Below are 140,801 nucleotides of genomic sequence, written 5' to 3'. Positions count from 1 at the left end.
CTATCTGGAGTGGAGGGCTGAGGGCCTTTGAAGGGGAAGAGGCAAAGGTATCAGAGAGACCGAGACTGCAGAGCAAAACTGCCCAAGCCTGCCATAAACTGCTCTGCCTCAGGCTTTCCAGGTACCTCTGACCTAGACTTCCAGACTCAGGAAGTGTTGGGAAGGTAACTGCAGGTACATGATTTTTGAGTTTCACACTAATTATTTATGCTCCCCTTACTTCCAGAAAAGATTTTAAAACAACAAGAGACATAGAAACAAGTAAATATTTAAAGAATGATTAAAGAGCCACATAATGAAATCAAATTGGAGAAGAAAGAAATAATTGTCCTCAAAATGCTGGGCTAGGGATAATCAGTGAAACTGAGTACCAAAACTTAACTGTGAGCTTCCTGGTAGGGGATGCAAAAAGGGAACATACAAATTCCACACCTCTCATTATCTGATAAAAGGAATACCTATACCGGATAGTCATGAGCCAAATTTCCTAACCCTGAACCACAAGAGGAATTTATTACACCTTATTCAGGCACTGGCCAGGGACCTTATCTGTAATAGTATCTAGAAGAGCACTTTTACAAAGGATAAAGAAAGGCTTTTCATGTGAATATCTCTTGCATTAGTGGTTCTCAACCCTTTCAGAATCCATATTTCCTTTTTATAACAAATATGTTGTTAACACCCTTTTACTATACTGAAATGAAGTTCACAGATAATATCCTATCTGTACATTTACTCTGTAAAGAAAGTCAATACCTTGATTAATATGAAAGAGAAAGTGATTAAAAATAAAATATTATTTGAATATGCAAATGCTTGGTCACAACTACTCTAGAAATCTCAATGAAGTAGCCCATGGCTTGCACCTACACAGATTTACCTTGAATGTGACAGCTACAAATACTGACTGATACAGGTGTGTTGTTTGGCAACTCAGATACCACCAAAATGAACAATTCACACTAATGTCATTCCTGGAAAAGTCAGTGCAAAAACTCTTTTTACATTTTTGTGTAAATTAGAGATGATTCTAGGCTCGTGTAATTCTAATCAAGTTTTTTACCCATACAAATGTCTAGCAGGACACTCAAAAGCAGTGTGGAATGTGGGGTAACTCTTAATTGTGTGGGCCTCACAGCTTTTTCCCCAAATGCCTGAGGACTCCCTAGTCAGTGACAACCAAAAACTCCCCCATAGATTCCTAGAGAGTCCCGTAGGGGGCAGTATCTCTTCCTTTGTGAACCACTGTCTTAGATCAACCCTCAGTTATAAAAGAGTAAATGGATAACCTTAAATTGTTAAATTCCAGCTCTGTGACGGGACTTATACATTCCTGGTACAGGATGTGATGTGACCTCATTCCAAGGTCGAGTCCTGGAGAAGTTAATAGTACTGACTTATTTATATAGAGCTTTCCATTTTGCCAGACACTTTCAGAAATGCTATCTCCTTTAACTGTCACAAGAACCCCCTAAGTGGATTGTTATTCTCCCCATTTATAGAGGAAGAAGCTGAGGCACAGAGATAAAGGTTGTCATGCACTATAGATCAGGCACTGCTGATTGTCATAGAATTGTCTCAGTCAGCCTTTTGACAGCAGCATGACTGCAGACAACACAGGATGGATGTCACTGGTCAGTGCCTGAATACAGAACAATTGTTTCAACCCCTCATTTTACACATGAGGAGCCTGAGGCTGGAAGAGGGAGGGGGGTTGTGTGACGGATGAGTGAGGAATCACTTGCCCCCTTCTGCTGACAGACAGCCATCTGTGCTGGGGGATGGCTGAAGTGGCAAAGTCTTGGGATTGGAGATGTTAATCTCTCAAAGTCACAGAAATGAGCCCACAAATGGAGGAGGATGGCTTGTAATCCAGGCCTGAGCCAAGCACATTATAAATATCCCTTCCTCAACATCTGGGGATGACAGGGATTCAGGACCCCCCTAAGTCTCCTCCCCACCTCATCCATTCCTATTCTTCATCCTATTCAAATGGATCCTGAGCCCAGGCAATCAGACATGGGAGCCTGTCCTTCCCTGGGTGTGCGTGAGGCGTTTTCTGGCACTACCTCCAGTCAGCGTAGGAGGTGCAAGGGGACTCCAAAGGGCAGGCCTGAGTTCAAATCCAGCAGCATCCCCCAAATGGCCTGATTAGCTGGCTCAGATGGGGATAAACAGCAGGGTTGAGAAAACCAGCCTGGGGCAAGGAGCAATGACCCTTTACCTTGAACTTCAGAGTTTGTGTAACTCTCGGCTCATGGCCACCTGGTGATAGATGTACCCTCCATGGAGGATCCCCTCCTTTATCCCTCTCCCCAGACAGCAGAGCTCTGGGTCTGCTTAGGACTCACTTCTCCTGGTCAGAGTGGAAGGAGAAGGCAGCTGAATCCCCTCCCCCAGGGAGCACATGCTTCTCTCTGAGCTCTGAGCCGGGTTTGTTTTCTTGGATGGAAGTTTCCAAAACTCCAAATGGCCTTGCAGATCCACTATCTAATCGGTAAGCATGGCCATCTCCTGGGAGAAACGGCCCACTTCAACTCTGAAGATGGCTGGGCCAGGATAAAGCAGCACCTTATTTAAGTTCCCACTTGAAGGAAGAAAGAGAGGGAGGAAGGGAGGGAGGAAGAAAGGAAGAAAGGAAGGAAGCAAGCAAGCATATGTTCTTGTTTGTGTGTGTGTGTGAGGAAGATCAGCCCTGAGCTAACATCCATGCCAATCCTCCTCTTTTTGCTGAGGAAGACTGGCCCTGGGCTAACATCTGTGCCTATCTTCCTCCACTTTATATGGGACGCCACCACAGCATGGCTTGAGAAGTGGTGCCTCGGTGCGCACTCAGGATCTGAATCTGGGCTACCAGTAGCCGAGCGCGCGCGCACTTAACCGCTACGCCACAGGGCCGGCCCCCAAGCACATGTTCTTAATAGCAGCTGTCACCGAGTAAGCATCTACTATGGGCCAGGCATCATATTCTGCTTTATACACATGATCTGATTTAATCATCACAAGAGTCCTATAGTAATAGCTATTATTATTATCCCCATGTTGCAGATAAGCAAACTGTAGGGCAGAGAAACTGACTAACGATGTCCAAAGTTAGAAAGCTAAAAAAATAGCAGAAGCAAAATTTGAACCCATGGCTGTCTGGCTCTCGATAGTGTACCCATTTCACTAGCTGCCCTGCTGCCCTTACAGAATCCTCCTTCCAGCCTGTGAGGCAGAGATTCTGATCATCACCCCCCAGGACAGATGGAGTGCTGAGCCTCGGTGAAGCTGATGATGTTACTGTCTATAGAAGCAGAGAGAGGGCAGCCGTCATTTTATCCATTTGTTCAAGGTGGTGTTGAGCTTAAGAGCACAGGCCAGGGAAAAAGAGAGGAATTCAAATTGAGGCTGAGAGTCTCACTAGCTGGGTGACCTCGGGCTGTTTCTCACCTCTTTTAGCTTCAACCCTTTAAAATGGAGAGGAGCGGCTAGTCCTAGGGCTGTTGTGAGGATCACACAAGATAATGCCTGTGGATTGTTAGGCGCCTGGGAAGTGTCATTACTTAAAGCTACTCTGCCTCTGCCTCAGAGGTTCAGATTTTGGTCAGGTGCTTGACACGTTATCCTGGTTAATTATGTAGACCAGTGCTTCTGAACCTGGCTGATGTCAGAACTACCTGTCAAAAGTATAAATGCTTGGGCCCCACCCCAGGAGGTTTTGAATTAGGACCACTGGGGTGGGGCTCAAACCTTTTTATCTTTTTTTTTGTGTGTGTGAGGAAGATCAGCCCTGAGCTAACATCCATGCTAATCCTCCTCTTTTTGCTGAGGAAGACCGGCTCTGAGCTAACATCTATTGCCAATCCTCCTCCTTTTTTTTTTGCCCCCAAAGCCCCAGTAGATAGTTGTATGTCATAGTTGCACATCCTTCTAGTTGCTGTATGTGGGACGCGGCCTCAGCATGGCCAGAGAAGCAGTGCGTCGGTGTGCGCCCGGGATCCGAACCCGGACTGCCAGTAGCGGAGTGTGCGCACTTAACCGCTAAGCCGCCAGGCCGGCCCGAAACCTTTTTATCTTTAATAAATTCCCAGATAATTCTGATACACAGCCAGTTTTGGGGGAACCAATCGGCTTGTGTAGACATCTCAGCCACAGTGGGAAAGGGACTCAGGTTGGTCCCCTCTCCATGTCCCCTTTCTCCCAGCTCCTCCCTGCTGGCTTGTGAGTGCTCTCCCCAGTCAAGGTCTGTATGGCCCAGCAGTGAGTCAGTGGCACTCAGTGTCCCATGGAGCCTGGAACACACAAAGGGCTGGAAAGCACTATGCCAGGGCTTCTGCTCTGGACTTGCCCCCTTGTGACTCACTGGTGGCCCAGGGCCAGTAAGTCTCCAAGCCTCACTTTGCTCATGGTCAATAGAAAGTCAGGCAAAGCGGAGTGGCCTGTTTGGACTCTGCTTTCTTAGGAGTGTGTCCCTGGCACTTGACAGCCAGAGAGCAGGTGGGGGAGGCCTAGGTAGGAGGAGGGGAAGACGTGAAAGAACCCTGCCCAGCTGTGCTTTCCCATCAACATCTTATTTGATGCTCACCAGTGATAAGGAATAAAATCCAGCGCCTACCTAGACCTGTCCTCTGTTATCTATCCCTAGCCTTTGCTTCAATGTTATCTCATATCCCTCCTTCCTTTCTGGCTTTCTTGCTGTTCCCTGAATGCTCCAAGCTTGTTCCCACCTCAAAGTTTTTGCATGGCTTGGAATGCTTTTGCAATGGATGATCACAAGCCTGGTTCCTTATTATTCAGGCCTCAGTTTACACGTCACCTGCTCAGAGAGGCCTTTGCTAATCATTCACCAAATCTAGAGTGTCATCCCAAGCACTAGGACACATCACCCTATAGTATATCATTGTATTTTAACTTTCATCTTTGTACTTGTCATCATAGAATCTATTTTTCCTTCTTTATTGACTTAATGTGTTGCCCTTCTCCCCTACTGTGGAATGTAAGCTCCGTGAAAGCACGTCCTTGGCTGTCTTGCTTATTGCTGTGTCTCTAGTGCCTGAAAAGCGTTCAGTGAATGTTTGTGGAATAAATGAGTTAATGAGGTTGCCCCAACGTGAATTGTGATTCCTTTTTTGGGTCAGAGGACATACACTCAAGGTTCTGAGAGGGGAAGTGACTGTCCCAAAACCATTCCAGGCCTTTTGTCTTCTTTTTCCAGGCCCTTCCCGTAAAACCTGGCTGACACACAAACCTAGCTGGGGTGAGGCTCCTAGGTGTGATGAAAGCTTGGAGTTGCCCCATGAATGGGGCTAAAGCTGATGTGGGGGTGAGAAGGCGGAAGGACAGAGCACGCGAAGGGAGAGGCAGGCTGGGACAGGAGAGCAGGGTGTGAACTTGGCCGCGGGTGGGGGGAAGGGGGTGACTTGGCTGTGTGTCAGGAAGTGTCTCCCTCCACCCTCCCCAGGGGAGAGCCATGACCCCAAGGTGGCTTTGTTTTGGGGAAGCAGGTGGTCAGGCAGCTGCTGAGGGAGAACAAAGGCGTGGCCTGGGTGGTGACCATCCTCTGAGGTCTTAGACCCGATACTGATCACCCAAAGGAATAATCCCACAGTGGCGCTTGGCCAAATAGGTGACAGGTGAGCTTCCGCCTGAAACCAGCCCAGCCACAACATGGAGCCTCAGACCTGTGGGGAAGGGAGAGAAAAGAGGCCTCTAAGGGAATGGAATAGTCAAGGGAGAATGCTTAGTGATAATAATAACAACAGGTCACATTCAGTGAGAGCGTATAATATGCCTGACACTGTACTAACTGCTTTGTGTGTGTTCCTTCGTTCAGTTATCAAAAAGCTCTCTACAAAGTAGGCATTATTATTATTGTCATTCCCATTTGAGAGATGCGGAAACTGAGGCTCAGTGAGATTAAATGTCTTGTCCAAGGCCACACAGTAAGTAGCAAAGCCAGGATTCTAACTTAGGCGTGTAGTGATTCCCTGGAAGCTTAGGCCTGGGGAGAGCTGCTGGGGGCAAGTTAAGAGGGCACAGCCCGACTGACCCCTGCAAAAGTGGGGATGGGGAGAGACAGTGGGATAGACTGTGTATAAATAGCAGGCCTGTTTTTATCCCTACACATGGGCTGAATCAGGCAAGAGGCTCTATCTGGCACAATTTGAGGGCTCTGAATGCCAACCCAGCCCTGTGTCGTACAATTCCCTCCCCAGCACGTCCCTGGGAGCTGAAATACCTACTGAGAGAGTCATTTCTTGGGTGAGGACATTGACTCCAGAAGACCCCTGTAAAAATACGTAGGTTGGAAGAGAAACGCATCAATCTCCTGGCATCTGTTAAACATAGCAACCTAGGCTAGCCAGCTGGGTCCTGTGGCAGAGGGGCTCAGCTTTTATGCTGGAGAAGAAGGTAGTGTTCAAAGGCAAGGAAAAGTGTGAGGCTTGTTTCACAACCTGTGTCTCTCCAATCCCAGAAGCCTGGGAATTATAATTCGTAGTTCAGAAATCCTAATGGAGATTATCTCCGCTGGGGGAAAGATGAATGGCAGCCATAGCAGCTGGAAGAATACTAACTTCCTTTGCTTTTGCTGGATTGATACCAAATACCCGCAACTGCGACTCTGCTTACTTCGGGCTCATGAGACCTACCGGCATTCATGTGTCTAATTTTTAAATGATAAATGAATTAATTATTATTTACTACTTGCTGCGTTGGTAAGCAAAGAAGTAGGCCTCTGCTTAGAAGGTGACATGGATGGAGATCCCTGGTTTGGAGCAGGGATGGCCAGAGGAACCAGGCCTAGAAGAGGGGAGGCGACGAGGGGGGGCAAGGGCAGAGCTCAGCTCAGCAGTCACAAGGCTGCAGCACGACAAGCGTTTGGGGAAAGGTAGGAACTGGTCCCCGCCACCTGCCGCTCAGCAGCTCTACCCACAGTCAGCCCAGTGCTGCGCTGGCCTGGTCCCAAAATATGTGAGCGCCACCCCCTCCTCCCGCCCCCTTCCCCTCGCCGCGCCCGCGGGGTTGGGGGCTGCGCGGCCGGCGCCGGGAGCCGGGCGAGCTTCCCAGCGCGGGAGGGGGGGGGCGCGGCGCGGGACGGGGCGGAGCTTGGGCGCCTCCGGGAGCCTTATTCCCGGCCGCGCGCGGGGGAGCGCTCAGTCGACTGAGGGAGCTGCGCGCGGCACGCGGCTGGTCTGCCTGACACAGGCGCCGGGGCTCAGGCGGGCGGACAGACGGACGGACGGAGTGAACAGACAGACGCCCAGCGGCCGAGAGCTCGGCACAGGTCCCAGCCAGGCTTGCACCCAGAGGCCGGCATCAGATCGTGCACAGCGGAATCTCCTGCGCTCCGCCCGCCCCAGCTCCCGTGCCAGCGCCCAGTGGCCGCCGCCTCCAAAGTGATTGCTGCCTTGCCGCCTACGCCGGGTCCGGGACCATGACGCTGCTGCCGTCGGTGGTACTGAAGCTCCTTCTGGCTGCAGGTAAGAGAGCTGCAGACGCCCCCGGAGGTCGGGGGGTTGGGGACGCTCTGCTGGGGGCACGGGGGAAGGTCGCTGCAGCGCCCCTGGCGCGGGCCACTTGGTGGGGCCCGTGCTCTCTGGCAGGCGGGCTCCGGCTTCGGTGCGTGGCGACGGGAGGTCTAGGAGGGGGGTCTGATGCAGCCTCGCCCCTCACCCACAGCGCTCTCAGCGTTGGTGACCGGAGAGAGCCTGGAGCGGCTTCGGAGAGGGCTGGCGGCTGGAACCAGCAACCTGGACTCTCCCACTGAATCTACGGACCAGCTGCTGCCCCCGGGAGGCGGCCGGGGCGGGGAAGTCCTGGACTTGGAAGGAGCAGACCTGGACCTTTTCAGAGGTGGGTGTGGGGGCTGTCCATCCTCGGACCCTGGTGGGCAGTTGCAGAATAAGCGGATCCCGGATTGATGCCGTTTGGGCACACCTGTGGGTTGGGGGTATTCGTGAAGGATTTCAACAAAAGCTCCTCTGCCTGACAAGCGTTCTGGGGGATCCTGGAATACGGGTCCTGTTGTCTTTCTTGTCCTTGGGTCTCATGCTGAGTTGCTGCCGTTCTGGGTACTTTGGGGCACACTGAGACAGGCAAGGTGTCTGGAGTCGGTGCATTCCTCTGAGGTAAGCTGGGTGATAGGAACAAGCTTCCTCAGAGTTCTACGTAAAATGTAAGGATGGAGCAAGTCCTAATTTTCACATCAGATGACTGTTATGTCTAAAATAAGGTAACAGATGTGGAGATGCTAGGCATATGGTAGGTGTGCAGTGTTAGTCTCCTCTGTCCACCTGACTCCAGGTTGGGGAAACAGAGGGAAATGAGGAATTCTTGGTCTTCCCAGGTGAGCCCAGCATGAATGGTGAGCACTGGGTCCCTAGGGAGCGGTATCAAAATGCTGGGTGTCTACCAATCCTACCCAAAGCCTGGAGACTTCCTGACCACCTTGAGTCCCCGAGAGACTCCAAGGGGGGAAGGGCCTGGTGGGATCGTCCAGCCAGCAGATGTGGCTGTGGCTGAGTACAGGCACAGGGCAGAGTCCAGAGCCTCCAGCATTGCCTGCTTCCCTGCCCCCAGCCACCTGCAGCAATTCTTGAGGGTGGAGCAGCGACTGATCCCTGGAGCCCCGGAATGACTATATTTGGTTGGAAAGATACCCACCTGTTCTAGCCCCGCCTGCTCCTCAGCCACCATTCTCCCTCCTTACCCAGAGTTACCCTTAGGTGCTCTCTGCTTTGTGTAAATCACAGGTCTGCTCCCAAGCAAAGCCTGGGCTCCCATCCTTCATCCTTTCACAGGGGCCCTTTGGGGTCGCCCCTGGCCTGAACAACCTGGATTCTCCTGGACCTCTCCTCCTAGGCTGGTCAGAGCTGGGCTGTGACTCACCCTCCACCCACACGGCTGCTCCTCATACCTCTGCAGACCTGACTCACTGCTCCCTCTCCCTGGCAGGAGCCTGACTGTCACCCTTTCACTCTCTCCCTCCCTTTTCTGATTGGCTTGGCCCTCCTGTCTCAATTTCACCACGGCTCTGGTCACTGGGTTCCCCTGAACATCTGCCTCACCTTCTGAGCTCTGAAGGGGCCTGAGTCTGCACCAGAGGAAACAAGGGACTGTGGGACGACTGGCATCTGCCTCTCTTCCCTTCTCTTGGCTTTTCTGGGCGAAGACTGTTTTTCAGGCCTGGGGATCCTATCACCTAAAATAAATGTTACCATTTATTAAGTGCCTACTCTGTTCTAGGCCATCAACATGTTATTGTGGGTTAATTAATACTTGTAGCAACCCTCTGAGATAGGAAGTCCTGCTATCCACTTTTTACTGAGAACCCCAAGGTTCAGAGACATTAAGCGACTTGCCCAGGATCACATGGCTGAAATCAGAGCCCGTTCATTGTGTCATTCCTGGCTCAACATCCCAGGTGCTCTAGACTTGTCTGGGGGAGAGGACGGGGGTGTGAGACAGCTTGACGTATTGGGAAAGAGCACTGCATGTGGAGTTCAGAGACCACATTTCTGATCCCAGCCTTGCATGACCTTGGGGAAGTTTTTCGTCTGAAAATGGAAAGCCATGATATTCTTTGAAGTCACTTCCAGCTGGATGATCCTAGGTCTCCAGTCTAATGTATGATGCTCACCCTCCTACCAGACATGTGGCTACAACCGTGGGCAGCAGGCACCTTTTTTTCTGCTGGGGGCAGGGGAGAGGGGGACAGGCATCAGACCCCTGGGCTAATAGGCGTAGCCTTACGCTCAGTCCCAGCTGGATGTCTGTGTGAGGTTGTTTTTCCCCTTTTGAAGTGTGGAAAGAATAGGGGGAGTCATTGTTCCGGTTCCTTCGGGATAGTTCCTTATTTTCCATCTTTCTACCCCTTGTATACACTGTATTCCCCATCCTAGAGGGCTATAAACAGGACTTTTGGGGATAAATGTAAATGGACCTTTGAGAGAAGTGGTGAGCTGCAAAAGGCACTGAGCAGGGTAAATATTTTGCTTAACGTCGAAAAAGCAAGGCCATGAACAGGGCTGGCCTGCTTGCTGTCCCCAGGCCTGGCTCTCCCCTGGGGTCACAGTACCCTGGTGCTAATGGGTACCCCGGAGGGGGCCACCTGGACATGGGCACTGTTCCTATTTAGGATCCTCCTCCCCCCAAAAAACCCTCCAAGAACCTTCTCCAGAAGCAATTTTTATCTCTGACACTGTCTTCCTGCAAGTGGGTCACTGAGTGCAGCATCAGGAAATGAGGCTGATTTAAGGCCAAAATAGAACCAAGTGGGCGTGGAGGAGTAGGAGATGGTGATGGACAGTGGGATGGGGGTGAAGCTGGTAGAATTGCCCAATCAGCTGCAGTTACTCAACAGAACCTAGCATTCTTGGAATGAGGTTCTTAAACTGAGTTTATGAAATGCCTTCTTTGGGACCCCCCCTCGCCTCTGCTTCCTCTACCGCTTTCTGGCAGTTCTGTCCAGTCTTCCTTCAGCCCTTGGGAGGCACTGATCCAAGGGGCCTTCCCAAGGTCTCTGACTTTAGGTGAGATCAAAGAGTACATACTCCTTCCAGACACTGTTCTGATTCTTTCCCCCTGGGAGAGTCAAAGACTTAACAGAATGCTTCTCTCCTGCAGCTGCTTTCCCCTCCAAGCCACAAGCTCTGGTCACACCAAGCAAGGAGGAACGTGGGAAAAGAAAGAAGAAAGGCAAGGGGTTAGGGAAGAAGAGAGACCCATGTCTTCGGAAATACAAAGACTTCTGCATCCACGGAGACTGCAAATATGTGAAGGAACTCCGGGCTCCGTCCTGCATGTAAGTGTCCCTGCCCCAGGACTGACTCTCATCAGCACACTCTTTGTCAGCCACGTGGCTGTTCCTCGTTGTCATTGTTCCTTGAATTCATAATTCCACCAAGTTTCTTCTCAACCTCTGGGCGGAAGTTGGGAGGAGGGAAAATATTTTTAGTCAGCGGAAGGGCCTCCCCCTGCATGGGATGCAATTTCCTGTGGCGTGGGTTTGTGACGTTCTTTCATCCTTGGGGACATTTCCTGCTTGCTCAGAAATGAGCGTGTGGCTAGGAAAATTGACACCTGAATGCAGAGCCTTCATTCCTACCTCACGCCCTACTCCACATAGGAGAAGGCAGTAGGAAACATGGCAGAGTGGGCTTCCTGGGCAGAGTGGAGCTACTGTGGCCTCCTTTCCCAAGCCCCACAGGCAGGTATGAGGTGCATTTGGACACATGCTGTGCAGGTGTGTGTGTACTCAGACATATGTGCACATGAGTGAGCAAATGTGGGTTGATTCTAAGGCATGGCAGGACTGTACACAAAGTGATCATCATAGGAGCAGGGAGAAGCCTCTCCTTCCTTCTTCCTCACCCCAGCAAAAGCCAGGAGGTGGAGGACATGGTGGGCATTGGCCTTTGGCTGTAGGGGTGGCAGAACACTTCCTTTGTTCAAGATTAATGAGAAATGGAACCAGACCCAGCAGCATCAGCCTCCAGTCAGGCAGTACCACCCCTTCCCTGGGCAGGGGTAGGGGTGGAGAGACTGTGGGTTCCCCCAACCACTCTGTTAGGCCAAGCCCAGCAAACGGCTGCCTTGGCAACCCCTCAGGGATGACGGCACTGCCATGCTCTCTGGAAGACATAATGTCGCCACTGTGCCTGAGGCCAACACCCACATCAGGCCGCAAACATCCACTGTCTTCCGCTGGGCACAAGGTCCCTATTGGGGAGGCAGGCTTTGTGACCTAGGAGACTCTGGACAGGGCCAGGAGACTGTTGGGTGCACACAGTCTCCCAACTTGTCAAGAAGGCTGGCTGCCTGGCATCTCTTCTACTGTGATTGGAACAGATCCCTTGGCTTTTTAAAGCTTCCTTGTCCCATCTGATCTCACATGGCAGAGCTGTCCTGTATTTGGCAATTAGCAGACAGACCCATCACTTCCCACCATGTCCACAGTCACTTGTGTGCCCTCTCCCCATATTATCCTTCCCAGGGTCTTGAGACAAGGCAGGAAATGTTTGTCTTAAATTTGTAAAATGGCATCATTAGCACAGGGTGGAGGCAGTGACTCTGAGGGTAGTCAAGATGGCTTGAGGCCAGGAATCTATCTGGGCCAAACTGGTCCAGGGCGTTGGTGGATAGACTTCCCTGCTGAGATCCCTTGTAAGGCTCTACCCACCTAAGCCCAGAGAACCTAGATAAGGGTGCCCAGGGCCAAAGTGGCCCTAGGGATGGTGATGATAACTATGATGATGCTTTCTCTCCTTTGCCCTGGAGCTTCACAGTTTACATTTAATATAAATTGGGCCCAACAGGTATGTGTTGAGCACCTACTTGGTGCTAGCTCTTCTAGTGGATGGGGAGATATAGTCCTGCCCTGGGATTCTCAAAAGCCTTCTGCTGGATAGGCAGGGCTTGCTATCTCTGCTTGAAAGATGAGGAAACTGGAGCCAGGAAGTAGGAAGTGATTTGCCTGAGATCAACAGCTAAATAAGTGGATGGAAACAGGACAGGGACTCAAGTGCCTGACTTCCAGTCCAACATGCTTTTCATGCCCCCAGGCTGCACTGGGTGTTGGCTTGCGTCCTTCTTCCCTGTCTGTCCTTACCGAGTTTGAGCAGGATTTTATAGAGGGCAGCTGTTATCCTAGAGGTCTCTTAAGGCTTTTACTAGCCTAAGAGCATGGCAATCTGATTTGAAGACTTTGTGTCTTCTTCCTAGATGGATTTTCAAGGGGCTGGATTCTGTGTCTAATTTGGCTGCCTCCTGCCTCCAGCCCTTTGTACTCAGAGCAGAAGGCAGCAAGAAGACACAGAGCTCCTGGTGTGGGGGAATGTGACATCTGGGCACCAACATCCAGAGCCCTTTGTGGCTCCTCCTTGCCTCCAGACCCAGAAACCGCCAGCCAGGGTGTGTCCAGGCTGCCATGGTGAGCTTGAGGCCAGCTGGCTTCCTAAGCCAGCCCTCTGCAGCCACTATCCACAGGAAAACCCTTTTGTGTCACCAGCCAAAAGTTGCCCTCAAAGAGCAGCTTCCTGGGGCTCCTGACTGGCTGCTGACCCAGAAATTGGCTGCAAAGTTTCCTGTGGCTGGAGGAAACCTGGGGCAGTTGGGCCGAGGAGGACTCAGAGCTAGAAGAGAGACAGGCCTGGGGGCTCCACTTGGCCTCCCTACCCAGAGGATGAGAAGGAGTAGCGAGCCCCCTTCTCTTCGGCTCCATCTGACTTTGGTGCCCCATTCATTCCTCAGGATATGGGCAGTACCCTCTGGAGTCTGATTATATAATAACTCACACATATGTGAAACTCGGCCTTTTATTAAGTGCTTTCATCTATATTATCTCATTTCACAATACTCTAGTGAGGTAGGCATTTATCATTCCTGTATTTTACATGAGAAAACCAGAGCCTGGAAGGTAAAATAACTTGCTCAAGATCACCTGGCTAGAAATAGCAGCAGAACCAGTCTGGAACTCATGTCGTCTGAGTCCCCTCCACCGGATGGTTCCCCCTCCACCTCCTGGGGTAGGGGAAGAGAAACTCAGTTTGGAAGATGTCTCTGGACCCTAGAGGGTTCTTGCTTCTGTTGTAATACAAGTTCTGAAATGATTCACAGACATGTCCCATTTTGATGGGTCGCTGGCTCTGGGCAAGACACACGATCTTGCCCCCACCCAGAGATGCTTGGAATGTACTTGTTCCCCCTCTTTCCCTGGGGAAGCCAGGAGTCGTCTGCAAAGGGAGGGGGAAGTGGGTAATATTAGGATGTTTACATTATTACCCTTTTGACTCAGGGTGGGGGTGGAGGGATTATGTAACTGAATTGCAGGACTCTGAGGCCAAGCTTTATTTCTATCATCTGAGTAACTACCTGTGGGGTTTGAATGATGGGCTGGAAGTGAAAAACAGACTGAGCTTCAGCGTCCCTCCCCCCAAGAAAGCATAGTCTCTGAAGTCATTTTAAGATTAAATGAAATGATCCTTGTAAAGCAGTTAGCACAGAGTGCTTGGCTCATAGTAAGCTTTTAATGTTTGCTATTTATTATTATTTATTATTCACAATAAATAAATAATAATAATAATAATATAGTCAGAGAGCAGGTCGGACAGCCCCAGGAACCCATCAACCCATCAGATATGTGTTTCCTTCAGGTAACCTGCACTGTTCAGAGTGGAAAGAATCATGAACTTGGAATCTGCCAAGACTGGTTTTTAGTCTTGGCCCTGATGCATCCTAGTTGTGAAACTTTGGGCAAATCACTTAATGTCTCTGACCCTTCATCTTAGTCTTTCAGTCTGTAAAGTGGGGCTCTACCTATCTATCAGGGTGTTATGAGGCTCAGTTAAGCTAGTAGATAAGGAGTGTCTTGTAAACTGTAAACTGCTGTGCACAAGTGATTTTCCAGGGGTGCTCCTGAGAGCTTCCTCCACATCCTGGCAGGGTGGGGGTCAGTGTTTTGCCCACCTGGGCTAATGGGACAGGTGTGTGGAGAGGCTGGGCAAGGAACTGTGTGCTCTGCCGTGTGTGTAGTGGGCCGGCCTGACCTACATTTATCCTGCAGTGAGGTGGTTCCCCCAGGCACCCAGGAGGAGCTGGGGCAGGGAGAGGTGCTGGGCAGGAAGGCAGGGGCAGGGATCCAGCACCTCCAGCCTGGCCCATCAGCTGCTGGGTCTAAACAGGTTCATTTCCCTGATGCCACTCGGCAGGAAGAAGGGATTCCTTGCTCTGAGGCACCAGGTGTACAACCTCCTTCCCAGAGGAGGCACAGGTCGAAATAGAGGGCCACCAGGTTCTAAATGTTTCCTTCAGCAGCTAGTGGCCTCAAGTCCCCAGGCAGGCAGTGCCGCTGAACCCCTAGCTGGGGTATGGGTGTTCTTGGGTGTGAGCCAGTAGCACACTGAGCTCAGAGTCGGATAATCCACGTCCACATCTCTGCCCTGCTATGTGACTGTGGGGAAAGCAGCTCTGCCTTTCTGTAACGTGGGGCTCCTATCTACATCAAAAGATCTCTGGGGTGCTCAGATAAAGGAAGGGATGTGAATGTACTTGTTTCAACTGCAGGCGTTTCCGAGTCTTCCTAAGAGCTTCCAGGAAATGCTTTGTGTTAGAAGAGGCAGTTGCCATCTGATTTGTTTCTTGAGTGAGAAGAGCCAAAGGGTTGCTTCTGACATTCTTCTGTGCTCTGGCAGGACGGCTGGGCAAGATGTTATCTTGGTTGGTTTGTTTTGTGCTGTGATGAAGGAGGCCTGATAGCCCAGCATTCAGAGGCCAAACGCTGAAGTTAAGATCTCAAGTTGGGTCCTGCATCCAGAGGGAGCTGGGAGTTAAATGAAGGGAACTTGAGAAAAATGACTCCTGGCAAAGGCACAGGACCTATTAATAGGCTGGGCAGTGTCAGAGAGGGACTGGATGCTGGAAGCATTGGTGGAGAAGGCTGGGTTTATTTCTGGGTCCGAGTGTTGAGGGGCCTCACTGAAGGGAGTGATACTGAATCCCCTCAGCTCAACCCACCAGCTCTTGTGCCTAAGTCCTCTTGACTGGCTTAAACAGAACGTCCTAACACACATGTAATACATCATCCACACGTGGAACATATCTAGCCAAGACCTTAAAGTCCTCCTTGGCTTTTTCCCTGCCTGGAGCAGGAATCACAGGCCATAGGACCAGAGGGAGTCGGGAAGGTGGGGCGTGGAGTGAGGGAGGAAGGCCACAGAGCCCTCAGAGGGGCTTTTAAAAGTCTCCTACTAGAGAAGGATAGAGGAAGGCAAGGATCACTTTCAGGACTGATAGGTGGAGGGCGTGAGGAGTGGGGTTTGGCTTACGTAGGTATTGCCCGGAGAGAGAGGCCAAACCACCAACCTGATTTCTGCTTTGTTCTGTCTTGGACCAGCTGCCACCAAGGTTACCATGGAGAGAGGTGCCATGGGCTGACCCTGCCAGTGGAAAATCGCTTGTATACTTATGACCACACAACCATCCTGGCTGTGGTGGCCGTGGTGCTGTCATCTGTTTGTCTGCTCGTCATCGTGGGGCTTCTCATGTTTAGGTGAGTGTTGGGGGTCCCTACAGGCTATCTCTGCAAATCACTTTCATTCCTCCTCCTGGGTCTTCTGCTTGGTGATCACATGAGTCCTCCGACGCACACGAATCCTGGGCTAGGAGTCTGACCGACGTTCCTGAGTACAGGTTCTCCAAGAAACTGGCTTCTCTGGTGTGACACGAGTCCACTGTTTAGAGCCCCGGGCAAAATTTGCCAGGCCATAGCAGGTCTTGCTTCTCACAGCAGGCCCAGTAACCCACCCTTGGAGCCACCTCTTTACACAGTTCTGTCTCTTGGTTCCATTCTTTGATGGCATTAATGTGTGGTTTGGTAGTCAAGGCATGGGTGGTGCTATTGGTATATCCTTCCAATTCTGAGGCATCTGGACCTCAGGCCATGCTTCCAATCCAGGTTATGTTCTAGACTGGGAGTCACTCTATGCCCATTTTCAACTCATCTGTTGTGAGGCCTGGACCAAGTTACCTGTCTTTCTGAGAGTTATATTCTTTTAGTGATTGTAATCTCTGTTCACCTACCTCATAAAGATGTTGTGAGGGTTATATAAACGAGGTGAAAGTTCTTAGCAAATGGTAGCCTGCTGTTACACACAGGCATCCCTCAGGGAAGTTGGGCCTTTGACCCAGAGGTCTGTTGGGCCACCATGCTCTCTATGCTTTTCCAAGTAGTGGAAGGAATCAGCATGGCAGAGTCCTTTGGAAGGACTTGCTCTGGGACCTGCACCCTGTCATAGCAGGCAGAGCTTGCTCACAAAACTTATCTTCCTTAGGTACCATAGGAGAGGAGGTTATGATGTGGAAAATGAAGAGAAAGTGAAGTTGGGCATGACTACTTCCCACTGAGAGAGACTTGTGCTAAAGGTAATGGTCCATCCTTTGCCCCAAGGCACCATCACCACCTTTCCTGGATCTGTTTCAAGACATGCTAAATCCTTCTCTTAACCTAGGGATTGGGGGGTAGGCTACTGTAGAGTCAGGGCCCCATGGCAGAATTGTTTTCAAAAAGGCTGTCGGTGCTTCATTTCCACTTAGGGTGAAAGTTGTTAGAGGGATACCCAAGAGAGATGTCTGAGAGGACAGCTTCTCTCGTTTTCATTCCCTCTCCTTCCACCCCTTCCCAGATAATCTTTCCACTTCTTAAGACTGTATTCAGCTTAAATGCCCTCTTATTGTGCTTTAGGAATCAGCTGGGGACTGCTACCTCTGAGAAGACACAAGCTGACTGCAGACTTTGCAGAGGGGAAGGACTTCACAACTAGCCACAAAGACTCCTTCATCCCCAGTTGCCGTCTAGATCGGGCATCCTATAATTGCTTTGCCAAAATACCAGAGCCTTCAAGTGCCAAACAGAATATGTTCAATGGGATCTGGGTCAGAAGAAAGCAAAAGTGAGGGACATTCATGCCCTTCTGATTCTCTTCCACCAAACCCCACTAACCCCTGTAAGTTTGTTTAAACATGTATCTTCTGGATTAAGATGCCAGTTAAATTCCATATGCTCCAGGATCTTTGACAGAAAAAAAAAAAAGAAGGAGAGGAAGAAGGAAAGATTTGTGGACTGGAAGAATGTAACAAAGATTGAGAAGCCATGTACTCAAGTAGCCACCAAGGGATCTGCCATTTGGACCCTCCAGCGCTGGATTTGATGAGCTAACTGTGAAATACCACAAGCCTGAGAACTCTGAATTTTGGGACTTCTACCCAGATGGAAGAATAACAACTATTTTTTTTTGTTGTTTGTTTGTAAAATGCCTCTTAAATTATATATTTATTTTATTCTATGTATGTTAATTTATTTAGTTTTTAACAATCTAACAATAATATTTCAAGTGCCTAGACTGTTACTTTGGCAATTTCCTGGCCCTCCACCCCACATCCCCCACCATCTGGCTCAGCATCACGCTCCTCTGCCGCAAATCTGAGATGGCTCTGTGACCCATCTGTAGTAATCTATTGTCTGTCCACATTTCCAAAGATCTTCCATGATCAGAGCGCCACAGGGGGAGGTCTTTGCGGTCAGGATGTAGGAGTTAACTTTGTCAGATCCACTCTATGAGTTGGACTGTGGTCTTGCCTAGGCGATTTTGTCTACTGTTTGTGTTTTGAAAGCCCAAGGTGCTGATATCCAAGTGTAAGAGATATTAGTGTTTCCCAGTGTCCTCTCCCTGCCAAATCTCAGAAGAGGTTGGGCTTCCATGCCTGCAGCTGTCCTGGCTCCTCACCCTCCATGGCCCCAGGCCCACAGAGTGGGAACTCACTCTCCCTTATGTCAAGACATTTCTCTTACTCCTGCCATCCTTCTGGTGCTACTCCATGCAGGGGTCAGTGCAGCAGAAGATAATCTAGAAAAGGTGTTAGCAAAGAAAAAGGCTGTGGAGGAACAGGAAACATTGGAGCTGACTGTTCTTGGTAATTGATAACTTACCAATTGCTACAGGGAATGTTGGAGGTGAGGAGGGCTTTTGTGTAAACCCACCTACCTCACCAAAACTACAAAGGTATGCTGTCATGGTCCCTTCTGGAAGTTTCTGGTGCCATTTCTGAACTGTTACAACCTGTTTTTCTGAACCTGGTTCATATTTATACTTTGCAATTCAAATAAAGATAACCCTTACTCCATAACCTTCTCTCTGCTTGTTTTAACTGGGAACTGGTTTAACATCAGTATTTTTTAAGCCCTGACTCGGTATTAGGCTCTATGCCAGGCCTATTTATGTACACTATCTCAGTATCCCCAACAACCCTGTGATGAAAGTACTATTGTTGTCCCATTTTTCCAAAAGAGGAAACTGAGGCTCGGAGAGATTGTGTAACTTGCCTGAGGACACACAGTTGGTAAGTGACAGAGCTGGGGCTTGTAGTCTGACTCCAATTATTTGTCTTAATACTTATACTACCTCTGGGACAAGAGAATAGATCTTTCACATAGAAGTTTGGCTGGCTGCAACCAGGAAAGACATTCACCCATTCACTCAACAGACCCTGGACTCAGGCCCTGATCCTGTGCTGTATTTGCAACAGGCATTGCTCCTGGTGGAAACAAGGTACCTTTGACTCCCCTCTTGTGCTCCACAGCCAGTGCACCAGCAAATCTTGACAGCCCTACCTTTAGAATATGTGCTGAATACAGCCGCTTCTCATCACTGCCACTACCATCACCCCAGTCCAATTCACAATCATTTCTTGCCCAGACTCTTGTGATCTCCTTTCTTCCACTTGCTCCCATGTAACCCATTTCCAACATAATAGCCCGAGTTTGAAACCATTTGAAAAATAATCCAGATCTTGTCTGCTTTGTGAGGCTTCCCTGACCACCCTGTTATGCAATAGCATATTCATCCCCCACCCCACTCTTCTTATTCTTCTTACTTATTCTTCTTATTTTTCTCTGTAGCCCTTATCACCATTAACATATTCTTACTTGTTTATTTTCTGTCTCTTCCTACTAGAATGCTAACTCCAGGAGAGTAGGGATGTATACATTGCTCCAATTCCAGATTCTAAAACAATGCAATTGAATTGTAGGCACTCAATATTTGTTACATGGATGGATGAATGTAAGAAATTACTAAAGTCCAGTCTAAGGCCAGCAAATGGACAGACATGTGATCCAGTGCTGCCCTGGAAGTGTGGTTGGCTTTAAAGAAGGGCCTCTGTTGGGGAGGGTGAATGGGGATGACAGGATGAAAGTGGAATTTGGGGATGGTCATGTGCCCAGGGTGTCCTGGGTGGATTGGAAGCAGAGAGATCCATTGTGAGGGCCGTTAGACAAGTGCTACTGGACTGCCCCCTCCTCATCCTCCTCTCTTAGAGAGCTGTGACACCCTGAAGTTTCTCTGAGAGCCCACACAGAGATCTTGTATATACTTTGAATATCCTTTTAATACTTTGGGCAGCAGTAACTACCAAACCTAAACATATGTGCACCCTATAAGCCAGCAATTCCACTCGTAGGGATAAACACAAGAGAAATGAGTAGGTATGTTCACCAAAAGATATGTGCAAGAGTGATCTTAGCATTATTTCCAATAACTAAAACCTGGGAGCTACCCAAATACTCCTCAGTATTTGATGAAGAAATGAATAAATTGTGGTTTATCTATAAAATTAAATAATAACAATATGAATGAATCTCACAACATAATACTGAGTGGAAGGAGCCAGACACAAAAGGGCACATTATGTGTGATTCCATTTACTTAAAATTTTAAAACATACCAAATTAATCTATGGGGAAAGAAATCAGGAAAGGGATTCCTATTGGGATTGGGGACAGATAGGGGGACTTCTGGTATTCTGATAATATTATGTTCCACCATCCGGGTGCTGGCTACCCAGCTGTATTCACTTTGAGAAAATTCATTGAGTATGACTTGTGCATTTTTCTATATGTATTAAACCTCAGTAAGAAGATTTTTAAAGACTTGGATAGGAGTCTCTTGTGCTATTTGCACTATATAAAGCTCTGTAAAGTACCACTGTATTACTTTGGTAATCGGAAATCAAAAATAGCACAGATGTCAGAAATAACTGTGGAGCAGTGAGTTACTTTGAATTCTTCATGGGGCTCCCTTTCCTGCTTCCAAGCTTCAAGTCTCCAGTCTCATTCGGGGTTGGGCTCTTCCCAGCACACTTTGTTTCTCCAGCTAATGTTTCCTGCCTGCTCTGGGCTTCCTGCCTTTCAGCTACTCTCTCCTCCTGCCCCTGCTGCTTATGGGAGTTCTCCACGTCCCTGAGCTCCCCTGGACTTCTCCTGGGCTGATACAGTGGTCCTGGGAGTCTCTGAACCTACAGCCACTTCTCAAGACTGGCCAGCAAAAGAAATCTGTCCCTCCTGAGCACTGAGAAGCATTTGCCTCTTGTCTGTGGGCTTCCTTTTCAATTGCCTCTGAGATATTTTCTTTTATAATGTTCGTAATAACCATGACTAGGTTAATAAATATTTAATATTCACGGAGTGCTCACTGAACACAACCCACTGGGCCACACACTTTACAGGTATCATCTCAGTTACGTCTCCCCGCAGTCTAGGAGGTAGACGCTCTTATCAGACCAGGGTTGTAGACGTCTAAGGTAAGCGGTAAATGCGGGGTGTGAACTCAGGAAGCCTAACACTTAAGCCTTCACCTGAACCATTAAGCTGCATTCCCAAATGAGTTCTCAGTGCCAGACTTGTTTTCTCCTCTTCCCATATCCAGAAATAATACAGTGAAGAAATCATATGAAAGGGATTTTAGAGAGCAACTCCTTAGAGCCCAAGAGTTTCTTCTCCTGCCCCTAGTTTACAGATTCACTGAAGGAGGCCCGCGGTGCTTTATCAGGGGGCAGGAGAGGGAAGAGGAGCTCAGGTTGACATAAACTTGGGTCTGAGCCCAGGCTCCGCTGTTTGTTAGAAAGTGCACTCAAGCATGATACCTTAACTCTCTGAACATGTCTCCCTATCTATAAAATAGAGATACTGAAAACATCCACTTGGAAGAGTTACAAAAATGACGTGTGAGTAAAGTGCCTAGCTCTGGGCCAGGCACATGCTAGATGCTCCGTAAATGTTAATTATCTTTAGCAGTCTGTCCAAGGACCCAATTAGTGGCACATCCAGGATTGAAATCTAGGTCTCTGATTCTCAGTCCACAATTTTTTGCTTAGAAACAAACAACTTTTTTCAATCACTGTTTTTCATTTTAATGTCAATTTTGGTTTCAAAGGAGCCCTAAAGGGTCTGAATAAATATCTGTGGATTTAAGAAGCCATGGAACAGCAACTCTGTCCAAATATATCATTTCAACTTGGCTGGCCTGAAATTCTTCCCTCTGTCAACAATGCCTGAAATTCAAGCTTCCTGTTTGAGAATGCTAATACTCCTGGGAATAGCTATGCGTTAAGAGACTGGCATTCTTTGTTGGTGTAATTCATTTTAGCTTCATTCATTTAGCAAATATTTGTGGAGCCCTCCCTATCACCTTCCAAATGAGATCCATGGCTGAAGGAGAGGGCATTTTGATGGACTGAGGGTGGAGGAAAGAAAAAAGGAAAAGTAATTTTGGAGCAAGGGCATTCATTTATTCATTCAAAAAAATTGACTGGGCACTTATAATGTGCCAAGTACTATTCTTGTCGCTGGAGAACAGTGGACAAGACTGACATGGACCAACAATACATGTGTAAATAAAGAAATAGGATAATTTCAGAAATAAGTAACACACACACAAAAGAGTGATGTGCTAAAGAGTCAGTGGGGACAGAATTAATTTATATAGGCAGCTCGAAGAAGGTTGCTCTTAGGAGGTAACATCCGAACTGGGACAAGACGGAATCAGACAAAAATAAGCTTAGTATGTATAAAGGACAGAAAGGGACCCCTGAGCCACAGCATAGTCATTGGAGATTGAAGAGGGAGGCAAGCACCAGATCCCATGGGACCTTGTAGGCCATGGTGAACAATTTGGAAGCCAATGGCGTGTTTTGAGCAGGGGAGGGATATGGTTTGATTTATGTTTTAAAAATATGACACTGCTATGCAGAGAAGGGATTCTAGGGGGCAAAAGTGGAAGAAGCAAGACCAACTAGGAGACCTTTGCAGTCATCTACACAAGATATAATGGTGGCCAGGATTATGGTAGCAGAGGAGGTGGTGAGAAATGGTCAGATTCAGAATATGTTTTGGAGGCATTACCTGTAAGATATGCTGATGGTTTAAATGTGGGTGTTATAGGAAAGAGAGGAATCAAGGATGACTTCTTGGATTTTAGCCTGTGAAACTGGAAAAACGATAGTTCTGTTCATCAAGATGGGAAGGAATTAGAGAAGGAGTTCACAGGGGCCATGGAAGTCACAAATTCTTTTGTGGACATATTAAGTCCATATGGGGTGAAGGAGGGCACTACAGAGAGGGTGATGAGAGAAAGAGGGACATAAGGAGGAGGAAAAAAGAGGCAAGAAAGTAAATAAGAAGGACTTGAAGACAGAATAAAATGACACCTGATATTTACGTGGTGTTTTACAGCTCTAAAGTGTACTTCTGTTATCGAATATTATTTAATCCTCACAGTATCACAGGGAGGTGGGTAGCATTATTATTCCTAGTTTAATGGGCAAGGGCCCTGAGTTCAGAGGAGTGAAGTACCTTGCACAAGGCTACTATGCTTGATTCTGCCCTTGCCCAAGAGCGCCTAGGCTCCTCACTGACGGTGAGCTCCTGTCTTGGCCACCATTCTCCAAAGAGAGAGGAGAAGAGAAGGCTCTGTGTTTTCCTCCTTGTTGTGGTGAGGTGCCCAGGCCAGGCCAGGCCTCCAGGAAACAGGGCACTAGGCAGTGTCGCCCCATGGAGACCAGCCCTGGAAAAAGAAAAAAAGGCTAATCTCATGCAAGAGCAGAAGGAGGAAGTTAGAATTGCTGCTTCCATGATTGGTTTCCGGAGTGTCAGGCCACCACCAAATTAACATAATTTGGAGGTTGCTGTGGTTTGGATTTTCTTTTTGAACTTTTTAAAATTGCACATTTTTTCTCGATTGCCCCCTTGATTGATGGAGAAGAGAACAGGGACCTCTTAGCTCACTGCCACCCACACAACTGTGGAGGAAGCCAGCTGCCCTCTTGCTCTTCAGAGAACATCCCTCCCTCCTTTCTTCCCTCTCAGCATCTTGGGCATTACTAACAAACAGGGCATCTAAGGAAAAGGGCTCCTTTCAGGGCTGGAGTGCTGTAGTTAGTGGATCATAGCCTGTGTGGGAGGCTTCCCCAAAGACATAGGATGTGGGTGTAGGAACCAGACAGACGGGAGGAATTAAGTCACCCTTTCCCCAACCCTTATTTCCTTGCCTAACCTAGAAGTCACTGGGTTTGTGACTTAATGAGGGACTAGATTTATTTCTGGTGTCCTCCAGATTTTGACAGCAGGCAGGCTTCAATGGGAGTGTAAAAGAAGAAAGAAGCTACCAGCTCGTTCTTCCTTCATGCCATTAGTGCCTGGGTTAAGGCTGGCTATGTAAACCATGCCCTCACCCAAGGCTCTCTAGGAAGGCTTGATTTTCTATTTCTTTGGTGGTTCTGAGTGGGTTGGGTGGCCCTGGGAAGCCCTGTACTTGATAGGGAGGGCCTGATCAGGTCCATTTGGGGGTAAGTGTTCTGTCCTGCTCGGTGGATGTAACTCCAGACCCTGATACTCCAGGCCTAAGAAGTCTGACCCAAGTTCAACTCTCCAGGTACAAACATCCTTTTCCATGTGTGTGTTTAGACACTTTCTAGAGAAAGTCTGCCACCTACCTCCAGTCCCAGTTGTGTTAGTCACTACTCCTCTGTGCTTCCATAGCACTGGGCCTTGGACAATGCAAGGGAAATTGGTCCTCTTCCCATAGCAACTTTGGTGTTTCTCTCCCACGGCTTTCATCACACTGTGTATTGTCATTGTTTGCTCATGTGTTTCTCCCACTGTGAACTCTTGGTGGTCATGGAGCGTGTCCTTTTGCAGCTCTGTATGTCTGCACCCAATACAGTCCCTAGAACATCGGTGGCTCTCACTAAATTTTTGATATATGAATGAATGAATGGACAATTGAATAAATGAATGAATGCATGAATAAACGAATGAGTGAAAATAGAGTAGAGGTTGAGTTCAGGCTCTGGATCAGACAAACCTGGGTTCAAATCCTGACCATGCTATTTTCTAGTTGTATAATAATCTTGAACAAGTTATTAACCTCTCAAAGCCTCAGTTTTCTTATTAGGGTTTTTGTGAGGATTATAGTGCATGTAAAACATTTATCACAGTGCTTGGCGTGGAGTACTCAATACGCGATAGCTATTAACAAGCTCTGACTGCTGGCACTCTGTTAGTTTTTGCCTTCGTGGGTCTTGTTGGCACCTCCTTTTCCAGATTCCTGGCACAGCCAAGTCCTTGCCAGACTCATGGCTTGGCCTGCAGGGCTGTCCCAGTGGGTGCAAGTTGGAGTCAGGCTGTGTAAGTAGGTACAGCACCAGGATTTACCAAGAAGGGAAAACTGTGACAGGGGCCTGCCTAAGGCCAGGCAAACAGGTCAGCTGCCACCCCCATTGTCTCAGGCCTTCTCTGCTGGCCAGTGTCCTCAGGAAAACAGGAACAGTGCTGCATTTAAGGTGCCCGAATGACAGCCACATCAAATATGTGACCTTTTCCTAGGAAGCCTGGTTTCCATGGTGAGCGGGGCCTCATGCTCTTTCTCAAGCCACGCTCTGTGGCTCTTGGCCTGCTCTGGAATGTGATGGCAGTGGCCACAGCAGCTGGGTGGGGATATCTCTCTAGGGGCTGTGCCTCTAATATCTCCAGGGTGAGTGAGGGGCTGAGATAGGCCCCCGGGCTATCTGATGTCCACACTGGCTCTCCAACCTGGAGGGATTTGCACTGAGGCCCTGACACTATTCCCCAACCCCCATCCCATACAAACACACTTAATGGCTCATGGCCAACTGGCTTCCAAGCTGGGCAGAAAGAAGGGGACTCTTTCTGTGATCTCCCATCTTATGCAGAGGCCCTGACCTCCTCCACCTCATCTTGGCAGCCTAGGCCGGGAGAAAGAGCCTGCCTCCCTGGCCTTGGCAGAGAGTGTGTTTGGGCCCAGCCTCTGCAGCTGCCAGAACAGGAGCTGAATGCCCAGTGCGTCTGCCAAAGCTTGCTAACTTCTTTCTTCTTTCTCAGAGCTATGCAAACGGAGGCCGCTGAGGAATGCGGCAGCTAACCTCCCCACCGCTGGCCTCCCTCCTCCCGTGGCCTGTGCTCCCCCAACCTCAGGCTGGAGTCATATCAGAAAAATGCAGTGGAAGAAAGAAATCCCCCAATGTGTCATGACATTACATTTCCGCTTGGTGCTCAGAAACAAGAAAAGTAGGAGGAGGAGGTAGTGCGGTCATAGCTGGAGCCCTGTGACTGCCTCACCTCTCTGCCTCCCTGAGGCAGATCACCTGCTCACTTTATTTCCTCATTAATAAGTGGGGGCAAATCACCCTGAGTCAGACTGCAGAGAACTCTGAGAATTAACTGTTTGCTATCATAAAAAAGCACTGATAGGGCCAGCCCCATGGCTTAGCGGTTGAGTGCGTGCGCTCCGCTGCTGGTGGCCTGGGTTTGGATCCCGGGTGTGCACCGACGCACCGCTTCTCCGGCCATGCTGAGGCCGCGTCCCACATACAGCAACTAGAAGGATGTGCAGCTATGACATACAACTATCTACTGGGGCTTTGGGGGAAAAAAATAAATAAATAAAATTATTAAAAAAAAAAAAAGCACTGATATACCTAAGAGGCTGCTGAGAGATGCCATATTGCAACTTTAAGTTGGCAATTACTGAACTATTTCACTGCTCACATGTATTCATTTAACAGACATACAGTGATTTGTACTTTGTTCTGGAAGCTAAGAACATAAGGGTGAACTGGACCCAGGTCCTGCCCTCTAGAAGCTTGCACTCTAACAGGAAAGATACACAATTAAACAAGTCACAACAATAAGTGTCAAGAGAGTTGTGCTGGGCAGTAGGAGATGCCAGGTGACTGAGCCTGCTCCAGGTGACAGGGAGGCCACTTGAGGAAGCAAAATTAAAGCTAAGGCCTAAAGAATGAGCAGCTGAGGTCCAAGAGAAAAGGGGAGTTAAGAGTATTCCAGGCAGAGGGAACAGTCAGAGTAGAGAGGGAGGATGATGTGCATGAGGACCTGAAATGAGTTTGGTGTGACAAGAGTGTAGACATCTGGGTTGGGATCAACAGAAGAGGCTGCAGAGGGAGGCCAGGCCAGATCATGCAGGGCCTTCAAGACTGTGCAGAGGAGTTTGGCCTGGATCCTCAGGGTGATGGGGAGCCAGCCTAGGGTTTTAAAGTGAGTAGGGGGTGGCATGATGACTCAGGCTGCAACATGGGGAATGGACTAGAAGGGTAGCTACAGCAGAGTAGGGAGACGGGTTAGTTGGTGCTGTTACAGTATCCAGGTAGTAGTATCTTAAGGTTGCAGAAGTGGAGAAGAAAAGTATGTGAATTCAAGACATATGTGGAGGATGAGAGAAAGGAAAAAGGAGTCAAGGACAACTCTGAGTTTTAGGTTTGTGTGCCTGGGTGGAAAGTGATGCCATCCACTGAGATGGGTCACACTGGAGAAGGAGAAGCTGGTTGGGGGTGAAGATAGCAAGCCCAGTTTTGGTCACATTAAACCTGAACTGGTGACCACCATGTCAGTCAAGATGCCCAGTGCACAGTTATAGAGCCGAGTCTGGAACCCAGGGGAGGGCTCTGGGCTGGAGAGGTGTCATTGGCCCAGAGAGAGTAAGGAATTGTATAGTTAAGATAATGCTAGCTGCTCTAACAGGTGAACTCCCAGCCTCAATGGCCTATCACAGTAGTGTATTTCTCACTCAGGTTAAATCTAAAATGGGTGCTCCTAGTAAATAAGAGGCTCTTTTCTAAGTAGTAATTCAGGAACCCAGGTCCTTCCATCTTGTCTGCCATCTTTAATACTTCCAAGATCACTGTGATGGGGAAAGAGCATGAAGGATCACGCTTGGGAGATTCTATCACTTCCATCCACATTCCACTGGCAAAAGCTCATCACGAGGTTACACCTAACCACAAGAGAGATGGGAAAATGTAGTCTAGGTGGGTGTCCATGAGAAAAAGGAAAGGAGTTTGGCAACCAGGTAGCCAGTCTCTGGCACAGGAGTGGCTAAGATCACTTGGCAAGTCTGGGGCTTGCACCCATTCATCTATCTCCATTTCTACATGCCTACACAGGTGCAGGGCAGACAGAAGTGAAGACAAGACACTTTTTCCCCTCTCCAGACTCATGTTCTTGGAGACCAACAGGAGACGGTAGGGTCCAACCCATTTTGGTCCCTCCTATAAGTTGGGCAGATCTTTAGGGTGAAATGATCCAGCAGTAGTTAGTCATGTTGGCTCTGACACTGGCCAGCCCTGCCTCTTCTCTGAGGCTGGCTGCCATTCACCCTCATTTCACTTTCCTTCACCTCAACAAGTATTTATTGAGTATCTGCTACGTGTTGGGTACAAAGTCCAGTGCAGTAATGGGCAGCGATGAATTAGACAGAGGTCCCTATATTAATTTATTTGTTTATTGTCTGTCTCTCTCACTAAAATGTAAGCGTCATGAGTAGGGTGTGTGGCTTATCTTGCCTACCACCGTATCCCCAGCCTCCAGAATAACACCTAGCACATAGTAGAAACTCTGGAAAGAATTGTTGAATAAACAGACGGTTGAATGAAGGCCCTTTGGGAATTCATATCTGTAATGAGTGCTATGAAAGGGGAAGAACAGGGTTCTCTAGGGTGGCCTGCAGCACAGTGATCTACTCTGGTTCAGGAAATCAAGAGAAGTCTTCTTGGCGAAGAGATTTTTAAGCTTAGGATAAGTTATAGGATAAGTGAGTGACAGGCAGATGGAAGACCATATGCAAAGGGGTGGCACCAAAAGGGTGCATGGAGGAACAAAGGAAGTTCAGTGTGGCTGGAGCCTAGAGGGGAGGGAGGGAGTGCTGCAAGATGAGGCAGAAGGGGTAGGCAGGGACCAGATTGCATATGGCCTTGAGGGGCCTCCTAAATCTCTGTATTCTGCCCTGAGGATGCATCACTCAGCAGCTTCTTTGACATGCAATCACTATATTTCAAATCATTGTTCAAGAGGACAATTTTTTACTTTATTAGTGATTCTCATCTCATTGTCTCAATAATGTTTGAACTGAGGTTGGAATTAAAGTTCCTGTCTGCCTAACCGTACTCCCCATGCAGAGACCTCTCCTCCTTTTTAGCAAAACAGACACGTAGACTTTTCTTGTTGAAAGGGGCTGGGGAAATGAACAACTGCCTGGATGTGCTTAGTGCTTTTACATCCACCTCGTTTAATTATCTCAACAACTCTGGCAGGTTGGCATGATTATCCCTATTTTACAGATGAGGAAACTGAGTCCTAAAAGAAATGAGAATCTGCAGGAAGGCTGAAGTGAAGTGCATTTCTCTAAACTAGAGATCTTGAAGAAAAAGCTAGTCTTTTTTTTTTTGTGAGGAAGATCAGCCCTGAGCTAACATCCATGCTAATTCTCCTCTTTTATGCTGAGGAAGACCGGCTCTGAGCTAACATCTATTGCCAATCCTCTTCCTTTTTTTTTCCCCAAAGCCCCAGTAGATAGTTGTATCTAGTCATAGTTGCACGTCCTTCTGTTGCTGTATGTGGGACGCGGCCTCAGCATGGCCGGAGAATCGGTGCGTGGGTGCGCGCCCGGGGTTCCGAACCCAGGCCGCCAGTAGCGGAACACACGCACTTAACTGCTAAGCCACGGGGCGGCCCCAGAAAAAGCTAGTCTTTGTCGGAAAAATAACAACTCTGAACTGCTCTGACTGACAGGCCGCAAACTGACAGAGTTTGAGAACGGAATTACAAAGGAGCCAACAGTCTGATGAGTCAGATTAGACAAGCAGCCAGTCAGAAAGTGTTCATTGACTTCTGCGATGCTTACCACAGAAGAGTAAACCACAGTCCCTGCCCTCAAGGAGCTCACAGTATAATGAGAGAGACAGACAGACCAGAGAACTAAAATTTCAGCACCATGTGAGAAGTTGCTCTCATAGAGGTATAAACTGCGAGTTAGGGGAGCACAGGAGCAACAATAAAGTTTACTGTGTGCTCAGTGCTGAATGGGGGCATGGAGATGTACAAGAGCTGGCAGTCTGTGTCACTCATACATATCCCTAGCACACCAACATGTATTCCTAACAGAAAAACAGTTTTGGCCCACACCTAACATCTTCCTTTGAGATGTTTTTCAGCTGAGCTGGGCTTCCACCTCAGAGAAATCGCAACTGCAAACCTCTCTAAACCAGCTCTAACCCGACCACAGGAGCAGCGCCTGTGCAGAGGGCCTTGGAGGTGACCTGAGTTGCCTCTGTTTCAATACCGTACAAAAATCTCCCCCACTGCCAGGCACATGTGCCATGGGCAAAGGAGTTAGTAGGACTGTGCATGCACCCACTGTTTCTGGAAATCTCTACCCCTTTCCCGGAACGCTGATGACGCTATGACCCTTTGCTTCTAAAACAGAAGATATGTTCGAGCAGGAGCTCTCACTTCTCCATTCCTTGACCAATTGATAGTTTCTGCTCTGCTATTCCAAACCCGGCCTCGAGGTTCTATTGGCGGGAGTGACGCCAGGCAACAGGACCCAAGTCACTGATCCCTTAGGTCTTGGTAATATTTAGATATTGACCCAATCTCTCTGTTGTTTTAACATCCTTTCATTCACCCCACCAATGCCTATAAAGTGCTGATTATGTGCCAAGTACCAGGGATAAGGCAAGAAACAAATAGACACAGTACCCACCCTCAGTGTAGTAGAGGAGATAGCCGCTTAATAAATAATTACATGGACCCACAAAACTACATAGACTATCTATAGAATATAAGTGATAATAGTATTTGCCTGTGGGAAGAAGAACTGAGAACCAGCGGGTCAGGAGCGGGAAGCTAATTTTCTTTTCCTGGCATATGATTTATACTGTTTTCATTTAATATGTGGTTATTATATGAATTACTTTTTTAAAGTGAAGTTTAAAAATAGTCACACACATAAACATGCTATTAAAAACTGTGATATGGCTGGCCCCGTGGCTTAGTGGTTCGGTATGCATGCTCCGCTGCTGGCGGCCCAGGTTCAGCTCCCGGCGCACACCGACACACCGCTTCTCCGGCCATGCTGAGGCCGCGTCCCACATACAGCAACTGGAGGGATGTGCAACTGTGGCGTACAACTATCTACTGGGGCTTCGGAGAAAAGGGGAAAAAAAAGGAGGATTGGCACAGGGCCAGTCTTCCTCAGCAAGAAGAGGAGGATTGCCATGAATGTTAGCTCAGCACTGATCTTCCTCACACACACACACACAAAAACTGTAATAAATGCTGTGAAGAAAAAGTGTAAGGCGCTCTGAGAGAGGATAACAGGGGGAACTATTTTCTTTTCCTTTTTTCTTTTCTTTTTGTTTTGTGAGGAAGATCAGCCCTGAGCTAACATCCAATGCCAATCCTCTTTTTGCGGAGGAAGATCCGCCCCGGGCTAACACCTATGCCCATCTTCCTCTACTTTATATGGGACGCCGCCACAGCACGGCTTGTCTAGCGGTGCCTGGGTGCGCGCCTGGGATCCCAACCTGCGAACCCCAGGCCACCGAAGCGGAGTGTGCCAACTTAACCGCTGCACCACCAGGCTGGCTCCATGGCGGGGTGGGGGTGAGGGCGGGGGACTACTTTAAATTGAGGAGTCAGATAAGGCCTCTTCATGAAAAGGCCATTGAAACTGACACCCATAGGCTTAATTGTAGGTGGCTGGGCAGAGTACAGGTAAAAGTGTTCTAGAGGAAAACCAGCACATATAAAGCCTGGAGGAAAGAAAATGCTTGGTGTACTCTAGGAAGGAAGGGAAGAGAAACTAGTGTGATGGAGCCACTAAAATAAAGGGAAAGATCTCTTTATAACCCCAATTCTCAGTCAGTCTATGAAATGACTCCAGCACCTACACTCGACTGGAAGGATTGTGAGCACTGGGAGGGTGTCTATTTTGTTCACTGCCAGAGCAGTACCTAGCAGCCTAGACACTTAAATATTTGTTTCATGCATAAATGAACAAAGTCAGTCTATGAGTAGTTTTTTGTTTATAAACTATAAAAATGCCAAGAAGTGGTGGATTTGCACTAATGCTCTACTCCCCTGAGGATCGAGGATTCACCCACTCGGTCAGTCACTGGAGGGTAGGCTCAGGGAAATAAAGTATGGGCTAAAAGCTGATTTGCCCAGGTGTAAGCTGTAGTCACAATGCAATATAACAGAACCTTGGCTTTCTTCTGAATTCCACTGTTTTCCCTCTGGCTTCTTGGGTTTCAGCTCCCTTTCCTTTCCAGGAATTCTAATTTTCTCTTTGTCATAAACACCTGAACTATTTACATCATAATGGCTTTAAAGTTTCAAGTCCTGAGGTATCTTTTCCTTCTCTCTTTAAGGAAAGCATTTCTGTTAATATTTTCTTCTACAGCTGCAGTTTCTAAGCCTGGTAAAGTTCTAGAAGATGCAGATTCTTTGGGCCCAGCACATGTCCACTGAATTCACCTCTCCAGGAGGAGGGACCCAGGTATCGATGTTTTTAAAGCTTCCCTGTTAATTCTGATGACAAGCCACATTTGGAAGATCAGTTTAGAGTGGTGGTTCTTAACACTTTGAGGGTTATCAGCCCCTTTGAGTTGCTGAGGAGATTATGTTCATTCTAATCTAGAAAAAACGCCTTGCAGGCATAGCACTTAGCATACACTGCTAAGGATATCCTAGACATCCTGGTGTACTTATGGAATACCCAGAATTCCCAATGCATAGTCCAAGTCTGAAAGAACACCAGGTTCGTTCTAGGGAGCAGAGCCCTGGAGCTTTTTCTATTTCATCTTCTCTTTGTGCTCTGGGATTGAGGCCCTTGTCAAGATCTGTATGTTGAAGTGCAGTCAAGGGTAAGTGGCTACAAAAAGGAGTCCCATTTTCCCAAGACAAATGGAGACTTCTGACTCCAAATTCTTCTGTTTGAGACTCAGTAGCCTTGCTGGAATCTGCCCAAAAGAGGCCTCAGGGTGGAAAGGAAGGAACACTGGAAGGGAATCCAAGACTCCTGGACTCTAGTCTTAGCTTGGACACCAATTTGCTATGTCCTTGGCAATTCTCCTTTGTGAGCCTCATTTTCCTCAACTATAAAGTGAGGGGATAGACTAGAAGAGCTCAAAGATCCCTTCCAGCTCTTTGAGTTTAGGATTCTTTTCTGGAAATTTTATATGGGACCCTATACGTCAGATGGTAGAACACAATGGAGATATGTGACAAATGGATGGACTAATAGGGTTCCTTGGAGAGTTTGTCTCCTGATTCTACATGGCCTTCTACTCTCAGATTCTGATGTTCTAGGGTAAGTATTCTTGCTAGTGACCTCTTATGTATTCTACTGATCACTGTGGTTAGAAAGACAAAAAGACCTATGAGGTCATTGAGGCTACTTACCCACAGCCAGCCACACTATGCTATCTTCCCAAACCCAGGCTGAGGCATTTGACCTTAGCAGAGGGGACAAAAGGAAGTGGCAACTTCCACATCCCTCTCAACAGTGGCTGCTGTAATTTGCCTTTAGTGAAACAGAGGGATAGTATTTAGTGTCTCTAAGCTAGAAAAGCCAAACAACATTAAGACTTAGATTCAGTCTCCTTAGATGGATTCTCTACGTCCAAAGATCCAAGAACTCCATTAAAAAGCAAGGCTGTTTCCTTGAGGTCCCTGACCACCACTATCTGGGGAAGAATAGGAGTTCACCATCATGAAGTTCATGTACCCACTGACATGGAATTGACCTATTCTTTAGGAGAGAGGATTGAAAAAGATGAAATTTTGGCAGCTAAGGTATAGTGGACATCTATTTCTTATTCTCTTTATGACATCCATTACCTCTTCCTTTGACAGTCATAATTTACTCTTTTGTAAAGAAGACAGTTTTCCCTCACCCTCAGTCCACATGCTTTGTGGGACTGATACCCCTAAACTTCCAGGAACGGATATATGACCTGTACTTGGCCAATCAGAGCACTCCATGCCTCTGGCTATTGTGATTGTTTCAAAGATGGGCACACGACCCAAGCTAGACTAGGGAAATGGGATCCTGGGACTCTTTCTGGAACCATAAAGGAAAGAGACATTGTCTCTTTCCACTGTGGTGGCTAAACTGGTCAAACATAAGCCTGGAGTTGCTTGTGGCTACATATGAGAGTTAGTAACAAGGTGGATGATGTGGGGCTTCCTATTTTAACTGTTTCCTGCTTACTAGGTGCTACACTCACTCATGTTCTTCTAATTTATAAAAGGAAAAATATTAAAATTTATAGCTTCTCACAATTTAAAAAATCTTTAAAAACTTTGGAGCTACTAAATGTGGGTGCTCTGGGGAAAAGTTTCAGTCACCTTGGCCTAGGTACAGCTCTGAGGGTGGAAAAACATTAGTCTGTGCTAGTACTTTTTGGTGCCTATTTACAAAACGCATGTGGAGTTTTGTCCAGATTTTAACCCAAACCCATTGTATTCCTCTTCCTGTTCTAAAGGAACTTTTCCACTCGGAGTGAGCTGGGGTGATAGAGACATGGATTCTCCACTAGGCTTTGATCTCCCTGATTTTATTCCTTTCCTAGTCTTTGGCAGAGTCTCCTGTTCTTGGCTCTGACCTCTGGCAGGCCCCACACTCTCACTTTCTCTGGGGAGCAATGGGATAAATAACCCAGTCTTTGTTATGCTCTATTACCCAGCTTCATCTCTTACTCAGGTTTAAATCATCAGATTGATTGAAAATATTCACTTTCTTTGTACTTTTCATAAACAGATTGAATCAGATGTGGCAAGGTGCCTGGGAAAAGCCACCACCAGTTCCTGCTTACGACAACTCACTTCCTCTCCTTACAGAGTTTCCAATGAGTATTTCATTTGGTAGGCACAGCTAAGGCCCCTCTTTCCCTCCTAGGAAGGTCCCAGCCCCAAACCTTACGTTGTCAGCTAGAAGAGCTACCTCAGAGTTTCTTGGCAAATGTGTCACTTGGGAAGAATCAGTCTCCCTCCTTGTCCCTGAGGCCCTCACAGAACTACCATATAAGACTTACAAATGCCCCACCCTATCCCATTCTACTCCTAGGCAGACCATTGTGAAGAATTTATTTTCAAGGGAAATAGGTGCAGACTTCCCCATTCTTGAGGATGTCAGGACGTAGCCCTCTTGGGAGAAAGTCTTAAAAAAGCCTTTAATTCTGTTTAATTTAACACTCTCAGAAGCTATGCAGCAGCCAGAGTCTCCAGTGTCGCGGAGCTACTTTTTCTCACCATCCTTGGGTGGGGTGACTGAGAGCTTGAAGTGAAGGGTCCGGAGATGTCCAAGAAAGGATGACATTGGGGGCTGGCCGGGTGGCGTAGAGGGCAAGTTTGCACGCTACACTTCAGCGGCCGGGGGTTCGCAGGTTCAGATCCTGGCGCGAACCTAGGCACTGCTTGTCAAGCCATGCTGTGGCGGTGTCCAACATCAAGTAGAGGAAGATGGGCCCGGATGTTAGCCCAGGGCCAGTCTTCCTCAGCAAAAAGAGGAGGATTGGCAACGGATGTTAGCTCAGGGGTAATCTTCCTCACAAAAAAAAAAAAAAAAAAAAAAAAGGATGACAGAGTAAGGGGATGTGTGGGACAGAAGTGAAATAAACCAGAAGGCAGTAGGTTTATAACTGCTATAATTTCAAAATGCTCGTAGGAAATACAATGTTCCAGGCATAATATATACTAAATACTCAGTATATATTAATTCATTTAGTATTCGCAATGACCCTGTGAGGTAGTTACTACACTGCATCAACCCCATTTTTCATATGGGGTAACTGAGCTACAGAGAGGTAAAGTAACTTGCTCAAGGTCCTATACCTGATACATGATGGGGATAGGATTTGAATTCAGGCAATCTGGTTCCAGAATTTGCTTTTAACCATTACACCACACTGCCTCTATATAAAGCTCTAAAGGTTAGGTGACCAACTATCCTTGCCTGCCCAGGACTGAGGGGTTTCCCAGAACACAAGACTTTCAGTGCAAAAACTGGTACAGTCTTGGGCAAACCATGATGGTTGGTCACCCTTATATAGAAATGTTATCGGGGCTGGCCCTCTGGTGTAGCGGTTAAGTGTGCACACTCCGCTGCTGGCGGCCCGGGTTCGGATCCCAGGTGCACACCGACGCACTGCTTGTTGGGCCGTGCTGTGGCAGCGTCCCATATAAAGTGGAGGAAGATAGGCACAGATGTTAGCCCAGGGCCAGTCTTCCCCAGCAAAAAAAAAGAGGAAGATTGGCATGGATATTAGCTCAAGGCTGATCTTCCTCACCAAAAAAGAAATGTTATCAAAGAAGATGTTTCTCTGGTAATTTAGGTGATGCCAAAGCAGCTTAGATAAGCCAGAGTTAAGAGAGAACTTGATCAAGAAAGAACAGGAAAAGCAGAGGAACTCTGGGGCTCCCCTCTTCTTTCACTACCTTAGTTCTGGCTGCTTGGTGTCTGGATGGCTGCTCCAGTTCTGATCTGGTTTCTCATCTTCTGCCTTCTGGGAATCACTTCACATGAAGCAGCTATGGTAATCCTCTGGAGTGTAATGTGACCAGTCTCTCTCCTGCTCACAACACTCCCCTGCACTCAATGACCACAAGAGAGAACACAATCTCTTGAGCTTGACTTGGAAGGCCCTCCATCATTGGCCCTCATCTATCTCTCTTTCCCTTTCTCTTAGTGGTTAACATGCTTCTATGCTTCAGGCATAACAAACAATTTGTATTTCCCTAAAGACACCAGGCTGCTTCCAGGAATATCCTTTCTCCTTTATTTGCCATGAATTCCCTACAAGACTCCTGGGTTAGGAGCCCCTCCTCTGTGTTTTTCACCTCCTGGGATCACTTCCTCTACAGCAGAATTCTGTAACTCTCTGTTTATCTGTGATCCCCATTTTACTGTGAGCTGCTCCTTTATTTATCTATAGGTTCGTAATACTCAACAAAATAATAGCTTATGTTGATTAGGTGCAACCAGGAACATTGCATGCATTATCTCATTTAATCCTCATAATAACCTATGAAATGGGTACTATTATTATCTCTATTTTATAGTTGAAGAGGTGGAAGCTCTGAGAGGTCAAGTAATTTTCCTTGGATCTCACGGCTAGTAAATATTAGAGACAGGATTTGAAACTAGGCAGTCAGACTCCAAAGCCTACACTCTTAACCACTCTGCTAAACTTCCTCTCAAACTGAATAAACCCTGGAGGGTCTACCTATCTTACATTTGTGAAGATCAAGTGACTTGATGAATAGGAAATGGCTTTGTAAATTGAAAAGCTGTGATGTCAGAAATGGCTAATTTTCCCCCAATATCTGTCTTCTATTTCCCTGTCATAATAATAGAATTCCTGGTGTTTAACTAGACACATAGACGCCCATAATAATAACTACATTTCCCAGCTTCTCTTGCAGCCAGGAATGGCCATGTGATTCTGTTTGGGCCAATATGATATGAGTAGAACCACACCTACAACTTCTAGGACATGCCTTTATTTTTTTATTTTATTTTATTTTTTATAATTTTATTTATTTCTTTTTTTTCCCCCCAAAGCCCCAGTAGATAGCTGTACATCATAGCTGCACATCCTTCTAGTCGCTGTATGTGGGATGCGGCCTCAGCATGGCCAGAGAAGTGGTGCGTCAGTGCGCGCCCGGGATCCGAACCCAGGCCGCCAGCAGGGGAGTGCGTGCACTTAACCGCTAAGCCACAGGGCCGGCCCTAGGACATGCCTTTAAAGGAAAGGAGTGAGCCTCCCCCTTCCTTTTCCCCTTTCTTCTATCTAGGCTATGGATATGGTGGTGATGAGTCATCGTGGATCATATGGATAAGACAGAGGGAGCCTGGGAACTCTGGCATCGTGGAACTCACATACTTACCCTACACTGCTTATGCCTGGATAATTGTGATGGAGAGAAATAAGCTTCTATCTTGTTTCAGCCGTTGCTATTTTGGACCTCTGTTACAGCAGCTGAACCTATGCTCTAATTAATATAGTCTATTCACAGGGGGAAGGATTATACTTATTATTCCTATAGAGTGGATTTGAGACTGCATACAGCATATATCATAAGAATCAATTTTCTCTTCCCAGTAAAAGACATTACCATTCAACTAGTTTGCTCAGGTCAAAAACCTAGGAGTCTTTATTTTCCTTTTAAAAAAGCTTTATTTGGGCCGGCCCGATGGTGTAGCGGTTAAGTGCGCACGCTCTGCTGGGGCCGCCTGGGATCAGATCCCAGGCGCGCACCGACACGCTGCTTGTCAGGCCATGCTGTGGTGGCGTCCCACATAAAGTGGAGGAAGATGGGCATGGATGTTAGTCCAGGGCCAGTCTTCCTCAGCAAAAAGAGGAGGATTGGCATGGATGTTAGCTCAGGGCTGATCTTCCTCACACACACACAAAAAAGATTTATTGAGGTATAATTGACATAAAATAAACTGAATGTATTAAGATGTACAATTTGGTAAGTTTCCACCCAGGAAACCATCTCCACAATCAGGGTAATAAACATACCCATCACCACAAAAGTTATATAATGCTCCTTTGTAATCCCTTTCTTCTGCCTCCTCCCCAGTCCCCCCATCCCCAAGCCTATCCGGTAACCACTGACCTTCTTTCTGTCACTTTAGATTTTTTTTGCATTTTCTAGAATTTTATATACATGGGATCATATAGTATGTTACTCTTTTTTACCTGCCTTCTTTCACTCAGCATACTTATTTGGAGATTAGAAATCATCTTTGATTCCTCTCTTTCTTTCATTGCCTCCCCTTTGCCCCTAATCCATTCCTTCCTCAAGTTCAGTAACCTTTACCTGAATCCGTCTACTTCTCTCTATCTCCATTGCTGTCACCCTTGCCCAGACCACCACCATCTCTCTTGTACTACTGCAATACTCTCCTAACTGGTCTCTTTGCTTCCACTCTTGCTCCCTTCAATCCACTCTCCACCTAGAACCCATATGATCCCTTTAAAATAGTTTCATATAGGGTCCGGCCTGGTTGCGTAGCCCAGGGTTCACAGGTTCTTGCAGGTTCTTGCAGGTTTGGATCTCAGGGCGGACCCATGCACCGCTTGTCAAACCATGCTGTGGCAGCGTCCCATATAAAGTAGAGGAAGATGTGCGTGGATGTTAGCCCAGGGCCAATCTTCCTCCGCAAAAAGAGGAGGGTTGGCATTGGATGTTAGCTCAGGGCTAATCTTCCTCACACACACACAAAAATAATAAAAAATAATAATAATAAAATGGTTTCGGGGGGAGGGAGGAGGGTGAAAGGGATAATTCGGTACATATGTGTGGTGATGGGTTGTAATCAGTATTTTGGTGGTGAACATGATGTAATCTATGCAGAAATAGAAGTACAATGATGTACACCTGAAATTTTTACAATGTCATAAACCAATGTTACTGCAATAAACAAAAAATTAAAAAAAAATAATAAAATGGTTTCATATGAATCTCTTTAGATCATATTAATCTCCTGCTTGATCATGAGATTGGCAATCATTCAATGGCTTTTGATCACACTCAGAATAGCATTCGAACTCCTGACCATAGCTTAAAGGCCTTTCATGGTCTGGCCCCCTGTCCAACTCTCTGATGTCACCTCCTACCATTCTCTCCATCCAGCCACACTGGCTTCTTCCTTTTGTTTTTCAAACATGCCAAGCCTGTTCCCATCCTAAACCCTTTGCTCTTGCTATTCCTTCTATCTGGAATGCTCTGTTGCCAGCTCTTTGCATAGCTGGCTCATTCTCATTTCTCAGGTCTCATCCCAAATATTGTACCCTTCTGGAGAGCTTCTCATACCTAAGAGGCCTCCACCCAGTCAATCTAACTGCATTGCTGTTTTTTTCCTTAATAACACTTATTAATATCTAAAATTATTTGTTTGTATATTTATTGTTTGTCTTTCCCACTGGAAGGTGTATTCCATGAGGTCAGGGAGTCTGTGTCTTATTGCTATATCCCAAGAGCCTAGATAAGTGCCTAACAGATTTTCAATAAATATTTGTTGAATGAATAAATAAGCATATTGAGCATGAGTAAGCAGAGCTGAGGGATAATAGGCAATCACCTTTTTAAGTTCCACAACTGTGGACTTATTGAATTCAGAAGGAATACATCCCTGTACTAGTAAGCCTTCAGTGTTGTCTGTTTTGTCTATGAAAATAATAAAAGCGAGCACATCATGGTTATTCTCTAGGCAAGTGTCTAAGGACTGCAAACTCTTCAGGCTTTCATAGCCTCTTCTTGCCATTGTAGAGGCTCCAGAGAAAGGAAATAACTTGTTTATTTTGAAGACCCAAATGAAAGGGAGATATAGAAATATATTACAGTGGCTTCCAGTCACACAGACAAATGTATATCACATTCTGTCAACTTTATGCCTAAGGCAAGTTTTATTTTTCCCCAGATTTGCTTCACTCATGTGGTGCCGAGAATTAACATAAAAACTTGTCTGGAATCCATGAATCTCATAGGCCTTTGGTAGGAGTGAATGTGAAGCCATCCTTAAGGGTGTTTCCATAGCCCAGACATGCTAGACACTGAAGATAGGTTCTTAGTCAAAAACTTACGAGTCACATGAGAAAATCAACTGTCATAAGAAAGACCAGCAGATGCCCCCAATGGAGGAATTCACACCCAAAAAACTTCAGGTGATAAGACACTGTGAAGAAATTTTAAAATAATTATGTTTGTTATGTTCTAATTATGTTCACTATTAGGCAAGAATATGTCATTACATGTCATTTTGAAAAAGAAATGAGCAGGTTGATTTGAAAAAGGAACAAATAAAATTTTTTTCCATTTTTTTTTATGTGGTACAATACACATAACATAAAATTTACCATCTTAACCATTTTTTTTTTTTGCTAGAGATTTGCCCTGAGCTAATATCTGTTGCCAATCTTACTCTTTTTTTTTTTTTTTTTTTACGTGAGCCACGGTGCAGCATGGCCAGTGACAGGTGAGTGGTGTGGTTCTGCGCCTGGGAACTGAACCTGGGCCGCCAAAGTGGAACATGCTGAATCTTAAATACTAGGCCATCGGGGCTGGCCCATCTTAAACATTTTTATGTGTACAGTTCAGTAGTATTAAATATATTCATGATGTTGTGCTACCATCACCACTATTGATCTCCAGAAGTCTCTTCGTTTTGTAAAACTGAAACCCTTTATCTATTAAACAATAACTCTCCATTCCTCCCATTTGCCCTAGGTCCTGACAACCGCCATTCAACTTTCTGTCTTTATGATTTTGACTACTGCTTTTGATTATGATCATGTAAGTGGAATCAAATAGTTTATGTCTATTTGTGACTGGCTTATTTCACTTAGCATAATGTCCTCAAGGTTCATCCATGTTGTAGCATGTGTTAGAATTTCATTCCTTTTAAAGGCAGAATACTATTCCATTGTATGTATATACCACATTTTGCTTACCCACTCACCCATTGATGGATACTTGGATTGCTTCCACATTTTGGCTGTTGTGAATATGATGCTATGAAAGTGGGTGTACCAATATCTGTTCAAGTGCCTGCTTTCAATTCTTTTGGGTATACACCCAGAAGTGAGATTGCTGAATCATATGGTAATTCCATTTTTAATTTTTGAGGAACCAACATACTATTTTCCACAGCAGCTGCACCATTTTACATTCGTACCAGCATGAACAGGGTTCCAATTTCTTCATATCTAGCCAATACTTATTTTCTGTTTTGTTTTTGGTTTTTGATAACAGCCGTCCTAATGGGCGTGAAGAGGTATCTAATTGTTTTGATTTGCATTTCTCTAGTGATTAGTGATGTTGAGGATCTTTTCATGTGCTTATTGGCCATTTATATATCTTCCTTGGAGAACCCTCTATTCACAGCCTTTGCCCATTTTAGTTGAGTTGTTTGTTTCTTCATTGTTTAATTGTAGGAGTTCTTTATATATTATGGATACTAATCCCTTATGATATATATAATTTGCATATATTTTCTCCTATTCCATGAGTTGTCTTTTCACTCTGTTGATAGAGTCTTTTTATGTTTAAAAGTTTTAATTTTGATGAAGTCCAATTTATCTATTTTTTCTTTTATTTTTTTATTTTTTGTGAGGAAGATCAGCCCTGAGCTAACATCCATGCCAATCCTCCTCTTTTTGCTGAGGAAGACTGGCTCTGAGCTAACATCCATTGCCAATCCTCCTCCTTTTTTTCCCCCAAAGCCCCAGCAGATAGTTGTATGTCATAGTTGCACATCCTTCTAGTTGCTGTATGTGGGACGCCGCCTCAGCATGGCAGGAGAAGCGGTGCGTCGGTACGTGCCTGGCATCCGAACCTGGGCCACCAGTAGCGGAGCGCGCGCACTTAACCGCTAAGCCACGGGGATGGCCCCCTATTTTTTCTTTTGTTGTCTATGCTTTCGGTGTCATATGCATGAAGTCATTACCAAATCCAATGTCATTAAGATTTTCTCTAATGTTTTCTTCTAAGAATTGTATAGTTTATTTCTTACATTTAGGTCTTTGATCCATTTTGAGTTCATTTTTGTGTATAGCGTTAGGTAAGGGTTCAACTTCATTCTTTTGCATGTAGATATCCAGTTTTTCTAGTACCATTTGTTGAAAAGACTCTTGTTTCCCCCACTGAATGGTCTTGGCACACTTGTCAAAAAAAATCATCTGACCATATACTGAGGGTTTATTTCTGGGCTCTGTATTCTATTTCATTGGTCTATGTGTCTGTCTTTATGCCAGTAAAGTTTTTTTTAAATTGAAGTATTATTGACATACAACATTATGTTAGTTTCAGGTGTACAACATAGTGATTCAATATTTATAAACATTACAAAATGATCATCATTATAAGTCTAGTTACCATCTGTTCCCCTATAAAGTTGTTACAATACCATTGACTATATTCTTTATGCTGTATATTACATCCCCATGGCTTATTTATTTTATAACTGGAAGTTTGTACCTCTTAATCTTCTTCACCTATTTCATCCAACCCCCACGCCCCACCCCTATGACAACCACCAGTTTGTTCTCTGTATCTGTGAGTCTGTTTCTGTTTTTTTGTTTGTTTGTTTTGTATTTTAGATTCCACATGTAAGTGAAATCATACAGTATTTGTCTTTCTCTGTCTGATTTATTTCACTTAGCATTCTATCTTTTGGTCCATCCATGTTGCCACAAATGGCAACATTTCATTCTAGTATCACACTATTTTGATTACTGTAGCTTTGTAATAAGTTTTGAAATCAGGAAGTTTTATTCCTCCAACTTTGCTCTTCTTTTTCAAGACTGTTTTGGCTATTCAGGGTCCCTTGAGACTCCATATGAATTTTAGGATGGGTTTTTCTATTTTTGCAAAAAAAAAAGTCATTGGGATTTTGATCGGGATTACATTGAATCTGTAGATCACTTTGGGTAATATTGCCATCTTAACAATATTAAGTCTTCCTATCTATGAACACAGGATATCTTTTCATTTATTTGTGTCTTCTTTAATTCTCTTCTGCAACATTTTATATTTTTTATTCTACAAGTCTTTTACCTCCTTGGTTATGTTATTCCTAAGTATTTTATTCTTTTGACGCTATTGTAAATGGAATTGTTTTCTTAATTTCCTTTTCGAATTGTTCATTGTTAGTATACAGAAATGCAACTGATTTTTGTATGTTGACTTTGTATCCTGATACTTTACTGAATACATTTATTAGTTCTAAAATTTTTTTTGTGAAATCTTTAAGGTTTTCTACATATATGATCATATCATCTGCGGGGCCAGCCTGGCGGTGCAGTGGTTAAGTTTGTGCATTTTGCTTCGGTGGCCTGGGGTTCATCAGTTCAGATCCTGGGTGCAGACCTACTCACCGCTCATCAAGCCGTGTTGAGGCGGTGTCCCACATAGACGACCTAGAAGGACCTACAACTAGGATATACAACTGGGGGCTTTGGGGAGAAAAAAGAAAAGAAAATCATATCATCTGCAAACAGAAATAATTTTACTTCTTCTTTTCCAATTTGGATGCCTTTTATTTCTTTTCTAGCCCAATTGTTCTGGCTAGAACTTCTAGTACTATATGGAGTAGAAGTGAGAAAAGTGGGCATCTTTGCCTTTTTCCTGATCTTAGTGAAAAACTTTCAGTCTTTCACCATTGAGTATAATGTTCACTATGGGTTTTTCATATATGGCTTTTATTATGTTAAAGTAGTTTCTTTCTATTCCTAGTTTGTTGAGTGTTTTTATCATGAAAGGGTCAAATAGAATTTCAGGAATTAAAGACAATAATTATTGAAATAAAAACCCAAGGTGTGGTTTAAACAGGAAATTAGACATAGTTGAAGAAAGAATTAGTAAATTGGTGGAAAGAATTGAATAAATTACACAAGATTCAGGAAATAGATAGTAAGTGTAAAATAGAGGCTAAGAAATATGGATGCTTCACATTTCTAATGGGAGTTCTAGTAGGAGTCATGAGAGAAAATGGCAGAGAGTCAACATTCTGTGAGATACTGGTTGAATATTTTTCAGAATTAACATGAATTCTCAGATTAAAGAAGCATATTATGTCTCAAGCAGGAAAAATAAAGAAAACACACACACACACACACACACACACACACACACACCAAAGTGGAAAGGTAGAACGCAAAACACAGTGAATGTCTTAAAACACACCGGAGAAAAGACAGATGATTTCTAACAAAATCACGAAAAGCAGCCTGACAGGACTTTTTATCAGTATATAAAAGCCAGAAGACTATGGAAAAATGTCTTTAATAATTGTCAGTCTATAATTCTATGCACAGCTAATCTGTCATTTAAAATTAAGAGTGAAATTAAGACAATTTTATGTATACAAAGTGTATTAGTTTCATAGGGCTGCCATAACAGAGTACCACAAACTGGGTGGCTTAGAACAACAGAAATTTATTTCTCACAGTTTTGGAAGCTAGAAGACCAAAATAAAGGTGTTGACAGTGCTATCTCTGAAACCTATAGGGGAAGGATCCTTTTCTTGCCTCTTCCAGCTTCTGATAGCCTGAAGCATAACTACAATCTTCACATGGCATTCTCCTATGTCTCTTCAAATAGTCCTTCTTCTGTGCATATCTATGTCTGTGTCTAAATTTCCCCTTTTTATAAGGACACAAGTCATATTGTGCTATGGTCTGAATGTGTTGAAATCCTTACCCACAAAGATGATGGCATTAGGAGGTAGGGCCTTTGGGAGATGCTTAAGTCATGAGAACAAAGCCCTCACAACTGGGATTAGTGTTCTTATAAAAGAGACCCCACAGAGATCCCTTGCCCTTTCCACCAAGGGAGGACACAGTGAGAGGTCAGCAGTCTGCAACCGAGAATATGGCCCTCACCCAAGCATGCTGGCACCCTGATCCTAGACTCCAGTCTTCAGAACTGTGAGAAATAAATGTTTGTTGTTTATAAACCACCCAGTCTGTGGTACAGATCTTCCTCGATTTATGATGGGGTTACGTCCTGATAAACCCATCAAAAATTAAAAATATTGTAAGTTGAAAATGCGTTGGGGCTGGCCCGGTGGCTTAGTGGTTAAGTGCGCGCGCTCTGCTACTGGCGGCCCGGGGTTCAGATCCCGGGCGCACACCGACACACCGCTTCTCTGGCCATGCTGAGGCCGCGTCCCACATACAGCAACTAGAAGGATGGGCAACTATGACATACAACTATCTACTGGGGCTTTGGGGAAAAAAAAAAGGAGGAGGGTTGGCAATAGATGTTAGCTCAGAGCCGGTCTTCCTCAGCAAAAAGAGGAGGATTAACATGGATGTTAGCTCAGGGCTGATCTTCCTCACACACACATACACACACACAAAAGAAAATCATTGAACACACTTTATCTATCAAGCATCATAGCTTACCCTAGCCTACCTTTATTATTATTACTTTTTTGATGAGGAAGATCAGCTCTGCGCTAACATCCATGCCAATCCTCCTCTTTTTGCTGAGGAAGACTGGCCCTGGGCTAACATCTGTGCCCATCTTCCTCCACTTTATATGGGACACCACCACAGCATGGCCTGACAAGCGGTGCATTGGTGCATGCCCGGATCTGAACCCGGGCCGCCAGCAGCAGAGTGCATGCACTTAACTGCTATGCCACAGGGCTGGCCCCTATCCTAGCCTACATTAAACATGTTCAGAACACTTACATTAACTTACACTTGGACAAAATCATGTAACACAAGGCATTGAATATCTCATGTATTTTACTGACTACTGTACAGAAAGTGAAAAACAGAATGGTTATAAGTGTATCAGTGGTTTACCTTCATGATCGCGTGGCTGACTGGGAGCTGCGGCTCACTGCCACTGCCCAGGATCATCAGAGAGTATTGTACTGCATATCGCTAACCCAGAAAAGATCAAAATTCAAAATTCGAAGTATAAGTTGTCAGAAGTTGAGGACCGTCTGTATTTTGTTATAGCAGTCTGAAGAACTAAGACATGTTGGATTAGGGCCCACCCTAATGACTTCATTTTAACTTGATTACCTCTTGTAACGACTCGATTTCCAGATACATGACATTTAGAGGTACCCGGGTAGGATATACATCTTTTTTTGTGGGGACACAACTCAACTGACAACACGAAGACTAAGAGAGTTTACTTCTCAAAGACTCTTTCTGAAAGAATCTACTGAAGGATTTACTTCATCAAGAAGGAAATTAAACTCAGGAGGAAGGAGTGGTATGCAAAAAGGAACAATGATCAAAAAAACTGAGAGAAGATTCTTGCCTAAGGTCACATTGCTCTTAAATAGTGCGGTCAGTACTTGAACCCAAGTTGTCTGACACCTTAGCCCAGGCTCTTAACTTTTACATTGCACATATCTCTATGAGGAATGTTTCAAAATCTCATAAGGTAATGTATAGGAAAGTATCTGAGACCTGCTTTGAATTTTAATATTCAGTCATTATTTATTGATCATCTCTAATGAAGTTCTAAGACAATCCCAGAGTAGAATTAGGCCCTTTTTTTATTTCCCAAATTAGAGAGTGATGACAAATTTTCTTCTGAAGAAGAATTCATTCTCAACAAGTGTTTATTTTGTATCCCTTCCCTGTGATGCACTGTGATAAGTGTTCTGGGTATAAGTGGTGGGGGAACCACTATCCCACAGATCTTGATTTTAAGGAGCTTACAGTCTAATAAAATTTTTTTTTAAAGGTAGAAAGTGTCATGTGCTTTGAGAGAGGAACAGATGTAGTCTTGAGGAGAGTTCAGAGGAGGGATTATTTTTGGTCTCCTCCATTGGGCTGCACCTTGAAAGACAAACATGACAATGCTAACTACGTCAGCTTAACTACAACTATTTATTGAGTACCTACTGTGTGCATGGTGCTATGCTTGGAGCTTTTCATCTTGATCTTATTTAATCCTCACAATAACTTTGTTAGGTCAGTATTGTTACTCTCAAATTAAATAAGGAGATATACTGTATTGCCACACAATTAGCCAATGGAACCAGACAGACCTAGGCTCAAGGTAGACCAAATCTTAAATTCAGATCTTGCTGGTTCCAAATTCCCTGCCCTTTCTCTTTCCTCACAAGTTTTTAGAGTAGGTAAAACATCCATTTCTTTCATTTCCAAAGTCCAATACTATCCATCCTTCTGGTTCAAATGCCGGGTCTTTTACAGAAGATTCTCAAAATGGGGTCTGCAGACAACTTGCATCAGGTCATAAAGGGAGTTTGCAAAACTACAAAATTTCCAGGCCCCAATCTGAAAGATTCTAAATTAAGTTTGGGATAAAGACCAGAGAATCTGTATTTTTTTCCACAAACTTATTTGGCCTCTTTTCAGAACCACGTGTCTAGAAAGTCTTCCAGGAGCGTTCAGTACAAATAAGTTCTTTGGAAGAACACTTCAGGGGCCCGCCTGGTGGTATAGTGGTTAAGTTCATGCACTTTGCTTCAGTGGTACAGGGTTCGCAGGTTCGGAACCCAGGTGCGGACCTATGCACTGCTCATCAAGCCACGCTATGGCGGCATCCCATATACAACATAGAGGAAGATGGGCAACAGATGTTAGCTCAGGGCCAATCTCCCTCACCAAAAAAAAAAAAAAAAAAAACACACGCACAAAAAACACTTCAACGAAGCCTTCTGGTCTTCATATTGGCATGCTTGAGGCTCAGGCTGATTCTTCCTCTTCCTGACAACACAGGAACTAGCTTGAAGGACCGAATGACTGAAGAGGTTTTGGCCGGATCCACATACATCCCAATTTAGCAGCACAAACTAAGCTATTTGTCAAAATGCTTAAAACCATACGCGAAATCTGCGCATTGTGCTCTGTCTGGAAGGATGTGGCGAAGCAAGCCAGGTCTGATCGCTCACGTGGGGAAAACAGACTCTGAATCGGAATCCCCAAGTTTCAAGGGATGCTAGCCCCAGAGCCAGGAGGAAACTCAATTAGCCCAACTCATGCGCAGGCGCAGAAGGAAAGAGGACTATCAAACCGCCAAGGCGCGCCCTTCCCGCTTCCTCTTTCTGGCCTTCTCCCACCGCGCAGGCGCAGAGAGTGAACCAAGATGGCTGCCCCCGTGGATCTGGAGTTGAAGAAGGTAAAGGAGGGTATTGAGCAGGCAGTGGCTTCTCTTTGGAAGCTAAGGGGAGTGTGAACAAGAATATCGAGTGAGGCTCGAGTCCTGCGGAAGGAAAGAGGCCTCAGGGAATTGGGGAATGATTTCCCAGAGTCCTAAGGCGGGACCGGGTCTCCTTAGGCTGGAGTGGTGGGCGAGCGTCTCTAGCTGGATAAGAGCCGGTTGGGCTTGGTCTGGTTAAGTCAGGCGGGCCGTTGGCTGGCCTGTCCCCTCGTTCCGAGCTCCAGAGCCGTTTCGTTGCGCTCAGAGCCATCAGTTGCATCGTAAGGCCTGAAGTGAGCGTTTCAAATTGGAGCCCTTTCGGACGAGCCGAGGCATCTGTAATTCTGCATCCCCATCTGCTTTGAAAAACTCCCTGTTCCAACCTTGTGTTTTTTAGTCCACTTATTTGATTCCATCTTGAAAGGTCGTAGTATATACATACATTTCCGCGTCAGATATTCTCATAGCAATGTTCATCTGAGGGCTTTGTCTTCCACCCCCTTCCCCCTTTTTTTGAAGAACTTGTAAACTACAGAAACAAGTCCAGTAAAGTTTTCCAAATAAAATCGATGTCTGAAGGAATTGGGTTTCTCTCTTCAAACAATTGCTTATTAACGTGTTGTTACTTAAAAACGTTTTTGCCATCTGCGAGTTGTCAGGATTTTAACACCACTGCCAACCCAAAACGATATCCTTTTTTGGGGACGCTGGGACACAGGGATTGGAAAGGATGCTAGACTTCATCTACTTTAAACCTATACTTTTCTAGAAGAGGAAACTGAGTACCAGAAAAAATTCAGGCACAGGCTGAGAGTAGAATCCAGCATTCTCTGCTTTACTTCACACCTTTGACCATTAGTTTAGGTTTTTCAGAAAAGCAGATTTTACTAAAGACTGCCTTCTGGTCAACCTTTGCATAGCTCTTGCTCCTAATAAATGAAGCCGTTTGTACGTATGTGTGTGTGTCTTGCTTTTTGTCATTCCTGTTTGGAAACTTGTAAATTTAGCCCTTACCTGGTGGTCTCTAATGCAGTAGTATCTCAGCTTTAACAATATACTAGCTTCCTTAGCAAACTATGTACAGAACAATCAGGTAATACCTATAATTTTACATGCAAAACAAAATTCATTTTAAGAATGCTTGAAGCATTCTAAAAGTTTAACTTTTTTTTTTCTGTTAAAAATTCAAATTTAAGTCAGGGTTTAGTGAAAGAGCTAATAGAGTACAGCTGTGAATGGACTTGCCTCCCAGTATTATTTGGATTTGATGCTAAGAAACCTGTGGACAAAATGCATACTAAGAAAATGATTACAGACTTAAATTGGATAGTTTTGACAACCAATTAAATTAACCATAAGAGAAACTTGTGGGGCTGGCCCAGTGACATAGTGGTTAAGTTTAGGCACTCTCTGCTTCAGTGGACCACGGCCCCCGGTTCATGGGTTTGTATCCCTGGCAAACCTACACACCACTCATCAGGCCATGCTGTGGTGGCGTCCCACATACGAAATAGAGGAAGATTGGCACAGATATTAGCTCAGGGACAATCTTCCTCACCAAAAAAAAAAAAAAAAAAAGGAAACTTGTTGTTTAAAGGTTTTATCTTCTAATATCTTTATAAGGTCTCTTTTTGGAGGGGGTGGAGACTAATAGGAAATTTCAGGTACCTCCTCTCTCCTCAAATAAATCTTTTTAAACTTTACTATTAGGTGAGACCAAAGTCAGAATAAAACATAAGTAGTAGACTTTGCCATGTATTGCAGTCACTAATGTTATTAGTAAGGCATAAATTTGACAGCAGGTGAAAGTTATTCCAGGCACTTCAACAAAAATATCCAAGATCTGTGTTTATCTTTGAGTTAAGTGTACACAAGGGTCAAATTTGGCTTGGTATGTGCATGTGAAGATCATGATAAAGTCTACCAATGCTTTGAAATTTTTTTCTCTTTTTTTTTCTTTCTCTTAAAAATATTCATATTCTGAATATTACTGTAGACAGTAGAATAGAAAGATTTCTGAACTAGGGGTCAGAAGAAATGAATTTAAGTACTGTAGCTGCCTTTCCACCTAATAGTTATTAAGCCTGTGCAAGCCATTTATACCTCTTTAACACATTTAGTTACTTAATTTGTAAACTATGATGATGAAACTGCCATCCCTGACTCGTAACATCATTGAGAAGAGTAAATGAGATTTTTTTATTATATCCCTCAGTGCTCTCATATTAATATTCCAATGTTAATATTTCAAACAAATGTGGGAAAGTGCTATGAAACCTAGTTGTATAATGCAAATGTAGCAAGTTGTTACACTTATGATTCTTGTTTTCAGTCTCTGGGTTTCATCCTCTGACTGTTGCATTTATTGCTTTTATTATTCCTTGGGTACCTGCTACTTGATATGGTTATTATTTAATGTGCATTTGTTCTGCTTCTTCAAATAGATTGCTTCTTCTGAGGACAGGGTAAATTCAGTATTTAGCATAGTGGCTTGATCCTTTACAATTATATTGACTTTTGTTGGTGTTTGCTTTGGTAAATTTCACAGCTTTGTCTCTAGTTAGCATGCTTTATTTTTTTATTTATTTATGTTTTTGTGAGGAAGATCAGCCTTGAGCTAACATCCATGCCAATCCTCCTCTTTTTGCTGAGGAAGACTGGCTCTGAGCTAACATCTATTGCCAATCTTCCTCCTTTGTTCCCCCAAAGCCCCAGTAGATAGTTGTATGTCATAGTTGCACATCCTTCTAGTTGCTGTATGTGGGACGCCGCCTCAGCATGGCCAGACAAGCGGTGCGTTGGTGCGCAACCGGGATCCAAACCCTGGCTGCCAGTAGCGGAGCGCGCGCACTTAACCGCTAAGCCACGGGGCCCTCCCCTGCATGCTTTATTTTAATATATTTGAATTTGACTTAAATGTTTCCTGTAAAATGTTTTACGTACTAAATCAAGGACTTGTTTTTATTAGGCTTTCACAGAACTTCAAGCCAAAGTTATTGACACTCAACAGAAGGTGAAGCTTGCAGATATACAGATTGAACAGCTAAACAGAACGAAAAAGCATGCACATCTTACAGATACAGAGATTATGACTTTGGTAGATGAGACTAACATGTATGAAGGTGTAGGAAGAATGTAAGTAAAAATATATCCTTAAGGGGATTATCTTGGGAGAGGTATTGTCTGAATTAAATCAAAGAATTTGTTCATTTTAAACTTGGGGTAAAGTATCATAGTAGCTTTAAAGATCATCTAGTCAAATACCTTCTTTTTTTAAAAATGGGAACCTGAACCCCAGATAGATGTGTATAATTTTAGACTTTGAAGTACATTTCTTAAATATTTCCCTGTTCTTCTCTTTATGATTAGGTAGTTAAGTGTGTAACTTCAATGATTAAAAATATGATTTGTCATGAAAAGATGTTTATAGTAATTTTGTGTGTGAAGATTTAAGTAGTTGTAGTTTTAACCTCCCTTCCCTACCTAATTTATTATGAGTCATACAAATCATAAATCTTTTAGATGTCTGACTAGTGTTATAAAATAAAAATAAAGATTCAATTGTTATATAAATATGCTCATTCTGTCTTACATGAGAAATCTAGTAAACCAATTTACCTTTTGTTTGTTCTAATTGTTAATGATTAACCACCTACACTTCACTTTTTTTCTTTTAAAAATATATTATTATCCTTATATCTGCTTCATGTTCTTTAAGCAGTATATAAGGAATGGCAGAGCTCCTAACTACAGGTCACATTCCATTACAATGAGCTAAAAGGGGAAGGCTGATTTTTTTTTTTTTAAGTGGAGGAGGTACAGGAGGAGGGTTATTCTGGAATTTGGTCTTTGAATGTTACTTAGTAAGTGGACCATTACTTCAAGTTTGGAGGTCTTTTAGTTAGAATGGAATTTGACCTCAGTCTTAGGAGGACTTGTTTTGTGATTGATTTGAAGGAAGCATAACATGTGTAACATTTAGTAATGGCTTTGGGATGACATCATGAGAAGTAGACCCTGCTCATGACTAGCTAATCCATATCTTTCTCGAAAAGAGATAGATTGTGATCTGATTTGCTTTCTCAGAATAAACAATATACCACAAGTACATTTTGTCTCTGGAATTCATATTTTTCATTTTAGCTTGTTTTAAGAGAAAGAGAATCCCAATTTGAGAGTTTGTTACTGAGACAGAAGAATTGAGATGAGAACAAGGTAGAATCCTTGAGTATGTGTCTATGTAGTATGAAGTGCATTGTTGGCATTCACTACAGGGTAATTTTGTCTTTAATGTGAATATCCTTAGGTCTTAAAACAGTAATGCTAGCTTTTCTAGCATGCTTGTTAACATGTTGCACTTGGATTTTACATCAATATGTTAGCCTTTGTCTGCAATAGCTAAAGAATCTCGTTTTCCAAAATAGAAAAACTCTTTGAACATCTTTGGCCTTTTGAGCTACAGTGAAGTTTTTATTTTTAAGTAGAATAATTTCATTTATTAAACATTCTACAGAAGTGATAGGAGACTGCTTTTTTTGCATACTGCCCAAAGTGCTATAGATAGGTTCTATTCCACACAAAGAATTTTGGAGTTTAATGCCTGGGATATGAATTAGTTAATGGTAGAATAGTAGTATTTTCAGAAGATTTATTTCATATAAATTATGTTTCTTAAAAGAAAGGTCTAGTTTTAAATGTTTGGATAAAGTGGGACTCCTTTTTGGTTTCAAACTTTGGTTTTAAATTTGACTTTTGTGCTTTCTGCAGCTCGCTGGGAGTATGAATTTGACCCTGCATTGTAGGGGCGTGTAAGGTGAATAGGGTTTGTTGTTTGACTAGAGTATTAGTGTCCTCAGGAAGAAAAGACTTGCTGAGTATTAGTGTGGTCATGAGGATGTTCTTTTTCTTGATGCTAAACCTGAAATATGTATTTCTGAACTTATAGTCTCGAGTAATCTTGAGTATCATTGTGATTCACTTCTTTAATTCTAGTCTTTACCTTAATTTAGCTTTTCTTTTCCTTTTTGAGTATTATTTGGGAATTCTAATTGGAATATTAATTGTTCTCAAACTGTTGTTTTATTTTTTATTTTTTTGTGAGGAAGATCAGCCCTGAGCTAACATCCATGCCAAGTCTCCTCTTTTTGCTGAGGAAGACTGGCCCTGAGCTAATATCCAGCCGATCTTCCTTCACTTTATGTGGGGCACCACCACAACTTGGCCTGACAAAGCGGTGCGTTGGTACGCACCTGGGATCTGGACCCGGGCCACCAGCAGCGGAGCGCACGCACTTAACCACTATGCCACGGGGCCAGCCCCTCAAACAGATGTTTTAAAACCATGAATTATAAAATCCTATTAAACACTCCATTTTTGTGTTAGAATCTGCAGTAGATTTTTGCCATAACAGCAATTCGGGCCTCATTTTATCTTGCCTAGACTATTGCAATAGCATTTTAACTGTTCTTTCTGCCTTTATTCTGTCTGTCCAAACGCATTCTTCAAACATCTGACAGAATTGATCATGTCAATATTTTTCATAAAATCCATTGTTTGTCCTCTGTTGCCTACAGTAAAATGTAAGCTTGTTAACCTAGCATTCATGTTTATTCATAATCTGTCCTTAATTTACCCTTCTAGTCTCAAGTACCACTACTTTCTACTCCCAGTCTCAGGATAGCATGTAAATTTCATCTCATGGATTTACCTCCTTCCATTGGTTTTGGGTTATCTGTTGAGAAGGAGTTTGTCTCATGTGGGCTTTAAACATGCTTTTTTTTTTTTTTTTTTAAATTTTTTGTTTATTGCAGTAACGTTGGTTTATAACATTGTAAAAATTTCAGGTGTACATCATTGTACTTCTATTTCTGCATAGATTACATCATGTTCACCACCAAAATACTAATTACAACCCATCACCACACACATGTACCGAATTATCCCTTTCACCCTCCTCCCTCCCCCCTTCCCCTCTGGTAACCACCAATCCAATCTCTGTCCCTGTGTGTTTGTTTATTGTTGTTATTATCTGCTACTTAATGAAGGAAATCATACGGTATTTGACCTTCTCCCTCTGACTTATTTCACTTTGCATTATACCCTCAATGTCCATCCATGTTGTCACAAATGGCTGGATTTCATCGTTTCTTATGGCTGAGTAGTATTCCATTGTGTGTATATACCACAGCTTCTTTATCCATTCGTCCCTTGGTGGGCACTTAGGTTGCTTCCAAGTCTTGGCTATTGTGAATAACGCTGCAGTGAACACAGGGGTGCATGTACCTTTACAAATTGGTGTTTTCAAGTTCTTTGGATAAATACCCAATAGTGGAATAGCTGGATCATATGGTAGTTCTATCCTTGGTTTTTTGAGGAATCTCCATACTGTTTTCCATAGTGGCTGCACCAGTTTGCACTCCCACCAGCAGTGTATGAGAGCCCCCTTCTCTCCACATCCTCTCCAACACATGTTGTTTCCTGTCTTGTTAATTATAGCCATTCTAACGGGCGTGAGGTGATATCTCATTGTAGTTTTGATTTGCATTTCCCTGATAGTTAGTGATTTTGAACATCTTTTCATGTGTCTGTTGGCCATCTGTATATCTTCTTTGGAGAAATGTCTGTTCAGGTCTTTTGCCCATTTTTTAATTGGGTTGTTAGTTTTTTTGTTGTTGAGATGCATGAGTTCTTTATATATTTTGGAGATTAAGCCCTTATCAGAATTATGGTTTGCAAATATCTTCTCCCAATTGTTAGGTTGTCTTTTCGTTTTGTTGATGGTTTCCTTTGCTGTGCAGAAGCTTTTTAGTTTGATGTAGTCCCATTTGTTTATTTTTTCTATTGCTTCTCTTGCTTGGTCAGATGTGGTGTTTGAAAAGATGTTGCTAAGACCGATGTGGAAGACCATACTGCCTATGTTTTCTTCTAGAAGTTTCACAGTTTCAGGTCTTACATTCAAGTCTTTAATCCATTTGGAGTTAATTTTTGTGTATGGTGTAAGGTAAGGGTCTACTTTCATTTTTTTTGCACGTGGCTATCCAGTTTTCCCAACACCATTTGTTGAAGAGACTTTCTTTTCCCCATTGTATGTTCTTGGCTCCTTTGTCAAAGACTAGCTGTCCATAGATGTGTGGGTTTATTTCTGGGCTTTCGATTCTATTCCATTGATCTATGTGTCTGTTTTTGTGCCAGTACCATGCTGTTTTGGTTACTATAGCTTTGCAGTATATTTTGAAATCAGGGAGTGTGATACCTCCAGCTTTGTTCTTTTTTCTCAGGATTCCTTTAGCTATTCGGGGTCTTTTGTTGTTCCATATAAATTTTAGGATTCTTTGTTCTATTTCTGTGAAAAATGTTGTTGGAACTTTGATAGGGATTGCATTGAATCTATGGATTGCTTTAGGAAGTATGGACATCTTAACTATGTTAATTCTTCCACTCCAAGGGCACAGAATATCTTTCCATTTCTTTGTGTCTTCTTCAATTTCTTTCAGCAATGTTTTAAAGTTTTTGGTCTATAGATCTTTCACCTCTTTGGTTAAGTTTATTCCTAGGTATTTTATTCTTTTTGTTGCAATTGTAAGTGGGATGGTATTCTTAATTTCTCTTTCTGCTACTTCGTTGTTAGTGTACAGAAATGCAACTGATTTTTGTATGTTGATTTTGTATCCTGCAACTTTACCATATTCGTTTATTACTTCTAAAAGTTTTCTGGTGGATTCTTTAGGGTTTTCTATATATAAAATCATGTCATCTGCAAATAGTGACAGTTAAACATGCTTTAATTGATTAGTGATGTCTGTCATAGGGTGAGGATAGAAGAGTAGTAGCACATATACCAGAAATTGTTATCCCTCCCCCTGCCTCATGGGCTTCCTCACACATGCCATGTTTTTGTGCTTTCTTGCTTTTGCTCATGTCCTTGGTCTGCAATATCCCACTTTCCCTTGTGAAATTTTCATCCTTCAAGACATAGCTCATCTTCTCTGAAGATTTTTCCATCCTCTCTGGCAGACTTATTCACACTTTTGTGGGTAATACCAGGGCTTTTGTTCTGATAGCTACTAGAGCAGAGATTGATTGATTTTTAAATGGATCAGTTTCCCCAACTAGATTGTCAGCTCTGTAAGACCATGTACATATTTATCTTTGTTTCCTTAGTTCTCAGCATAATGTCTGGCACAAAATAGGTGTTAAATGTGTGTGGATTTGAATTGAATATGATTATTTCTCTTGCCTAAAATAACTGCATTTTCTTTTGGTTCTTTAGAAAGAAAATATGTTTAGAACGTGTCAGAAACTTAAGAATTAGACTTTATTATTCTGTTTTAATATACAATTCAATAAAGATGAAATTATAAAAGGAACATATTTTGACTAAGGTCCAAGGAATTGTTTCTGACCAAAATTATGTCCTTTGATCTGACAGGGTTAATTTTTTAATTAAATCTGTTGAGAAAGTTGACTAATTCTAAATGCCAACCAGTTGCAGAGATATTCAGTCGCAACTGACAATATAGAAAAACCTAAGTCTTTAGAATTATGCTGAGGGCAATATAATCCTTGGAGAATAAAGGCTATTCTATGCAGAATAATAGCGGTATAATTTTATGTATTTTACCTTCCTCATCTTCACATAGGATGGAAGTCCGATTTTTCTTTTTAGGGTATGTGTTTACCAAATCGTTGCAAGCCTAGATGCTTTTCAAGTCATAAGTATGGAGAAACTTGGTAGTGTTAAATACCTCTTATATATGGCTATTATTGGTTAATCTACAGGATAAAAGATGATAAATTGCTATATACTATAAGCTCTTTGTAGTCATTGCTCAAAGCTGTATTCCTTCCAGTCTCTTGGCATGTTGCCAGCACATTTTAGTTCTCTTACTTCATATTCTTTGGAGAGGCTGTTATGTAGCCTGATACTACTACCACCAATTTCTCGTTTTGCTACTTAAGCTGTTTGTGAGCTGACCTCACTATGCTGCTTTGAGAGCTATGATGAAAGTTACAACTGTGGAATGATCTGTCTGAATAGTTGGAAGTGTTTGTCTTTGCATCTTTCTGGCGTGCGAGGAGGGAATAGACACAGCTCTCAAATAAATATTACGTGAATATTTCTTGTATCTTTTTTTTTTTTTTTGGTGAAGATTGGCCCTGAGCTACCATCCATTGCCAATCCTCCTCTTTTAGCTGAGGAAGATTGGCCCTGGGATAACATCTGTGCCCATCTTCCTCTACTTTATATGTGGGATGCCTGCCACAGCATGGCTTCATAAGTGGTGTGTAGGTCCACGCCCAGGATCCGAACCTGTGAACCCTGGGCCGCTGAAGCGGAGTGTGAGAACTTCTTTTTTTTTTTTTTTTTGTGAGGAAGATCAGCCCTGAGGTAACATTCATGCCAATCATCCTCTTTTTGCTGAGGAAGACCGTCCCTTGGCTAACATCTATTGCCAATCCTCCTCCTTTTTTTCCCTTTTTCTCCCCAAAGCCCCAGTAGATAGTTGTATGTCATAGTTGGACATCCTTCTAGTTGCTGTATGTGGGATGTTGCCTCAGCATGGCTGGACAAGCGGTGCATCGGTGCGCGCCCGGGATCTGAACTTAGGCCGCCAGTAGCGGAGAGCGTGCACTTAACTGCTACGCCATGGGGCCGGTCCCGGAGTGTGTGAACTTAACCACTACACCACCGGGACAGCCCCTCTTGTATCTTTTTTTTATGAATAAGAACCAGTTTATAATGGTTTATGGGAATTTTCTTCCTTTTTACTTTGCGTAGTAGAAGATAAGAGTATTTTTTATTTATTTAATACTTTTATTTATTTTTTCCCCCCAAAGCCCCAGTAGATAGTTGTATGTCACAGCTGCACATCCTTCTAGTTGCCGGCCCAAGAGTATTTTTTAGAAATAAGAATTATAGGGCCAGGTCCGTGGCTTAGCGGTTAGGTGCGCGCGCTCCGCTGCTGGCGGCCCGGGGTTCGGATCCCGGGGGCGCGCCGACGCACCGCTTCTCCGGCCATGCTGAGGCCGCGTCCCACATACAGCAACTAGAAGGATGTGCAGCTGTGACATACAACTATCTACTGGGGCTTTGGGGGGAAAAAATAAATAAATAAAAATCTTTAGAAATAAGAATTAGATTTGAAAGTGCACATAAGTGACATTTAGCCATGCTAGTATTTGAAAGGACCATCATTAGAATAAATGTCAGACTTATTTTTATTAACGATAGGTATGATCCTGATCCTGGTTTGGTGTCAGATCTCTTATTCTATTACTCTAATAGCCTTTTGCTTGAGCATTACATAAATAGCATTTCTTCTTTCCAAAAGAGACAAATTAAGCTTTTTGTTTTTTTAATGTGGAAGGAACTTAAGTAGATTAGCCTTTGAGAAGAATGATTAGTGCCTTTTTAAAACTGAACCTAACTAAAAATAACTTTGTACCATATTTAAACTAATTTAGAGGTATGCCACCTTCTGTGGGTATTTTTTACATTTAAGGAACTAAGAATGAACAATGGTATAAATCTACCGACTAGATAAGTGTCTAGCAATGCAGAAATTGCTGTTTGGGAGCGGTGTTGCTATTTCTACTTGTTGAAGTAATTTGGTGGTTGATCTCTAATGGTTGAAAGATCCAGAAGTGTAAAACTTAAGATAAATGTGGCACAGGTAGAAAGTGAAAACAGTACGTATATTCCTGTTAGATAACAAATTAAAAAAAAATCTAAATAGTTGAGCAATTTTTCAACTAATTAGGATGTAGCAATCTGTGAACTCTTCATGACAGCTTGGTTGAACTGCCCTTTGTTTAAAAGGTTATGTTGGTTTTGTTGTGATTTTAATTGTTAGTTTGGATGTTGACCTGTACTTTGAATCATGACATTTAGTAAAGCCAGGATGAAATATTTGCAGTTTCTCTAAGTTTAGTTATGTTAAATATTAATAGAGAGGGATATAGTCATGCTGCCTCAAGTTTTGCGACCATTTTACAGTTTCATGTAGTTGTAGAGTTGATATTCCAGTCAGTTTGAGGTAATTTTAAAGCTGAAGGAATGGTTGTACTATATTTTATTCTTAAGTGATTAGGAAATAAACTACAAATCTTGGTGTAGTAAATATTGTTGATATTATAGTAAAAATACTTTATATCGCTGTTCTCACTGGAATCAAGTTTTGATATTTTATTTAGTACTTACTGTAGGAGGAAAACAAATAATGTGCAGATTACTTTTTGTGTGAGAGCCACATTGCAAATTCAAATTTATAAACTCTTTTTATACTCTCTTTAAAGGTACTACTCTGTATTTTAGAGAAAATGAAGCAAAGATAAAATAATTTTCAAAAGTAAGAAGGAATTTTTTAGATTTTAAAGGAAGAGGAATTCTTGATATTGAGCTGCTTTTACTAATAGAATATGACACACCCTTCTTGTGTTTTTATACAGAGCCATTTAAAGTCAAGCTTTCATTGCTCAGAGTTCTAAGGGAAAAAATAACTTTTCCTGTTGTGCAGGGAAAAATGACTTCAGTTTTGTTGATGTTGAGTATGTATATAACCTCAGTTGGGCACACTGTCGTCTTCCACAGATGTGGTACTTTAGGGAGAGGAGATTTTTGAGTAATATTCTTAATTTCCTTAAGTTGTTAGTGATTTTAAAACTTGGTGTTCATTATAACTCTGCTGTACTGCTGTGTAGAATGACATCACTGTTTTTATGCTAGGGGAAGTTAACAAACATTTACATAGGAATTACATAGCTATGTTTCTTCTGCAGAAGAGCACTTTTAATAATTCTTTCCCTTCTTCCCCTCCCATGTCCTCCAAAATCCAAACAATCTGACTGAAACACAGGAAATTAATTTTGAAAATGTTGTGCTAATTAGAAGTCTATTGAAAAAAAGGAAAAAGAAGTCTGTTATTCTTATCTTTGGATATACTAACAAGCTAAAATAAAATTTTTATTTAATGTGTCCTTGTGGTAGGCTTACTTATTTTAGGCTCGAACTTGTTTAAAAAAATGTAAATGTAATTGATTAATTTCATTACTTGGAGGACTTTGCTTCTGTATTTCCTTACATCAAAAGTCCTGACCTTTTTTTTTTTCCCACCGACAGAGGATTAAACAAAATCTGCTTTTGTTGCATGAAAGTAGCAATTATTCAACAACACAAGAGGATACTACAGTGTATTCCAATTTGTGATGAGCAAGAGTCAGTGTAGTTAACTGAGGGAAGCGTGAAAATTATCGTTACCTTGTTGTTCCTATATAAATAAAAATAAAGGTAGCAGTAATTTTGAACTTTGTTACTTTGTCATTGGGGAATTGTGTGCTGTAACTGACTTAACTCTGGCTGAATTTCTCTGAAATGAAAAACAATCAATTTTAAGCTGTACCAAGAATTTTCTGATTTTAGCTGCCACTTATCTCATAGTGGCAGATTTAGGAACAACTTGCTATCTAATCTGTTTGAGAGAGGACTGAAATGTTCATGTCAGGGAACATAATCTGCTTAATGAAACATCCAAAAATGAGCTCAAAAAAAGGGTGACAGGCAGTCCATATCTATGAACACACACTTGGTAATGACTTATTAGTATTCTTTTGTTTCTTATGTGGACTGCAAATATCCTTTGCCCAGATGGAATAATTAGGATGGCAGTGTGTTGTATGCACCATTAGTGCCTCTAGTTTTGCGAAGAATGTATGCTCAATTTATTTTTAGAATTTAAATTTGAATGGACATGTCTGGGAGGGTGTTATCTCACTGCCTTGGCCAGGAGCTCTCATTACCAACTTTTGTTCTGAGGAAGATCAGTTACCTTGAAATGGACCAGATTACTTGGAAAACGCTATTCCTTTGGCTTTGAAGAGGACTTAAAGTATTCTTGTATCAAAATTTGCACAGCAGCAGGAGCCCAGTATTAAAAATGTACCTCTAAATAGATAAGAACATGACTGCCCTAAGCTGAGCCTTTTACATTGTTTGGCTCAGGTTAAAAGATTTGGACCACAATATGCATCCTGTATGTGTGTGTCTGACTGAGTCTTTTGCATTTGTGCCAAAATATATTTATATTTCTTTGTGACTTTCTGCTTTTGTACCAGGAGTCTTCTGTTCTGTTTGTGTCCTTTAGTACTCATTGGATAGTAATTTTTACTATCCAGTGGTTATATTTTATCCAATGTTATATTTTAACTTACTAGTAAAATAAAGATCACATCTTGGAAAAAGTTGTAGCATAGCTTGATTCTTAGATGTGGAAATGTTTGGAGTTTGATGAGGCCAGAGTAAAAGTGGTAAACATCTGAGGTGATTATTTACCAGAATGCTTAGAATACCAAATAGTGACCAAAAATAAGCATCATGTTTAAAATAGATTAACACACTACTGCTTCCATTTCAGGAGTAATAGTTTGATTTAAAAATACACAGTGATTTTTAATTCGTACAAATTGAACCTAGCAGTGGGTGAGTTACTTATCTAGAACTCCTTATCTAGAGGAGTGTTTATGTGGGATTGGGTTCCTGAAGAGACCATGATTCTCTGATTATTCCTTTGAATTCTCAGTCCTCATCTTATTTAACTTATCAGTAGCATTTATCCAGTTGATCTTTCTTTCTTTCTTGAAGCACTTTCTTCCTTTTGCTTCCGGGATACTTCCTCTTGGTTTTCCACCTATTTCACTGGCCATTCCTTCTCAGTCTTCTTTACTGTTTCCTTTTCTTTCCCATTTCCAAGTATTCGATTGACCTTGGGCTCGCCTTTGGTTTTTTTTTTTTTTTTTTTTTTTTTTTTGTGAGGAGATCAGCCCTGAGCTAACACCCGCCAATCCTCCTCTTTTTTTGCTGAGGAAGACGGCCCTGGGCTAACATCTGTGCCCATCTTCCTCCACTGTATATGGGAGGCCGCCACAGCATGGCTTACCAAGCAGTGCGTCGGTGCGCGCCCGGGATCCGAACCAGCGAACCCCGGGCCGCCGCAGCGGAGCGCGCGCACTTAACCGCTTGCACCACCGGGCCGGCCCCTCGCCTTTGGTTTTTTTTCTCTTCTTGATACTCAGTCTCGTAGTGATCTCATTAAGGCTTATCTCTTTACATGACTTTTTATATACTGACAATCCTAGATTTTTATCTTTAACCTAGACCCCTTCCTAAACTCCAAACTTGGTATCCACCTGCTTACTTTACATTTCCATTTGATGCCTTGATAGGCATCTCAAGATTAACTTGACCAAAATAAAATTCTCACTCTTTACAAATAAACCAGTTCCTCCTTCAGTCTTCCTTCCTTTGGTAAATGAGTTTTCTGTCCTTCCACTTCTTCCAAATCTCGGTGACATCTTTGACTCTTCCCTTTCAATCTTACATTCAATCCATTAGCAGAGGCTCTATCTTTAAAGTTTGGTCAGAATCTGAACATTTCTACTTACCACTACCCTGGTCTAAGGTACTATTGGATATTGCAGTTGTCTCTTGACGGAGCTCCCTGCTTCCATCATTACCACTTTATAGCTGTTCTCAACTGAACAGCCAGAGTGATCCTTTTAAAACGTAAGTCAGATGACTCTAGTCAAAATCTTCAGTTGGTTTTCCATTTTATCGGTGAAAAAGACAAGGGCTTTTGCAGTTGCTGGTCTCTGTGCCTGAAGCTGCCTTCTTCCAGATGTCTACATGGCTTACACCTTCTCTTCCTTCAGGTCTTCACTGAAAAGGCATTGAGGCCTTTCATGACCACCATATTTAAAATTATACACATACTTCTACCCTCACCTACTTGCCTCTTGTACTCTCCTTTTTTGGCTTTATATTGCTCCATGGCACTTATAACCATCTGGCATACTGTAGTACTAATTATCTGTTTTTCTTTTTTTTTTTTTTAATTTTATTTATTTATTTATTTTTCCCCCTAAGCCCCAGTAGATAGTTGTATGTCATAGCTGCACATCCTTGTAGTTGCTGCATGTGGGACACGGCATCAGCATGGCCGGAGAAGCGGTGTGTCGGTGCGCGCCCAGGATCCAAACCCGGGCTGCCAGCAGCGGAGCGTGCGCAGTTAACCACTAAGCCATGGGGCCGGCCCTATCTGTTTTTCTTAAATCAGCTTTATTGAGGTATAATTTATATACGGTAAAATGCACTCATTTTAAGAGTTCAGTTGGATGAATTTTCACAAATGTAACCACCATTCCAGTCATGATATAGAGCTTTTTCATTACCCTAAAAAGTTCCTTTGTGCTTCTTCCAAGTCACTCCCCTTCCAAATCCTGCTCTAGACAGCTGATAATCTGATTTCTATCATTAATTTTGCCTAGAACTTCATATGGAATATGTAAATAGTATTATTATAATATGTACTCCTTTGTGTGGCTTTTTTCATTAAGCATGATGCTTCCGAGATTTGTCCATGTTATGTGTATTGGGCCTCCTCAAGGACTGTATGTTAGGCTTCAGTTCCACTTATTTCAGTACTCTTACCTCTGCCCTCCTCCCTGTGCTTGCCAGCTTCATCTTCAGGTTGGCTGCTGGAGTTTCAAGGATTTCATTTAGACGTGACAACATCCAGAGTAAGAAAGTACCATGTTTTCTGTGTCACCTTTGTAGGAGCAAAGAAATCTTTTCCAGAAGTCTTCTAAAGGGCCACCTCTCACATTTCATGACATGCTTGGACTTAAATCTTGGGGGATGGGACTGCCATGATTGCATAAGACCAATCAAGATTGACCCCAGGATTCATTTCCCTGAGTCACTTGGAAAGGTCCATCAACAAAGAAAGGGGAACATGTATTGGGCCGCCAACCAATAGTATCCGCTGAAATCATCAATAACAGTCGTTGTAGTGACCAACAACTGAGGGCTATCTACATGAAAACTGTAATATGTTTAGGATGAATTAGGGAAGAGTTTAATCAGGGAGTACAAGGAGGAAGCTCTTGAAGTAATTCAGGAGTGTAGCAATAAGGGCATAAATTTAGGTGGCAGAAGTGGAATGGAGAGAAAGAGGGTCAGTATGAAAGAAAGTGATGAGTCTTAGTGATACATTGGGACTATAGAGGACAAGGAGGATACCTGCAGGTTTGGGATTTAAGTGAGTGGGCAAGTGGTAATATCACTGATAGAAGCTGAAGTTGAGATGGGGAAACTGCGTATAGGGAATACTGGTATGGGTAGATAAAATGAGTTTAATTTGGGACGTGTTGAATTTGAGGAGATATGGAACTTACAAGTAGAAATGACTGTTAGATGATGCAGACATAGTGCAGGTGATAGGGGTTGATATTATTTTGAGGGTCATTAGCCAAGTTGAAACCTTGAAAATAAGTGAGTTCTTGTAGGGACTTTGGGTAGAGATAGCTTAGCTGAGAGCCTTGCATAGTGCTTGCAATATGGGCACTGGAAGAGAAAAGGAAGGAGAGGTTTATGAATATGGTAGTTGATGAGGGGAACATGGCTAGTGTAGGACTAAGATACAGCAGCATCTCAGAGTTAGATTTGAGCATACTGTGTTCTGTAGACTTCTTTTGCCTGAGGTATGGCAGGTCTAGGTGCTGTATTTCTGGGTTACAGTCTAAAACTACATTATTTTGTTGCTCAAATAGTTCCACTTTGGCCACTGGCTCTTTCAGGTTGTCTCCTGTGTCCTTTTAACATGTCCCCAACCTTTTTTGTTTGCTTGTTTTTTTAATTAATAGACTTTATTTTTTAGAGCGGTTTTAGGTTTACAGAAAAATTGAGCAGAAAGTACAGAGAACTCTTACATAGGTCCCCCCCCCCCGGCCACCCCGGTTTTCTCTATTAAAATCTTGCATTTGTCTGGTACATTTGTTACAATTGATGAGGGAATTTTGATTGATTATGATTAACCAAGGTTCATAGTTTACATTAGGATTCCCTCTTTGTTTTGTACAGTTCTGTGGGTTTTGATAAATGTATTATATCTTATATCTGCCATACAGTATCTGTAATGTATATAATGTATACATTACAGATATATATGTATTTATTTATTTTTTTTTTTGAGCAAAGTTGGCCCTGAACTAACATCTCTTGCCAGTCTTCCTCTCTTTTTCCTTTTTCCTCTCCAAAGCCCTGGTGGATAGTCGTATGTCGTAGTTGTACATCCTTCTAGTTGCTCTATGTGGGACGCCACGTCAGCGTGGCTTGATGAGCGGTGCATAGGTCTGCGCCCAGGATCTGAACTGGCGAACCCCAGGCCACCAAAGCAGAGTGCACGAACTTAACCACTATGCCACCGGACTGGCCCCACAGATATTTGTATGTCTTGTATCTGCTCCTGTGCTCTACCTATTCATTCTTCCCTTCCTCCCCAAACCCATCTTTTTACTGTCTCTATAGTTCCAGAATGTCAAATAGTTGGAATCATACAGTATATAGCCTTTTCACACTGGCTTCTTTCACCTTGCAATGTGCATTTGTTTCCTTCATGTCTTTTCATGGCTTGATAGCTCTTTTTTTTTTTTTTCTATTTTTTTTCCTCACACTGCTTCATTTTGATAGCTCTATTGCTATATTTTTGAGTTTATTGATGTTTTCTTCTATGCTGTCTAATTTGCTGTAAAGCCTATCCAGTGAATTTTCTTTACTTTAAATACTGTATTTTTTTTTTTTTTTTTTTTGTGAGGAGATCAGCCCTGAGCTAACATCCGCCAATTCTCCTCTTTTTTTGCTGAGGAAGACGGCCCTGGGCTAACATCTGTGCCTATCTTCCTCCACTTTATATGGGACGCCGCCACAGCATGGCTTACCAAGCAGTGCGTCGGTGCGCGCCCGGGATCCGAACCAGCGAACCCCGGGCCGCCGCAGCGGAGCGCGCGCACTTAACCGCTTGCGCCACCGGGCCGGCCCCTAAATACTGTATTTTTGATCACCAGAAGTAGCACTTGCCTCTTTTTTATATCTTTAATTTCTCTGCTTAAGTTCTTGTCTTCTTTTAATTCTTAATCATGTTTATTATAACATTTTTAAAGCTTTTATATGCTAATTGCTTTATTTCTCTCCTTTCTGAGTCTATTTCTGTTGACTGAATTTTCTTCTGGCTATGGGTCACATTTTCTTATTTATTTATGTCTCTAGTGATACATATATGTATTTTGTAAATGCACAAGCTGGTACTTATTTATTTTTTAATTGAGATATAATTGACATATAACATTATATTAGTTTCAGATATACAACATAATGATTTGATATTTGTATATATTGTGAAATGACCTCCACAGTAAGTCTAGTTAAGATCCATCACCACCATAGTTAAAATATTTTTTCTCGTGATGAGAACTTTTGAGATTTACTCTCTTAGTAATTTTCAGATATACAATATAGTATGTTAACTATAGTCACCATGTGTACATTACATCCCTGTGACTTATTTATTTTAGAACTGGAGGTTTGGGCCAGCCCCGTGGCTTAGCGGTTAAGTGCACGCACTCCTCTACTGGCGGCCCGGGTTCGAATCCCGGGTGTGCACCGACGCACCGCTTCTCCGGCCATGCTGAGGCCGCGTCCCACATACAGCAACTAGAAGGATGTACGACTATGACATAGAACTATCTACTGGGGCTTTAGGGTGAAAAAAAAAAGGAGAAGGATTGGCAATGGATGTTAGCTCAGATCTGGTCTTCCTCAGCAAACAGAGGAGGATTAGCATGGATGTTAACTCAGGGCTGATCTTCCTCACAAAAAAAAAAAAAAGAACTGGAGGTTTGTACCTTTTGATCACCTTCACCCATTTCACCAGCCCCCACCTGTGGCAACCACCAATTTGTTCTCTGTTTCTATGAGTTCATTTTTTTATTTTTTAGATTCCACATATAAGTGAGATCATACAGGTCTGTGTGTCTGTTTTTAGGCCAATACCATACTATTTTGATTACTATAGCTTTGTAGTAGAGTTAGAAATCAGGAAAGATGAATGCCCCTGACTTTGTTGTTCTTTCTCAAGATTAGTTTGGCTATTTGGGGTCATTTATAGTTCCATACAAATTTTAGATTGTTGGTTCTGTGAAGAATGCCATTGGAATTTTGATAGAGATTGCATTGAATCTGTAAATTGCTTTGAGTAGTATGGATATTTCAACAATATTCTTCCAATCCATGAGCATGGAATATTCTTCCAATTTTTTGTGTTGTCTCCAGTTTCTTTCATCAGTGTCTTGTAGTTTTCAGTGTGTATAGGTCTTTCATCTCTTTGGTTAAATTTATTCCTAGGTATTTTATTCTTTTCGATGCAATTGTGAATGAGATTGTTTTCTTAATTTCTCTTTCTGACAGTTGGTTATTAGTTTATAGAAATGCAACACATTTTTATATATTGATTTTGTATCCTGCAACTTTACTGAATTTGTTTATTAGTTCTGACAGTTTTTTAGTGGAGTCTTTAGGGTTTTCTGTGTATAATGTCTTCTGTAAATAGTGACAGTTTTACTTTTTCCTTTCCAATTTGGATGCCTTTTATTTCTTTTTCTTGCCTAATTGTTCTGGCTAGAACTTCCAATACTATATTGAATAAAAGTGGCAAGAGTGGGCATCTTTGTCTTCTTCCTGATCTTATAGGAAAAGTTTCAGCTTTTCACCATTGAGTATGATGTTAGCTGTGGGTTTGTCATACATGACCATTATTGTGTTGAGATATGTCCCTCTGTACCCACTTTGTTGAGAGTTTTTATCATAAATGGATGTTGAATTTTGTCCTGCCTTTTCTGTGTCTATTGAGATGATCCTATGATTATTCTTCATTTTGTTAATGTGGTGTGTCACAGTGACTGATTTGTGGATGTTGAACCATCTTTGCATCCCTGTAATAAATCCCACTTGATCATGGTGTATGATTCTTTTAATGTATTGTTGAATTCGGTTTGCTAATATTTTATTGAGGTTTTTTGCATTTATATTCGTCAGGGATATTGGCCTGTAATTTTCTTTTCTTGTGGCATCCTTGTCTGGTTTTGGAGTCAGGGTAATGCTGGCCTTGTAAAATGAGTTTGGAAATGTTCCTGCCTCTTTTTTTTTTTTTTGGAATTGTTGATAAGGATTGGTGTTAATTCTTCTTTAAATGTTTGGTAGAATTCACCAGTGAAGCCATCTGATTCTGGACTTTTGATTTTTGGGAGGTTTTTGATTACTGATTCAATCTCCTTACTAGTACAGTCTGTTCAGATTTTCTGTTTCTTCATGATTCAGTCTTGGTAGGTTGTACGTTTCTAGGAATTTATCTATTTCTTTTAGGTTGTCCAATTTGTTGGTGTATAATTGTTCATAGTAGTCTTGATAGGATTTCAGTCCTTTTAAAATATTAAGACTTGTTTTGTGGCCTAACATATGATCTGTCTCAGGAAATGTTCCATGTGTACTTAAGAAGAATGTGTATTCTGTTGGTTTTGGGTGGAATATTCTGTAAATATCTGTTAAGTCCATCTGGTCTAATGTGTCATTTAAGGCTGGTGTTTCCATATTGATTTTCTGTCTGGATGATCTATTCATTGATGTAAGTTGGGTATTCAAGTCCCCTAATATTATTATATTGCTGTCTATTTCTCCCTTTAGATCTGTTAATATTTGCTGTATATATTTAAGGTGTTCCTATGTTGGGTGTATAATATTTACAAATGTTATATCTGCTTATTGGATTGACTCCTTTATCATTATGTAACACCCTTTTTTGTCTCTTATTACAATCTTTGTCTTAAAGTCTATTTTGTGTTATGTAAGTATAACTGTCTCAGCTTTCTTTTTGTTTCCATTTGGGTGGAATATCTTTTTCCATCCTTTCACTTTCAGTCTGTGTGTGTCCTTACATCTAAAGGAAGTCTCTTTTAGGTAGCATATAGATGGGTTGTGTTTTTTAATCTATTCAGCCACTATATGTCCTTTGATTGGAGAATTTAGTCCTGTTACATTTAAAGTAATTATCAATAGGTATGTGCTTATTGACATTTTGTTAATTGTATTCTGGCTATTTTGTGGTTCCTCTCCGTTTCTTGCTGCTTCTCTTGCTCTCTTCCTTTGTGGTTTGATGACTTTCTTTAGTGGTATGCTCGTATTCCTTTCTCTTTATCTTTTGTGTATTTACTGTAGGTTTTTGCTTTGTGGTTACTATGAGGCTTACATATAACAACTTATGTCTATAACAGTCTATTTTAAGTTGATAAGTTTGATTCCATTGTAAACCTCAACATTATTGCTCTCCCCCACCCACATCTTATGTTTTTGATATCACATTTTACATCTGTTTATCTTATGGATCCCTTAACGAATTATTCTAATCATAGTTATTTTTACTGTTTTTTTTTTAAAGATTTTGTTTTTATTTATTTTATATGTATATATTTTTTGTGAGAAAGATCAGCCCTGAGCTAACATCTGCCAATCCTCCTCTTTTTGCTGAAGAAGACTGGCCCTGGGCTAACATCCGTGCCCATCTTCCTCCACTTTATATGAGATGCCGCCACAGCATGTCTTGACAAGCGGTGCGTCGGTGCGCACCCGGGGCCCGAACCCAGGCCGGCAGCAGCGGAACGCATGCACTTAACTGCTACGCCGTGGGGCCGGCCCCTATTTTTACTACTTTTAATATTCAGAATTTGATTCTTTTTGTTTTCAATCATTCTTGATTTGTATTTGCCCAATTTTATTTCATAACTTAAAAAAAATGAATTTGTTCTTTTCCTTAGTCATAACAAGACTTAAATATACTTATGTTAATGTCATTTTAGGATTAATCTATTATTTCCATTTTGTTGGAAGTAAAGTCATTGTCTGATTGTTTATTTGTTTGTTTTCATGTATAATTTACATAGAGTAAAATTTACCCTTTTTAGTTGTACAGTTGTATACTTTTAAATTTTTTGATACGGAAGACTGGCCCTGAGCTAACATCTGTTGTCAGTCTTCCTCTTTTTGCTTGAGGAAGATTGTCCCTGAGCTAACATCTGTGCCAGTCTTCCTCTATTTTGTATGTAGGACACTGCCACAGCATGGCTTGATGAACAGTGTGTAGGTCCTCACCCAGCATCCAAACCCGTGAACCCCGGCCTGCCGAAGCAGAGTGTGCAAACTTAACCACTACGTTACTGGGCTGGCCCCAGTTGTATACTTTTTGACAAACATATACTGTTGTGTAATTATCACCACAATCAAGTTATAGAATATTTATATTTCCTCAAAACATTCCTTCATGTCTTTTTTGTAGTCAGTCCTCTCCCTTTGCTGTCACCCTCTGGCAGCTGTTGATCTGTTTTTGGTCTTTGTAGTTCTACGTTTTTTAGAATGTTAGGTAAGTAGAATTGTACTGTATGTAAACTTTTGTATGTGTCTTCCTTTTTTTTTTTTGCTTGAGGAAGATTGGCCTTGGGCTAACATCTGTGCCATCTTCCTCTACTTTATATGTGGGACGCCTGCCACAGCATGGCTTGATGAGCAGTGGGTAGGTCTGTGCCTGGGATCCAAACCTGCGAACTCTGGGCTGCCGAAGCAGAGTGCGCAAACTTAACTACTATGCCACCAGGCCAGCCCCTGGTATCTGTCTTCTTTGACTTAGCATAATGTTTTGAGATTTCTCCATGTCGTTAGGTGTATCAGTAGTTTGTTCATTTTTTGTTTGTTTCTTTTGTTGTTGTTTTTTTTTTTTTTTGTGAGGAAGATCAGCTCTGAGCTAACATCTGTTGCCAATCCTCCTCTTTTTGCTGAGGAAGATTAGCCCTGAGCTAACACCTGTGCCCATCCTCCTCCACTTTGTATGTGGGATGCCGCTACAGCATGGCTTGGTGAGCGGTGCACAGGTCCATGCCCGGGATCTGGACCCACGAACCCCAGGCTGCTGAAGTGGAGTGTGCAAACTTAACCACTGTGCCAGCAGGCCAGCCCAGTTTGTTCGTTTTCATTGCTAAATAACATTTCATTGTATAGCTGCACCACAATTTGTCCATTCAACAGTGGGTGGACATTGAGTTGTTTCCAGTTTTTGGAGATTTTGAATAAAACAGCCGTAAATATTTGTGTACAGTTCTTTGAATAGATATATGTATTCATTTCTCTTGGGTATAAGTCTGGGAGTGGGATTGCTGGGTTGAATGGGAAGTTATTGCTTAAGTTTATAAGAAACTGCCAAGCTCTTTTCCAAATTGGCTGTACCATTCTGCATGCTAACCAGCTATGTATGAGAGTTCCAGTTTCCAAATTGGCTGTACCATTCTGCATGCTAACCAGCTATGTATGAGAGTTCCAGTTGCTTTGCATCTTCACCAACACTTGGTATTGCTTTTTGTTGTTGTTAATTCTAGCCATTTTAATAGGTGTATAATGGTATCTCTTTGTGGGTTTAATTTGCATTTTCCTAACAGCTAATGAGGTTGAGCATTAGTTGTTTGTCATCCTTATCTCTTTGATGAAGTGTCTGTTTAAATCTTTTGGCTATTTTTTTTAAGATAAAATTCACATAACATAAAATTCACTCTTTTAACCATTTAAAAGTGTACAATTCAGTGGTTTTTAGAATATTCATGAAATTGTGCAGTCATCACCACCATCTAATTCCAGAGCATATTTATGACTGCAAAAAGGTCCATGAACCCATTAGCAGTTATTCCATGTTCCCCCCTTTTCCCAGCCCCAGGCAACCACTAATCATTATGTCTGTATAGATTTGCCTATTCTAGATATTTCATGTAAATGCAATCATACAGTCATACAGTTTGTGATTGTGTCTGTCTTCTCAGCATTGTGTTTTTGTTTTTTGCTGAGAAAGATTTCTGCTAAGCTAACATCTGTTGCCAATCTTCCTCTATTTTGTACGTGAGCCGCCACCACAGCATGGCCACTGATAGACAAGTGGTGTAGGTCTGCGCCCAGGAGCTGACCCCGGCCCACTGAAGTGGTGTGTGCCGACCTTAACCACTAGGCCACTGGGGCTGGCCCTCAGCATTATGTTTTAAAGATTAATCCATGTTGTAGCATGTATCAGTACTTCATTCCTCTTTATTGCTGAATAATATTTTATTGTGTGGAAATACCACATTTTATTTATCTGTTCATCAGCTGATGGACATTTGAATTATTTCCACTTTTCAGCTATCAGGAATACTCTGCTTTGAACATTTATGTACAAGTTTTTGTGCAGATATATATGTGTTCATTTCTCGTTGCTGTATTCCTAGGAGTAGAATTGCTGGGTCATATGGTAACTCTATATTTAACCTTTTGAGGAACTGCCAGAATGTTTTCTATGGCAGCTGCAACATTTTACATATCCACTAGTAATATATGAGGGTTCCAGTTTATCCATATCCTCTCCAACACTTGTTATTATCTATCTTTTTTATTATTGCCATTCTAATGGGTGTGATCATGCTTTTATGTTGAATCTATCTATGTCTTTTTACTTAAAATGGATTTCTTGGTGATTACATATAGTTGGGTCATGCTTTTTAATCCAGTCTGACAATCTTTGCCTTTTAATTGGGGTGTTTAGATCATTTACATTTCAAGTAATTATTGCTATGCCTGGATTTAAATCTACCGTCTTGCTACTTGTTTTGTATTTGTCTTGTTTATTTATTTATTTTTTATTTTATTGAGGTCATAATGGGTTTATAGAATTGTGAAATTTCAGTTGTACATTATTACTTGTCAGTCACCATATATATGTGTCTCTTTACCACTTATGCCCACTCCCCAACTCCCTTCCCCTCTGGTAACCACTAATCTGTTCTCTTTGTCCATGTATTTGTTTATCTTCCACATGTCAGTGAAATCATATGTTGTTTGTCTTTCTCTGTCTGGCTTTTTTCGCTTAACGTAATACCCTCAAGTTCCATCCATATTATTGGCAAATGGGGCAATTTTATCTTTTTCTTTTTTATGACTGAATAGTATTCCATTGTATATATATACCACATCATCTTTATCCATTCATCAGTTGATGGTCACTTGGGTTGCTTCCACATCTTGGCTATTGTGAGTAATGCTGCAGTGATGCATAGGGCTGCATAAGTCTCTTTGAATGGTTGATTTCAGGTTTTTTGGATAAATACCCAGTAGTGGGATAGCTGGGTTGTATGGTATTTCTATTTTTAATTTTTTGAGAAATCTCCATACTGTTTTCCATAGTGGCTGCACCAGTTTGCACTCCCACCAGCACTGTATGAGGGTTCCCTTTTCTCCACATCATCCCCAACATCTGTTGTTTTTTGTCTTGGTGATTATAGGCATTCTAACAGGTGTGAGGTGATATCTCATTGTAGTTTTGATTTGCATTTCCCTGATGATTAGTGATGTTAAACATCTTTTCTTGTGCCTGTTGGCCATCTGTATACCTTTGGAAAAATGTCTGTTCATATTCTCTGCCCATTTTTTGATCAGGTGGTTTGTTTTTTTGTTCTTGAGTTGTATGAGTTCTTTACGTATTTTGGAGATTAACCCCTTGTCAGATATATGATTTGCAAATATTTCCCAGTTGGTGGGTTGTCTTTTCATTTTTTTCATGGTTTCCTTTGTTTGCAGAAGCTCTTTAGTCTGATGAAGTCTCATTTGTTTATTTTTCCTTTTGTTTCTCTTGCCCGAGTGGACATGGTATTCGAAAAGATCCTTCTAAGACTGATGTCAAAGAGTGTACTGCCTTTATTTTCTTCTAGGAGTTTTATGGTTTCATGTCTTACCTCCAAGTCTTTGATCAAAACATTTTGAGTTAATTTTTGTGTATGGCGAAAGCTGATGGTCTACTTTCATTCTTTTGCATGTGGCTGTCTGGTTTTCCCAACACCGTTTATTAAAGAGACTTTCCTTTCTCCATTGTATATTCTTAGCTCTTTTGTCAAAGATTAGCTATCCATAGATGTGTGGTTTTATTTCTGGGCTTTCAAGTCTGTTGCGTTGATCTGTGTGTCTGTTTTTGTACCAGTACCATGCTGTTTTGATTACTATAGCTTTGTAGTATATTTTGAAGTCAGGGATTGTGATGCCTTTTTTCTCAGGATTGCTTTAGCTATTCAGGGTCTTTTGTTGCCCCAAATGAATTTTAGGATTCTTCTTTCTATTTCTGTGAAGAATGTCATTGGGATTCTGATTGGGATTGCATTGAATCTGTAGATTGCTTTAGGTAGTATGGACATTTTAACTATGTTTATTCTTTTTTTTTTTTTCGGTGAGGAAGATTAGCCCTGAGCTTACATCCAATGCCAGTCCTCCTCTTTTTGCTGAAGAAGATGGTCCCTGGGATAACATCTGTGCCCATCTTCCTCTACTTTATATGGGACGCCACCACAGCATGGCTTGATAAGCGGTGTGTCAGTGCGAGCCTGGGATCTGAACCGGTGAACCTGGGGCTGCAGAAGCGGAGTGTGTGCACTTAACCGCTACGCCACCGGGACGGCCCCTATGTATGTTTGTTCTTCCAATCCGTGTGCATGGAATGTCTTTCCATTTCTTTATGTCATCATCAATTTCTTTCAATAATGTTTTATAGCTTTCATCGTATAGGTCTTTCACCTCCTTGGTTAAATTTATTCCTAGATATTTTATCCTTTTTGTTGCCATTGTAAATGGGATTGTATTCTCAAGTTCTCTTTCTGTTAGTTTGTTATTAAAGTATAGAAATGCAACTGATTTTTGTAAGTTGATTTTGCAGCCTGCAACTTTACTGTAGTTGTTGATTATTTCTAAAAGTTTTCTGATGGATCTTTTAAGCTTTTCTGTATATAAAATCATGTCATCTGCAAACAGCAAGAGTGTCACTTCTTCCTTGCCAATTTGGATACCTTTTATGTTTTTTTCTTGCCTAATTGCTCTGGCCAAAACCTCCAGTACTGTGTTGAATAAGAATGGTGAGAGTGGGCACCCTTGTCTTGTTTTTGTTCTCAGGGGGTTAGCTTTCAGTTTTTTCCCATTGAGTATGGTGTTGGCTGTGGGTTTATCATATGTGGCCTTTGTTAAGTTGAGGTGCTTTGCTTCTATACCCATTTTATTGAGAGTTTTTATCATAAATGGATGTTGGATCTTGTCAAATGCTTTCTCTGCGTCTATTGAGATGATCATGTGGTTTTTATTCCTTATTTTGTTAATGCGTATCACATTGATTGATTTGCGGATGTTGAACCATCCGTGCATCCCCGGTATAAACCCCACTTGATCATGGTGTGTAATCATTTTAATGTATTGCTGTATTTCGTTTGCCAATATTTTGTTGAGGATTTTTGCATCTATCTTCGTCAGTGATGTTAGCCTATAATTTTCCTTCTTTGTGTTGTCCTTTTCTGGCTTTGGGATCAGGGTAATGTTGGCCTCATAAAATGTGTTAGGAAATGTTCCATCTTCTTCAATTTTTTGGAATAGTTTGAGAAAGATAGGTATTAAATCTTCTTTGAATGTTTGGTAGAATTCTCTAGAGGGCCGGCCCCATGGCTTAGCGGTTAAGTGCACGTGGTTCACTACTGGCGGCCCAGGTTCGGATCCCGGGCGTGCACCAACGCATTGCTTGTCCTGCCATGCTGAGGCCGCGTCCCACATACAGCAACTGGAAGGATGTGCAACTATGACATACAGCTATCTACTGGGGCTTTGGGGGGAAAAAGAAAAGGAGGAGGATTAGCAATAGATGTTAGCTCAGAGCCGGTCTTCCTCAGCAAAAAGAGGAGGATTAGCACGGATGTTAGCTCAGGGCTGATCTTGCTCACACACACATACAAAATAAAATTATAAAAAAAAAAAAAAAAAGCATTCTCCAGAGAAGCCATCTGGTCCTGGACTTTTATTTTTTGGGAGGTTTTTGATTACTGTTTCAATTTCTTTACGTGTGACTGGTCTATTCAGAGTCTCTGTTTCTTCTTGATTCACTTTTGGGACGTTGTATGAGTCTAAGAATTTATCCATTTCTTCTAGATTGTCCAGTTTGTCGGCATATAGTTTTTCGTAGTATTCTCTTATAATCTTTTGTATTTCTGTGGTATCTGTTGTAATTTCTCCTCTTTTGCTTCTAATTTTATTTATTTGAGCCTTCTGTCTTTTTTCTTAGTGAGTCTGGCTAAAGGTTTGTCAGTTTTGTTTATCTTCTCCAAGAACCAACTCTTAGTTTCCTTGATCCTTTCTACTGTTTTTTTTTTTTTTGATTTCACTTTCATTTATTTCTGCTCTAATTTTTATTATTTCCCTCCTTCTGCTGACTTTGGGCTTTGTTTGTTGTTCTTTTTCTTTTCCTTTTTTTTTGTGTGCGTGAGAAAGATTAGCCCTGAGCTAACATCTAATGCCAATCCTCCTCTTTTTGCTGAGGAAGATTGGCCCTGGGCTAACATCCGTGCCCATCTCCCTCTATTTTTTTTTTTTTTTTTTTTTTTTTTTTTTGTGAGGAGATCAGCCCTGAGCTAACATCCGCCAATCCTCCTCTTTTTTTTGCTGAGGAAGACGGCCCTGGGCTAACATCGGTGCCTATCTTCCTCCACTTTATATGGGACGCCGCCACAGCATGGCTTACCAAGCAGTGCGTCGGTGCGCGCCCGGGATCCGAACCAGCGAACCCCGGGCCGCCGCAGCGGAGCGCGCGCACTTAACCGCTTGCGCCACCGGGCCGGCCCCTCTCCCTCTATTTTATATGGGATGCCTGCCACAGCAGGGCTTGACAAGCAGTGTATTGGTGCGCGCCCGGGATCCGAACCTGCAAACTCCAGGCTGCCAAAGCATAGTGCGTGCACTTAACCGCTACACCGCCAGGCCGGCCCAGTTCTTCTTTTTCTAGTTCTGTTAGGTGTAGTTTAAGGTTGCTTATTTGAGATTTTTCTTGTTTGTTAAGGTGGGCCTGTATTGCTGTGAATTTCCCTCTTAGGACCGCTTTTGCTGCATCCCATGAGTTGGGATGGTGTATTTTCATTTTCATTTGTCTCCAGATATTTTTTTGGTTTCTCCTTTAATTTCTTCAGTGATCCCTTGGTTGTTCAGTAGCATGTTGTTTAGTCTCCACACATTTGTCACTTTCCCAGCTTTTTTCTTGTAGTCGACTTCTAGTTTCATAGCATTATGATCAGAAAAGATGCTTGATATGATTTTAATCTTTTTTTTTTTTTTTTTGTGAGGAAGATCAGACCTGAGGTAACATCAGCCAATCCTCTTTTTCTGCTGAGTAAGACTGGCCCTCGGCTAACATCTGTGCCCATCTTCCTCCACTTTATACAGGACACCGCCACAGCATGGCCTGAGAAGCGGTGCCTTGGTGCGGGCATGGGATCCGAACCCAGGCCGCCAGCAGTGGAGTGCAGGCACTTCACCGCTGTGCCATGGGGCCGGCCCCTGATTTTAATCTTCTTAAATTTACTGAGGCTTGCCTTGTTTCCCAACATATGGTCTGTCTTCGAGAATGTTCCATGTACACTTGAGAAGAATGTGTATTCTGCTGATTTTAGACGGCGTATTCTATATATATATATTAACTCCATCTGGTCTAATTTTTCGTTTAGTTCCACTATTTCCTTGTTAACTTTCTGTCTGGATGATCTATCCATTGATGTAAGTGGGGTGTTAAGGTCCCTTACTATTATTGTGTTGCTGTTAATATCTCCTTTTAGGTCAATTAATAGTTGCTTTATGTACTTTGGTGCTTCTGTGTTAGGTGCATATATATTTATAAGTGTTATGTCCTCTTGGTAGAGTGTCCCTTTTATCGTTATATACTGCCCCTCTTCATCTCTCATTGCCTTTTTTATCTTGAAGTCTCCCTTGTCTGATACAAGTATGCCAACACCTGCTTTATTTTGTTTGCCGTTAGCTTGGAGTATCATCTTCCATCCCTTTACTCTAAGCTTGTGTTTGTCTTTAGAGCTGAGATGTGTTTCCTGGAGGCAGCATATTGTTGGGTCTTGCTTTTTAATCTGTCTAGCCACTTAGTGTCTTTTGATTAGAGAATTCAATCCATTTACATTTAGAGTGATTATTGATATATGAGGGCTTAGTGCTGCCATTTTATCACTTGTTTTGCAGTTGTTCTGTATTTCCCATGTTTCTTGTCCCATGTATTTCGAACTGCCAATTCAATTTGGTGGTTGTCTATGATGGTTTTCTCAGTTTTCTCTTTATTTATCATTTATGTCTCTGTTCTGATTTTTTGTTTAGTGGTTACCATGAGGTTTGTATAAAAGATCTCGTAGATGAGATAGTCCATTTTCTGATAGCCTTTTATTTCCTTAGTCTAAGCAGGTTCCATCCCTTTCCTCTTCCCCATCTAAGTTGTTGTCACAACTTATTCCATTTGGTGTTGTGAGTTTGTGGTTCAAATGAAGTGATTTTATTTATTCTTGATGTTTTCCTTCCCTTTATCTTTAATGTTATAATTAAATGTTTGCTAATCTGTTCTGATAGAAAGTTGCAATTTTCAGATTTTTATCTGCCTGTTTATCTCCTTGCTCAAGACTTCGTAAACCCTTTCTTTTTTTTTTTTTTTTTTTCCAGGTATGAGGACCTTCTTGATTATTTCTTGTAGTGGGGATCTTGTGGCAATAAACTCCCTCAGCTTTTGTTATCTGGGAAAGTTTTTATTTCTCCATCGTATCTGAAGGATATTTTCGCTGTATAAAGTATTCTTGGCTGAAGGTTTTTGTCTTTCAGAATTTTGCCTATATCATTCCACTCTCTCCTAGCCTGTAAGGTTTCTGCTGAGAAGTCCTCTGAAAGCCTCATAGGAGTTTCTTTGTAGGTTATTTTCTTCTGCCTTGCTGCCCTTAATATATTTTCTTTGTCATTGACTTTCGCCAGTTTTACTAATATGTGCCTTAGAGAAGGTCTTTTTATATTGATGTAATTAGGAGTTCTGTTAGCTTCTTTTACTTGTAATTTCAGCTCTTGTCCCAGGTTTGGGAAGTTCTCAGCTATTATTTCTTTGAACAAGCTCTCTGCTCCTTTCTCCCTCTCTTCTCTCTCTGGAATACCTATAATCCTTATGTTGTATTTCCTAATTGACTTAGGTATTTCTCTGAGAATTTCTTCATTTCTTTTTAGTCTTAGTTCTCTCTCCTCCTCCATCTGAAACATTTCTATATTTCTATCCTCTTAATTGCTATTTCTGTCTTCCATAATATCAGCTTTGTTATTTAAGGACTCCAGATTTTTCTTTATCTCATTCATTGTATTTTTGGTCGCTAATGTTTCTGATTTGTTTTTCTTTATAGCTTCCATCTCTTTTGTGAAGAATTCCCTCTGTTCATTAATTTTATTTCTGATTTCATTGAACTCTCTTTCTTTCTTTTTTTTTTTTTTAATAATTTTATTTATTTATTTTTTTCCCCCAAAGCCCCAGTAGATAGTTGTACATCATAGTTGCACATCCGTCTAGTTGCTGTACGTGGGACGTGGCCTCAGCATGGCCGGAGAACCGGTACGTCCGTGCGCGCCCGGGATCCGAACCCTGGGCCACCAGCAGCAGAGCGCGCGCACCTAACCGCTAAGCCACAGGGCCGGCCCCTGAACTCTCTTTCTGAGTTCTCTTGTAACTCACTGAATTTTTTTATGATAGCTATTTTGAATTCTTGGTCATTTAGATTGTAAATTTCTATGTCTTCAGGATTGATTTCTGGGTGTTTGTCTTTTTCCTTCTGGTCTGGAGTATTAATATACCTCTTCATACTATTCGATGTGGTGAATTTGTGCCTTCACATAGCGATAGTATCTAGTCGCAGATTCCACCTGCCACCACTGGGCGGGGTAGGAGTTGTGTAATTGGAGCCCACCGTGATCCCTGTCAACTGTGCCTGTCTGAACCTGGCCCACTTCTTGGGACTGTAGCAGGCCTGTGGGCTCTCTCATCTAATGGGAAAGTGATCACACAAGGACTCAGGGCTGCCGCTACCTGCTCCCACAGTCCCGCTGAGATGCGCTCCCACCTTCAGGTCTGTATTGGCACTCTGCACGTTTGCGGAAGCAGGGAACTTGTATGCCTGGGCACATACATCTGCCGCCATCTCCTCTTAGGTTGCACCAGCCATTGTGCTTGGTGGGCGGGGCCTCCCTACTGGGTCCAAGCCTGAGCTACTCCCTGAGGGCCACAGTAGCACTGTAAGCTCTCCCACTGGACTGGAAAGTGATCACACTGAGGCTCCGGGCTGCTGCTGCCTGCTCCCACAGTCCCACTGAGATACGCTCCCCACTTCGGGCTGCAGTGGTACTCTGGGCGTTAGTGGCAGCTAGGAACTCATTTGCTTGGGTGTGCAGATCCGCCGCCATCTCCTCCTAGGTTTCACCAGCTGTTGTGCTTGGTGGGTGGGGCCTTCCCACTGTCCGAGCCTGGGCCACTCCCTGGGGACCATGATGGCACTGTGGGCTCTCCCACTGGACCGGAAAGCAATCATGCAGTGATTTAGGACTGCTGTCACCTGGTCCCGCTGTTGCGTGCGCCCACCCTCGGTGCTGCAGCGGTGCTATGGGCGCTTCAGCCAGGAGAGCAGTCGCACGTGTGCACAGGGCTGCTGGGGGGCCGGAGAGTGCTCACCTATCTCCAGCACCTCTCTGGGAGTAGTCCCTCCACTTTCAGGTGTATAGCTGCATGGGTCTCTCAGATGTCCTGTTGTGGTGTGTGGGTATCCTCTATTGATCAGTGAAAGTCCATTTAGTTGTAGTTTGATGGGGGAGAGATAAAGAGAACAGCTTGCTCCTCCATGTTGCTGACATCACTGTTGTCTCCTTTGCTTTTTATTCCTTTTTCTCTCTTTTCTGCTTTCTTTTAGATTAATTGGGTCTTTTCTGTGATTCTGTTTTATCTTCACTTTTGGCTTATTAGTCTTTAGTAAAAAATTTTTATTTAGTGATTGTCCTGTTTTTCACAATATATGTTTTTAATTGATTGCAGTATACTTCAAAATAATATTACACTACTTTATCTTATTATATGTCAAATCCCTCCTGCCATTCCTTTTTTTTTATTGTCATACATTTTACATGTTATGAAGCCCACAATATATTGTTATTATTTTGCTTAAGATCAGGAGTTGACAAGCTTGTTTTGTAATGGGCCAAATAGTAAATATTTTTGACGTTGGCCATATGCTATCTTACATAACTGTCTATCTTAACTCTGTTATTGTTGTGAGAAAACAGCCATAGACATTATATAAGCAAATGAATGTGCCTGGATTGTCCTGCAAGCCATAGTTTGCCAACCCCTGCTTTAGGTAGTTAACCATCTTTTTTTTTTTTATTGATGTTTTAATGGTTTCTAACATTGTGAAATTTTTGGGTTGTACATTTTTGTTTGTCCATCACCATATATATGACTCCCTTCACCCCTTGTGCCCACCCCCCACCCCCACTGCCCCTGGTAACCACAGTCCAGTTTTCTCTGTCCATGTGTTGGTTTATATTCCACATATGAGTGAGATCATACAGTGTTTGTCTTTCTCTTTCTGGCTTATTTCACTTAACATAATACGCTCCAGGCCCATCCATGTTGTTGCAAATGGGACGATTTTGTCTTTTTTTATGGCTGAGTAGTATTCCATTGTATATATATACCACATTTTCCTAATCCAGTCGTCAGTCGAGGGACACTTAGGTTGCTTCCACTTCTTGGCTATGGTGAATAATGCTGCAATGAACATAGGGGTGCATAAGCCTCTTTGGATTGCTGATTTCAGGTTCGTTGGATAGATTCCCAGTAGTGGGATGGCTGGATCATAGGGCATCTCTATTTTTAATTCTTTGAGGAATCTCCATACCGTTTTCCATAGAGGCTGCACCAATTTGCATTCCCACCAGCTGTGTATGAGGGTTCCTGTTTCTCCACATCCTCTCCAACATTTGTTGTTTTTTGTCTTGGTGATTATAGCCATTCTAACGGGCGTGAGGTGGTATCTTAGTGTTGTTTTGATTTGCATTTCCCTGATGATTAGTGATGTTGAGCATCTTTTCATGTGCCTATTGGCCATCTGTATATCTTCCTTGGAGAAGTGTCTCTTCATTTCCTCTGCCCATTTTTTGATCGGGTTGTTTGTTTTTTTGTTGTTCAGTTGTGTGAGTTCTTTATATATTATGGAGATCAACCCCTTGTCAGATGTATGTTTTGCAAATATTCTCTCCCAGCTGGTTGGTTGTCTGTTCATCTTGATTCCGGTTTCATTTGTCTTATAAAAGCTCTTTAATCTGATAAAGTCCCACTTGTTTATTTTTTCTTTAGTTTCCCTAGTCTGGGTAGGCATGTCATCCGAAAAGATTCCTTTAAAATCAATGTCAAGTAGTGTGTTGCCTATATTTTCTTCTATGAGTTTTATAGTTTCAGGTCTCACCTTCAGGTCTTTGATCCATTTTGAGTTAATTTTTGTGAATGGCGATAGCACATGGTCCACTTTCATTCTTTTGCGTGTGGCTGTCCAGTTTTCCCAACACCATTTATTGAAGAGACTTTCCTTTCTCCATTGCATGTTCTTAGCACCTTTGTCGAAAATTAGCTGTCCGTATATGTGTGGTTTTATTTCTGGGCTTTCAATTCTGTTCCATTGATCTGTGTGTCTGTTTTTGTACCAGTACCATGCTGTTTTGATTACTGTTGCTTTGTAGTATGTTTTGAAGTCAGGAATTGTGATGCCTCCTGCTTTGTTCTTTTTTCTTAGGATTTCTTTAGCTATTCGGGGTCTTTTGTTGCCCCATATAAATTTTAGTATTCTTTTTTCTATTTCTGTGAAGAATGTCATTGGGATTCTGATTGGGATTGCATTGAATCTGTAGATTGCTTTAGGTAATATAGACATTTTAACTATGTTTATTCTTCCAATCCATGTGCATGGGATATCTTTCCATTTCTTTATGTCATCATGGATTTCTTTCAATAATGTCTTGTAGTTCTCATTGTATAGGTCTTTCACCTCCTTGGTAAGATTTATTCCTAGGTATTTTATTCTTTTTGATGCAATTGTAAATGGTATTATCTTTTTGAGCTCTCTTTCTGTTAGTTCATTATTAGCATACAGAAATGCAACTGATTTTTGTAGATTGATTTTGTACCCTGCAACTTTGCTGTAGTTGTTGATTGTTGATTGTTTCTAATAGTTTTCCAACAGATTCTTTAGGGTTTTCTATATATACAATCATATCATCTGCAAATAGTGAGAGTTTCACTTCTTCGTTACCTATTTGGATCCCTTTTATTCCTTTTTCTTGCCTAATTGCTCTGGCCAAAACCTCCAGTACTATGTTGAACAGGAGTGGTGAGAGTGGGCAGCCCTGCCTCGTTCCTGTTCTCAGAGGAATGGCTTTCAGTCTTTCCCCGTTGAGTATGATGTTGGCTGTGGGTTTGTCATATGTGGCCTTTATTATGTTGAGGTACTTTCCTTCTATTCCCATTTTATTGAGAGTTTTTATCATAAATGGATGTTGGATCTTGTCAAATGCCTTCTCTGCATCTATTGAGATGATCATGTGGTTTTTATTCTTTGTTTTGTTGATGTGATGTATCACGTTGATTGATTTGCGGATGTTGAACCATCCCTGAGTCCCTGGTATAAATCCCACTTGATCATGGTGTATGATCTTTTTAATGTATTGTTGTATTCGGTTTGCCAATATTTTGTTGAGGATTTTTGCATCAATGTTCATCAGCGATATTGGCCTGTAATTTTCTTTCTTTGTATTGTCTTTGTCTGGTTTTGGTATCAGGGTGATGTTGGCCTCGTAGAATGATTTAGGAAGTGTTCCATCTTCCTCTATTTTTTGGAATAGTTTGAGAAGGATGGGTATTAAATCTTCTTTGAATGTTTGGTAAAATTCACTGGAGAAGCCATCTGGTCCTGGACTTTTATTTTTTGGGAGGTTTTTGATTACTATTTCAATCTAAATACTTGTTATTGGTCTATTCAGATTCTCCATTTCTTCTTGGTTCAATTTTGGGAGGTTGTATAAGTCTAAGAATTTATCCATTTCTTCTAGATTGTCCAGTTTGTTGGCATATAATTTCTCATAGTATTGTCTTATAATCCTCTGTATTTCCATGGTATCCGTTGTAATTTCTCCTCTTTCATTTCTAATTTTATTTACTTGAGCCTTTTCTCTTTTTTTCTTAGTAACCCTGGCTAAGGGTTTGTCGATTTTGTTTATCTTCTCGAAGAACCAACTCTTTGTTTCGTTAATCCTTTCTACTGTTTTTTTGGTCTCAATTTCATTTATTTCTGCTCTGATTTTTATTATTTCTCTCCTTCTGCTGGCTTTGGGCTTTGTTTGTTCTTCTTTTTCTAGTTCTGTTAGGTGTAATTTAAGGTTGCCTATTTGGGCTTTTTCTTGTTTGTTAAGGTGGGCTTGTATCGCTATGAGTTTCCCTCTCAGGACCGCTTTTGCTGCATCCCATATGGTTTGATATGGCATATTATCATTTTCGTTTGTTTCCAGATAGTTTTTGATTTCTCCTTTAATTTCATCAATGATCCATTGGTTGTTCAGTAGCATGTTGTTAAATCTCCACATTTTTGTCACTTTCCCAGTTTTTTTTTCATGGTTCATTTCCAGTTTCATAGCCTTATGGTCTGAAAAGATGCCTGTTATGATTTCAATCTTCTTAAATTTATTGAGGCTTGCTTTGTTTCCCAACATATGGTCTATCCTAGAGAATGTTCCATGCGCGCTTGAGAAGAAGGTGTAGTCAGCTGTTTTTGGATGGAGTGCTCTGTATATGTCTACTAGGTCCATCTCGTCCAGTTTTTCATTTAAGTCTACTATTTCTTTATTGACTTTTTGTCTGGATGATCTATCCATTGTTGTAAGTGGGGTGTTAAGGTCCCCTACTATTATTGTGTTGTTGTTGATGTCTCCTTTTAGGTTTGTTAATAGTTGCTTTATGTACATTGGTGCTCCTACGTTGGGTGCATATATGTTTATAAGTGATATGTCTTCTTGATGGAGTGTCCCTTTTATCATTATATATTTCCCTTCTTTGTCTTTCTTAACTTGTTTTATCTTGAAGTCTACTTTGTCTGATATGAGTATGGCAACACCTGCTTTCTTTTGTTTGCCATTAGCTTGGAGTATTGTCTTCCATCCTTTCACTCTGAGCCTGTGCTTGTCTTTAGTGCTAAGATGTGTTTCCTGAAGGCAGCATATTGTTGGGTCTTGCTTTTTAATCCATCCTGCCACTCTGTATCTTTTGATTGGAGAGTTCAATCCATTTACATTTAGGGTAATTATTGATATATGAGGGCTTAATGTTGCTGTTTTGTCACTTATTTTCTGGTTCTTTTGCATTTCCTTTGTTTTTTGTCCCATTTGTTTCGGACTGCCAATTCAGTTTGGTTGTTCTGTCTTATGACTCTTCTAGTTTTCTCTTTGTTTATCATATGTGGTTTTGTTTTGATTATTTGTTTAGTGGTTACCTTGAGGTTTGGGCAAAAAATCTTGTGTATGAGATAGTCCATTATCTGATGGCCTCCTATTTCTTATACTAAGTCAATTCAATCACTTTCCTCTTCCCCTTCTAAGTTGTTCTTGTCATACGTTATTCTATCTTGTGTTGTGGCTGTGTGTTTACAGTGATGAGGTTAAATTTATTTTTGGTGAGTTTCTTCCTTTGATCTTTGAATTTAGTATTTAAGTGGTTGCTAACCTAGTCCGGTAAAGATCTACTATTTTTCTGAGTTTGTCTACCTACTTTTCTCCTTGCTACAAGCTTTGTGTTCCCTTTCTCTTCTTTTTTTCAGGCCTGAGGGCCTTCTTGAGTATTTCTTGTAGTGGGGGTCTTGTGGCCATGAACTCCCTTAGCTTTTGTTTATCTGGGAGAGTTACTATTTCTCCATCATATTTGAAGGATATTTTTGCTGGATAGAGTATTCTTGGCTGAAAGTTTTTGTCTTTCAGTATTTTGAATGTATCATTCCAGTCTCTTTTAGCTTGTAAAGTTTCTGTTGAGAAATCCACTGAGAGCCTGATGGGAGTGCCTTTGTACGTTATTTTTTGTTTTTGCCTAGCTGCCCTTAATATTGTTTCTTTGTCATTGACCCTGGCTAGTCTTACCACTAGGTGTCGTGGTGAAGGCCTTTGTATGTTAATATATATAGGTGTCCTGTTGGCTTCACTTACTGGTATTTCCTGCTCCTTCCCCAGATTTGGGAAATTCTCAGCTATTATTTCCTTGAATAGGCTCTCTGTTCCTCTTTTCCTCTCTTCTCCCTCAGGAATACCTATAATTCTTATGTTACATTTTCTAATAGAGTCAGATATTTCTCGGAGTCTTTCTTCATTTCTTTTTAGTCTTAGTTCTCTCTCCTCTTCCATCTGGAGTATATCTGTATTCCTATCTTCTAAAGTGCTAATTCTTTACTCCATATTGTCAGCTCTGTTCTTTAAAGATTCCAGATTCTCCTTTATCTCCTCCATTGTATTCTTCATCTCCATCAGCACTGATTGGTTTTTCTTTGTGATTTCAATCTCTTTTGTGAAGAAACTCCTAATATCATTGAATTGTTTGTCTGTGTTGTCTCGTATTTCGTTGAGTGTTTTTATGATAGCTATTTTGAAATCTCTGTCATTTAGATTATGGATTTCTCTGTCTTCGGCGTTGATTTCTGGGTGCTTGTCATGTTTCTGGTCTGGTGATTTCATATATTTTTGCATTGTGGTTCCTGTGTTGGTTTTGTTTTTCCTCATCCTGGAAATCTCTGGTTGCAATTTCCACCTGCCGCCACTGTCTGGTGGTAAAGGGCTGTGTAGTCTAAGCCCCCTGCGCTCTGCCCCGGTTTTTCTGCTGCGATCTGCAGTTTTGTTTTTTTGTTTTTTTTCCCCCCCGCTGCGATCCACGGGTCTGGTCGTTTGATCAGGTCTGCCACGGATCGCTTGGTCTGGTCTGTCGCGGATCTCTTGGTCTGGTCTGCCGCGGATCGCTAGGTCTGGTCTGGTCGGTTGAGCTGCAGGGTCTGGTTTGAGGGGAGGGGGGAGCTCTCTCTTTTGCCCTCTGGGTCCCTGACGTAGGAGGCTTCTCGTTTGCCCCTCTTTATCTGCTCTCTGGGGTGCTCAGATGTTGATGGTAGCCCTGTGGCTCTTCTGAGTCCTCTGTGCGGGAGTTTCCCACTGGCTGAGAGAGTCCCAAGAGCTACGGTTTCCCTGCTGAGGGCCACCCCTCCCTCCTCTCTGGGAGCCGCACAGACCGGGATCGCTGATCTGATGGGGAGGGAGAGGAGTTCTCCTTACCTCTCCCCACTTCCTCTGGGGGCCCAGCACGTTCCGTTCTCAGATGTGCGGCAGTGTGGATCTTTCCGCTCTAGGTTTTCACTGTCTGGGATGCTGTTGTTGGTCTGTGACTGTTCCTTTTGTTGTATCTTGTCGGGGGAAGAGTTCACGGGAAAGCTCACTCCGCCATGATGCTGACGTCACTCCCAACCATCTTTTAAAATTATTAAATATAAGAAAAATATGTCTATTGTGTTTATCTTAATTTATACTATTTCCAGTGCTTTTTGTTTCTTTGTGAGTTGACATATGTTGTCATACTCCTTCTGCTGGAAGAACTACCTTTAACATTTCTTATGGTGTATGTTTGCCAGAATAAACTCTCTCAACTTTTGTTTGTTTGAATTTCCCCTTCATTTTTGAAAGATATTTTTACTTTGGATGTAATGCTGGGTTAACAGCTTTTTTCTTTCAGTACTTTGAAAGTGTTCTTCCATTGTCTTCTGCCTTGGCATCATTTGTGACAAGAAGTTTGCTGTCCCTCTTATCTTTGTCTCTCTGAAGGTAATGTGTCATTCCTCTGGCTGCCTTCAAGATTTTCTCTGTATCTTTAGTTTTCAGCAGTTTGATTATGCCGTGTCTGGTTTTGTTTTGTTTGTATTTATTTTGCTTGGGTTTCTCTGAATGTCTTAGAACTCTGATTTGGTGTTTTTTTCATTTGTTTTAGAAAATTCTTGTCTGTTATCTCTTCAGATGTTTCTTCTCCATTCTCTTTCTCCTCCTTCTGGATCTCTAATTACACATATTAGACTGCTCAATATTGTCTCTTAGGTCTTACATGCTGTAGCCTATTTTTTTGTTTTGTTTATTTTATTGTTTTTTATGTCTTTTTTCTTTTAGGTTGATTAATTTTTATTAACCCATCTTCAAGTTTTCTTGAACTTTGCCACCCACCTAATTAGGAACACTATAAATTAAATTCTGTTCTTGAGATTTTCTGGACCATATAATAGGTTGAATTTGGCCACAACCCACAAGAAGGCCAGCTTATGGTTACAAATTCTATGGGGACATTTTTGTTTTTTCATTTTACTCACGACCAAGGTGCAGATAGACAAGTTTCTTCTATTTTACCTTAGTGAGAGGCAAGTTCATTTCTTTTTCACGCTTAGACTGAAGGTGGAGCCCTTTGGGAACCTGACTTTAATTGAGGATTCTCCTAAAAGCATCCTTACTTTGGATGGCCCCTAGGTTTTATCTCCTGTTTCTGTGCCAGTGTGGATGTTCAAGGTCTCTAGGATTCAGCAGAAACAAGGTGAAAGCCAATTTATTGCTTTCTTACCTTCCAGAATTTCTGATTTCACTTCATGTTGGGCCTCTGTGAAATCTTTCATTTGTGTTTGCTCAGCAAAATGTTAAAAAAATTTTATTTTGCTTTGTTTTTAATCAGAAAGAGTGTTCAGAATATCTACTCTGCATTATTCTAATAACAGAAGAGTCTACTTGCTCAGCATTCTACTTTACTAAGGGATTTAGGTTCTTTCTTTCTTTTTTTTTTTTTTTTTCCTGAGGAATATTTGCCCTGAGCTAACATCCATGCCAGTCTTCCTCTATTTTTTAGTATGTGGGCCGCCAGCACAGCATGGCTGCTAACAGAGTGGTGTATGTCCACACCCAGGCACCAAACTCAGGCTGCTGAAGTGGAGCGTGCTGAACTTAAACACTAGGCCACCAGGCCTGGCCCTGTTTCTTTTTTTTTTTTGCTAAAAAATTTTGAAGTAAAAACTTTTGCACGTAGATCTTTGTGCACACATGCAAGTAGTTTTCATCAACAGTGGAATGAGGCAAAGAAGAAAGAGACGCTGGTTCTTACGCAGCCTTTCCTTTGCCGCTTATTTTGTGGGTGCCCTAACTGCCATTAGAAGATGTTTTCAGACATCCTCTAAAAGCTTCCCACCCAAACAAAATGCATTATCATAAGCATATTGTCTCTGAATAGTGGATGTCCAGGTGACCATACTTTCAAAGTGTACCCAAAAGACAACATTGGCACTGATCCTGGATTGTGTTTTGGGCAGGTAAACAACACTTTTGATTCATGCTGAGTCATAAGAAAGTGGAAGTCGTGTCAACCTGCAGGACAATTTAGAACATAGCCTCTGATGTTTCTTAAATAAAGCCAAAAGCCATCATAAAATTATGTTTTTCAGATAGCATAATTACAAATAAATGAGGAAATGAAACAGCAGGCTATAAGTCCTTGGGATTTGACAGTGCAGGGCCACATGTCATTGATTTCCAGTGTAGAGGCCTTTTACAAAGCAGGGACTCTGATCTAGATTATATAATCCTGAGTATTGTAATCACATTTTCTGCATATCACTTGTCATATGAAATTAATTTCCCTCTTCATGGTTTATTTTTCTTTTGTAGCACATTCTGAACTCCAGAATCCTTTATCTACCATTTAGCTTTCATAAACTCTCAGGCAGGATCTCTGTGAGATTCTCTACTTTGAGAAACTGTGTACTTAGTATGTGACTCATAATTACATTATCATGATATATCCTTTATCTTCAAAATAGCATCTAATAAGTTAGTGCCTTTTTAACAGCAGGTAAAGTGTTTTCTAAAGACTTTTCCCAGAAATCCAAATGCTTCTTGGGGCCCTTTCCAATCTTCATGAGGTGTATCTTTGGCATTTTTAAAATTGAGGTAAACCAAATTTCTCCCTAAGTATTTTGTTGAATTTTGACTATTTAACTACTCTCTGAGGTAGACATTTGAGTTTCCTCAACACTCATCCTTGTTTAAAACTTTTGTGGCTGAGATGTCCTTAAGCTTATAGTAAATTGGCCAGCTTCGGTGACATCTCTCTGGCTTTTGAAGTTGGCACAGTCTAATATAGCTACCTCAGGGGTGTGTGGCCATGGAAAAACATGTTTTTGTTGTTGAGTGTTCTTGCTTTCTAGTAATTTTATTTTTGCTCAAGGGATTTAGTATCTGTTCAGATACTTTATTTTTAAAGGCCACATAAGTAGTGACTTGACCTCTAATCTTAGCTTTGAAAATTTCCCAGACACGAATAAAGATAATGTCTGATGACCTATTATTTGAGAATACTACTCACTGACCAGCAATCAGTGCTATTTAAAAATGTGTATTTTACTCTGAAAATTATTTCAATGGCTAAAACACTTCCTCAGTAAAATCATGCATTTAATGACACAATTTGGTGATTCTTGGGCCTAGATTTATAATACTTTTACATGGTGTCACTGAGACAGTACAGTTCAGAACAGCTCTTCTCCTCAAATACTCTACTAAATAATTAGTTCTGTGAAAAATATTCTTTTTTTTTTCTTTTTTTTCTTTCTGTGAGGAAGATCAGCCCTGAGCTAACAACTGTTCTAATCCTCCTCTTTTTGCTGAGGAAGACCGGCTCTGAGCTAACGTCTATTGCCAATCCTCCTCCTTTTTTTTCCCCAAAGCCCCAGTAGATAGTTGTATGTCATAGTTGCACATCCTTCTAGTTTGCTGTATTTGGGACGCAGCCTCAGCATGGCTGGAGAAGCGGTGCGTTGATGCGCGCCCGGGATACGAACCTGGGCCGCCAGTAGTGGAGCGCGCACACTTAACCACTAAGCCACGGGGCTGGCCCCTGAGAAAAATATTCTATAAAATATAGTCTTATCAGAAATAACACCTGTCTGTTGGACTAATAATAAGAATATTTTGGACATAGAAGGTTATATAGTAATCCTTGTTTTGCATGAATATGGGCTATCTTTGCAGTAAATATAGGAGTAAGATTTTTACAAAGGATCATGTTACTACTGAAGACTGGGATCATTAGTTAACTTATCTGGACCGTCTACCTCAGGACACAAGCCCTTAATAATTACGAGAGTGAAAGAGAAGTTCACCAGACTGTATTAATATGTGTGCCAAGGTATATTTAAGAAGAAAAGGGGGAGAAAAGCAGTTTCCTCCCTGGTGTCTGGGCAGAGCTAGAGTTGCCCTTTTTGGTCTTTTTTTACTTGTCTTATATTTATAAAAACAGACCCTCTTGGTAAAAACCCACCTAAACACGGTGTTGTTTTTGTCAGATTGGTAGAGGAAACTGCATCTTGCTACCTTGATATGTTTTCCTTTTTGGCTTTTTGTTAAGAGACGTTTAGTTCTTTGTTGCTAAACTCTAAGTTATGTGCAAAGAGAAGAAACAATCTGCTTAATTAATTGTAATCTTTTTTTTTTTTAAAGATTTTATTTATTTATTTTTTTCCCCCCAAAGCCCCATTAGATAGTTGTATGTCATAGCTGCACATCCTTCTAGTTGCTGTATGTGGGACACGGCCTCAGCATGGCCGGAGAAGCGGTGCGTCGGTGCGCGCCTGGGATCCGAACCTGGGCCACCAGCAGCGGAGCGCGCGCACTTAACCACTAAGCCACGGGGCTGGCCCTAATTGTAATCTTTAATTGAAATCTGTTATAGGCTAGTTGGACAATTCTGAAAGAGATTTGAGTAATTGAAGTTTTCCCCTTGGTTCCAATGGAAGGGAAATATTTCAGTTCACTTACTTGAGTTTATAAAATAGTTTGTTCTTTCTTTCCCCACAGCAAGAATTATGAACGTAAAGTCACAGAACAGAGTCAGTGTTAATTTTTAAAGCTTTCCCATATTTCCCCCCTCATCAGCTGTAAATAATGTGCCTGACTGTAAAATGGAAAAAGCTGAAATTTTCCACTTGTGCATTTTGAGCTTTTCAGAGGTATTATACACTCTGGAAATAATAATAAAAGATACTAGGCCTTATACAGTGCTTTTTGTGTGAGGAACTCATAAACACTAATGCATTGATCCTAACACAGTACTTGATTGTGACTTTAAAAGGTCATAAGTTACTACTGTTAGAAAAAATAAAAAAAGATTGAAGAGGGAGCTCTAATTTACAAATATTGTTTAAAAAAATATCTAGATACAAGTTGATATAGATAACTGAAAAAATAAAAATTATGGAGGATTTTATTGTTTGTTAACTTCTCTCTTAGCCTGTAATAGATTTTTGTCCCTTTATGTTTTTTTTTTTTTCCTTTTTCTTTTATTATGAATCTACTTGAAGCCTGATTCCCTTCTTAGAGAAGAAGGCAGAATTTACTTTTAAGCTTTTATTTCTTTTCAGCCAAGAAGGCTTAAACCCGTGGTGGTTTCCTGAGTTTGTCACATTAACATAACAGTGCATTTTATTTGTCCTGAATTGGGAGGTCATCGTTTTTATTTTATTTTATTTTATTATTTTTATTTTTATTTTTATTAATTTTTCCCCCAAAGCCCCAATAGATAGTTGTGTGTCATAGCTGCACATCCTTCTAGTTGTTGTATGTGGGACGCGGCCTCAGCATGGCCGGAGAAGCAGTGCGTCAGTGCGCGCCTGGGATCCAAACCCAGGCTGCCGGCAGCGGGGCACACGCACTTAACCGCTAAGCCACGGGGCCGGCCTGAGATCATCGTTTTAGTTTTCTTAGTTTAATATTTGTGATATATAGCTGTTGATTTTGGTTAATATAGTGGTCATGTGGCTTAATCTGCAACTTTTTTGTGTTTTGTAGGTTTATTCTTCAGTCCAAGGAGGTAATTCACAATCAGCTGTTAGAGAAACAGAAAATAGCAGAAGAAAAAATTAAAGAATTGGAAGTAAGTTTTGAGTGAATATTGACAGTAATAGTCAACTTTTAGGAAAAAATTATCTCATTGTGTCATATTAAATGAAAATGTATGCCTGCCAAGGTCATGTCACATTGTTTTTATTTTTTCTAATTGTGTCAGAGCTATGAAGTGGTTGTATTCATGGCAGTGTATAAGACACACACTCACAAAGTCTCTTGGAACTGTAGGGAATTTTGAAGAAGATAGGATGCTGTTAATCTCAATGTATTTTCTCCATTACTTTTGAATGAACATGCCTGTTCTTAAAAAAAAAAAAGCAAAAATAGAAACACAACGTATATTTAAACACCACATATTGTGGTGAATGGGCATGAGAGTGGGTAATAATATTAGTGATTAAAGAATCTTGATATATGTCTCTTTTACACATTGTAATTCCTTTAACATAGATTAGATTCTAGACCAGGACTGAGTAGTAAGCTGTAACTAACAATCTGAAGGATGGTGCTCCAGTGAGGAAAACAAATTTTTTTTAGCTAGGGAAAAAGATGATGGGTTAGAATAACTTGGTATATTTTTGGAAAATTGGAGTTTATTATTATAGTTTCCTTATACATTAAAACTTTTGATGAAATATTCTTCTTGGGCTTTGGTGAAAGGTCTATCCTGTATATAGTAAAAGTTAGACTGGACAAAAAACTGGTTATTATTTCTTTGGGACCAAGATTTCCTGAGATGGGGGTGGATACAATGACTTCATAGGTCACTTTATCTAATTTCTGTGAGTACTATTTGAGGCAGTGGTTCAGAATCTGACTCAGCCCTCTGCTGAATTGGTGAGACACCCCCTGTAGCCTCCTGGGGATTTCTCAGGGGCACCAGCGTGGCATGGCCTGGGCGAGCATGTAGTATCTTAGGTTACTAAGCTTATTTTTATTTGACTGCGGATGATAATTTAAACACACTTGATAATAGATTTATAGCTTAGAAAGACGTATTGTAAAAACAAGTAATCAAACAGAAAAGAAAAAACTGTAATCCTATAGTAACCAGGTTGTTATTATGTCTTGTTTTATCATTTTTGTCAGCTCAATTGTTCTAGATTGAATTTTATATCCTCTACTGTTTTCAGAGGAAAGTATCTTTAAAAACTGCAAACAAAACTATGTCATGTAGATAACAAAAAATGTGTTTTGCGACTGTAGGTAAATATGTCTAAAAATTGTCCTGATGAATAAGTAGGAAGGTGCCAAGTAATGTGTATATAATTCTCTTTTTATGAAAATAAAAAACAAGATCTATATGTGAACACTGAAAATGATATGTAAGCATATATATTAAATTACCACTGGTTACCCTAACAAAATGAGATGGGACATGGGGATGAAATTATTTTTTTCTTACAATCTTTCTGGAATGAAGGAAATCATACCGTAACAAATAGTGGTAGAGTATCTTGATATCTGTCAGGTAATACAAGTAGGTTACCTGGCTTGTTGGGACCTGTTTGAAATGCTAATTATAGCTACAAAAAACTAGCAGAGTTAAACTCGGAGCTTCTGCCTTAGAAAGTTATTTTGCCTTTTTTCTTTTTCATCTTTTGTTTTACATGTTATTTATATTATAGAAGCAGTATAAGTGCACTATAAAAAAAGAAAAACAGTCGAGCAAAAAAGTAAAACAAATGATTAAATGAAATCTTTCTCCTCTTCTCTGCACACCCCCGAAGGTCACCTCTACAGTTTGGTGTGTATCATTCCAAACTTTCCTTTGTTTTATAAACACATTCATACACACATATTTTTTAATGTTTATTTTATTTTATTTTTTATTGTGAGGAAGATCAGCCCTGAGCTAACATCCATGCCAATCCTCCTTTTTTTGCCCTTTTTCTCCCCAAAGCCCCAGTAGATAGTTGTATGTCATAGTTGCACATCCTTCTAGTTGCTGTTTGTGGGACGCCACCTCAGTGTGGCCGGACAAGCGGTGCGTTGGTGCGCTCCTGAGATCTGAACCCCGGGCCGCCAGTAGTGGAGCGAGCGCACTTAACCGCTAAGCCACAGGGCCGGTCCCCTACACACTTTTTTTTAAATAAAAAGGAATTATGCTGTATATACTGTTTTTTCATAATTTGAAAATTTTATCTTTCTTCTTTAGTAATATAAATCTAGTTTATGTTCAATTTCTTGTTTTCCATTTCTCCCTCCAGTGTAGGCTCCTTATTACCTGAACATTCAATTATTGTATGATCCTACCTCTGCATTATTTAGTATACTCTCCAATACTCCAATAGTATACACTCTCTTCTCTTCGCTGAAGCAATCCCATACTTTTCCACTGCCATGCCTTTATGTTTTGTTACTTCAGCCTGAACTGTATGCATGTGCACACACCCACACATGGCACTCATGCACACATACATTAAGTTTAGTGTTCAGATTTTCTGTTTCTTGTTATTTTCTGTTTAGTTCTTGAGAGAGAGGTGTCAAAATCTCCCTCTATGATGATATTTATTGATTTCTCCTTAGTCTTTTAGTTTAGTGGGCAATGGTATTTACTATCTGGGTACTTTAGGTACTCATTATTACTGTATACATAGTTTAGAGGATATGTTTCATTTTGCTCTTATATAGGAATTTCTTAGTTTGTTCGTTCGTTCTTTTTGCTAACATCCATGCCAATCCTCCTCTTTTTGCTGAGGAAGACCAGCCCTGAGCTAACATCCATTGCCAATCCTCCTCCTTTTTTTTTCCTACCCCCAAGCTCCAGTAGATAGTTGTATCTCGTAGTTGCACATTCTGCTAGTTGCTGTATGTGGGACGCCCCCTCAGCATGGCCAGACAAGCGGTAAGTCGGTGCGCGCCCGGGATCCGAACCCCGGGCCACCAGTAGCGGAGCGCGTGCACTTAACCGCTAAGCCACAGGGCTGGCCCCTCTTAGTTCTTTCAAAGATAGTGTTCTACTGTCTTCTGGCTTCCATTGTTACTGTCGAGAAGTCATCTACAAGTCTAATTGTTGTTCCTTTGTCTTTTCTCTCTGGCTGCTTTTAATATTCTCATGCTTTGTAGTCTCTCTGGGATATGTTTAGGTGTAGATTTAGTCTTTTTATTTTTTTCTTAATCCTACTTGGATTAAGTTGCATTCCCTGGATCTGAGGATTAGTGTCTTTCATCAATTGTGGAAAATTCTTATTATCACTGAATGTTATTTCTTCCCTGTTTTCTCTATTAAATGGTATTTCCTTCTGGAATTTTTTCCCCACCTTTAAACCATCTGCAGTAGCATCTTAACTTGTTTTTCCATTTCCAGCTTTCCCCCTTCCAATCCTTTTAACATATTTCAGCTAGAATGACCTTTCTAAGGTATTAAACCTGGTCACATAAGTCCTCTGTGTAAAACCCATCGTTGTTCTTTTTTTTTTAATTAATTAATTTTTTCCCCCAAAGCCCCAGTAGATAGTTGTATGTCATAGCTGCACATCCTTCTAGTTGCTGTATGTGGGACGCGGCCTCAGCATGGCCAGAGAAGTGGTGTGTTGGTGCGCGTCTGGGATCCAAACCCAGGCCACCAGCAGCAGAGCACGCGCACTTAACCGCTAAGCCACAGGGCTGGCCCAGCCCGTCGTTGTTCTTAAGGTAAAGTTCAAACTCGTTAACATACCTTCAAGGCTCTTTATGAAATGACTCCTGTTTATTTGTCTCATCTTCCTCATTTCGTCTGCCTTCTCTTACACTGTATGCTCCAGCCATGCAGAAATATTCTATTTTTAAAACTTGCTGTGGTATCTTTATTTCTACTAGGTCTTTGCAAAAGTAGTTCCCTCTGCCTGGGAACTTCCTCCTCCTGCCTTTACCAGCTCCATCTGTTAATCCATAAGATCTTAGTTTAGGGCTACTTCTCCTGAGAACCATTTTCTGATTTCTCAGTCTCGAATTAGGTGCTTTTTCCTTGTTCTCCCTAATTATTCTATTAGTTTCATAGCACAATGTGGGAATTTGGGCATATAAACTATCACCAGTTGAAGTAGTTACAAATATGGTTTCCTTTTTCTTGGGAAGCTTAATATGGATTCAGAGCTCTAAATAGTTTATCACAAGGCCTCCCAGTTGTTGCTCCTCCTTTCAAATCTACAGTCTCTTCTTCTGGGCCATAGTATTTCTTGCCAGTCCAACCTGTTTCATCTTAATCCTGTTTAATTATCATCATCATCATTAATTTCTACCCTCAGATACCTTACAGTTAAGTTGGAGAGGCACAATTTATACATAACTCTGCAGATGAAGGCCAGGCTGTTTCCATTTAGCACGTTTTCATCTCTGAAGGAGTGAGATGGTTTTGGGTCTGGGTCCGTAGGTCCAGTTTCTGATTAAAGCTGTTAACTTGTCCCACTGTGTATGCCTCCCCACCCCCTACCAACAGTCTATATAAATGACACTGGATGAACCCTTTCCGTGATGTAGATGCTGATCTGATTCAGGTTCTCTGATCTCAGGGCCAATCTCCATTAGTATTTCCTAGACTCCCTTTTATTCACCTCTGTCCTTTCTGTTTCTTTATGTTTGCTCTCTCCAGATTTTTTTCTCCAGTATTCATTTACAAGTGCAAAGCTTACCTAGAATTTTTGTATGTTTTAGTAACTGTTATGCTGGTCTACATTGTCAGCCAACCTGGTGGCCTCACCTGCTGGCCCTTTCCTCTTATGGAGCAGAGGTGAGGGTTCTATAACCCTGCCCTCATGTCTCCTTGATAGGGAGTTATATTACTTACTAGAAGGGTAAAGACAAGTAGTATGTTAACCTTGGAAAGATAGTCTTACGGTCTTTTTCTTCTTAAAACTCCATATTTACATTTTTTCCCCCATATTTACATTTTTTTTTCCCCAGGAAAGATTCACCTTGAGCTAACATCTATTGCCAGTCTTCCTCTTTTTTTTTCTTTCCTCCCCAAAGCCCTGGTACCTACTTGTATATTCTAGCTGTAAGCCCTTCTAGTTCTTCTGTGTGAGCCGCCACCACAGCATGGCTACAGACAGACGAGTGGTGTGGTTCCAAGCCTGGGAACCGAACCCAGACCACCAAAGTGGGGTGAGCTGAACTTGAACCACTAGGCCATCAGGGCTGGCTCTATATTTACATTTTACTAGCCCTTTGTTTGGTTATTCTTCAGACTATAATCCCTTAACTGGGGTTGATTAGGAAATATTTTCGCAACAGACTCACAATATGATATTTTATGTAAATTTTTATCTTTCCTTTATAAAGACGATAGGTCAGGTTCTGGGAGGGAGTATCACCATTTCATCCTAATGGTAATTAGTAAACCAGTGATGCTGATCCTATTCAAGAGAAAATATAAAATGGTGGCTTTAGTATGATAGACTAACCATGTTATTTATGTCCTTGAGGGAATTCTCTATTTTTTTAAAATACTGATAACAAATAACATTTTAAAGATGACTGAATGTATAATACAGTATATGTTATTAGAAAAGTACAAAAGTATAATTTTTTTAAATGACGTGAATATAATTGGGATATGGAATTATGACTTTATGAGTCTCATCTGTCTTTGTAAAAATAATTTTATTTTTGAAATATACAGCATTGCTGCAAAGAAAAAGTAGGGATTTTTCCTGAGAAAATCCAGTTTTAGTTAAAGTTGAGTTAAACCTTATTGATAGATTGAGGAGATATATATCTTCTAAAGAGTGAAAAGTACAGTTTTTATTTTTGCTCACTTTTTTTTGGAGGTAAGAAGGAAGTAATTACTTGTGCACTTCTTTTGCAGTTGGGAAAACTTAGATTCAGCATTCAGATGAGCTAGAGCTCAAGTTCTGACCCTTGCCTTATGAATCTCAACTATTTTGGATCCTTGAGATAACTGTAAGCTTTCAGTGATGTATTTGAACACATTTTGACCACCATTCTCTTATAGTCTCTCCCTTGTTCCAGGTGAGGGCCAGTTACTGATTCAGGCTCTTCTGCCTTCAGTCCAAAGTCCCCATTACATTTTAGGCACATGCACATACTGGCTGAACACTTTCCTTCCCCTCTGTCTCTGACATGGTTACCACCCCTTCCACCACCCTGGTTAGCTCAACAATGACAGAATAAAAATAAGAATAAGGAAGCCCAGGGCATTCTGGCCTTCATAATGCCACTTCTGACGCAGAATGTTACAATCCCAGGGTTGTGAAATAGCTCGGCAGCCCATGCTGTAAGTAAAATCTAAGAAAACTGTGTAGAAGTCCCTACTCTTCCACAAAAATGACAATTTTGGTCAGACAGTGGTTCCTGAAACAAATAGGAAGAATAGGGCAAGACAACTGGATAGGAGGTGCCTGTGACACTGTAGTTGGCTGAGTTCTGAGCCTCTAATGAGAAAATGTTTTGGAGAAGTTCCCACGATTAAGGGGATTTTACTCTGCCTATTGAGGATCATTTTTTCCATAGCATGGGTGGTGACTGGTAGGCACTTGGATGGATGTCCAGTTGTTGCCCTAAGGACTTCATTTTTGAGCTGGTACCATTGTGCATAGGATGGGAGCCCCTCTTTGGAGGTGATGTTAAGTGGACACTACTATATGATAGGCACTGATTCTTATTTGTATTTTTAATGAAGAGAGAAGGGCAGGTGAGAGCAGAGCCAGTGATAGAATTTTTTTTATATGTTAAACAAGAATTACACCCAATGGTTCATCTGCTTGCATAGCTCAAAGTTTAGAATCTATTAAAAAAAATTAGTCATTTATTTATTTTGTAGTGAAATATAACATTTACAGAAATATATATTAAAATACATATAGCTTAATCAGTAATTATAAAGCAAACACCTGTAACAATCATCCAGGCCAAGAAATCAAAAGTTGGCAAAACACCAGAGGCCCCCACCTCTGCCCCGTTTATCCCTCCCTGATCACAATGCCATCCCTGCCCACTTTCCTACCCAAGATAACTACTACTATAACTTTTGTGATAATTATTTTCTTTTTTTAAAGTATAGTTTTACTACCTATGTATGTATCCCCCAAACAGTATAATTGAATCTTGCCTGTTTTTGAACCTTACATCTACAACACTATACTATATTTTTTTGCCTTGCTTCTTTTGCTCGACATTGTGTTTGTGAAGTATATCCATGTTGTTACTCAAGATTGTGATTTGTTCATTTTCATTGCTATATGGTATTTCATTATATAGATCTACTACAATTTATCTTTCCAGAGAGTCCATTTTTGTTCTTAACAAGTCACGATGTTCTCATACAGTCTTTGTGCAGTTTATCTCTTAGCCTCTTGCTGAGAGGAGCTATTTTTCAGAGACACCCTCCTGCCTCAACCCAGGAGAGTTTTGAGTCCTGGAGAGAAGCATAAAATATCTTCACCCTAAAAATTTGCTTAATGATTTCTCACCTTCAGTAGTAGCTGGATAGCACCTCTGAGTGTCTTTTTTTTTAAATTTTAAAAAGTAATTGCAAGTTAGTAAATTAATCTCTTTTCCATGTTGTTTTGACTTGGGGAGTCTTGGATGAAGTTTCTCTTATTGTCCCATACATTGGGATTTCAGATATGAATACTTATCTCTTAATCGAGTTTATTTGCATTCTCAACATTTATAAAAATGGATGTTTGTTTTAAAATAGTTATTAGTTATTTAAGACTTAAGTCTAAAAGAGCCTGACAGTTGGAAACTCTGGAGTTTATAGTGAACTATATATATTCTCTATATCCTGGTGTCTTCAGGCTTAATGTAGCTGCGTGATCCTCCTCTGTGGCTTTCAGAGGAGAATAGGCATGAGCCCGAAAAAGCCCATATATGCTCTTTTTCTGGTTAAGTATTCTTTATTGGTTAATATTAGTATTATCAATACATTGGTCAGTATTATGATCCAAGTGCTAATATTTGCCCAAATATTTCCTCAGTAGAAATATTTCAGATCTGGTGAAAACTTGAACAGTTCAAATAGATTTGCTCTTTTAACTAGACAGCTTTTCTTCTACTATCTGTAAAACATATATTACACACACATGCCCCTTTTGTTTGATCTGTTCACTGATGTGCATCTTCATTTTATGATTAAGATAAAAGAAGGATTTGCATTCTGTTTAGCCAGAGTTCATCTTTTTGCATTTCCATTCATTATTCTTTTCTTCTAGGATACATTCCCAGGGTGCCTTGATTCCCCTCTTTGGAATACTTGTCTATACTCACAACAAACTATCTGTTTGAAAGCTTCAGAGGGTTGTTTTTTTATTATAATTTTATTTATTTTTTTCCCCCAAAGCCCCAGTAGATAGTTGTATGTCATAGCTGCACATCCTTCTAGTTGCTGTATGTGGGACGTGGCCTCAGCGTGGCCGAAGAAGCTGTGCGTCGGTGCACGCCCGGGATCCGAACCCAGGCCGCTAGCAGCGGAGAGTGCGCACCTAACCGCTAAGCCACGGGGCCGGCCCTTCAGAGGGTTGTTGACCTCAGCCTTCACTGCTATATGCTTTATATGGTCTGTACTTTTCTCTGTGTCTAACCATAAAAATTTGTCCTTAACCTCCTCCCTCCCATATCTGAGAGTTCCTCCAGTCATTTTTAGGCTGCCTAGAGAATGATTTCTTTTGATGAGTTAGACTCATCAAAATTTTCTTTCATGTTATTACATGCTTCCCTGCTCTTGTAACTAGATGGTAAGCCAAAGTTAATCAGTATACTTTTATTTACCTCAGATTTTTACTCTAATCAGTCCTTATATCACAGGTCTCCTCTAACCTGAAGTAATACATACTGGCCAGAAGAAGTGAGTTGTTCAATACTCAATGTGGGCAAAGCCACACCTGTATTAATGACCACACTGTGCGTGTCACCTCAAAAGAACAAGATCCAAACTGGTATTTGAACCATAAATAGAGATATCCTAGTCTATAAGATTTACAGCAGAGCATTTATTACCCTAAATTCCTAATTTAAATACTTTCTGTTAAGTTAGGAGTTCTGGACTATAGCGCTGCTGTACTCTAAGCTTCAGTGTCCTCATCTGTAAAATGAGTGTTGGATTAGTGGATATCTAGGGTCACGTCTATTAAGTTTATTGTTATAACCTTGGTCTTTTTCTGACTCGCTACTTTAGGAGCAAAAATGCCCCCTTAAAATGAAGAGATGGAAGGAGGCAAAACAAAACAAAACAAAAAACCATTTTCCTTTCATGTCCAGATCATTAATTTAAAAAGTTAATTGGAGGGGCCAGCCTGGTGGCATAGTGGTTAAGTTCGTCTGCCCTGCTTCAGTGGCCCGGGGTTTGCAGGTTCAGATCCCAGGCACAGACCTACACACCGCTTATCAAGCCATGCTGTGGCAGGCGTCCCACATATAAAGTAGAGGCAGATGGGCACGGATGTTAGCCCAGGGCTAATCTTCCTCATCAAAAAAAAAAAAGTTAATTGGAATCCTATTTTGAAGCTAAAATAAAACAAGTTGTCTGCCTACAGCTTTGCCAGCTAAAATGTAATACAAGGTGACAGCATCTCCTTTGATATCTTTGTAGTAGTTGCTTAAATTACTGAAATCACAGAGATGTGTGTGTGTGATGGCATAAAGGTAGTTTATAGAAGGCATTACCTGTTTTAGAGATACAGTCATGTGCTGCATAATGATGTTTCAGTCAATGACAAACCACATGTATGACGGTGGTCCCATAAGATTAGTACCATATAGCCTAGTGTAGTAGGCTATACCATCTAGGTTTAAGTGCGCTGTATGATGATTGCCTAATGATGCATGTCTCAGAATGTATCCCTGTCATTAAGTGATACATGACTGTACTTTTGGATAGAGCTGTGTAATAGCTTATTAACTCCACATACATAAATTAAATAACATATCCAGTAAGACCTCATTTTATTCCTTTGTAGTCCTTTATCCTATACCGTCTTATAAAATACATGATACTTAGAATAGTGGCAAAAAGTGTTGTTCAGAAAATGTTGATAAATTATTAAATTTCTTGAGTGTACATGGACATTTTTTTCTTTTGGTGAAGGAGATTGGCCCTGAGCTAACATCTGTGCCAGTCTTCCTCTGTTTTGTATGTGGAATGCCGCCACAGCATGGCTTGATGAGTAGTGTGTGGATCCGCGCCCGGAGTCCAAACCCATGAATCTCGGGCTGTAGAAGCAGAGTGCGTGAACTTAACTGCTACGCTGCCAGGCTGGCCCCTATATAGACAGTTATATAAGTGGTATCTTATTAAATTTTATAAAATGTATTTCTATGAATTTTAATTAATCTGATGCAGATATTATACTATTTAGGACTTTACCATTTTTATTTTACCATTTTATTCATTTTTCAAAGAGTTTTCACTACATTATTTCATTTATAAATAGGATGTATGGGGTGATGCTGTCTTGCTAATTATCATTAATTAGAGGAATTTCTCCCACCTCATTTTGTCTTGCTTTCAAACAAATCTCTCACCTGCCACCAGCATAATAAAAATATTTGAATTCCAGCACTGTTCATGAAGCCATCCTTTTGGCTACATAATTATCTTGTGAGGGAATATTTCCAAAATGGGCACAGGTGCATTGTACTCCTAACTTTTGTGTAAAACAACTTAGTTCATTTTATTCTGCTTTTGTTTTTAAGAAAACACATGTGAGGGTGGAACAGTACTCCAGGTCAGGAAGCATTATCGGTTTCCACTGACGTTTTATACGCACTCTGTTTTTATACGAGACACTAAAAGCTCAAACTCTGTGTGATGCTATAAAGACATGGAAAATGGTTCTTTCTTAGGGTTGGAGGAAGTGATGACTAGTGTGTTTTTGCTGGTAGTATCTGATAATCCCCCCTCCCTTTAGCTATTCTAGGCATGTTTAGTTGTCAGGCGTTGTCAGACTAAATTGCTAAAAATAACAAATAAGGGGGAGGCTGTTCTAAGGCCAGCTCTTGCCACTGTCTGTAATCTGTTTAATTTAGTTCCTAGGGAGAAAGGGCAAAAGGAACATGGTGCCATTCTCATTGAATGGATTTTTTGTTTAAAGTGCTGACAAGAACATTGTTTGAGCTCTCTCTTTTACCAAACTCCATAGGGCTCACGTACCCACATCTACTTACAGTGTGGAGCCAGAGCCAGGGGGCTCAAAGAGCATGCTCTGATCAGTGGTTGTGCTAGAGATTAACCAGGCGATTGTGGTCTTCTGCTCGTCTTTTCATGTGGCTTTTGACAGTGGAAATGTGCTTAGCCTGTGAGAGTAGGTGAGAGAGAGAGGATGGTGGTTAGAAATGGGGGAGTTAGTGTGAGAATACAGAAATCTTTCTATTTAATACTCTCCCTTAACTCAGTGTTCAGAGCGAGTTAGGTTGTTTGATAAAATTAACCACACGTGTGACTCCAGTACACCTGCATGTAGTTTTAACCCACATTGCCAGTGTAAAGCTCTACTTGGATCTGGCTCTTGACCTGTCTATGCCCTAACTTCTTCCAATAATAGAAACAACTTTCTGTAAAGTAGAGATAGCAATCTAGTACTTGTTTGTAAAGCTGTTGAAGATCACTGAAGGAATGATTTAAATGCCTTTCCTATTCCCTGCTATGTATTTACCAGCGGTAGAGTTTGTGAAAACGAGAGCAAGTTTTCAGTTATATTTCTGGTGTTCTACAGTCTGTGTTGACTTACGTCAGGGCTTATTGATTTTTATATTCTGAAGTTTCGTATTGATTTTTGTGTCTGAAGTCCTATCCAAAATCCTTTCCTTTGTGCAATTCTTTTTTTTTTTTTTTTGGTCTGACCCTGACCACTTTAGCCCCAAAGAAAAAAGTGGATTGCTTTTATTAGAGATTCTTGGTCAGGGGTGGGGGGTGGGATGTCTTGGGAAAGCCTATATTAGTGAAGATCCTGGTATTTACCTAAAGCTTTGGGATCTGAGCACTTGGACACTGCAGGCTTTGGGAATGCTTACTTTTAGATATTTCTTAAGTCACCAACCTGCCTTACTCCCTAATTTAGTGAAATACTTAATTATTTTAACTGAACTAAGGGGTCGCAAATCTATAACTTAGAATACAGGCCTCAAGACTATCTATGCTATTATGTAGGTGATAAAGTCTTGTGATTCATGTGGAATGACATATATGGCAGCACTTTAAATCTTTTTTTTTTTTTTTTTGTGAGGAAGATCAGCCCTGTGCTAACATCTGCCAATCCTCCTTTTTTTTTTGTTGAGGAAGACTGGCCCTGGGCTAACATCCGTACCCATCTTCCTCCACTTTATATGGGACACCGACACAGCATGGCTGGCCAAGCGGTGTGTTGGTGTGCACCTGGGATCCGAACCAGCGAACCCCGGGCCACCACAGCGGAGCGCGCATGCTTAACCATTTGCACCACCGGGCCCACCGCAGCACTTTAAATCTTTACGCACAGCACAAGACAGATGTTGTTTGTGGTCAAGTTTAATCAGATATAGAAATTTGTAAAGGAAAACATCACTTTCTGCTCAGAGCCTGGACTTTCTTTGGAGTTCAAATTCAAAGCCTTCATTAATACAGACTCTGTGTCTCTCTTCTCTGTTTAGAAAAGGCATGAAAGGGAAACAAAAGATAGGGGGTGATGGAAAACACGAGAGGAAGAAGGAGATTCTGATGCTATAGTTGACCCTTAAGCTCGATCAAGTTTTGAACATAATTGTAAAATATCGATTGCCTTAATTTTTAAGCTTTGATGCTTTCAGTTTCAGAGGCTGAACTATTTCACATACAACTGGTTTTTCCTTGCTTTGGGAGGACTGCACAATTCCAAGATGCATGACATAAGACTTTGGCCAATAATAATTGTTAGATAGGCCAGAAGGAGTGTATGCATATAAAAAAAGCATTATTAAATGTTTGCTGAGTGTCTTGATTATACAGAGTACTTTGGGGTTATGTCTAACTATGGAGGATATTTGTTCTTACTTTTAGTCTTATACATTAAGCAACCTACAGTCTGTTGTACTATGTGCCATGCACTATTATAGGCAATGAAGACAAAATTAGCAAAGGCCCTGATGGCATGGAGAGTGGAAGGTGGAGACAGATAATAAGCAAATAATATAACTGATAAATACTAAAAAGAAAAACAACACAGTGTAAGGAGACAGAGAATGATGGGAGTGTATAAGCTATTTTATATAGTGTTGACAGGGAAGGTTTCTTTGATAAGGTGATATTTGCGCAGAGGCCTGAAGGGAGTGAGGGAGTAAGCTATGTGTACATCTGGTAGAAGAGGGTTCCAAGCAGAGGGGACAGCAAGTATAAAAACCTGGAGGTGAGAGCATAATTGACAGATTGAGAGAACAGGAAGGAAGCCAGTTCAGCTGGAGCTGAGTGAGCAAGGTAGAGAATAGTAGAAGATGAAATCACAGAGGTATCAGGGAATAGATTATATAGGGCCTTATAGGCCCTATTAAGGATTTTGGATAATGCTCTGAAATTGGGAGTTTTGGGAGGGTTTTGAACAGAGAAATGGCATGATTTGATTTACATTAAAGGGACCAGTCTGGCTGCTATGTTGAGAATAGATTATAGAGGGCAAGGGTGGAAGCAAGGAGACCTGTTAGGAGGCTGTTGCATTACCCAGGTAAGAGATTGGCTTAGACAAGGGTAGTAACAGTGGAGGTCGTCAGACTCAGGATATATTTTAAGGTAGAACCAAGATGATGGAGTATAGGGATGAAAGAGAGGACTCAAAGTTTTGGACCTGTGATTAAGGAATCATACCTCCTTCCTCCCACGTATATCACTCATTCTCTTCTTGGAGAGATCTGGAATGGGTTCATGGGAAAAGGGACATTTCACCTGATCCTTGAAGGTCTGTTAGAATTTTGCTAGATAGCGCTGGGGCAGAGGAGAGAGCATGTCAAATCAAAGGAGTAGTGAATCTGGAAGTGGAATGGTAGATGGAGGGTTGGAGTGGGAAATGAGGCTGGAGAGGTCTAAGGGAAGGGCTAAAATGAATGAAATCAGCATTGTTTCTGCTCACTTTGTATAAGTACTACTTGTTCTGGGCAAATAGTTGTTCTCAGTGCCAATGCTATTTATTCACTGTGGTTTCCACACAGCATTCTGTGTGTACTAGGCTCCACAGAGATTCCACATGTTTATGGGAACAGGTATGCTATTGATAATTCATTGATCAGTGTTTCCTATTCAATTTTCAAGTTTCACAAGTAATTTTGAAAGGAAATTGAAAGTTTGGTTTGGGCCATGTTAACCTTTGAGATACTATTAGACCCAAGTAGAGACGTTGAACAGACAGTTGGATATATGAATCTGGAACTCCAGGCTAGTGAAGTAAAATTGAGAATTGTCTATAAATTGTTAATTTATAGTTGGCATTTAAAATCATAGAACTGAATTAGGTCAGCTAAGGAGAAGCTAGAGAAGGAACAAACGAGGTTCATGGACTGCACCCGAGGGCCTTGCAGCAGGGTGTAAATCTCTTTACAGAGGTGTGGACACTGGGTAGTGAGTCCAGAGAACTGAGAGAATACCCACATGGGCAACCTCTGCTGAGAAAGGACCAAGCTGAAGGGATGGGACCAACTCCCTTCAAGGTTAGGGGGCTGTCCAGGCCCTTGGTTTTATGATGGCAGCAGAGGCTGTCAGCTCAGTTAGACCTGAGTTGCTAGTGCTTTGTGGCCTTCCTCTACTAGCACTAACCCTGGAGCTGGGCAGGCCTGGTCTGCTGAGGGAAGCAGGTTTGTTCTCTCGGGGAGGAATTGCAGAAGGTAATGGCTGACATCAAGTTAGGCTCAAAGTTGAACCCTCTGTCTGTGGGACCATACTGCAGGGATTCGTTGAACACAGTTCATTTAGAGCACAGGAGATAAGAACCCCCGCCACATATCTGTGGTATCTTGAGTAAAATTTGAGGGAGGTGGGTGCTTTCATGGGCGAAAGCAAACATGCCTACTAGTTTTGAACTAGTTTTGAAGGTTAAAAGTTCCCTAAAGGGAGTTTATAATGACTAGTTCCTTCACTATTCCATATACATGCTTACACATATGCACACACATATGTACACTTTCCTACCCTCTTTCAGTATATACTAAGAAAAACTTCAACCTTTAGAATATTTTTTGAGTTCATCTTGAAGATTCTTAGCAAGTAGTAAGTACTTCTTTGCTCTGATATGCATAGCATAATGCCTTGGCATAATAATTAAGAATATTCATCTGGAATCAGATGAATATGAATTTGAACTCTGACTCTGCCACTTACTACCACCTTGGATAAATTACTTAGTTTCTCTAAGCCTAAGTATGCTCTTCTGTAAAACGGCAACAAAAGTGTTGTTGGAGAGGGACAATAAATAAACCCTTTGTCTCCTGCCTAAGTATGGAACTAACTGAAAGTCAGGCAAATTGATATAAAAATTTTTATATATTTTACCTTTATTACTGATAAATATTAGGTTGAAGGATGTGGCATAGGTGTGCAGCAATAATGACGGTTTCTAATACTGATCCAGGGCCGGCCCCATGGCTTAGCGGTTAAGTGCGCGCGCTCCGCTACTGGCGGCCCGGGTTGGGATCCCGGGCACGCACCGACACACTGCTTCTCCGGCCATGCTGAGGCCATGTCCCACGAGGCCGCATCCCACATACAGCAACTAGAAGGATGTCCAACTATGACATACAACTATCTACTGGGGCTTTGGGGGAAACAAAAAAAAAAAGAAGAGGATTGGCAATAGATGTTAGCTCAGAGCCGGTCTTCCTCAGCAAAAAGAGGAGGATTAGCATGGATGTTAGCTCAGGGCTGATCTTCCTTACACACACACACAAAAAATAAAAATAAATAAATAAATAAATAAAACTCTAATACTGATCCAGAATTAGGCATACAAATTAGATGAACTTACCCAGCAAAGCTCTGAAAGTGTGGGACAACCACAGGTCTCTCTTTGCAGAGGCAGGCAGAGCCTATGTGTCAGACTTATGAGGGAATGTGTACCTTCTGCGGATCCTGGCAGAGCGGAAGGGGCTGAGCCATAGTTCCTTTTCCCAAACACACCAGTCAGAGAAGCCACTCGTCTTCCTGAGAGTAGATTGAGGAGGAGGCCAGGACTAAAGCTAATGAAAACTGGAGGTCAGGAGGATAAGCATTTCTCCCTTATAAAAGGTATCTACCTTGTAAAGTAATACATGTAAGTCACTTGATCCCTGGCACACAATAAATACTCAGTAACTGCAGGATTTTGTTATTTGCATATAGTGGATGCTCAGTAGCTATTTACCAGTTGAGCATGTTGCTACTACATGTTTATAAGATAAAGGTTTGGTTTTTTTTTTAACTTGAAAAAAATTAAATATACACAAATATACAAAGCTAATTTAACAAACACCGTGTACTCACCACCCAGAATTAACAAATGTTAGCATTTTGTAATATTTACTTTTTTTATTTTTTACAAAAAAACCCGATACTAATGAAATTGAATTCTCCTTTGTAACTTCCCTCCCAACCTCACCTCAATCTCATTCCCATTCACCAGAAGCAACTACTATCAGATATTTGGTATGTATTTTTCCATTCCATGTTTCATAGCATTTTATATTTCAACAAATGATATCATATTGTTCTTATCTTTCAATAACTTGCTTTTTTTTCTTTTGAACTCCACCCACACTAATAAATATATGTAGTTCACTCGTTTTAACTGCTGTAGGGTATTCCATAAGAACATGTAACTTTTTATATTTTATTTGAAGTACTCATTGTTGATAGCTTCAGTATACACCATGTAAATGTGGCCAAACGGCCTGATGACTGCTTCCACATGTGGCATTAATATAGCCATTGGTAGGGCTAGTCGATGGGCTCAAGGATGCAAGTGCCAGCACGTTAGTGATATCTGCATTGACGATATCTGATATTGCTGTTAGTGATATCTGCCAAGGATTCTGTGGTGAAGCCATCTCATAAACTTGGTGGCCTCTGCCTGTGATTTAGAAATGGAGATCACATGTCCTTCACAGAGCCAGAACCAGTCAGGGAAAGAGAGAGAAAGCAGAGTGGGAACCCAGGATTCCATATTCTAGATTCCAAACACTGTATCATTCACTTTTACTGAGAAAGAAGTGGGGATTCCTGTGCTGTGGTTGGATACTTGCAGTAGCTGGGCCTTCTAATATTAGTGATTTTATAAAAATTAATATTCTTATAAAATGATAAATCCCCTAAACACCAACTCTTTGAGTAAAGAGATTATAAGTGGCTTCTAAGTGGCCTGGCATCTGGAAATTGAAGAAAGGGCAAAATGTAAACCACCCCTTGAATCATGTTTGCAAAGAGAAGTGTGCCAAGTACTCTTTTATTACTCTAGTGTCATTATAAATTTAATTGATGTTATGTCAGCTACTTAGATCAGAGCTAATAGCATATTAAACTCCATTCTGTTTGTACCAGTTCTATGGTAACTTGAGTGGGTGTGGAGTTGGGACAAGTGGCAGCTGTGACGTCTGGTCTATAGAGTGTTTTCATCATGGTATGAGCCCCTGCATCACCCTGGTTGGAGAAGTGTCACTGGTGATGTGACCTGACCTCCCAGTGCCCCTCAGAACACTCAGAGCAATGTGAGCAAAGACCCTGTGTTGCTTGTCTGACCTAGAGGTTTAGCTTAGAGTTAGAAAATAGCGATTTCTTGGTGATACTGACAGGTATAACTGTGTTTTCCTTTTCTCTTTCTTAATGAAAAGAAAGCTGAGGTTTTTTGAAAGGTTATAAATAGCCGTTTGATATTGGAGTATATTTGTAGTTCTCCAGTTCTGCCCTCTGCTGACCTGTACAGATCAGCAGAGGAGGTGCCAATGAGTCATGCATCTGTGCTCTCAGTGGCTTTGAGCTCTTGCTTGTTTTCACTGTCACCAGGTCCTTTTATGGGTTTCCGGTTGCCATATCTCTATTTTTTTAGTTGTATAAATATGTTACTCGATTGGAAAGTAATAATGTGATCACATAGAAGTTTCCTTACCCTTGTTTGTCTGTTGGCTCTCCCAGGGTACCTTATTAACTCATTAATCTAAATGTTTAGTGCATTTGCTGATAACAGTAAAGTTAATTTTCAGAAATTAACACGTCAGTTTACTTTACCCTGGCCAGTTTGTGTGTGTATTACTCTAAGGCTTTGGGTGGAGTAGAGACTGATTTGCTGTGAAAATAAATCATTAGGAACCTGCCTTGCTATGCCTGTTTTTAAATACAGGGCTTTCATGTCCTGTCTTTTCTCCTTGTGGTGCAGCATTTTGAGAAGACTAGGAATTTTTTTTTATTTTTAATTGGGGTAAAGTTCATGTAACATTAAATTCACAATGTTGTGCAACCATCACCATTGTCTGATTCTAGAACATTTTTATCACCCCTAAAAGAAACCCATTAAGCAGTCACTCCCCATTTCCCCTCCCAGCCCCACCTCCCCCCCAGCCCCCAGCAACCATTAATCTGTTTTCTGTCTTATAGAGTTGCCTATTCTGGATGTTCATATAAATGGATGATACAGTATGTGGCTTTTTGTGTCTGGCTTCTTTCGCTTAGCATAATGTTTTCAAGGTTCATCCACGTTTTAGCATGTATCAGTACTTCATTCCTTTTTATGGCTGAATAATATTCCATTGTATGGAAATACCACATTTTGTTTATCTACTCATCAGCTGATGGACATTTGTATTGTTTCTACTTTTTGGCTATTATGAAAAATGATGCTATGAACATTCACAAGTTTTTAAACACCTGTTTTCATTTCTCTTGGGTATGTACCTAGGAGTGGAATTGCTGGGTCATATGGTAATTTTGTCTTTTAACTTCTTGGGTAACTGGCAGACTTTTCCACAGCAGCTGCATCATTTTACATTCCTACCAGCAATATATGAGGGTTCTAATTTCTCTACACCTTTGCCAATATTTATAAATAAGTGATTATCATCATTTTTGATTATCACCATCCTAGTGGGTATAAAGTAGTATCTCATTGTGGTTTTTATTTGCATTTCCTTAATGACTAATGAAGTTGAATATCTTTTCATGTGTTTATTGGCCATTAATATGTCTTCTCTGGAGAAATGTCTATTCAAGTCCTTTGCTCATTTTTTTAATTGGGTTGTTTATCTTTTTGTTGTAGAGTTGTAAGAAAACAGAAATTCTCTTTGACTTGCTTGGAGCAGAGAGTAGGATCGGACTGACTTCAGACTTTTGCCACACACACCTGCATGTTAGTCTGGCCCCCACAGTTGAGTCAATTACACTTCTACTTCCAAGAATGCAAGGTGTTGCCCTTACTTCCTCTCTCAGAAGGCACACCCTTATTCACCTACCCCTTTACCATGCCTACAGGCCAAACTCCACAGTAAACATTGTTGATTTGATCCTCTTGCCTTCTTGTAAGACTAGGGCAAACTAAAGACAAACTGGAATAGTTAAACTTGTTTTATTTTATTTAGAAGACTTATAGAGTTTCAAAAGTCCTTATTGATGAATACTTGGCTTTCTGATCCTGGAGAAGCAGAAGAAAAATAATGTATATTGGGAAACTTCTTGCTTTTATAAAATTTGTTTTCATGAGATTTCTTTATTATGTACTGTGTACATTTATTTTTCACATATGATGGAACTTAGAAAAGTGTTCTATGTGGGCTGTAATTTTTAGGTTTTTTTGTTTGTTTGTTTTAGAGAGGAATCAAAGACCCCAGGCTGTGATATTTATAGTGGTCTCTGTGCATCCTTTTCCTGATCTCTTTTACTCAGTTGCTGAAACAGACAAATACTTCTCATGTTTAGTATACTGATAGTACATTTACACTGCACATAATTCTGAGCTGTGGCACTGTGTGGTCTCTGAAGGATATTGTCTTTGCACCTTTATTTCCTAAATATAGCATTTCAGCCCTTCTAATCATTTCCTTGGGCATAATTATACTGATGTTTCTACAACCCTTGTGTTGCACCTGCACAAAGCCTAGTGTCTCTGTTGAAGATAGGAAAATTATTTGTCTCGATGCTGCAGTACATATGCTCTTGGGGCTCATCTGTGACAATTAAAATATCAGGTAATTTTCCTTCACGGAGTTTTAGGATCAGGTCTCAAAGAGCCACAGACTTTTTTAAGTTGGAAGATATCCTAGAGGCCAGTTGATGTAGCACTCCCCTCCTCTGCCCTCAGCTGTTTCTGACATGTTGTTGTCACTGTTCCTATTTGAACACATCAGTGATTTCTAGTGATCTCATCCTTTTTCCTGAACTACTATTCTCTTGGTTTCTATGGCACAGTTTCCCTCTTTTTTTAGTGTTATTTGCTGGTTCCTCCTCTTCCTTCCAGTCTTACTCAATGTTGACTTTCTACAAGAATAAGTCCTCTTATTCTGTGTTCTTTCTCTAGGAATTTCAACCATTCTCATAGCTTCAAGTACTACCTTTGTGCAAAATTATACCTCTAGCCCAGATTTCTTCTATGACCTTCAGACCCAATTTAGTTTTCTTCTCACCTCTCACTTGGATGTCTCATAGGTACCTTACACTCAACATGTCTAAAACTAAACTCATGGTCTTCCCTTCCAAACCCAGTCCTCTTGGGAGTTATTCTTGACTCCACTCTCCCAACTTCTGATATCTAATGAAGGTTATGGTGAAGGACTTTGTGAAGTTGTCTTGTTGATTTTTCTCCTGAATATTTTTTATATCTGTCTGTTTTTGTCCATCTCCAATGCCATCTACTAAGATATTGTCATGTCTTTCCAAGACTATTGCAATGGCCTCCTAATAGGTTTCTCAACATTCACACTTGTATTCTTTAATCCAGTTTCTTCCCACCCTTTTTTACATCACAGCACCCAGAAAATAGTATTTGTGTGATTTACTGGCGTAAGTGGACAATGAGTGCTCAAGGTTGGAGGCAACTTCCCAGCAGGACTTTGGCTGCCCTGAACCTACCCAGCCACTCTAGGACTAAAGGGATCAATACTTTGGGCATATCTGTTACTCATTCACTGGGCATTCTGTGGGAGTCTCTGCTCTAACTCACTCTCTGTGTTGCAGCCAGAGTGATACTTTGTTTTCAGTGGAAATTTGATTTTTGTTACTCCTGCTTAAAACCCAGTAGCTTTCCATTGTCTTCAAGATAAATACCAAATCTTTAATATGGCTTAGGACCCTGGATGATCTGAGTCAGCCTCACCAGCCTCATCCCTCTCTCTCTCTCTCTCTCTGTACTTCAGCCTCACTGGCTGTCATTCAGTTCCCAAACATCTCGTGCTCCATTTGACCTTTGCACATGCTGCTTCATTTGCCTGGAATTGCTCTCTCTCTCACTCTAACCTCTCCACTTAGTTAATTCCTACTCATCCTTTGGAGCTAGTTCTGTGATTTCCTTGATTATACAAGGTATTTCCTCCATTAGACACTGCTTTTCTCTCAGAGCCCTTATTACAGTGGTAGTTAATTGACCACATGTTCTGCAGTAGTGTAATCTCTATGAATAAGTGTGTGACTTGTTCACTGCTCTAATCCGAGTGCTCTTTGGGCCTAACATATATTGGGTGCTCATTAATGTTGGTTGAATGCATTATGTGTCAGTTCTTGGTGCTGAAGATGAAATATTAATCAAGTCAGACAAGAGCCCTATCCTTAATGAGCTTACATTCAGATACAGACAATAAAGAAATAAGCAACAAAATATCATGTAGGAAAAGTGATGTTTTAGAGTGTTACTGGGGACCTCCATTAGGTGAGTAATCAGAGAAGGCCTCTCTGAAAAGGTGAAATTTCAGCTAAGATATGAATGAAAAGAAGCAACCAGCCACTTAAAAGTATGTAGAGGAAGAACATGCCACGTGGAGGGCACAGATGGTACAAATGTCTTAAGGTTGGAATAAGTTTGGTGGAGTTGTTTAAGCAAGTGAAAGGGATAAAGAATGGTAATAAGGTTGATGTAGTTGGCAAGGACCAAATCATGCAGGGCCTTATTGCCCAGGTTGAGGAGTTTGGATTTATTCTAAGTGTCACAGGAAGATGTTAGAGGGTTTTGAGCAGCAAGTAACCTGATTTACCTATTAAAATATCTGTGAGAAACGTTCAGGTGAGGATGATGGAGGCTTGAACTAGGATGGTAGCAGTGGAGCTGGATAGAAAGAAGAGTATGGTTTAGGGATATGTTTGGAAGTAAGTTAAGACTTGCTGACGGATTGGATGGGGGATATGGGGTTTGAGGAGAAGAAAAGAATCAGAGATGGCTTCTGTATTTTTTTTGTTTCTGTGGTTTTTAAATTGAGCAATTGGATAACCGCCATTCACTGAGATGGAGAAGACTGGGAGGAGGATGACTATGAATCAGTTGTGTTTTTCTTGTTTTATTTTTTTATTTTTATTTTTTGTGAGGAAGATCAGCCCTGAACTAACATCTGTGGCCAATCCTCCTCTTTTTGCTGAGGAAGACTGGCCCTGGGCTAACATCCATGCCCATCTTCCTCCACTTTATATGGGATGCCACCACAGCCTGGCGTGACAAGCGTTGCCTTGGTGCACGCCCGCGATCCGAACCCTGGGCCGCCATAGCGTAGTGCGCGCGCACTTAACTGATAGGCCACTGGGCTGGCCCAAGTTGTGTTTGTTTTAGACATGTTAAGTATGGGTTTGATGTCTGAGAGGATATGTGTTGTAAGCAATTGGATGTGTAAATCTGGAATTAAGGGAGAGGCCAAGGGTAGGGATATAAATTTGGGAGTCATAGTAATGTTTAAAGCTATGAGACTAGATGAGAGTTTCTGAGAGAGAGTATAGATGGGGAGAAGAGAAAATTCCAGGACAGCTTCCCAGAAAATGCCAACATTTTGAAGTTGAGCAGAGGAGGAGTAGTCAGCAAAAGAAAACTTAGGAGTAGCCAGTGATGTAGGAGGAAAATAGGAGTGTGGCATCGTGAAAGCTAAGAGAAGAAAATATGTCAAGAATTGTGCTAAATGCTATTGATGAGTAAGAATGCATTGAGTAAGAAGAGAATAGAGAAGTAACCACTGCTTTGGGCAACATAGAGATCACTGGTGACCTCAACCACAGTCAGTTCAATAGAGTAGATGGAAGCATGATTGGAGAGGAAAGGAAGTGGAGGCAGTTACTCAAAACAATTGGTTGAAGAAGAAGTTTTGCTGAGGAGGAGGACAGAAAGGGGGCAGTGCCTACAGGGGAATGTGAGGTCAAGAAAGGGTTTTTTTTGTTTGTTTGTTTTTTAATGATTCACCTCACCAAGAAGGATCTTGCAGAGAAAGAGAAATTGAAGATTAAGAAGAAAGAAGAAGGATAACTGAGGGAGTGAAATTTTTGAGGAGGCCAGTGGGAATAGAATCAACACCCAAGTGGAAGGGCTGAGTTTTGGTAGAAACAGGGACCCTCTATCCGTTTTAACTATAGGGAGAGGAGAGAGTACATGTACAGGTATAGGTCGTGTAGTAGATTTGGTAGTGGGAAGAAGAAGGAATTCTTACCAGATTGCTTGTATTTTCTCAGTGAGCTAGGAATGAGAGGAGAGGAGACAGCATAGGAAATTTGAGGAGACAAGGTAAAGTATGAAATAGTTACATTGAAGAATAGACAAGTGAACATATTAAGGAAGTTTAATAGAATTTCTGGACAGTGTTGAGTGCCTGTTTGAGATTCATGGTCCTGAATTTTAAAGTGAAACCATTCAGCACAGTTAAGTGTTTTTCTCCAGTGACATTCAGAGTGCAGGTACAAGCATGGAATAGGTAGATGGTTTGGTTCAACTTGGATTGGCATTTTGCCAGGCAAGTGCAGCAGAGGGAGAGAAGAGCAAAGGAGAAAAGGGCATTTGCAAGGGGAATAAATATAAATGATGGCCTGTGGAAGCTAAGCTGGGTAGGAGGGGAAAAAGGCCATGGAAGCATAATAGATAAGTAAAAACTTGTCGTTGAGTAATGAGGTCGAAGAAGTATTGGAGTGAGAGTTATCAAATGAAAGTGACCTGGAAAAATTTGGAGTAGTCGTGGTGAAATTGAAATTTCAGACATGGTGCAGTTACTGGTGTTGACAAGATCTCTAGGGTATGACTGTGGGCCGAGTGGCTAAGGTGGTAAAGTAAAAATTGTGAGAGGAGAGGAGGTCAAGGTATTGGATGAATCATCTACATTTTTATAGAAGTCACCTTGAGTGGTGCAGAGGAAGAAAGTGAGCCATCGATGAATGAGGGACGGTACCCAGGATATTGATAAATTGTAGCAACAAGGGTGGAGGGGAGAAGATAGGAAAGCGTGATGCCATAAACTTCAAGAACCGGGGTTTTTGGGGGAAAAAAGAGGAGAAATGGTTTGGCAGTAGGCTGAATGAATGAATGGAAGGATGGGTAGAAATTTATGCTTTTATTAGGCAGCTTTCATTGAATGTTAAAATCTCTAAAATCTCTACCTTCGGGACTCAGTTCTACCTTTTAAGGCTCCCTCTTATTTAAGAACAGAGATTGGCAAACTACAGCCTGCTGGCTAGATCCGGCTTACTGCCTGTTTTTGTGTTTTTAGAACATAGCTAGCCCCATTCCTTTACACCAGACCCATTTGTTTACACATTGTCTGTGGCTGCTTTTGCGCTACAATGGCTGAGTTGAATAGTTCCAGCAGAGACAATCCCATGAAGCCTAAGATATTTGCTATCTGGACCTTTATGGAAAAAATTTTCTGTCTGCCGCCCCCCCCTTTTTTTTTTGCTGAGGAAGATTCATCCTGAGCTAACAGCTGTTGCCAATCTTCCTCTTTTTGCTTGAGGAAGATTCACCCTGAGCCAACATCTGTTCCAGTCTTCCTCTATTTTGTATGTGGGTTGCCGCCACAGCATGGCTGCTGATGGGTGGTATAGGTCCATGCCAGGGAACCGAATTTGGGCTGCCGAAGCAGAGTGTGCCGCGCTTAACCACTAGGCTACGGGGCTGTCCCCTGACTCCCACTTTTGAACATGGGTCTCAAACTTTGCTGTGCCTCAGAGTCACCTGCAGGGCCTGTGAAAACACAGATTGCCTGGCTCTACTCCTGGAGTTTCTGATTCAGTAGCTCTGGGTTGGGGCCTGAGAGGGTGCATTTCCAACAAGTTCCCAGGTGTTGCTGACGCTGCTGGTCCAGGGACCAGACTTTAAAAGCCATTGCTTTAGATATTTAAGGTAGTGATCAGGTTCCTTCTCCCCTTAATCTTCTCTGAGCCAAATGTTCCTACCTACTTCAGCTGCTTATCACTTGACATTATTTGCTGGCTTGTCTCATCCCTTTTTGAGCCTGACACCCACAAATGTAATGGTTCTTTGGATGAAGCCTGATCAGTGCCTTATGCATTGGAACAGTTGCCCCTCCTGGCTCTGCACTTACCTATGAGCTTTCTTTCTACTTTTCTTCTCAGGTTGTATGATGGACTGGGCTTTCTCTGGGACTTAATGAAGCTGATGTGTTAGGGAGAGCAACGGTTGGTAGAGATTACCTAAACCCTACGGGGACTCAGGGACTAAACACTGTTGTTTGGAGAAAACAAGAATTTTCTCTGCAGTCTATCTCTGTTATAAGGTGTTTGACTAGAGGTTTGACTTGTGCAGATTGAGCGTGTGATCATAGGTGGGATTTGGGAGTGTGCCCCACACAGTAGCAGTGTCAGTCTCTCAGCAGGTGGAAGAACACCTGGGAGAAAAACAAGGTCAGTGCTCAGCTGAACCAAGTCTTTTGTCCCTGTCTTTCAGCAGAGGAACCTCGGAAAGATGTTTTGAAAGCAGTTTCTAAAAGATGCAGACAGAGTAACCCCTTCTTAGATTTCTCGTCATTCTCCTGCTCCATGCCTAAAATTGCTTTCTCATTCTTTGAGGTGGTCTCCCAGCTATATGTACTTCAGCAGTTACCTTATAGCCTAGTTGTGTCCTTCATGGTGAAATGGATGTACCTGGATGCATTGACAAGTGGATGTGCATCCTTGCATCAGTTGTTTTAGCTTTAAATTCCTAGTTGGCTTTGGCATGCCTTTCCTGCCTCTGGTGAGTGCCCCTTCCCCATTCAGGCCATCACAGCCCTTGCCCGGTCAGAGCTCTGCCCTGCTCCTGCTCCTACAGCTTTGCCCATCTCTGTCTCATTTCCCTTTCTGACTTCTCTGATTGTACCCCTTAGTTGCCTTTCTTTTTTTCTCTTCCTCTTCTTGTTTCCCTGCCTTCTTCACATTTTACCCCGTGTCTGCCAAGACATGCCTCCTCGGCCGTCGGTGAATTCTTGACTTCTTGCTAAACTTCCCCTGTGTTGGCAGCTGGCACCCTCTGGCCATTTTACAGTTCTGCAAACTGAGAGAACATGAGAATCAGTGAGGCTTTTGGACTTTTAATTTGGAAGTCATGGGAGAGATAGTGAGCAGGTGGCCTTTGCCTCAAGTTTCTGATTAATAGTAGAGCTTGAAGTTGGCGGTGGTTTGCAAAAGCTGGAAGCTGTGGAATTCAACACAAGGAAGAAGTGTGTGGCCAGGGTTGGTCAAACTCAGGGTCAGAAATATGGGACTCAGAGCAGAGGGTCTCTGAGGATGCAGATGTGACAGAACATCGAGGCAGAAGGAAATCAAGACTGCTGTGTCTACTGCCCCTGTAGCCTGGATTGGAGGCAGGGGACAAGCCAGAGGGTCTGCTTTTATCTGCCCTTTCTCCCTGCTCCCCCAAGCTCCATTTTACCTGTTTTGTCTTTAGACAAGAGTTCATTTGAAGAAAGTGTTCTGTGACTAAAGAAAAATGGGGGCGTAGGGGCACTGGTGTTGTCCAAATCCTCATTTCACAAATTAGGAAGTCGAGGATGAGACGGGAAAACTTTTTTCTATACCCCAAGAAATGACAAACAGGAAAAATATTAATTTAGAGAAGGAGAGGGAGACAAAGTTCCTAAAAAAAGAGAAAAGTTGATAGAGATAGCGTCACAAGATGAGTTACCTCAGGAGTCTATTTGAGAGATTGTGTCATGTCAGAAAAGTTCTAGGGACATGAGCCTCTTTCTTCGTTAGAGGATGAGAATGAAACACCAGCCCCTCAGTCTGACTCCCAGAAAGATGAACGTCAGGCTGATGAGCAATAACACCAACAACGTCAATTTCCCTGGCCATGCTGAGCCCCACAGGAAACCTCAGAATTTCACGTCAGGACAAGGCCCCACAAGAATGACACTGCACGCAGAGCTCTGTGATTTGATGCTACTAGAGAATTTCCTGGAGAAAGGGTTCTGAGGGAGATTGCTCAGCAAGACAGGAAAATGCTGCAATGAGGCCGGCAAATGCCTTCCTGGGACTCCTAGTGGAAGGTGTGGGTTTAAAATGCCTCCTGGAGTTTACACAGCAATCATCATCCCCTTGTAGCTCACAGTAGGCCCGAGGCTGACTTTGGATGGAGCAGTTTCTTAAGGATTTCCTACTCCAGGATGTGGGAAATTGGAATGATTTGTCTTATAGTTTTACAAGTTGACCTGATAAAGTGTAAGGGCTTGACTCTTAGGGCCTGTTTCGTTTGTGGGAGCAAGGCTTTGATGTCTCCACTGGCATCAGTAAGTTTCGATTTTTAAACCTATGTCTATCCAGGGGCAGAGGTTAGATGGCAATGGCAAAAACTGAAAACCACCTTGGAAGAGAATGTCAGTTTCTGCCTTTGCTTCCTCTGGTGGGTGTTCCCCATTCATTCAAGTTGGGAGGGAGAACTAAAAAGGAGCAGTGTGTGTACAAGTAAATCAGTAAGGCATCATTTTCCATAATAAATCCACTTTTGTTCAATAGGTATTGAGTTCCTATTATGTACCAGCCATTCTTCTAGACACTAGGACTGTATCAGTGAACAGAACCAGGTCCTGCCCTCATGGACCTTCTTGTAAGGGAAAACAGACAGAAAATATTGCTTCCAGTGGTGATAGGTGCTATGGAGGAAAATCAGGGTGGGGAGAATAGGGAGTGTGGAGCTGCATGTAATCAAGAAGTCTTTTCCTACAAGGTCACATTTGAGAAAGGCCCAAAGGAAGTGAGGAAGCAAGTAATGTGGATATCTGGGGAAGAGTTCCTTCACAGAGAGAGCCAAAGGGCAAAGGCCAGGCAGGAGCATAGCTTGCTGATTGGAGGAACAGCTCAGAGGCCATTGTGGCTGGAGCTGAATGAGTGAGAGGGAGTTGTGGGAGGGGAGGTCAGAGAGTCAGCTGAAAGCAAGAGTATACGTGGCTTTTTGAAAAGGCTTTGCCTTTTACTTTGAGTGAGATGGGAAGCCATGGGAGAGTTTTAAGTGTTAAAAGGTGACTCTGGCCACTGTGTGGAGAAGAAACTGAAGGAGGTCAAGGGCAGAAGAAAGGAGACCACGTAGGAGGCTATTCATTAAGGACAGATTCTGGATACATTTTGCGATAGTGCTAACAGGATTTGTTGGTTGATTGGATGTCAGATGTGAAAGAAAGGAAGAAGATTGAAAGATGACACCAAAGATTTTGTCTTGAGCAATCACAAGAGTGGAGTTGCCATTTACAGAAATGGGGAAGACTGGGATCCACAGAATTTCTGGTTTGACTAGGAGATCTAGGAATAAACTGTGGAGATCCAAGGAAGAAAAGGTGATTTAATCATTGGTTCCTTAATTTTCTCCATCCTCTCTGACAGTCTTATTTGTATTTGGGTCAACTCTACCACAATTTTTGGGGGGAGAAGTACGATCCCAGTGTACTAACTTGTAGGGATCCTTACCCAGGCCTCTACGATCCAGTGTGGTCAGAAGCTGTGGGTCCAGAAGAACTTTGGGATAGTTTCTCTCTCTGGGGACATCCCTCATTCAGGTGCTACACTGGTTTCCTAGGACTGCATAACAAGCTACCACAAACTGGGTGGTTTAAAACAACAGACATTTATTCTCTCACAGTTCTGGAGGCTGGAAATCCAAAATCAAGGTTTTGCAAGGCCCTGCTCCCTCTGAAGGGTCCAGGGAGGAATCCTGTCTTTCCTCTTCCTAACTTCTGGGGATTGCCAACCATCCTTGGCCTTCCTTGGCTTATAGATGCACCCCTCCACTCTGCCTTCATTCACACATGGCATTTTCCCTGTGTGTCTGTGTGTCCCTTTGTCTTCATGTGGACTTCTTATAGGGACACTAATCATTGCATTTAGGGCCCACCCTAATCCAGTATGACCTCAGTTTAACTTGGTTACATTGACAGTGACCCTGTTTCCAAATAAGGTCACATTCACAGGTACTGGGGGTTAGGGCTTCAACATATCTTTCTGTGAGACACAATTCAACCCACAACAGATGCTGTGGTCTGGGTTTGATTATGAAGGTCTGCTGGACTTAGATGTGTTTGAGGATGAAACAGGAACTACTGAAATACAGTTAGGAAACAGGTCCCTCTATGCTAGGGATGCCCCATCTGTTGGGAGGAAAAAAATTTTTTTAATGTTAAGTTTATTTAAGTTAATTAAAGATTTAAAGATAGACAAGTTCAGGGGCTGGCCCGGTGCCGCAAATGGTTAAGTGCATGTACTCCGCTTCGGTGGCCCGGGGTTCGCAGGTTCGGATCCCAGGCGTGCACTGATGCACTGCTTGTCACGCCATGCTGTGGCGGTGTCCCATATAAACTAGAGGAAGATGGGCACAGACGTTAGCTCAGGGCCAATCTTCCTCAGCAAAAAAGAGGAGGGTCAGCATTGGAAGTTAGCTCAGGGCTGATCTTCCTCACAAAAAAAGAAAAAAAAAAAGACAAGTTCATTTTGCATTATTTTTTGAAACTTGAAGACTTCAAGATATTCAGTGGTAAAAATTATGAAAAAATCATGAAACTAGAAGAAGATAGAAGTAAGAGACACTATAGAATGAAGAATTTCAAAGATAAGAATTGCAACCTGAATTTGATTGTCCAGAGGCCTGGGTAGTAGGTAGAAAAGCTCTTGCTGATGTTCCCAGTTTATAGTTTTGCCAGCTAGGGTAGCAAGTTGACAGAGATGGAATGCAGCAGACCTGGGTCCCTGAGCACTGGTTGACTGCTGCAGGAGTAGAACCCTGCTCACTCCTCTAGCCTTTCCCTTAGATTCCCATGGGGCTGGGAAGGTGCCCAGATGGTACATGGCACTCGCTGTCTAGCTGCTGCTCCCCTTCTGTGCAACACCCAGTACATCTACATTCTTCAGTGGTGTGTCAGGAGTTATTAGTATTTCCCTCTTTTTACCTCATCACAAGTCAAGTCTAAGGGTTGTTTATCAAAGGGATTCTGAGTTCCCACTCTGATATCACAATGATAGGACTATGTCAGGTTTAGCAATATAATTAAACAGAATTCCTTAGCAACAATATGCATTTGTGGCCATTGAATTATCATGATCACTATGAGTTTCTATGGAGCTCCTGCTGTTTTATAAGGAATTGTATGCAAGTTGGACAGATGGGAGATGAGTAAAGAGATATGGCTCTTTCTAGCATTCAGGAAATTTGAAGTTAGAAGAAGACAAACAGGAATCAGAGGTTCACACAAGAACTGATAAAGATTTGTGGATGCCATAGCATTTGGTACCTATAGGAAAAAGTCTCTAAATGTATCATTTAATAAATATCTGGACAGAGAGTGGGAGAAGTTAGAGGCAGGGATACGTAGAGGGGGTACCAGAGAGGTTTAATAGTGAAGACCTCGAACAATAGAGGCATTCATTTCGATTTTACTGTCTCAATGGTTAGGGATCAGTTCCCAAGCAAGGCCTCTCAGACCAGGCTGCCCACCTGTCCTCTGCCCCAGCCTTTCCCTGGCCTCCCTAGGTCATCTGGGCACTTCAGTGGTCAAAATGAATCCAAAGCTGCTTTGGGTAAGGGGCTGGGGGTGAGAGAAGGGCATTGGCTGCATCTGGGCTGCCTGGGCCAGGGCTCTGCATTACTGGCTCCAGTGTGTGGCTCAGTCACATGCACTCTTGGAGGGGATTATTTTGAGTATTCCTCAAAAAGGGAGCCTTCATTTTATGTCTGGTAGGTGGGAATGCAGCCACAACTATGTCCTCAGGGCAGGGACCAGTGGTGAAGCCACCATACTTCTGGGGTGACCACAGGGCAAATAATGTACAGACATCATTTCCTTTGACTAATCTTTTGTAATCCTGGTCCAGATGTGGCTCCTGAGAGTAGTTAAATTTCTTTGTCTAAGTTGAGATTTTTAATTTAGGACCCAGATGGAGCAGGAGGTAAACTTCCAAAAGGTCTGTTTTATTCAGTGTGTCACTGTCCTGGATTCCTGGCAGGCAACAGTTTCATTAGAAAAGCAGATTTCATCCTGACTCATCTGCCTTGGTGAGATGTGTGATACAACCTCTCAGGACTCGCGCAGCCTGTCGTCTCGCTGGACGGAGCAGAGGATACACTGTCCATTCTGCAGCAGTGGCGGCTACAGGCGCCTGGCCGGGGCCATGGAAAACCTTGAGAGACAGTTTGTTATGAGGCCGGAGCTTTGTCCTGGAATTTCCTGGCCTTTGTCTGTCTGGTATAACTTCATGTACTGAGATGCCTGTTTTTAGAGTCTACTTCCTTCTGGGGGAAGAGTGCACTACTGCCTTCCACAGAGCACTTCTGCTTCCTGTACCAAGTGACCTCCTTCCCTGTGCGTGTGGGTGGGGGAGGGGAGCACTCTGGGCAGGTGTGTGTACCTGGCTCCTAGTAGACAGTACACTCTTAGAAGTCACTGGTCACACAGCAGAAGCCATAACCATTGGACATAAAAGCTGTATCTGCTAACCTGGCCCGTTCACCCTAACCCTTGTTTCTTTCTCACACTGTAGCAGAAAAAATCCTACCTGGAGCGGAGCGTGAAGGAAGCTGAGGACAACATCCGGGAGATGCTGATGGCACGAAGGGCCCAGTAGGAAGCCTTAGGGGAAGCTCTTCCTCCTGACCCCTCCCATTCCTGGCAAGAGTAGAGGGGCCTGTGTGGGGAAACAGCCTCTACTCTGCCCAGATGGACGATTTATCTGGATGGTCTGGTAACCCTATGTTTTGTACATCACCCTTAGCCCCTTGAAGATCCCAACCTTGTACTTTTTATCCTGGCTCTGCCTGCCACCTCTGCCCAGGACACTCTCTCCCCTGAGGGTGGGTCTTGAACTCCCAGGAGAGGGAAGATGGGAGCCAGGACAGAGAGAGGGGCTCTGCCCGAGCCTACTACTAGTCAAAGCTGGTCAGACGAATAAAAGGCACCTATCCCACTCTGCTAAGTCTGCTTTTCTTGAGCTAATGGATGAGAACAGAGAGGCAGAGGCTGTCTCTACCTCAGCTCCTCCTTGTGCCTCTCCAGGGCTGTGGCCCTGCTCCTTCTGCATTGAAGCCTTCCCTTTTTCTCCCTTTCTGTTCTTCTGAGTGAACCCCTCAACTTCTGAGCCTCCATGTAGTATGCAGATAAGAAGAAAGAAGACCAGGGCATAGCTGCATTTAAGTGAACAGAGCAGTGGTTCCTCAGTGGCAGTCTGCTTAAACATTCCTTTCCCACTTCCTCCCCAACATTCTAGAAGAAAATTCAGTAATAAACTAGCAGCACCTCCAAGACTCTCTCCCTTTGGCCAGTGTCATACAGTGGACACTACAATCCTGAGGCCTCCTAGTGGCTCAGGGGCAGTGGTGTGCTGGAGCTGGCTTGTACTGGCTCAGGAAAGCCAATTATCCAATTTTCAGGAATTTTGTTGCAAGCCAGTTGTTACACAGCCATTATTAAAAATTATGTAAATTTACAATTACGTTAAAAGTGAGGCTAATAAATATTCAAAACTTATACCTTCCTAAATACTTTACTAAATCTGGCCATTATCTACCTGTGTTTTTGAGGTTAACAGTCTGTCATATCTGGATGGTGGCAACACTATATAACGGTGCATTCTTGTGCTTCTCTTCCCAACTCCACGTTCTAGAGATCACATTGGTAGCTTGGAATCAGCTATGGTGGGACCATTGACTCCACAGAAATCAAGTGATGCTACAAAATCATGGCTTTTTTGTTTATTTTTAGAGAGAGCTGGTAGTTAAATATCAGTACCTCACTGCTTCAGAGGGAAGGTGGGCAGGCAGAGGTAAGCAGGGAGCTGTCAATTGCAGCCTTTCAGGGCTGGCAGGGCAAGCCAGCTCAAGGAAAATCTGGCTCGCTGCTATGGCAGCTCAGCGCCACCCTGCGGCCAAAGCTGAGATTGGTGGCCTGGCTGACTAGTTTGTATGACAGCTCTTCTCTTGTTTGTGGCTGTCAGAGGAGGAGGTGCATGTTGGGAGGGGACAACAGGAAAAGAAAGCCTGGGGTCTCTGTGGGCTCCTGCTCTCCTTTCAGAGCAGGCCCTAGGGCAGCCCAATTACTAAGAGACCCTTTCCTAGGCTCGGGGTAATAGCGGGTATAGCTCCTTGATGAGCCTACATCTGAGTGGGAAGAGGGAGAGAATGCTAGCTCAGCGAGGGCTTCATGACCTGGCTGAAAGACATCCCACCTTGGAACCTGCCTTCCTAATAGCACCCATACTGCTTGTGTAGCAGCCAGAATGAAAAGGTAAACAGGCCCCTCATTGTACTGGACAGTGGCCACTAGCTGAGATACCCAGGGCTTAGAATCTACCGGGAATAATTCAGACAGTTGAGGTTTAGACAAATTTATTGAACCATACAGAGTATTAGCAGAGAAATCATTCAGTGGTATGTTACCTCATGCCACTACCTTAAATGTATAATTTTAAAATTATAAATATATATTTCATAACTAAGCCTTTGGCCAGAAAAATAAAAGGAAATTCATTTAGCACATTTGTGAAAGGCCAATAAGAAATGGATTTTGAACAGTAAAAAGATCAAGTCACTGAATTAAACAGTAGCAACCCCTGGTAATCTAGAATCCCCCTGTGTTGAAGGTAGAAGTGTCTGTGCAGAGCTAGTCATTTCAGCAATCAGAAGAGATGGCAGCAGGCACACCTGTCGGAGGTGGCAGCAGAGCTGGCAGGACAGGAGGGCTGGGCTGGTCAGGTGAGCATGTCCCAGAGACAGCAGCAACAGAGAGCAGTCCAGCAGGCTGTGAGGCAGGTGGATGAGCCCAGGTCATCCCTTCTTTGGTCTTCCACCACATACACTGGAGAGGGAAGGGAAGAGAGGGTGAGAAGAATGAACTGGTACAAATCCTGGGTCCTATAGAGCCAGCACCTCCCAGACCAAGCGAGGGCTACGGCAGCCAAAAGCCACTGAGCCGACCGGCTGCAGCCTTTCCACTCCTGCCGTGGCGAATGATGAGTCGAAGGGTGGCTCAGCTCCTCAGAACACTCATCCCTGCAGGGATAAGCACTAGGGAATCTATACAACAGCCTCACACCAAGGAGGCCATTCAGAGGAGTAAGAAATGTCCATTGCTGTCTGGCCCCAGTTGGTTAACCCTACTTGGTCTATAAACCAGGCAGCACTATGTCCCTGTCCCATACCCTACAAGGGAACTGCGGGGGTGTTTCTTCAGATACAGCTAAGCCATCTCCCAATAGCAAGACGGTGACTAAAATCTCCTCAAAAGGGGCTTTAGGCCCCCAAAGAATAACCAAGAATCTTGGTTTTCCATACCTGGGCAATGCACAGTATCAGAATGTGCCCCAACCGCTAAACTTTCACACACAGCAATAGAAGGCAGGGATGAAAACCTGGTCAAGTGTGGGGGATGGCTGGAGCTTGGCACTCTTGCTTTTTCTCAGAATGGAGTTGGAAATCTGAGCCCTCTCAGGGCTAAGTGCTCTATGAAGAGATTTGAGTGCTAAACACATCCACAGGTCAGGAAGACCCCAGCCACCCTTTACTCGTCAGCTCACTTGTGGCCGACAGCCCCTCTTCCCGTAAGGACAAACTTAAAATAGTTGATGGTCAACCTCGGCTTTAGAGGATTTGTGGCCATTTTTAAGAAGATATCAAAACAACCACCATCATCAAACTCAATTATAAGCAGTAAGGATTTAAACTTTGAAAGTTCATGAATACATGAATTTTATACATTAAGCCAGTCCTTTGGTAATCTTCTTTCAGTTCTATTTTTGTGTATCTATTTTTATACCTCCTTTCTTGGCAACTCCTCTCTCTGGACCCTGGTATAGTAGCTAGAATACGCTGGGTTAGTAGTGAGTTTTTCCAAGTTCTCCCATTATCAGCCACCTTCCACAGAGACATCCCTTGCTCTTCTCTCGTGGCACAGGTTTAATCTCAGCCTGCTTTCCCTTGGCCCCAGTCAGTAACACAGGCAAAGTTGTTCTGGGTCTGGGAGATAAGACCCTCCATGAGGGATGCCTAGTTAAAAAGAAGACAGCCCATTTATTCTGAGGCCTGATGAGGTATATTACCTGATTTAGTCTTAACAATAACTTTGAGACAGATACTACCATCATTCCCATTTCACAGGTAAGGAACTTGAAGCTTAGAGAGGTTTAAGTCTCTTGTTCAAGCACACATGACCAGCCAGAGGCAGGGGTAGGATCTGAACCCAAGCCTCTGGCAAGCCAGTCTTGCCCAGGCCCTACTGGGATAGAAAAGGGACCAAGAGGAACACAGGAGTGAATGGGCTCCAGGACAGTCTTTTCTCACACCAGCCAGAACCCACCCCACCCACTGAAGGCCTGGGCACGCCAGACCCTGGGGTCACTGCAGCAGGAAAGCCCCAGGCAGGGTGTCATGTGCCATCTGCCCAGATGACTTGCCCAAGGCCCCAGCCTCCCCTGATCCTGCATGGGCAGCTCTGGACAGGGAAACCAATAACACAATTGGCTGCAGACCCCCTGGAATAATCCCTTCCTTTATTCTAGCTGCCAGAGGACTGGCTCTGCTGCCCCTGCCAGCTCTAGAAACAGTCTACTTGTCGAGGCCTGAGGCCTGAGGCCCAGGCTGAGGTTGGGCTGCAGTGTGACAGGCCCTGCAGTCTCGCTGAAGCTACCGTTTATTGAGGTGTTCACACATGTGCCAGGATCTGAGCTGCGGGCCTTCCATACGCAGTACCACTCAGGCTTCACGACCCTGTGGTACAGGTGTTGGGATACCGTCTCCTCACTGCTTCCCCTTCTCAGCCCTTCCCTCCTGTCAGAACCTCCGAACCTTGGGCAGCTTAGTCAGGGAAACAAAAATCTCCCAGTCTTACTTCCTCTATCACCTTTCTCCTTTCGTTTAGTCAAGTTCATTTAGCCAGGGCTCATTTCACATGACATACTCCAAACCTGGGGCAACAGGGACTTCAAGCTCATTACTCCCAGACAATGCTTACAGAGGTGAGAAATAATCAGTCTGCCTACAGGACAGAGGACTTGAAACCAGAGGGCGGTGTCAACCTTGATGGGGTGGTTAGTGCTGTACATACCTTAGAAACCCGAGTTATTTCCTGGAGCACCAGCTCTTCTAAAGCCCTTATGACTTGTTCCTTCCCGTTAGCTGAGGACAGAACCTCTGCCCCTAAACTGCTGAGAAGATGAGGGGTGGAAGAGTGCGTGTGGTGGGTGAGTAGGTCTGGAGGCAGGAGTGACTTGTGTTTTCCTTGCTTTTTAGTCACCCAAATCAGGGCTGACTGGCCCTGGAGAAAGCTCTAAGGCAGGCCTCACAGTTCCTCATAGCACCAGCTGTGGGACCCAGAAGTGGCATATTTTACAACTGTATCTTCCTAGATGCCCTACCTACCTGTAGGGTCCGAGCTACTGCACCTCCAGAGTGCCTGCTGCACCGAGCTGCATGGCCTCATCTGCCCCAGGACACCCCTCCTCCCCGGGGTCCTCACTGCTCCTCACCTTCTACTCTGCCACCTGTCCCCATCCCTGCCACCCAATGGGTGAATCTGCTAGGGCAGAGATGATTCCAACACAGGTGTCCCACACCCAGGGCCTGTTGGCAACTGGCCTCTACTGGCAAGCAGGGCATAAAGGGGGCAGAAGAACCATGGTTATGTGAACAGTATACAGACACGGTACTGTCTCTGCAACTCTCCTGTATATCTAAAATTATTTCAAAATAAAAGGTTTAAAAAAAAAGAGAGAGAAAAGGAGGAGGGATCAAAAGCACTGGGTAGGGGTGGGAGCAGGCAGTGCCTTTCTAGGCAGTGCCCAGGTCAGGGGAGAAGTTCTAGTGCCTGCAGGGGCCACTCTGATTGAGCTCCTTCTTGGAGATCAAGTGGCCCCCTGGGGCCAGCCTGGGGACAGAGGCTGGGCTCTAGTTCCTTCCGATGGATGCAGGCAGGGCCTTACAGATTGGCTTCCATAAACATCAGCCAAAAGGCTAACCCTCCCATTCACTGTCTAATGTCTGAGTAGCCAAGACCACCTTATTCAGTGCCAGGAGCCTGTGCCCTGGCCCTGGGCAAGAAGGAGCTGAAGGGACTCTAGTCCCAGAAAACTACAGTTGAGTTGGAGATCAGGTCCAGAGGTCCCTTCACCGGCTTGTCTCTCTCGCCCCCAGACAGCCCTTTGGCACCAGCCCTCAATGTTCTCAGCCCCAGCCCAGGGTGGGGCCTGCAGAGGGGTAGAGCTTTGCCATATGAATGCAAGTGCAAGAGAGAGAGTATGTGTGTGGTGGTGAAGGGGTTGCGGGAATGTGCAGGGAGGGGTGTATGAGCATACAAGTGTGATCCAGAGGCCAGACTAAGGCCCAGGTAAGTCTTGGGTCTTGGGAGGTGAGCAGCTTCTGGTAAAGGCTCCCACCCACCTTCTTGTCTCTGCTGGAAGCAGAGAAGACAGATGAAAGATGCTTGGAGGCATGCAGCCCCTGTGCCCAAATGCCTGCCCACCAAGCCCTGGGGTCTTCTCCTGGGTCACCAGCCTGCCCTCCAGGGCCACCAGACACACTACCCAGCAGTCTTAAGTTCTAGTACTACCGTATTGCACAACCCCAGGGGTGCCATTCACATAGGCTACCTGGAAACCGGGAAGGCAGGCAAGGGGCAAGTGGGGCTTCAGGACACACGGGCCAGGGCAGAGATGGCCTGCAAGAAATGGGAGCAGAGCCTTCTCAGCTGAAGGCTTCGGTTCTTCAGTCAGTCCCATCCTGGAATATGAAACATTTGCTTGCTCAGCTCAGACATTTTAAATGATTAATCAAGTGCTCAGAAGTGGTAATAGAGCCTTAGTAGGCCCTTCCTATTTGTGTATGCATCTGTACACAGTCCTCACCCAGGAGAGCTAATAAGGAGAAGCAAACACAAAGACTGGGGCCTCCCAGAGTTCTGGTGTCTGGGGCCTTCTTGCTCCAGGAACTAGGAAGCTGCACCTTGGCCTCTCGCAGCCCAGACCAGTGATGGGCACTGCTCCTCAATTGTGAAGACCACCACAGCCACAGCACCTCCCAAGAAGTGCCCCCAGTGGAGACGACAGCTTTGCCAGAAGCAGGAGGCCGGTAATCTGTGGACAGCTGCCCTCACCTCCCCTTGACCATCTAGACCAACAGAAGAAGGCCAGCCTTCCAGGAGGTGTCAGAGAATGCTGGAACAGCCCTCCTACTGCTCAGACCACGAGGCAGGAAGGGAGGGAAAAGTCTTTAAGTATTTTAGGAATAAGTAAAATCTCAACATAGCCATAGGATGGATCCTGCCCCTTCCATGCATGGGCAGAGAGGAGAGCACACAACTTGCTGAGGATTCACTTCAGGTTTCCTTGGATGTGCATGTGCAGTGGGATCGTTTATTATGCAGCACAAGGGGGCTGCACTGGTGAGAAAAGATGTCCTAAAGGCAGTGCCACTGTGCCACCTGCTCTCAAGCCCATGAGCACCAAGTTAAGTGCTGAGGGGGGAGAGTGATGGGGTGAAGCGTGGTTAGGAATAGTAGAGGTGATCCAGGGTGTGTAGTTTTCACTGGAGTCTGAAGGTTAAGAGCAAGAGAGTTTAGGAGTATCTTCCACTTTCCTCGTCCTCCACAGGGAGGCAGGATCTGGGGCTGGCAGCACTGGCATGGCCTTTGTCTGCTCAGCTTAGGCCCTTCCTCGGGTATCCTGGGCCTCTTTGCCTGCTCTGCTCCTTGTGCCTCCTTCTGCAGCTTCAGCTCTGGCCTCAATGTCTCTTCTGTGGAAGCTGTGAGTCAGGTGAGGCCCTGTCTCCCAAGTCTCTGTCCCTCACTCTGATTCAGTGTCCCAAGATACCCACTCCAAGGCAGAACAGTCTGGGAGCTGGCCAGCCAATTCACCTGCCCACCCATGCATCTGACTGCCACTCAACTGATCTTCAGCTTGCCATTACTCTCCAAACATTGAGTGCTAGGTGTTATGTGGATTGGTCTGGAAAGGGTGAGAGCTTGCTGACCTGTGTGCGGGTCCCTGTTCTGAGATCTCCAGAAGTGCAGCTGCCACCATTCTATCAGGGAGGCAGCTGCTAGACAAAACCAAGGAGCTATCTCAGCCAAGACCAAGCCTTCTGAGCGGCTGATGAGGGTCTAGGGAGCCCCAGGCCCATCTCACTCAGAACATCCAGAGGGGGGATGGGCCCCTGCCGCCAGGCTCAGTCACAAGGCCAGCTTGCACTTTAGCCCTATATATCCCAATCAGTCCTATGAACAGTAGACCTGATAGCAAAAGTTTTTCATAAACAAAAACAAGTACATTTGGACATGTGCCAGTCTGACAGGACTGCACTGCCACCACCTCCTGTGGCCCTATCCTTGGGCTGGACCTGCTGGAGCCACTAGGACAGGGTTGGTTGTAGACATGGGGACAATTGAGAACATCTTAGATGATAGAACTGCAGATGAACCTGCCTTGGGGATCACGTTGGCCAGTCATTTTTTGCTAAGAAGAGGATGCTGAGCTCAAAGAAGGGAAGTAATCTGACCGAGGTCATGTAGTGAATTAAAGGCCTGTCACCCAACCCTCCTGCCTCCTGGCCCAGTGCTCTCTGCAAATCAAGATTAGGCTCACTTCAAATTAGACAGCAGCCTGGCTGCAAGTGACCTGAAATGTGGCTATGTATGGAGGAGTGAAAGGCCTCTCTTCTCTCTGTGCCCTGTTCTCCCTCGAAATCCAAGGTCTGTGTGGGAGGGCAAGATCTAGTCTTCACCCTGCTCCAGACTGTGTCCCTAAGAGAGTCAGGGCCCATTACCTCGGAACAACCTGGTCCAGTAGTCAACTGGGAGACAGAGTGGTCCCTCCTGGCAGCCACTCGGCAGTCTCCAGGCTGGTGAGTGGGTGTGTTGGCCTAGAACAAGGCACCTTCTGGAGGTGGGAGGAGGGGTGGCTGGATCCTCCCTCTCAGGGGACCTACTTCAGACTTTCCTTGGCTACTCCACCCCTTGGATTGCTTTGTTTTCTAAGGACAGTAGCTATGTACATGGGCTCCGCATGGGCACTACCTAAATTCCAGCCCTGATGCTGCCACTGACAAGGCTGTGTGACCCTAAACAAGTCACAGCTTCTCTGTGCCCCAGTCTTCTCACTTCCAAAATGGGAGGAATAGTAGTGCCTAAGAGCCAATGTTCTGTGACAAAAACCTGACAATGTAAAGTGCTTGGCCCAAGGCCTGACATAAAGTGAAGGTGGGAGGACTTAATAAATAGGAGCCACAATGTGATGACAGTCTACAGAAGAAATCACCAAAACTCTGTTTTCTTTTTGGGTCTGTATGGGGAGGGGTTCCTCCAACCACTCCATGTTTGGATTGGTATTTGTACTTGTGGTCCCAAATCATCACAGGATGACAAAAGTAGAGGACCTGGCAGTCCGTGTGAAGCACAGCTGCTCACAGAGAAAAGGGAAAGAAGAAACAACCCAGGGGAGAGGCAGGGGGCTGTGTGTATGTGCTGGAGGCAAGGGAGGCAGAATACCAACAACTTAAGCTGCTGAGACCCCTCAGAGTCTGAAGATGGTGAAATATTTAGAAAAAACCCAATTCCTTAAATAAAGGGAGTAAAGAAACCCTCATACATATATATATGTGAGCATTTGCCTAGACGTGATGAGTCTATGGTTGTCATTAAGACAATGCAGACACTAAGGCCCGCAGAAGAACAGGATATGAAACACAATATAAAAGAGAAAGGTCAAGTTAGAAGGGATGTACACATTTAGAAGCCTAAGAAAATCCTTACACCTTAAAAAAAAAAAAAAAAAAAAAAACAATCAAATGTGATCAGCCCACAACTGAATCTCAAAATAGCAGGACTAGTGGCCTTGTTCACTGAATCTCAGGAAAGGGACTAAATTCTATCGGGACAAGAGAGCGTCTTTGGAGAGGCAGCTCCCTCCAGTCTGTTTTTCAGTCTAGGAAAAGTGCAGAAATGGGGTAAGGGAGCCGAGAGCATTTTCTGTCCATGGTCACAATATTAAAAGTGAAAGGACCATCCTTGTCCTCCCACCTCCCACATGGGGATGCTGCAGAAGGCAAGGAGGTTGCTGAGGAGCCTGAACAGGGCATGTGTGAGACAAGGGACAAGTGCACATCACTTTCCTCACGTGGAACTCAGTGCAGTGCTGGAAGCTGACAATTCGGGTGCAAGTGGCTGGAGATCCAGAAGTGCTTGGTAGTTTCCAGTGAAAACCATGCTGTTCTAAAAGCAGGAGAGTGGAACTCACCCCACTTAAATAACAGAGAAAACAAGGGCTTCCCCTGCCCCCCACTATTATCAACAAAATAAGAGGTCAAAACCAGGGCCCACATCTCTGCTACCAACTTAGGAGTCAGGCAGACCCAAGCTGAGGTCCTGGCTCTGCTCTTCCGTAGCTGGGCAACTTCGGGTAAGTCACTTGACCTCTTGGAGCCTCTGCTTCCTCCTCTGTAGGAAGGAAAGACAGTTGTGGAAGCTACTGCCTTAGATAACATGGGAAAATGTGATGAGGACAAAGGTGAGTATCATTAAGACAGATCAAAAAAAGAACTCAGTTCACAAACAGGAAAGTTTCATCATGGGTTTCTTAAATAGTGAGATCATATAGTACATTTCAAACATTATCTTTCTTAATTTGATAGACATTCTACCATTTATGTCCTAGAACTAAAGAGCTGAGGTGCCAGCCGTTTCAGTGCAGCATCCACATTCGTGTTTGCTGGCTCAGCAGCAAGCACCCCAAGCCGAGAAGAGTGGGGGGACCTGCACGTCCACAGAAATGCCACAAGCCGACAGAAGGGCTGAACAGCTTGGGGGTGGGGGGCTCTATCCAGATGAATTTATAAAATGAAAGACAGATAATTTTAGTTTTTTTGTAAATCTGAGGAGATAACCAAGAGCTTCTCATGCTGGCTAGAAAAGAAAGTAAGCCACCAAAGGGAACCTCAAATGGGTTACTAGGGTGACAGTCCCATTTCTGTTGCACAAGACTTTAGCGAGTAATCTCATATACCCTGAGAGGAAGACACACTTTAGAATAGCCCGTGTTTCTTGCTTAGTTTGGAGAGTAGAAAGCAGTTTTTCTTTTATCCTAAAGTTGGCCAAGAGATGAGGCGAGGGTTGAAGGGCAATAATGGGAAGGAGTATACAGGATGAGAACACAGGCAACAGGCGATTGATTCCTCGGCACCCCCCTGTTCCACTAGAAGTCTGTCTGTACCACTGCCTCAGACAGACAGACCAGAGGAACCATGCGTGTGAGCTGGGGAAGACGTCACTGTAAAGATCAAAGGGGAGAGAGAGGCCAACAAGTATGAGAAGCCCTAGTGTCATGGGTGACATTACTACAGCGGAAACGAGGAAGCAATTCATTATATCCTGAATATATTTCTAATACAGTTTTTGGAGAAATAAATGAGTGGGGCTGCTATGCCAAGCACAAGAAATTAAGGAAAATCTAGAGGAAAAAATCTGATCATGCCCAGTATACAACAGTTCTATGACTCTGTGGCAGGGGTGTAAAGACCCCGAGGCAGGGAGAATCCTCTAATGGCTGGCAAATGGTACACAATCTCGCTCACAACCTGTGAGCCACCTGGAGATCAAGGTTGTGAATGATGGTGGCTGACCTGCCCCAGAGCATGACCTGGCCCACAAGCGCCTCAACATACTGGTCATCTTTTCATGGCTGTTCCTACCCCTCATTTGGTGTGAACCACACCTCATTTACAGCCAGACTTCAAAAGACACCAATGTGATCAGTCATAAGCTGGGGCTTAACTGGAATAATCACAACACAGCAGATGAAGGAACAGGCTGCTTTGCATCATTCAAGGTTATGGCACATAAGAGCGAGCAAGCAATCCCATTTAAATACCGGTCAGGCCACATAATGATCTATAGATTTAATATAATTCTAATCAAAACTCCAGAAGTATTTTTTGTAGATAAACTGTTTCTAAAATTTATGGAAAGGCAAAAGAAATAGAATAACTAAAATAATTTTGAAAAAATAAAGTTGGAGGAATCACACGACCTTATTTTAAGATTTAATATAAAGCTACAGTAGTCAAGACAGTAATGGTATTGGCAAAGGGCCTGATGCACAGATCCAAGGCACAGAGCAGAGAGGACAGCAGGACCCACGTAAACTGGGCCAAAGGTGTCTGACAAATATGCAAGAGCAATTCAATGGACAAAGGGTAGTCTTTTCAATGTAGAAAAAATGTAGAAACAAACATTTGTTTTCTGCAAACAAATGTAGAAAAAACTGGCACCAAAAAAACTAAAATCCTCAACCATTTTAAACCTCACATTTTATATAAAAACCCAGAATGGATCAGAGATCTAAATGTAAAACATAAAACTATGAAACTTTTAGAAGAAAACATAGGAGAAAAACTTCATGACCTGGGTTTAGGCAAAGAGTTCTCAGATGTGACACCAAAAGCATGCTCTAGGAAAGAAAAAAATGATAAATTGTACTTAATCAAAATTAAAAACTTTTGCTCTGTGGAAGACACTGTTAAGGGGATGAAAAGACAAGCTATGGACTGAGAGGAAATACTTGCAAATAACATCCAACAGAGGACTTGTCTCTAGAATACATAAAGACTCAAAACTCCACACTAAGAAAACAACTCAGTTTAAAAGTGGGCAAAAGACTTGAACAGACGCTTCACCAAAGAGGATATAAGGAGGGCAAATAAGTACATGACAACATCATTAGCCATTTAAAAAATGCAAATTAAAACCACAATGAGATACCACTACACACCTATTAGAATGACTAAAACAAAAAATACTGACAACATGAAGTACTGACAAGGGACAGAGCAACAGGAACTCTCATTCATTGCTGATAGGAATGCAAAATGTACAGCCACTCTGAAAAACAGTAGCAGTTTCTTAAACACACACTTAATCATATGATCCAGAAATTGCACTCCTGGGTATTCACCTTAGAGAAATGAAAACTTATGTTTACACAAAAAACTGTACATAAATTTATAATCACCAAAAGGTGGAAACAACCCAAATGTCCTTCAACAGGTGAATGAATAAACTGGTACCTCCAAATAGTGGAGTACCACTCAGCAATAAAGAACCCACCAGATCTTCACAGGATACACCAGCAGTTACACACTGATGATTTTCCTTGCAGGGCAGTATCCTGGAAGGACATTCCAGGGCAAAACCTATCTACCCCAAATCTCCCTTGGCCAATTGTACTAGAAAATCCAGAAAGACCAAAGGCTTTCAAATGTGCTCCTCAGTTCCCCAGGTTTCCATAAAAAGGTAGGGGCTGGTCCTCCTTGCCTCAACTGCAATTCCATAGTATCTGTTTTCTATACTAGAGTTGCATGTAAAGTTTCATTTGAAAAGATTTATACTAGAAAAATCTGAAAAGTATCAAAGTCTGAAATGGTGGTCATGAAGGATCTATACTGTTGCTGCTGTTCAGAAGGGCCTCCCCAGAGCATGGATGGTCATATGCTTGGTTATCTATGTGCTGGACCCTCCAACAGCCACCCCAGGGGACACAGTCTGCTTGAGGATCAATGGCTACTTTGTCCAGACTCAAAGCTGAGTGACATTAGCCTGAATCCCTTACTTGGCGTCTGGTCTTTCTGGAACTTGATGTTTTGTTGCATCCTTCTCTCCAGTTTAGCAGTTTCGAGCCTTCATGCTCCAGCTGGTTCTTTGCACCTCTGAGCCCATCACTTCCATGCCTACACAAATGTCTGCCTTCCTTCAGGCCTGAGAAGCCCTGTCTTCTGGTCCTAGCAGTCTTGTCTTTCTCTCTGCTGGTTCCTTCATAGAATAGGAACTGGGGAGAAGCCCACCCCTCAGTGATAAGAGTGTGGCTAAACCCAATGGACATTTTTGAGTTCTTACCTTACCTGACTTCCAGCAACATTTAATGCTACTGATCATTCCCTTCTTCTTAATACAAATTCTTCTCTCCACTTCCAGGACACACACACCATTCTTCTGGTTTTCCATCTCTGACTCCTTTGCAGATTCATCATCTACAGGTCCAAGTCAGTTTTTCTTTTTTTGTGTGAAGAGATCAGCCCTGTGCTAACATCTGCCAAACCTCCTCTTTTTTTGCTGAGGAAGACTGGCCCTGGGCTAACATCCGTGCCCATCTTCCTCCACTTTATATGGGACGCCGCCACAGCATGGCCTGACAAGCAGTGCATCAGTGCACGCCTGGGATCCGAACCAGCGAACCCCGGGCCGCCGCAGCAGAGCGTGCGCACTTAACCTCTTACACCACCGGGTCGGCCCCCAAGTCAGTTTTTCTTAAAGCTCAGCCCTACACTGCCACTGCCTTTTCTTTTCCCTCCATAGTTCTACCCAACTTGATCTCATTCACTCTTACAGTTCCAATTACCACCAATAATGCCAATGCTTTCCATAGTTATATCTCCTCCAGCCCCCCCCTCCTCCAAGCTCCAGGTGTATATACACCTGCTTACCTGACATCTCCACTTGAGTGTCTCATAGACACCTTGGCACCTCAATCTAACCCAACATGTTCAGAGCCCAACATGATTTTCTTCCTCCCAACCAAACATGGTTCCTTTCCCTTGTTCCCAACCTCCACGAACACCACCACTGGACGTCTAGTTCCAGTGAGAAGCCCAGGTGTCATCCCTGACTCTCCCTCTCTTCTTCAATCCCCATATCCAGTCCATCACCAAGTCCTGTTGATTTTACTTCCAAATAATTTCTCAAATGCATTCATGTCTCTCCATCATCACCATGTGAACTTGTGCCCCCCTCCACAACATTCTCTACAAGGAAGCCAAAGGGATCAACTGATCATGTCGTCCCTTTGCTTAAAATCCTTCAATGGCTTCCCACTGCTCACAGGATAAAAACAAAATCCCTAACTGGGGCTGTGAGCCCCTTGCCTCTCTCCTGCCTGTTTTCTCATCTGTTCCCAAGATCACATTGCTCTCTTCCACACCAAGTTCCTCTTCTAATTTCTCAAATGAGCCATATTTTCTCCTGCCACTGGGCCTTTGTACCTGCTCTTCCTACAACTGTTTTGCCTATTAACACCTATTAATCTTTCAGATCCCTCTGAGACGGTGCAAGATTGTCCCTCTTTTATGTTTTCATAGCAATACATATCTTCTCTTCATAGGAAAGCAGAATGTCAGTTATTATCTGCAGGATTATTTAATGTCTGGTTCCCTCTCTAGAGTGCAAGCCCCATGAGGGCAGGGATGGGGTCTGTTCTGTGTGGTTCATCACCTAACAGGCTGAGCTGGTCAGTGTTTACTGAATGAATAAATGTCGGTCTACTACCGAGAGTGGTTCCCTGGGAGCGTGCATGGGGTGGATGAAAGAACTGCTCCTCCCACAGTTTAAAGTGCTCCAAGGCAATGCTGTGACAGAACTGGGTTAAAACCGTCTAATCTGGGACCCCACTGGAGTAAAGAAATTATTTTCACCAAAAATGTAATATTTTTAAAAGAATCCATTCACAATAGCATCACTACTATAATGTACCTCAAAAGAAATACATTTTTAAAAACCAACAAAGGGTATGTGAAAACTTTGTGAAAAAATTATACAACTTTATTTGAGGATCTAGAAGAAGAAAGAAATAAGTAGAGAGATACCATATTCATGCTAGGAAGACAATACTGTAAATATGTCAACTCTTCCCCCAATTAACTCTGTAAATTACATGCCATTCCAATAAAGCCAAACATAGTGGTTTTCCACAGAAACTGACTCATCCTAAAATCCAGATTAAAGAGTAAAAGGCAAAGAATAGCCAAGATAATTCCGAAGAAGACAAAGGGTATGTGTGTATGCATGGCTGGGGGTGGGGAAGATGCTTACCATACCAGACTCCGGATTCTAGCCTATTTGTGTATAAGAACTTGGTAGATGACAAATCTCACTTCAGATCAATGGAGCAAGGATGACCTAATCAATAAATGGTGTTGGAAGTATCAAAATGGAAGAAGAAAACCAGAACCCTATCCCACACCATGACCAAAAATAAATTTAGGTGGACTAAAGACTATGTGAAAAAATTTTAGAAGAAAATATAGGCTTATCTTTATGATCTTGGAATAGAAAATGATTTTTCAAAGACTAAAACACACAAAGTGTGAAGGAAAGATTGATAAACATGACATTTAAAAATTCATACTAGATGGGCCGGCCCCGTGGCTTGGCGGTTAAGTGCACGCGCTCCGCTGCTGGCGGCCCGGGGTTCGGATCCTGGGCGCCCACCGACACACCGCTTCTCTGGCCATGCTGAGGCCGTGTCCCACATACAGCAACTAGAAGGATGTGCAACTATGACGTACAACTATCTACTGGGGCTTTGGGGGAAAAAAATAAATAAAATTATAAAAAAAAACAAAA

At 42.5% G+C, this 140,801-nt stretch overlaps 2 protein-coding genes across 2 annotated transcripts; both read left to right on the top strand.

The window, feature by feature from the left end:
* The first annotated feature begins 7,145 nt into the window (after positions 1-7,145).
* HBEGF (heparin binding EGF like growth factor) lies at positions 7,146-17,822 on the top strand. Its single transcript, XM_058541875.1, has 6 exons — positions 7,146-7,463; positions 7,663-7,836; positions 10,609-10,786; positions 15,875-16,030; positions 16,812-16,902; positions 17,222-17,822. The coding sequence occupies exons 1-5, from the start codon at positions 7,418-7,420 to the stop codon at positions 16,882-16,884; spliced, it is 627 nt and encodes a 208-aa protein (XP_058397858.1). The 5' UTR covers positions 7,146-7,417; the 3' UTR covers positions 16,885-16,902; positions 17,222-17,822.
* Positions 17,823-48,235: 30,413 nt separating this feature from the next.
* PFDN1 (prefoldin subunit 1) lies at positions 48,236-125,900 on the top strand. The gene is made up of 4 exons (XM_058541847.1): positions 48,236-48,313; positions 51,303-51,469; positions 93,069-93,153; positions 124,918-125,900. Exons 1-4 carry the CDS (start codon positions 48,281-48,283, stop codon positions 124,999-125,001), a joined length of 369 nt encoding a protein of 122 aa, XP_058397830.1. The 5' UTR covers positions 48,236-48,280; the 3' UTR covers positions 125,002-125,900.
* The last annotated feature ends 14,901 nt before the right edge of the window (positions 125,901-140,801 follow it).

This window comes from Diceros bicornis, chromosome 1 (genome assembly GCF_020826845.1).
Source record: "Diceros bicornis minor isolate mBicDic1 chromosome 1, mDicBic1.mat.cur, whole genome shotgun sequence".
NCBI lineage: Eukaryota > Metazoa > Chordata > Mammalia > Perissodactyla > Rhinocerotidae > Diceros > Diceros bicornis.
Note: the sequence above shows the minus strand (reverse complement) of the source record. Positions and strands in the feature narration are given on the sequence as shown.

What these genes read in the sequence shown, in the direction of transcription:
- PFDN1 (XM_058541847.1), top strand. Translation starts at nt 48,281, where the DNA reads ATGGCTGCCCCCGTGGATCTGGAGTTGAAGAAG. An exon ending in TGGATCTGGAGTTGAAGAAG is followed by an intron (nt 48,314 to 51,302) that starts GTAAAGGAGGGT and finishes TGTTTTTATTAG; the next exon opens with GCTTTCACAGAACTTCAAGC. An exon ending in AAAAAATTAAAGAATTGGAA is followed by an intron (nt 93,154 to 124,917) that starts GTAAGTTTTGAG and finishes CTCACACTGTAG; the next exon opens with CAGAAAAAATCCTACCTGGA.
- HBEGF (XM_058541875.1), top strand. Translation starts at nt 7,418, where the DNA reads ATGACGCTGCTGCCGTCGGTGGTACTGAAGCTCCTTCTGGCTGCAG. An exon ending in GAAGCTCCTTCTGGCTGCAG is followed by an intron (nt 7,464 to 7,662) that starts GTAAGAGAGCTG and finishes CCTCACCCACAG; the next exon opens with CGCTCTCAGCGTTGGTGACC. An exon ending in AGACCTGGACCTTTTCAGAG is followed by an intron (nt 7,837 to 10,608) that starts GTGGGTGTGGGG and finishes TCTCTCCTGCAG; the next exon opens with CTGCTTTCCCCTCCAAGCCA.